At 39.2% G+C, this 121896-nt stretch overlaps 6 protein-coding genes across 15 annotated transcripts; 3 read left to right on the plus strand and 3 right to left on the minus strand.

The window, feature by feature from the left end:
- Positions 1 to 13300: 13300 nt before the first annotated feature.
- Positions 13301 to 22925, plus strand: LOC114465708 (uncharacterized). The gene is made up of 3 exons (XM_028450892.1): positions 13301 to 15320; positions 21043 to 21168; positions 22477 to 22925. Exons 1-3 carry the CDS (start codon positions 13301 to 13303, stop codon positions 22923 to 22925), a joined length of 2595 nt encoding a protein of 864 aa, XP_028306693.1.
- A 30741-nt stretch (positions 22926 to 53666) lies between these two features.
- On the minus strand, positions 53667 to 64756 carry bcat1 (branched chain amino-acid transaminase 1, cytosolic). The gene is given in 10 exon segments (XM_028450905.1): positions 53667 to 53780; positions 57777 to 57851; positions 59179 to 59319; positions 59548 to 59633; positions 59783 to 59925; positions 60049 to 60209; positions 60299 to 60418; positions 60518 to 60577; positions 60733 to 61002; positions 64751 to 64756. Coding segments are annotated over 10 exon segments (1101 nt in total). The 3' UTR covers positions 53667 to 53741.
- Positions 64757 to 65217: 461 nt separating this feature from the next.
- Positions 65218 to 101729, plus strand: lrmp (lymphoid-restricted membrane protein). 10 transcript variants are annotated; one of them, XM_028448923.1, is made up of 41 exons: positions 65218 to 65351; positions 67894 to 68477; positions 68553 to 68624; positions 72401 to 72511; positions 73067 to 73247; positions 74546 to 74598; positions 74700 to 74775; positions 74972 to 75130; positions 75207 to 75324; positions 76326 to 76376; positions 76527 to 76616; positions 76786 to 76842; positions 76981 to 77040; positions 78078 to 78142; positions 78231 to 78324; positions 78634 to 78780; positions 80454 to 80549; positions 81075 to 81226; positions 82770 to 82875; positions 83327 to 83603; positions 84867 to 84919; positions 85967 to 86063; positions 87605 to 87779; positions 89102 to 89180; positions 91316 to 91350; positions 91435 to 91520; positions 91669 to 91787; positions 92392 to 92473; positions 92634 to 92676; positions 92774 to 92801; positions 93085 to 93225; positions 93536 to 93670; positions 93805 to 93952; positions 94086 to 94129; positions 94211 to 94291; positions 95391 to 95446; positions 95608 to 95706; positions 96586 to 96714; positions 97388 to 97414; positions 99447 to 99598; positions 101037 to 101729. In XM_028448923.1, the coding sequence occupies exons 2-41, from the start codon at positions 67949 to 67951 to the stop codon at positions 101177 to 101179; spliced, it is 4446 nt and encodes a 1481-aa protein (XP_028304724.1). In that variant the 5' UTR covers positions 65218 to 65351; positions 67894 to 67948; the 3' UTR covers positions 101180 to 101729. The 10 variants fall into 10 exon arrangements, with proteins under 10 accessions (XP_028304724.1, XP_028304720.1, XP_028304721.1 ...); XM_028448919.1 differs by having other exon boundaries at positions 67894 to 68624; XM_028448920.1 differs by having other exon boundaries at positions 67894 to 68624; positions 94223 to 94291.
- A 237-nt stretch (positions 101730 to 101966) lies between these two features.
- dnai7 (dynein axonemal intermediate chain 7) lies at positions 101967 to 111029 on the minus strand. The gene is made up of 16 exons (XM_028448930.1): positions 110944 to 111029; positions 110032 to 110049; positions 109677 to 109761; positions 109496 to 109584; positions 108455 to 108559; positions 108223 to 108360; positions 107145 to 107279; positions 106949 to 107052; positions 106701 to 106859; positions 106355 to 106596; positions 104921 to 105084; positions 104681 to 104837; positions 103765 to 103979; positions 103529 to 103690; positions 102507 to 102620; positions 101967 to 102242 (listed from the first exon to the last, which is right to left on the minus strand). The coding sequence occupies exons 1-16, from the start codon at positions 110944 to 110946 to the stop codon at positions 101967 to 101969; spliced, it is 2166 nt and encodes a 721-aa protein (XP_028304731.1). The 5' UTR covers positions 110947 to 111029.
- On the plus strand, positions 111026 to 112248 carry lyrm5a (LYR motif containing 5a). The gene is made up of 3 exons (XM_028448931.1): positions 111026 to 111115; positions 111358 to 111428; positions 111513 to 112248. The coding sequence occupies exons 2-3, from the start codon at positions 111384 to 111386 to the stop codon at positions 111723 to 111725; spliced, it is 258 nt and encodes an 85-aa protein (XP_028304732.1). The 5' UTR covers positions 111026 to 111115; positions 111358 to 111383; the 3' UTR covers positions 111726 to 112248.
- Positions 112249 to 113162: 914 nt separating this feature from the next.
- On the minus strand, positions 113163 to 120738 carry LOC114466035 (sodium-coupled monocarboxylate transporter 1-like). Its single transcript, XM_028451469.1, has 17 exons — positions 120334 to 120738; positions 119880 to 119999; positions 118931 to 118996; positions 118797 to 118848; positions 118605 to 118672; positions 118328 to 118366; positions 117862 to 117977; positions 117643 to 117783; positions 117185 to 117314; positions 117009 to 117097; positions 116809 to 116918; positions 115293 to 115363; positions 115084 to 115170; positions 113909 to 114120; positions 113626 to 113729; positions 113453 to 113541; positions 113163 to 113400 (listed from the first exon to the last, which is right to left on the minus strand). Exons 1-17 carry the CDS (start codon positions 120565 to 120567, stop codon positions 113317 to 113319), a joined length of 1812 nt encoding a protein of 603 aa, XP_028307270.1. The 5' UTR covers positions 120568 to 120738; the 3' UTR covers positions 113163 to 113316.
- Positions 120739 to 121896: the final 1158 nt, after the last annotated feature.

The following is a 121896-nucleotide window of genomic DNA, read 5'->3' on the forward strand; positions in this document are numbered from 1 at the left end:
GTCAATTTGTGAAAAATTTTGTGTTGCTAAAGTGAATGTTTATTAATAAAACAAGTGAATCTAGCACCATGGAATTTAATTTTTTTTAAATCTATATTTATATAGATTTATGGCTTGCAAAAACTGCAGGATATTTTGCAGAGAACTTTTAACCCAAAGTCTATTGTATTAGGGTATAGTCTAAACAAAAATGCATTTAACAAGTAGTGCCCAGACATGGGAACAAAAATCATTTTCTAGCCACTTTTTCATGGTTCACCTTATGGCCTATAGGGAAATAATTGAGTATGTGTGAGGCTTCCACTTTCTATGATCACGGAAAACAAACAGGATTCATTTCTGAAATACCAATCTGACCTGACTTTTTTCTCTCTCTTTATTCAATATTTAGCCACAGCATGACACAGAAATGCCTGACATGAACGTTGTGGAACAATATCATGCATTCACACACTTTTTTCATCAGGAAAAAAGATATTTAAAGCCTAGAAAGTGCGAGTGTCAGACTATTATGACTGCATTCAAATCTAAAAAGGTACTGGTACAAAGACAGGTTTAACTGATGGTGTATTAGCTGATGAGTTGCCTCCAATCACACAGCTCCGAGGGATTTTGTGCAAAATGTGAGGGTGATTTGCCAGTTGGCAGTAATCAAAGGTGTAAAAATTATTGTTTTGCATCATATTACACATTTCTATAGGGTTCTACCAGTTAAACGGGTGTCTGAGGGTCTAAGGTGCGTCACAATCTAATAATAATAATAATGAGTAAGAGGCAAGGCTTTTCTTGTTGGGTGGCGCGGTCTGATCTGCGTGGCAAGAGTGTTGGCCGCAGCATGCGCACTCCTGATTTTCTGTGACATTCGTCATTCGCCTGAGTTGAAAATATTGAACTCCAGCGAATGTTTCGTGTGACGCGCAGGCACAAAAGCCAATTAGTGTCCTTGTTGACAATGACGTCAGGCAGTCAACACAGACACTGGTCTTTTCACCCATTTCAGTATGGAAGAGAAAACAAACGTGGTGGTATGTGACCATCCGGAACTATACAACACAGACAGTTATTTTTACCGGGACCGGACCCGGAAGGATTTGGCACAGCTCCTGAAGAAAACAGTGAAACTCACCGAGTTGGACACATTGCTGGTTAACCTGGTGAATCCAGGAATGCCGTTTTGATGGCACTTCATCTTCCACAGAAGGCAAAGAGCAGCGATTTTACTGGGGGTCCTCCATAGTTGATGGTGAAAAGAAAGGGCGTCTGTTTGGAGGTGCTTTTATATTCACTGCAGACACACATATGAAGCGAATTTGAGGAAAACGTTTTTCGATCCTGCAGAAGAGTTTGTGCGGAGCATTAAAACAAATAAAGATGGGTGAAAAAAAAGCTTAATATTCGACCTTTAAAGTCTATCGTTTTAACCAATACTCCGGTTGGGAGGAAATGAACTATCAGGTGATGTGTTTCAATTAGCGCAACAAAGACGCACAATGGACAGGTGAGAGCAATTAACATAATTATATTAGCATTAACAGTCACGAGCAACTGGAGGCTTCTACACAGGAAATTTTGATGACGACCTCGTATTCATTTCGGATTTGGTGATGTAACAGCTAGCATATCTGACTCATAGCAGGAAGTCCTTCAATTAATCCTCAAGCAGATCACCCAGGATCTACCTATGTGAAGTTTGCATGTTCTCCATGTTCTTATGTGGGTTTTGGCTGAGTGCTCTGGCTTTTTCTCCCACTGTACAAAAACATGGATGTTGCTTTTGGGAATGACAAATCTGTCAATTTATGTCAGTCTCTATATTAGTCCTGCAACAAACTGGCATCCTGTCATTAAACTTACTTATACATGAATAATAACCATTGTTAGTATTTAGCCAGTGTAAACCTGTATGACATGTTGAATTAATAAATTCAACATTACTCAAATGCCTCCTTTATTCCTTGAGAAAAGCCAACGTGTAGCTATTTATTGCGTGTGTGTGTGTGTGTGTGTGTGTGTGTGTGTGTGTGTGTGTGTGTGTCAGAAGAAGTAAAAGAAATATATCTCGAGTCAACTAGCTGATATACAGACCTATATCTGCAAACACACACACACGTTAAAAGCGATGGTGGGCTGAGCAGTAGTGAGCTGATTGGGTCACATGTTTATTCCCTGCAGCCACTGTCAGATGTGGATCACTAACAAAGCAAACATCTCTTGACAACAAATAAAACAAACACAAAAATGACACCTATGGACCAAGTAGTTTGAGCAATAAGTACAAAAAAAAAAAATAGTACAACACATCTAGCCTTTTATAAAGCCAAGTATACTGTACACACAAAGATGATTGAGCTGTTTTTATCCTGATTTCCCCCCTTTTTGACCAAGGATGGCCAACACCAGATTATTTTATGTCAATATAAGATTATCCTGTGGTCTAAGATGTGCTAAGAGTGAATTTGTCTTGATAATCGGCTCTGAAACATATTGAGGGCTGACAATCGTAAATATTATACCTGTTCAGTAACTACAACCAAAACTCATCATGTGTGTTGGGAAAGCCAATGACTCCCGACCCATGACCCCCTGAATTGTGATGTGTGACGTAGTGTGTTAACAGATTTACCTTTAACACTGATAACATTGGTCCTTCACTGACGGCAACGTCCAAGTACAACATTTAGACTAATACTGTTTCTATTGTCATCATAATATGGTTGCAAAAAATAATTTGAAGCTGAATGGCTATTTTTAGATTAAATATGGCAAAAGAAGTATTATAAGCTCCTGTCCAGCAGAGTACCACCTCATTACAACATAGATCAGACAACAGGAGAGAAGAAAGGAGCTCACACAGGAAGAGAGGGGAGGAAGTGGGTAACACAAAGAAAGGGTTGAGACAACAAGACAACAAAAGACCAAAAAGACTTTAGGAGAGGACAAGCGTTAGATGGGCACAAAGTGATAAAGTGTTTTTGTGTGTATTCAATATAACACTGTTGCGATTGTCTTGGCGTTGTATCAGGTGGCATCAAACCCATGTGCGATCTGGCGGGGGAAACTACAAAGTGGATCCTGGGGCTTGCAGAAAGAAACCTTTTTGATCGTGTTAATTAAAAGCCATTTTGTTTTAAACAAACACACACAAGTCTAATTGGCTCTTTTCCATAAGAAAGGGAAGGATGTTGAAAGTGGAAGAACGCATGGAGGAAAGAGATTGGCAATGTTGGATCAGAGGAAAGCTCTGCTTAGCCTGCCCATACAATGGGAAGCACGGGTCAAAATTAGGGTTGGGTATAGTTGGGTGCTTACTTGGTATTTTTTAAACTGTTCCAGTGCTTAAACAGTGCTTAAACCAGTACTTAAAAAAAAAGAAAAGAAATGCATGCACTTTTTTCAGGGCCAAATTTAACACAATATTACCTTAAATAATATATATACAAGAAACATATGGAAATAATATAAACAAAAACATTTAAATAATATCAAATAAAACAATATTGTATTAAACTATAATACTGGAGATGCATATCGTTATGATTTTATTTGTCAATAATCATTAATAGCCTATGTAAAAAAAAATAACTTTCAATATTTTTTTAAAAGCTACAGAGAGCCATTGCAAAAGAGTCAAAGAGCCACATGTGGCTCCTGAGCTCGCCAATCTGTTGCATTCCTGTGTAAATGCAAAACTGTGCCCTCTAGAGTAAATCTGGTGTTAAAGCTTAAGTTCAACATTTTGTCTACAAACACGACTTGTTATGAGCTTAACATTAAACAGAAAGTCAATGGACACTGAGTTGAAGTATAAGACATAGCTCATATTTTGTTGTCACACGTTGAATGGCAACGGTGTTTGCTAGCTTGCCATTAGCTGGCATTAAATTATTTGACTGACCTAAAGAGGAAAGGCTGCTATCATCATCTGTGATGATGTTCGCCACACTGGCAGCGCTGGGAGCGGGACTCACTTCTATTTGTCTGGGGGGTCGACACTGGCCGCTGCTGTTGCTGACGTGCTTGGCTCCGGGTCACGTGGGTCATCAAACACGGTGCATTGTTGGCTTTTAAGTAAACTCCATGTGGTATTTTATCCTCTCACTATCAGTTATGAGCAACAGCTGTGCTGAATCTAATGAGTAGCGGCACTGACGTCACGATCAACAACCAGGGGGGTGGCAGGGCACCGGAATGTTTGTTTGTTCTGGTTACTACTGTTTACGTCGGAACCGGCGCCATATTGGTACTGCGTTTCAGTACCCAACCCAAGTCGAAATAGGAGGAAAAACAGGTCGAGAGGAGGACCAAAAAACAATATTTCAAAGAAAACTATCTGTACGTAACCTCTACCGTTTAGCAAACTTGGGTCAAGTGTACTGTACAAAAACATGTTAAAGAGTAACTAAACCCAAACACTGCTGAAAACAGATGTATTTGGGCATTGAGTAGTGTTAATTATTTCTATTCCAAATCTTGACATTTCAGTCAAAGCATTACATTGGGTTTATTTTGTTGTAAAAATGTAAGAGTGGCTGCCCTATCTGGGTTGAAACAATTAAATCTGCTATTGGCTGAGAATGGTGGTCTGTGATGTTTTCGTGGTTTCTTACATCATGAACCACCAATTTTGGCCCTGCCCCTTCTATAAAAACTAGCACCTGTGGACTCTGCAATCTGTGGTGACTAAGTCGGACTGAGAGAACTGTGAACAGGGAGGTATAGTGAGTAATGAGTAGGTACTTAGCATAGCATGAATTGTTCTTTGGAGATGCTCTAGTATAGATTATGCGTGTATTACCTGCTCCACAAGCCACACCCATAATCAAGATTTGTTTTTTTTAATTTCCAGCCGAGCCAAAACCTTAAGGTGAGTTCACACCGAACGCGACTACAATACCTTCAGTCGCCCATGATAAGTCACTTGAACATAGTGGCGCTTTTTGGCCGCTCCACCACTTCATCGCTCTAGTGACGTGATGACCCGGAAATGGTGTTTGTCTGCAGAGCCGGTGACGGGAGAGAAAGGGCTGCTGCATAGAATGGGCTGATCACTTTTTCTCCAGCCATACGAACATGGGTACATTTTTAGCTTGATTTGATATTTCACTGAATGTACAAACAAGGAAAAGCTCTTTTACAATATATCTAGGTCATCACAATACATCATGAAGCTCCTCTGATTAAACTTATCACCAGCTGGGTGAAATGAATAGCTCAAGTTGGACCAAGAAGTGGATATTTTATAATGGATTTGCAATGCAATTAATTGTGGCAGACAAACACACCAGACATACAAAAACATGCACCTTTTGTGTGCAAATACATACAAAATATATGACTTGTTACAAAACATGTTTTGTTTTGTTTTGTTGCTACAGAGCATAAAAAATGGTGGTGTTTACAACTCTACCTGAGAAGGTGCTTGAATAACAGAAGCAAGACAACAGGGGCCAATTTTAACAGCGCACACGATAAATCACATTAGAGCAGAGCTTCTTCTGCTTTCTTTTACACAAACATTCACTTATTTATATGATAATAGAAATCAGCAGATCTCAACATAAAGGAAATGTACAGTACTCTTAGATATACTGTAAATGTAAAAAATGCAACAAAATGCTGCTTTAAGTAAGAAAATTCTATATTGTCCCCACATGACCACTAAGCTGGACACCTGCAAGGGTTAATAGTTACTTGAAGGATAAGTGGTTAGACACATCTTACGGAAATTACATCATTGACACGCCACAGGGAGTGGGCTGGAGGCTGGACTTAGTCATGATGTGGGGGCAATAAATTACTTTTTTACATTAAACTATATTTGTGTTTTTTGATATGGTCTGGGGAGAAGAAGATTGAAAAAAAAAAGGGGAAACTTAGTGCTTGCTTTTATGTAAGATACAATTTGAAGTTCAATGGGTTGACAATAAAGCTGCACAAAACATCTTATTGTTAGGAATGGTGTCTTTGGAGACGATACACATGGTGAATAGGAGAAAAAATATGGAAAACAATGTAATACAGGAAATACTGACAGCTCTTACAAAAGAAGCTGATAAATATACATGGAGTTTGATTGCAGACTTGAGTCATTTGGGATGAATGACAATGTTTCTCTGATGTTCTTTGAGTGTTTGAAATGATGCTGCATTTACGTGAGGCAAAATAGGGAAAGTGGGTGGGTGCTATGAGAGTAATATTGAAGCTTCACAGTGTTTTCTTCAAAATAGTAAAGTGCCTGTCGGAAGCATGTATTCATATAGTGGGCGCTTAAATAGAGTTGTCAATTATGGGCATAATAATAACAACATACTCTGTAGCATTATAAAGGGATATATTTGCAGGTGCAAAGTAAAATAGCATGTGCAATTTCCCTGGTTTAATTCTATGGGACAAGCGCATGATAAATGTGTTGTTTTTTTCTCATTTTTATATTTTTTTTTATTTGGTGTATTTTTCTGTAATATGTTTTTTGGAGTCATTTAGTGTGTTTTTGGAGCCTTTTGTATATTTTTGTGCATTTTGGTTGTCGTTTTGTGTACTTCCTGTATAAATATTGTTTAATTTTTCATTTGTGCATTTTTTGTATAATTACTGTTTTTTGTTGCATTTGTAGTGTGATTCTGGAGTTATTTTGTATCTTTGTTTAGCATAGTTTTTTGCATTTCTGTTGTCTTTTGTGTCTTTTTGTATAAATGTTTAGTTTTGTGTACTTGAGTCATTTTTGTATTTTTGTTGTCGTTTGATGTGTGTGTTGGGGGGGGAATCGTTTCTAAATTTATGCGCACCAGTCTATCCACGTGTACCTGCCTAATCAGGTGACCTTCACTATGCAGCACCGTCTATGTAACATGTAAACACTTAGATCTGACTCAGAGGGTAACACTACAGTCACTACCACCCAATGGACAGGTGTCGTGACACAGACTGTAAATGGTGTTCCGTTATACACACACACACACACATACCTGCACGCATGTCACATAGATGGTGATCGATAGTAAAGCCCACCTGATCAAAGTGTGTGTGTGTGAGACTCTCTACCTGAGACTCTAATCTCCTCCGTTGGGTCTCTCACACACGCGCCGCAAATAAATGTGTAGCTTTCAACACAGCAGCCATTGCTCAATAACTTCCGGGTGAGGTCTGTCCGGTCTAAATAGCATACGGTCAAACTAACATGAAAATAAACGGCATCACCAAATAAGGAAAAGTAAAAAGAAAAAGTATGTTTCCTCACAAGAGAAGTCCACAGAAGCTCTGGCACACACCAGAAGTGAGCTGTGCAGTGAAATAGATATAGAGGGTGCGCTAGTGCCCCCTCACACTCTGAGGTCAAAAGCTGCCGTCAAGAAGAGAAATAAAATTAAAATAAACATTTTGAAATGACCAAATTACTCCAAAATAACAGATGCACAAACTCTGGGTATTTGGAAATTGTTGATAAAGTTTCAGGTCGAACATGCACCGCGTCCGGGAGATATTTGCCCCACACACAGACACAGACACACACACACCTTTCTGACATTATAGTAAGTATAGATAGATGTTAGAAATGTCAGCCTCTCATACTGAGAATTGTCTTGTTCTTTACTTCTATTAATAATTATAATGATGCATTGGATTTTTTTATATATACAGTATATAAATATATTTCATAGACACTCAAAGTGCTTTACATTGATGAGCATAATTCTTACACCACACACAGTGGTGGTAAGCTACAGCCACAGCTGCCCTGGGGCAGATTGACAGAGGCAAGGCTGCCATAGTGCACCATTTACCTCTCCGACCACCTCCAACACTCACACACCACATTCATACTAGGCGATGTGGGTAAGGACACGACAATGACAAATTCAAATCCTTAATCCTTTGGTTGTTGGACGATCCATTCTACCACTGAGCCATGGTCTATATTAAAATTTTATAAAATGGCTCTTTATCAAAACATAAACTGATCAGAGGTCTACATGCACAAAGCTCTCATTTGGTTGTTGTAGCAATCCCTCAATATTATACACTGTGCTGTTCGCCATTGACCCGATGATAAAACCATATTAAAACCACCTGAATGTCTAAAGACACACAGGAGGAACTCCAATATCTCAAAGAAAAGAGACAAGGAACCAGCTTCTTTATTTCACTATGTGACAGTTTCTAATTTCTAATCTAATTATCAATCACTCGTTTTATTTCCCCCTCACCTGAACAACTGAGACATAAAACTACTGTTAACTTGCTTTTGTTTCACAAAGAAAGCACATCACAATGGAAAACGAAATCCTTGGACACTGTTGCAGGAGCTTTTTTAACAATGCTGGCACCTCTTGTTTAGTTTACCAACGCAGGGATGTCCAGGATGAACCTGAATCTACTAATGTCATCATAGATGTATAAATATTGATTTGAATATACAGAAGAAAAAAATGTGTGAGAGATAAAGGAATTACACTTACTCTTTGTTCATGTGATCTATTATTAATTCAATTTTACATGGACCCTTAATTTTTGTGTGGAAGGGATCACATTGAGCAAATTAATGAGGTAAATGTAATGATCTGAGATGATCAAAGGATATCGGTGTTGGGCAAAGTATAGCCACCAATTAGTAAAACAAGTGCAGGAAAGGGACTAAAATATGCACCAAAGCGCCTGATGAAAAGACAGGGTCAGAGAAAATGGACTAATTTTACAAATGAAACAACGTGCACTGAGACAGAGCCGGGATGTGTGTGCAATTGTGTGGAAAAGTGTGCGCACGTCTGCTCCAGCAGGAGTGTGTATGCGGGTCATGTTTAGATTCCCCCTGGGTCTATGAGCATAGAGAGTAAAAGGGGTCCCATAAGAGCAGCAGGAGATGAGCTGGCTTTACTTTGATAAGAATAATAAGGTCTCTCTCTCTCTCTCTCTAGCACATACACATACACATGCACCCTGTCTCTTTTTTCTTTTTTGGCAGAGTGAGTACTGCTGCTATCGTTTGATCCATTAAAGTAGCTTATTATGTGTTGTTGAAGAGTTTGACGCACAAAGAAACAGGAGGGGTGAAAAGTTTGTTAACAGGCTGCATACGTCCGACTTAGACGTGGGTTCATTAGGAAGGCCTCAAGGGAAGACCGAGCTTTTTCAGTTGTTGTTTTGTTGGATTTTGATTTAGAAAGGTGTGGCATGACCCACTCAGTGATTACAGTAATTTCAAAGTGTATATGTGCATTGTTATATATTTTTTGTTGATTTTGAGAATTGTTCTTGATTATTATAGTTTAAAAGGGTAAAAGTTGACCACTATTGCTCCACCTCCATTTAAACAGACAATGTAGATCCTAAAATACTTGCTTAATCTAGGATCAGATTAAATTACAGGAAGGAGAAATACCACCCAATGTTTAGCTGCAGCATGAAAACATGTGCACCAAAAACAGTAAAACCGATTAAAAAAAAAAACAACTACAAAACATAACTTGAAATTATAGTTAAGTGTATTGTGATCTTAATATGAAGGATTGACTTCTTGTTCATGTGGCATTAAAAGACAATGCAGTTTGGGTTTCTGACATTAGAAAAATAATGTTCAGAAACAATTAGATTAATCAGATACACACACAAGTAAAAACCATCTCTGCTCCCCGGACCATCAGCACTGGATCTCCTCAGGACTGTGTTCTTTCTCCTCTGCTCTTCTCCCTGTACACCAACAGCTGCACCTCCTCTCACCAGTCGGTCAAACTCCTGAAGTTTGCAGACGACACGGCCATCATCGGTCTCATCTCTGATGGAGACGAGTCTGACTACAGGTGGGAGACAGACCGGCTGGTGTCCTGGTGCAGCCAGAACAACCTGGAGCTCAACGCTTTAAAGACTTTGGAGATGATAGCAGACTCCCCCCTCACCCCCCTCACCCTGGGAGACTCTACAGTGAGCTCTGTGGAGTACTTCTGCTTCCTGGGGACCATCATCACTCAGGACCTCAAGTGGGAGCTGAACATCAGCTCCCTTATCAAAAAAGCTCAGCAGAGGATGTACTTCCTGCGGCAGCTGAAGAAGTTCAGTCTGCCAACAAAGATGATGGTGAACTTCTACAGCTCCATCATCCAGTCCATCCTCTGCTCCTCCATCACCATCTGGTACGCTGCAGCTACGGCCAAGGACAAGGCCAGACTGCAGCGTATCATCCACTCTGCAGAGAAGGTCATCGGCTGCAATCTGCCCTCCCTTCAGGACCTGTACGCCTCCAGGATTTTGAGGCGTGCAGGAAAGATTGTGGCCGACCCCTCCCACCCCGGTCATAAACTGTTTCAATCTCTCCCTTCTGGAAGGAGGTTTCGGTCCATCAGGACCAGAACCTCCAGACACAAAAACAGCTTCTTTCCCTCTGCCACCATCCACATGAACACACCCCCAGTCACCCACTGACTCATCGCAGGAAACTAGACAGAAAAAACAGAAATCTCGTTCTTAAACAAAAAAGCCTCACATGCATGTTTTGGGAGAATATTATGCATTTTACACTGGAAAATGAGTGGTCAAGAAAAGAAGGTCTAGAAAGACAAAGACAAATATGTCCAATTCTGTCGATAATCCCATTCAAAATCTTTCATTATGCGTAACAGATTGAGAAGTGGTAATAATGTGATGTGTTTTTAGTGTCTTGTGATCAGTGTTGGAGAAATTGTTTGGATGGATGGATGGATGGATGGGTGGATGGATGGATGGATAGTTCTCTGTCCCTGTTTGCGGAGCAGTGAACTTTGTAACAACACTCACCTACCTTAAAGGTCCAGTATGATACTATTTTTCACCCATCTCCATTTGTTCTAAACCACAACAACAAAATATTTGAGGTTTATTTTCCCGAACTCTCCTGTTTTCTGGAGTTTTAGCCCTCTGAAAAACCACTTTCAGAGTATTTCTCAAAACGGGCTGAATCGCGGCCTACTTATGCATATTCATGCAATGGCTGATCACTAATGATTATCTTTTGCTATGCACACACTCATGTTCCTGTTTTCAGGATAACAACTGCACATTACAGTAAAACACATGGCTGTTTAAGTGGCTATTGTGATTTTGAGTTAGGCAAACACTGTTCCCTTTCAGTCGATTCACTCGGTACAACACATATAGTATGGGATATCACGCCCCCGCGTGGCCTACTGAAGAAAACCTCTAATCACGCCTTTAAGGCAGATGATCTGTGATGACGTAAATGAGGCTCCGCCTGCCTCATAAATACGCTGTCATCACAGTCATCCTTCAGTTCTTACGCTCTTCACCTCGCTAAGAACACCTCTACCGAGTGGAGCTAACAAGCTGCTGCTAGTTAGCTCTGTCTCTGCCTTGGCTACTGCCTACTTAGAATTAGTTTAACTGCTCCTGTTGGTGTTAGCAGCTGCTGCTGCTGCCCGCGGAGCGCTAGTTCTATTAACAAGCTTCGGTGTATCAAAATGAGCACGAAGGCTAACGCAAGGAAGAAGTCTTCTGTTCGCCCCTGTCCTCAGGGGTGCGGCTTCTCCTTACACGATAAGGACCAGCACGAAGCATGTCCCGTCTGCCTGGGAATAGTCCACGCCAGGAGAGCGTTGACACAGCCCAAGTCCTGTGCGTTTTGTCGCCAGCTTCGGCGTTCAACCTTGGAAAGGCGGGTCACTTTCGTGGAGAAGGTTCTGGGAAAAGCTGCGGTCGCACGGCATGACCCTCTCCTATCCGAGTCTAGGGACCCGGCTTCGTCCGAGTCTGGTGATGAGGAACCTGTGGTCGAAGTCCCCGCTACTAGCTGGGCTGACCACATGGAGTACGTGCACGGGTTGGCCGAGGTCGAGCCGGAGTTCTCCGAGGGCTCTAACCTGCCTCTGGTAGGACTAGAAGCCGACCGTGAGGACGATGACGTGCTGGACATCGGTCTGGACGTTCATGGTTTGTCGGAGGATGAGCTAGATGCGTTGTCGCCTGGAGAATGTGCCGCCGCTGCTGCGCCGGTTAACCAGGACGACACATCTTTCTACTCTCTGTGCCGCCGTGCAGCTGAGAGGCTGGAAGTGGAGTGGCCCTCTCCTCCCCCGGTTCAAAAACCGTCACGGTTTGCGGGATTTTTTCTCCCTCCCGAGCCTAGGGTGGTTAAGAATAGCCTGCCCATGTTCCCGGATTTTATCTCGGAGTTGACATCAACATGGAACAAACCACTGTCTACCCGCGTCACGGTGCCCGGCTATGGACAGTTTTTGGATTTGGATGGAGCGGAAAAGGCTGGCTTAGTCAACCCTCCACCTATGGAGCCTTCTCTGGCTGCGTATCTGGCGCCTTCTCACAACCATGGCGTGAGCGGCCCCACATCGCTTCCTTCCAAGCACTGTAGATTTTCCTCCTCGCAGCTGGATAAAATCTACAGAGCACAGGCAGGCACCGCTCGTGCACTGAGCTCTGTCACCATGCTGCAGACCTATCAGGCTATGCGGCTGGCTGAGCTCAGTTCGCTGCTTCCCCCCGACAGCTCTCTGGCTCCTCTTCTTAACGAGGTGAGGGTCGCCACGGATTATATCCTCCGGGTGTCCCGCTGTGCAGCGCTCTCCCTCGGCAGAGGAATGGCGTCTACCGTGGTGTCACAGAGACACCTGTGGCTGACTCTATCGGATGTTCCAGAGAGAGACCGGGCCGTTTATTTGGACGAGCCGGTATCTCCCATGGGTTTGTTCGGGCAATCTCTTGACGCCATTCAGGCACGTTTTGAGTTAGGGAAGAAACAAGCTGAAGCCCTGCGCAGCATCATACCCAGGCGTGACGCTAAGCCCAAACAAGCGGCAGGTGCACGCAGGCCTGCAGCGCCACCTCCGCCGCCCTACAAGAAGGCTACACCTCCGTCAGGTTTCGGACAACCGGGGAAGGTGCAGCCTCCTGCGCCGCAGGTTCCTCGTCATGCTCCACACCACTCGGCTTGGAGCAAAGGTCCGCCGCAGGGCTTCCAAAAGGGCCCAGCGCATAGGCGGAAGAAGCCACACACCTCCTAGCAGTGGGACTGAGTGGAGAGGGACTGAAGCAGCAGGGAGACGCTGCTGTCCCTATTTTGTTGCCGCCGAAATTGCGCCGGCCGAGTTCTGTTCAGGGGCCCAATCCCAAAAGGCATTGTTCTCTCCTAACACAGTCTCCCAAGCACAATCCCCCCATGCACACAAATGCACATCTGTTACCTCTGTTTATAAACCCCAGTTCGGGGGTGTTGAATGTTTCTCAGGTTACTGTAAAGTTTTGCAATGTTCGTCACTTTCTTGGTGCCCCTTTAAAGGTTCACTCTGTGCCTACTGCAAATATGCCCATGTGGCACTCAATAAAAAGTGCATTTTGTATAAAAAAACAAAGAAAAACAACACAAGCTCCAACTCATGTAAACCTGGTCGGTCATGTGAGGCTGCTACCCCCCAGCACGCTAGAGGGCAGCAGCACTCCCCCCACAGTGCTACAGGTCAGTCCGCTCGCTGCCCACCTTCCCAGGTGGCGCGCATGCGCACTCACCCCTTGGGTAGAGAGGACCGTTGCTATGGGTTACCGGTTACAGTTCCGGGTCAGACCTCCACGCTTCACTTCTGTAATAAACACAGTGGTAAAGAAGGAGGCTGCAGCTGTAATGAGGGAGGAAATACACACGCTTTTGAGCAAGAAAGCGGTGAGAGTGGTGCCCACTTCGGAGATGAAAAGAGGTTGGTACAGCCGTTATTTCATTATTCCGAAGAAAGGGGGGGGACTCCATCCTATATTAGACCTGCGAGTGTTGAACAGGTATCTGCGGACGTACAGGTTCAAGATGCTAACACTCAGACAGCTACTGAGCGCTATCAATCCGGGGGATTGGTTCACAACTATAGATCTCACGGACGCTTATTTTCATGTGGCAATACACCCGGACCACAGGCAGTTTCTAAGGTTTGCATTCGAAGGTGTAGCCTACGAATACCTTGTGCTTCCGTTCGCTTTGTCGCTCGCCCCTCGCACCTTTACCAAGTGTGTCGAGGCGGCGTTAGCTCCTCTGCGGGAGAAAGGCGTGCGTGTCTTAGCCTATCTGGACGACTGGGCTCTGTTAGCGAGTTCGAGAGAGCAGTCAGCAGCAGATCTGTCTCTTGTTCTGTCCCATATCCGAGCTCTGGGCTTTTCAGTGAACATGAAAAAGAGCTCGCTGACCCCGAGTCAGCAGTTTTCTTTCCTCGGTCTGGAGATATGCTCTTTAACCGGCCGAGCGCGTCTGTCGGAGGGCAGGGTGGCCGCGTTTCACCGCTGCCTCGCTCAGTTTCAACTGGGACGCAAACTACGTTTCCGATTGGTCCTGCAGCTTTTGGGCATGATGGCGTCTATGATTGCTGTAGTGCCGCTCGGACTGTTAAAGATGCGCGCTTTTCAGCGCTGGTCTCGCTCACACCGGCTGTGTCCACAGCGTCACCTCCAGCGGATGTTGATAATAACTCCGTCTTGTATGATGGCTCTCCACCCTTGGAGGGATCCCGGGTTACTAAGCCAGGGCTCCCCGGTAGGGAGGGTGTGCTTTCGCAAAGTGGTGACCACAGATGCCTCCCTGATGGGATGGGGGGCTCTGTGCAACGGAGCAGCAGTGAGAGGACTCTGGACCTCAGTACAGAGCAGGCTTCACATAAATTATCTGGAGATGCTGGCAGCTTTCTTGGCCCTGAAGTATTTTCGCTCTGTGCTATCAGACCAACATGTTCTGATCAGGACGGACAACACTACAGTGGTCTCGTACATAAACAGGCAAGGGGGTACACGATCACTTCCCCTGCTAAAACTGACTCACTCTCTGTTGATGTGGGGCAGTGTTCATTTTCTGTCTCTGAGAGCCACTCATGTTCCAGGACGCCTGAACCTGGGTGCAGACCTTCTCTCCAGAGGGGGTCCCCTTGTGAGAGAGTGGAGATTACACCCTTTGGTAGTGGCTCAGATATGGGTTCGATTTGGCAGGGCGGAGGTGGACCTCTTTGCTTCCAGGGCAAACGCCCACTGCCCCCTGTTCTTTTCCATAACAGACCACAATGCACCTCTGGGTATGGATGCACTAGCGCACCCATGGCCCAACATGCTCCTGTATGCGTTTCCCCCAGTAGAAATGATACTGCCTGTGTTGGAGAGAGTGCGTCGTCAGGGTCTGTCCCTGATTCTGGTGGCCCCTCGGTGGCCTGCGAAATCATGGTATGCCGAGATAATCAATCTACTGGCAGCGGAGCCGTGGCAGCTTCCTCTACGCAGGGACCTCCTTTCGCAGGCAGGTGGAGAAGTGGTTCATCCACGTCCGGAATTGTGGCAGCTACGTGCCTACCTGTTGAACGGTCAAATTTAATGGCTCAGGGTCTGCCCCCAAGTGTGGTGGCAACGATCCAGAGTGCTAGGGCATCATCCACTCGTGGCTTATATGCTTATAAATGGCGAGCATTCGAGCAATGGTGTCGGGACCGAGATGTACTCCCATTTCAGTGTTCGATTGTGGAGATTTTGACTTTTCTTCAGGAATTGTTGGATAAAGGTCTGTCCTTTTCCACTATTAAGGTTTATTTGGCGGCTATATCTGCCTGCCATGTTGGTTTCAATGGAGTGACGCCAGGTGCGCATCCGCTGGCCATGCGTTTTTTAAAGGGAATTCGCCGGCTGAGGCCTGTGGTGAAATCCATCATCCCCTCATGGGATTTAACTGTAGTGCTGGATGCTCTCTGTGGCCCCCCTTTTGAGCCTATGGAGTTATGGAGATATGAAATTTCTGTCATATAAGACTGCACTACTTCTCGCTTTGACCTCCGCTAAGCGAGTGGGCGATCTTCATGCTTTATCAGTGCATCCTTCTTGTACCCAGTTCACTTCAGATGGTTCTAAGGTCACATTACGCCCAAACATGGCATATGTGCCTAAGATCATCCCTTCAGCTCATAGCTCCATGATTTTTGAGCTAATTAGTTTTTGCCCTCCTCCTTTTGCATCTGAGGAGCAAAGGAGGTTACATTCCTTGTGTCCTGTACGTGCTCTACGTGAATACATAGACCGCACTAGGAGTGTGCGTTTATGTGACCAGCTGTTTGTGTGTTTTGCTAATCCAGCTAAGGGTAAAGCCCTGTCTAAACAGCGGCTTTCTCACTGGATTGTGGAGGCTATCTCCCTGGCCTACAACAGCAGGGGTCTTCAGTTACCTCAGGGTGTAAGAGCACATTCGACCAGGGGCGTATGTACATCGTGGGCTTTGTTTAGGGGGGTATCTTTGAGTGACATCTGTCGTGCTGCCAGTTGGTCATCACCACACACTTTTGTTCGGTTTTACCGTCTGGATGTAACGGCCCCTTCGGTGGCCCATTCGGTTCTTTCCACTGGGTCTAGCATGCACTAGAGGTGCTGGAGGTTGGCTTCCGGTTCATAGCTGCTCTGCGGGGCGTGTATACATGTCCCATACTATATGTGTTGTACCGAGTGAATCGACTGAAAGGGAACGAAATGTTATGTCTATAACTTCTGTTCCCTGAAGGAGAGGAACGAGGTACAACACTTCTTTGCCCCGCTACACAGATGGGCTCGGTGAAGAGCGGCTACTGAACTGAAGGATGACTGTGATGACAGCGTATTTATGAGGCAGGCGGAGCCTCATTTACGTCATCACAGATCATCTGCCTTAAAGGCGTGATTAGAGGTTTTCTTCAGTAGGCCACGCGGGGGCGTGATATCCCATACTATATGTGTTGTACCTCGTTCCTCTCCTTCAGGGAACAGAAGTTATAGACATAACATTTCGTTTTATGATGTGAAAGTGGACCTTCATCCTCTCAGCGGCTGAACATCCTCTTCCTCTTCAGGGACACGCACATCAATATCCTTACTACGAAACTGCACCTTGATAGTGATGTGCCCTGGATTACACTATCTATCAGTGACAAACACAACCAGACCCCCTCCTTTCCGCTTACCGCTCTCCGTCGTCCTGTAAAAGTTGGAAGCCGTCCAATTCCAAAACCGAGTCCGGTGTTAGCGCTGTGAGCCACAAATCCGTCAACATCCCCGTGTAACATCCTTTTCATTTACTCCTCAGTTCACGAGGGATATGGGGTCACGCTGCATAGGCTGGTGTAGCATTAGCACAGAGTGCTAATAGCTGATGGGTGTAAACAATGGAGCCGTGGCTCTGAGCAGTGACTCCCGACACGATCGCAAAGATTGCAGACACAAGCAGCAGAAAAAGTAGTGCAATTTGGGTATAATATAATAATAATGTATATATATATTCTATACTAAACTGCAGTGTTTGTTTTAGCTGTAAGATAGTTTGAGAGGGAGGAGCTCACATTCTAGGAGGTGTGTATTACTGTATGTCCATGGTAGGAGGAAAGAGGATTGTCAGGAGGAGGAGTTTGCTGTAGGTGACATCACACACCGGGTAAAATCTAACTCGCCCATTTGGAGCTGACTTTTTTACAAAATGTGGAATAACAAGGGAGGGAGGAAACAAAACTTTTTCAACTTTGGCCCTCTGAATGAGACTCAATGGATGTATATCACTGTAGCAAAACCATTAGAAAGTGATTTTTTCATCATACCTCCCCTTTAACTCTGGCCCTGATTGGCTTACCAATGTTACGTAATTCATTTTTAGCCAATCATCATTACTTATGTGTCTGTCATCTCTCCTCCCCACAAAAAAAGGACCATCACAAAACAGAAAACATCAGTGAATAATAAGGGGCCACATTTTACTGCCGATAACAGCCTTGTAACATTTGAAATAGTAATTAATTAATTCAACTGTTACTGAAAAACAATGACACGTTGGTAACGTTTTTTTCAGCACCCTTTTACCCAAGACTGCTTGTGATGAACAAGCGGTTCAGATTATTATGACTGCATTCATATATGAAAAGGCACTGGAACAAAAACATGTTTAGCCGACGGTGTATTAGCTGAACTGGTGGTCATTTTACCTGGTGACAAGTCACGGTAAAAGCATCCACAATCATATGGCTGCGCAGGATTTTGTACAAACTGTGAGGGTGACAATCAAATGTTTCACAAATAATGTTTTGGGACCATGTCACGCACATCTATGGTATTTTTCCCATTAAACCGGTGGCTGAGGGGCTGGGTTTCAGTCAAAACCAATAGATTTGTCATTTGACTCATTCACAGCAATGTCATTAAACCCTCCAACATAACATGCATTATAAGTAATGACCTAAAACAGATAGTGAAAATATACACTTCATCAATCCTATTGTAAAATTTCTGTTCAGAGGCCGACAAATGTATTTTTCCCTATGGCTCGTACCAGCATCAAACAATGCATCTCGCTCTAAAAGCTCTAGGATTTGTGCGTATTCATTAGGACACACACTTATCAACCAAACAAACAATGCCTGTGTATGATAAGCAATATGGGCTTGTACTTTCATCACTGTCTAAAAACAGAGTTGATCTCTGATGCTAAGGACTAATAAAAACAGCTGATACTTGATGGCCTCCTAAATAACAAGCACACATTAACCACAATTATTTATTTATTTATTTTAAACAAGATAGGGATGACTAAGTAGAAAAAAGCAAATAGAAGCACATAGGGATGTAACGATCAATTGTAAGGCAGTTAAAAATCAATTCATAGGTATCACGGTTGACATTGATACTTTGAAAATTGAATCACAGTACTTTTTTTAAACAGCAGAGGGCGCTATATATATATATATATATATTTATCCCGTCTCTTGTCCAGCAGTGTACGCGGCGGGCAGAATCTGCTACGACTTTCTTTTTGGCCGCCTTCTACTTTTAAACATGTTCATAAATGATTCCTTACCCCTTTAGCACCAAAAGAATATCTGTAAAAGTCACATTTTTCTATTAGCTCTGTCTGCTAGCATAGCATCTCTTCTTCACTGCAAGAATCTGCATGCCAACCGACCACTGGGTTACCAGCGCTCTCTGCTGGTCCAAACAAATATCTGATGTAAATCAGTTCAATTACTGTTTTTTTTTTTTTTTTTTGTAAGTCCAATTGTTAAGGCACAAAATACATTTTCAGTTGCACTTTTAAAAATAAAAATAACTACTATGCAGTTTTGCATTGTTTACTATAAAACCATAATTTAAATTAATAGACTTCTTCATTTGTATTATTCCTTTATTTCATTCAAGATTTATTTTTAGTTAAATTGCATTGTTTCGAATAGTTTATAAAGGGATTCTTTTGATAATGAAAAATAAAAGGAAAATAGTACAGTATTTTCTAGTTTTTTTCCCCCCAAAAAATAAAGGAATATTTTTCAGTCATTTGTGTACAGTCCCATTTTGTAAAATAAATTGTGAGAGACTCATATCGTGAACCCAGTATTGTGAATCGAATCGTATCGGGAGTTGAGTGAATTGTTACATCCCGAGAAGCACATCATTATAAACATAATTCCTATAAGAGCAATATGGCAAAAATAATAAAAACTTTTCTTCTCTTTTCTATATGTCCTCAATGAATAACTTTTTAAGATGGATGATAAGGATTCTAGCTCAATAAACTAAGCCTTTGCTAATGACCTAAGTCAATACTACTCAATAACAAACTGTACGACAGCAGTGTGTTTTATCACCTAATACAGATCACAGATAAAAAGTACAAAAGCTTAAAGGCAGAGTCTCCTCAGACTTAAACAGCTTTAACTTGTAGCACAGGATTTTAAATTTCTCAAACTATCAATAAAGAGAGGTGTCCAGTGTTCAGTGGCTGTTACAGTTCATTCATTCTGCTGTAGGGGTGACTGTCAGTAATATTCTCCCTCCCGACAACCGCTTTCAATGGACATGTGTGTGCAACTGACTGAAAAATTCACGCATAAAGCGTACCACTGCGTTGCCCGCACCCTCAACTTTAAATGAAAAAATAAGCATCCTATACGCCGGAAAATACAGTAATTATTCCTACACTCTTTGAAATTTTTGAACGAAAACATCTTATTTATGGTTTCCAGCAAATTTTCAACCAAAATACCCAAAAACTGGGTTTCATAAACCATAATTCAATAATTACCTGATTGATTGTTAGCTCCATCTTCCCAACAATATATACTTACATTCAGCGATAATTTAAACCTCAGTGAGCATTGATTGACAGCTCTAAGTGGAAATGTGCATCGCTGTGGGGGCGGGGCTATGACTGGACCTGTCTTAACTCTAGAAGCAACGGCCATAATCAAATAATTTTTTGAATTTCCCCCTGGTGGCAGGTCAGCAAAAACCTGGGGGTGTACTTACACTTTAGGGTTTTCATGATGAAGAAATATGTGAAACAAATGTTTAGGGATGTCGCGATACAACTTTCTCACTTCCGATATGATACCGATATTGCAGCCTTGCGTATCGGCCGATACCGATATTGAGCCGATACGATATCAGCACAAATCATACATACTTTCATTACTTATTTTGTAGTGTGGAATGTTAGAAAAGGCTTAATCAAATGATGTTACTGAAAAAGAGAACAATAGTTAGCAACAGTATGTTACTTTGTTGGAGTGTGAACCACAGTCACCTATGGATAGAAGTGCTGGAGTGGAAAATGTTATCGGAGAGCTTATATTAGTGATTTTAGATGCAGTCCGATAAAATTTGATGTTGATGATGGCTGATATTGGACCGATATCCATATCGGATAGGGACACCTCTACAAATGTTGCTACAATACAAACAGTTGGATGTTGGTTTGATATATTGGTTGTTGTTGTTATTATTATTATTATTATTATGAGAAATAAATTTGGCAAATTAGAACATTTTGAGATTTTGTTATTTACCATTTATTACTATACAAAAGTACAAAAAATTGGCACCCGATACCGATTCACAGGTACTTAGTATTGGTTCAAATGTGAGAGGTACCCATCCCTAAGTCCTTAAATTCTTAATGAATAAAATGGACATGCAAAGGTTTCTGCACACTGACTGATTATTGTAACACCAGCCTCACCTCCATTCTTAACTCTCTTGCTCCATTGAAAACCCGGACTGTCACATTTACCCGCTCTGCCCCCTGGTTTACAGACGAGCTGAGAAGGATGAAGAGGTCTGGCCGTGTCCTGGAGCGTGCCTGCAAAACATCTGGCCTGACGGTGCATAAGTTGGCCTACCGAGAACATCGTAGGGCCTATGCCAAAGCACTCTCCAGGGGTCAGAACACTACTCAACACTCATAAACAACAGCTCAGGCAATTCCAAAAAACTGTTTTCCACAATTAATCACATTCTCAAACCACAGATCTCCTCATTCTACACCCACACAGACACAAATTGCAGCCGGTTTCTTGATTACTTCACATCAAAAATTGATAATATCCGTTCCTCATTCCCATGTCTCAATAGCACATCACATGACCTGCCCACAACACCCATCGCACAAAACTTACCACAATTCTCCCTCACAACGCAGCAGGAGGTCGAGAACATCATCCGTAAATCTAACCCATCCACTTGCTGCCTCGATCCACTCCCATCTCCTCTGCTTAAAACTCACAACAAATCCATCAGTCCCCTCATAACCAAAATAATAAACCTGTCCTTAGAAACTGGCCATGTTCCAACCTCCCTCAAAACCACTCTCATTAAACCCCTCCTCAAGAAACCCACCTTGGACACTAAACCACTGTCAAATTACAGACCAATCTCAAATCTCCCATTCATTTCCAAAGTTCTCGAAAAAGTTGTTTCCACCCAGCTCCATAATCATCTAAAATCTAACAGACTCTATGAAAAATTCCAATCTGGTTATCGTCCTTCCCACAGCACAGAAACAGCTTTCATCAGAGTCACCAGCGACCTGCTGATGGCTTCTGATTCCAGTTCCACATCCCTCCTCATTCTTCTCGACCTCTCTGCTGCGTTTGACACTGTAGACCACCATATCCTCCTGCATCGACTCCAGCACTACACAGGTCTCTCTGGCACCGCCCTTCAATGGTTTCACTGACAGAGCCGAGTGCGTAGCAATGGGGGATGCAAAATCTAGACACCACACTGTCACCTGTGGCTCCGTACTCGGTCCAACCCTCTTCACCATCTACATGCTCCCCTTGGGTCGTGTCGTCAGCTGGCATGGAATTAATTTCCATTGCAATGCTGACGACATACAACTATATCTTAAAGTCACTCCCCCCTGCTCCCCCTCTGCCACGGCTGCCCGCCTCAGCTCCTGCCTGGAGGAGATAGGGGCGTGGATGAGTCAAAACTCCCTGCAGCTAAATGGCTCAAAAACAGAAGCCATTCAAACTGGAACCCCTCATCAACTCTGCTCCTCCCCAATCACCTCTGTTTTATTTTCTGGACACACCATTCCCCTCTCTCCCTCTGTCACAAACCTGGGGGTTAAATTTGACCCCCACCTTACCTTTGACAATCATGTCACCTCCATTTGCAAAACTTCATTTTTTCACCTCCGTAATATTTCCAAACTGCGCCCCTCCCTCTCCCTTCCTGCTGCAGAGAAGCTCGTCCATGCCTTTGTCTCCTCCAGGCTGGACTACTGTAACGCACTCATCATCGGGATCCCTGGCAGGAGCCTCCAAAAGCTCCAGTATGTGCAGAACAGTGCTGCCAGGGTCCTGATGAGGGTGCGGAAACACGAGCACATCACCCCCATCCTCCGGACACTGCACTGGCTCCCCATTCAGTCCCGCATAGAATATAAGATCCTCCTCCACACCCATCACTGTCTGCACGGTGCAGCCCCCACTTACCTCACAGAACTGCTCACACCACACACGTCAACCAGGACCCGGTCAGGCCAACAGCACCGTCTGGTCATGCCCAGGACACAGCTCAAAACAATGGGCGACAGGGCCTTTGAAGCTGCTGCCCCCCGCCTGTGGAACGCCCTCCCAGACCACCTCAGGGCCCCACAAACGACGGACATTTTTAAGAAAAAAACTTAAATATCACCTTTTTACAGAAACTTATTTTAACAGTTAATGCCTCTTTTAGTCCTGTCTTTTAATATATGTTGTGTTCTATTTATTTATTATAATTTTTTTAATCCTGTAGCACTTTGCGATTTGGAATCAAATGTAAAGTGCATTACAAATAAAATGTATTATTATTAATATTATTTATTACTGTGGTGCATCAAGTAATTGTTAGTTAATACAATGATCAGATGTTAGCAAAGTCTAAGAACCAATACCAATATCCATCAATGCGCCCATTGATATCCATCAATGTGTCCATCTCCAACACACTACTTAGCTCCCAGATACAGTTTGATTGATATTACATTGAGAAAACTGAGAAATAAAGGCTCAGGTGTGATTTTTAAGCATGGTTTTATGTTCTTTAGTGAATAATGAAGTCTTAAAACAACACAGCCCTGGCCCTCAGACAACAGAAATAACAATAATGTGCTTCTTTATGATTACAATAGAAAACTATCTGATGCCAAAAGACACTAATGAGTTGAAAAACAACGTTTCCTGTAAATGCCACTAACAAGTATCTGTTTTACGACTACCGTACTCCCTCTTCTACTCATTCACACCCTTTCCTGATTTTGGTAATGCAGTGTAGCGATTGGTGGAAAATTGCCTCCCTCGATCCAGTCCCTAATCCTTAACAGACTGTAAAACATATGAATGAAGGACGACTAGCAGTGTCCTTCTTACTCCATGCAACAGCAGAATCAAATAGCAAGTATATATCACTAAGCCAAAATGAGGACACCATGTCATACACTGCCTAATGTGATCAATGTCTTTAAACTTGCTTGCAGGAGTTGAGTGTGGCAGAAGCATTTCTGTCTCTTTAATCACTTACCAGATGCTGCTTTTGCTGTAAAGTCTGTCTTTCTTGCCTCTGTGTCTGTTCTGCTGGTTTCTCTCCTTCTCTCTTACAGGGGAAAGGCAGGGAGGTGATGGAGGTCAGGGACACGGCTGCAGCAGGTTTGGGGATGGTGGTTCGGGTGCTCACATGGATTTGTGTCACTTTGCTGTCCCACTCTTCTGCATTGCTACTCCCTCTCTTCACTTCATATTGCACACGCATGCATGGACGCTGACACACACAAAAATCAGAGATTACGGGTAAATTACTCAAAGTTGAGACACAAAGTGTATGAAGCATCGATACATTTCCTGTTAAATCATGCACTGCAACTTGTTTCCATGTCTATGAACTTCTACTGGATATTTTAACATCACCATTCAATTCAACACCAATAATATTGGAACTGAGAATATGGAATTTGCCAGAAATATCTGACTTTGCATCCAAATTACAAACTTTATCTGTATACTAGGGCTGTTCAAATAATCGATTTAATTGATTTATCGAATTTGTAGATAAAAACAATTTTTATTTTGCAAATTTGAGTTTTAAAAAAAAAAAAATATATATATATATTTATTTCTTTTTATTCATATAATCTTTTGTTTTTTTCACCACAGTTTTTCAGACTTTTTCGCGTTCCGTCGTTGTGGGCTACCATAGCGCGATGTGAGCCAGCCCCCTCTTTGTTTATATTTGTTTACCATTTGAGTAGGCTATATGTGTGCCACAGGCATGTTTATTTTTCTATTTACACTATGCTGAGATGCTAAGGAAAGAGTATTTTTTTTTTAATTCTAATGTTATATGTTATAAAATTCTAGTTATCTGATTTATTAATCAGAACAGTTAAGCTACTGTGCAGTTCCTGTTACACTTTTGCTTAAACCTGGGTTAAAGCTTGAAATAATTGAATGACAGAGCCTCATTTACTGTTTATTTTGGGATTTTTCTATGTATTTTACCTCTTGAGGACAATCACAGCAATAAAGTTGCACTTTTGACAATATATCAGATGTCTGCAGTCATTCTTAAGAGCAATGAAAAAAAAAAAAATTGAAACTCAAATCAAAACTCAAATTTCAGAAATTTTTATTTAGGCAAAAATTGCCCAGCCCTACTGTATACTTGATTTAATTTATTTGCACCAGGAATGCATATTATTATTATTATTATTATTATTATTATTATTATTATTATTATTATTAATAATAAATTAATTTAAAATTCACATTTCATTAGTTTCGTATTCCAGTTATAAAATAAAAATAATTAAAAATGAATGGGACATGTTACCAGTTGAAAGTAAGATTAATTATCTGCTTTACAAAGCTGCTACAACAAACCATGTTTCTGACTCTGACAGTAGTTTAGCTGTAGTGTAACATATTAGTTAGTTAATGTTCATTAACAATATAATTGTTTGTTTCATTACTTTTGTGGCACATTCCCGACTTTTAACTTGTTTATTTTCTTAATGAAATACAGCTGTCCACCACGTGCATCCCAGGAGAGGACAGTTAATTAGTGTCTTGTAAAGCTAAGTGGTTCATTTGTTAAAAAATTAATTTGCTCTCGACATTGAATACAGGCCTACAACAACACGTCTTTTCAACTTATAGTTCACCTCCAGCAAAAACAAGACACCATGATATGAGTTCAAATATGTAAGTGACAAAATGTCTAAAGTTTATGTCAATAATTAAACACTTACCTGCCGAAAACCGTTACAACCATTTAATGCTCACTTTCTTCCTTCGCTAAATGCCAATTAGTTTTGAGCTAGCAGCTGCTGACGTACGTCGGGGCTAAAGCCCGCCCCCTTTAGATAGCATCACCTTATCCTCGCTACCTGATTGGCTGATATGGCATGGACCTTCAGGAAATACGGAAACATTTTACATCAAGAAAAAGTAGGTAAAACAATCTAGTCTCACCTGTTAAAAACGTATTTTTGTTGTTCATTGTTAAGAATTAAGAGATTAGTTCACTTTAAATTAGTGTAAAATAGTTTTTTAATTCATATTTATTTTTAAAAACTTTAAGACCAATTAATACAGTGGAGCAAACACTATAAAAGTATATAATAATAATAATAATAATAATAATAATAATAATAATTATTATTATTATTATTATTATTATTATTATTATTATTATTATTATTATTATTATTATGCATAAGCAAGTAAAGCAGAAAATAACTTTTAATAATTGGCTTAAACATGACCTGTTGTCGAGTAAACTGTGTTCAATAGATATGTATGTGAGACATTTATTTTTCTTTATTTATCATGTCTTTGGCATTGTTTTTATTTATTTGTGCGTTTGTTGTGTAACTTTTGCAACTTAGGAAAATGTCTTTGATTAATGCTGAATCTCTCTGGTTTGATGATCATAAAAAACTTGAGTTCTATTTTAGAAAAGGAACGTTGATGTTATAGCAAACTTTACCTGCAAAGTTTGGGGGGGAAAGCAGGGTGCACTGTTTACTATTGAGCTGTGAATAGATCATAGATCAATTTTTTTCTGTTATACTTTTGCTTTGTCTTTTATTTGGGGAACTCTGCAATAAGCCTTTTCACACTCTCATAAATATTGCACTCATTCAGTTCTTGCGCGTGAGTTCAATGGTCAAGAGGAATAAACACGCCTTGGCTGACAACGAGTCTGATCGAGATTTAGATTATTTTTACAGTGAGAGAATTGATTCCTTGAAATATTTTTTGAGGAAACCTCAGGCAGAAATGGCGAGTTAGCTGCTAAAGCTAATGCTGCACACAAGGTTTTTGCTGGCTTTTTAAACAGTGACCAATCAGCTGATCAGTGTGGTTTAGTGTCTGTCCTGTGCGCTTCCTTCAAATTTGTAAATTGAATTAAAATAATAGTTTAATAAAAATAATCACGGGCCTGGTTAGCGAATGGTGTACCTCGTAAATTTACCTTTTCAAAGTGAGAACTCATGCTGTCTTTTTCACACTTGGAAATCTCATTAATACATTTTATTTACAAGCGCTTTTCAAAAACTCAAAGACACTTTACAGTTGTCAAAACAATTAGACAAAAAAAAAAAAAAAAACGAACAATAATAAAGGTAAATGCAGAAAAAAAAAATGCACAACAATCACAAGTTAAAAGCTTTTCGGTTTTACAAAAGTGCTCAGATATGTTCCTGGGTAGAGTCCGAATTCCCCAGGTCGTCAGTGTTTTTGTGCACCGGGTGCAGTGTCGGCGTCATGGGGGGGTAATTGTGGGCAGTGCCCCCCAGCTGACCTACTGTGCCCCCCCCCACACACACACACTCTTCCCACTACAGGGAGAGCTTTTTATTAATCAAAGATATCTGATTGGATATCGCAACTGACTGTGTCCATTCACTGACAGAGTACAGGAACCTGCTCCATAGATATAATATACCGTGGTGTAATTGTCTTACATTTGTGCTGTTGAACGTACCCTAGAGCTGTTGTTAGGATCGGCCAATAGAATAGGTATATGTCTATGGCCTGTTCTGTTGATTCACGTGACGTCACTCACATTGCTGTATCGCAACAAAGCGAGAGCGAAAAATTCAGATGGAGGGCAGTAAGTGAAGTTTGAGAATCTGCCATGTGAAATAATCAAAAGGGGTTTTTGTGCCCCATGCAGTTTTCCCCCCATTTAATACCGCCGGGCACCAACTCTGACCAGGTGTAACCTCTGTGGAAGCGAGGGCACTGCCCTTGCTTTGATACTACTGCTGCTGCTCCCATTGGTTTTCAAAAGTGCTCGGATCGGCCGAAAGTGGCTTCAGCAGAAGTCCCTGGTCCTCCCTTGAGTTCGAGTATGTGTAATATTAATAATATAAACACTATTAAAACACTAAAATTACAGACGCTGTTAGGTTGGAAATAGCAACAGAACTGGCTTGTTTATATTTATATCCCTCTCGACCTATGACCCCGCCCCAAGTCGCGCATGCGCAGTTCCAGGATGTGAAAAGGCTTATTGTATATCTGGTGTTTTATAAACTCATGAGGGTTGGGCACTAAATGTATGTATGTATCTATCTATCTAACTATCTATCTATCTATCTATCTATCTATCTATCTATTAGTCTCTTGGGAGTTGAAAGTGTCCAATGTTGATCTGCTGACAGTTGTTGACATAGTTAGTACAGATTATTTGACCAGGTATAAATAATTATTTACTAAGCAATACACTACTCTATATCCCTGTATCCATTTGTCACCCAAACCAACTAAATTATTTCCATGATGCCTTTCTCCTTGGTATTTCCCTCTCTGGTTGTTTCCCCTGCTGTCCATGTATGCCTACTTAATAGTAATGTTCATTTTTCTGCCCATCGTACCTTGTAAATGCCAATTTATCCCTGCGTAGAGGAGAAAAAGAGCTCAGGGGCAATCAGCAAAAGCGCGGGGGCAGAGCGATGCGCTTCAAAGGCTGTCAAAACTATATTATATGCTTGATCCCTGTCCAACTCGCTTTCACAGTTCAATAGTTGCTGTATGTTAAAGCTGGAAAAACAAAGGCATTCACTGACATCCCCTTAGTCTAAAGTTAGCTCACACAAGAGGCTTTGTGTGTGTGTGTGTGTGTGTGTGTGTGTGTGTGCGTGTGTGCGTGTGTGTGTGTGTGTGTGTGTGTGTGTGTGTGTGTGTGTGTGTGTGTGTGTGTGTGCGTGTGTGTGTGTGTGTGTGTGTGTGTGTGTGTGTGTGTGATGGAGAGGAGGCAGGGGCAGCAGTCAAACAAGGGAAAGTCTAAATAGAGTGACCGCATAGGTCAGCTTTGACACACTTTATTATTCATTCAGAGTCTGTCCTCAGCTGTGCTTAGCTCATCCTACACACACACACACACACACACACGCACGCACGCACGCACACACACACACACACACACACACGCACGCACACACACACACACACACACACACACACACACACACACACACACACACACACACAAAACCTCCCCTAGGTGCGGCTTTTATTGCACATATGCGCCTGGACGACGCACAAATGTCAAGAGCAATAACTGAGATGTCAGTCCAAGCGCACTCTCCACTTTTCAGTCTTTAGCAGCTGAGTAGTACAAGGAATAGTCTCTTTTCTACTCTCTTTTATTTCTCTAGCACATTAGACAAAAAAAATGAAAAAGATCAACCTAAACACAAAGGAGTGTACCTGTATAGCTACTAATAGATTGTATAACATTTCCTGTGATTATAAATTATTTTGTGAGCTGTTTAAATCCAGGAAGTAAACCTGCTTATGTGACATTAGCATGTGTCCAATACATTTACAATTATATACAATATATTCACTTGTATAGTCATTATAGAGTAAGGTTGTATGTGTCTGTTTTTGTTGCCATTTTATGTTTTATGAACCATTTTGTGTATTTTCAGAATTGTCTGTATGTTTTTCTGTACTTCATGTATTATGTTGGGCTTCATATTCCTTCCAACTTCTTGAATAACAATTTTTGAGGATTTTCTTTGAGGGCCCAAAAAATTAGACTGAGGGCCACATGTGGCCGCCAGTTGCCCATGTGTGTTATACAGGCTCTGCCAAGTCAGTCTGTCTAATCAGATAGTCCAAAAGGGATTTCAAGTTGTTATCCGTTGTAGATTTTTGGCTCAAAATTCTGTCTTTATCCCCACCGTAAACACTCAAGCTGTGGACGTTTTCCCACATTGCATTGTGGGATGTGGAATTGCGGAGACGGTTGCATACAAGTGTTTTTCCTTCAATCACGGGGATTATCGGGAACAAACTAGAACAAAAATGGTGTCAAACAAATCACTGTTTTCATCTTGTCTGGTAAAAAACACAAGAAAGCACCGTAAGAAAAAGGTAAAAACAATTGGCAGTGCCAGTGCAACAAAGAAAATCAGGAAGTTTTACCTCTCACCTTTTTAGGGTAAATGATACACTGTCTTGCTTCCTAATTAAACTGAGCTCAAATGCACACAACCCTGAACATACGGGAAAAATAAATCTACCCTGGTTTGAAGAGTCTATCCAAACCTATAATCCATAACTTAACCATATTCCTATGAGAGAAAAATCATCATTGCATTGTATTGACAGTATGATTTATATTAACAAAGCAAAAAAACACTGTCATATTTCAGTGTTTTTGGTGGATTGATGATTTTCTCTGGCAAACATTTTCTCTGAAATTCCTCTCTGTTGTAGGTCTTTGATAATATTAGTCAGAACAAAAGGCCCATACGCACACACTGAGCCTGTATTTGCCTGGAGCTTGTGTAGCTGCTCCCTTCTCAGTTTTTGGCAGCTTTTAGTCGACCCATGGGAGACCCAGAGCTTAAGAGTCTGGCCAAATGACACCCCGCTGAGGCAACAAGGATGGGTCCTCACCTTACACTCCAACACCACAGGGTCCTTCCAAACCAGCTTTTTTAAAGAGCCAACTCAAATGTTTTTAGGTGGCATTTTAAAGCTATACTAAAGAAACACATTTAAATCTAATTTGCAATCTCTTTTAAATCAATTCTTATTTTCTTCACAATATATTGTTTCATATTGTTATTTTGGATATTTTACTCAACTTTCCCTCTTTTGATCGTAGAGATTGTAACATGAAGTCCTCTTGTTAACTTTGCCTAAAGTTTGCTGCAGAAAAGACAATGTGAAAAGGCACATTGCTTTATCAGTTGTATAGACCAGTGGTATTCAAACTGTTCAGTCCTCGACCCCCAAAATAAAGGTGCCAGAGACCGAGGACCCCCACTGTGGTTGAATACAGACATGAATATTGAAGAACAGTCATGTGAGGCAAGGCCATCTATAAATGGGGGAGCTTTTTGTGGCCCATTCATAAAGTCAGCAAAATGATGGTCAATTGTTCTATGAATCTATGATAACCACATTTATTTATTTATCTGAATAATATCTACTGTTATCCAGGAAGTTTATAATTATTTGCGCCATAGCATATATTCATCTTAAAAATGTAAATCCTTGTTTTAATCAGAAATAAAATGTGTTAAAAGTGACAAAAAATAGTGGAAAAGGTGGTGAAATTAGATTTTAAAAACCGCTGAAATGGGTTAAAAGTTGCAAATTAGAGCGGCCAAAAACGGACAGAAAAGGTGGTGAAAATGGTTCAAAGTGTCAATATTGGAACAATTAGTTTAAATCATAAAATAAATTGTAAATAATGGAAATGACAAATTTCGAATGTGGTTAATTTGGCAAAAATAAGCATGAAATGCATTAAACAGAGCAAAAATATGGCAAGAAAAAGTTATGAAAATAGGTGAAAATATGGCAAGTTTGATGCACTTGCAGAAAAAGGGTAAAAATTGGCTCAAATTATTCAAAGGATATTCTTAGTTTCTTGAAGGCATCTAGTGACCCCCCTCCCAGTGTCTCGCGACTCCAAATAGGGTCCCGACCCCAAGGTTGGGAACCACTGGCATAGACTAATGTTGAATTTTTTTTTAAATAAAAGGAGTTGTAATGATTTATTGTAGAAAATAGAAAGATGCAAATTGTAGTCAAAGGTCTTTACATGGTATGATTTCAATTTCACATGTGTTCCTTCTGGTGTATACTCATGCAAATTCAGTTTCTGCTCTGCACAAGAAGCTTTTTTCCCCTCCCAGAAAGGGAGATTTATTAAAACAAGTCAATCTTACCTTCCGTCATGTGAAGTATTCTATCTGCAGTTGATTCATGGTCACAAACTCAGGCTCATCCACCCTCTAGTGACTGGAAAACTAAATTACACCTCCCTTCAGAGAAGAGCCTTCCTTCAGTCAGGAAGTTGCTCTCTCTTTCAACTAAAGTTTTGTTTTGTCCAACAGACAAACAATGTCATGGTATATCCATCTGGCGACCACGGCTTTTCCAAGCCCTGAGAAAAGACAGAGAAATGCAGGAAGTCGTTGAAACATAAACAAGGCGCAATGGAGGAAGCAAGGGTCAAGGCGGTGCTTCCTGTTCCTAAACCAACTCAGAGTGGCTGCAAGCAGACACCAAGCAGCTGTGACACAGTGAAAGTACCTTACACCTGACTATAAAGTGCTGTCAAAAATACATATACTGCATATTTGCATAAATAAGGACCAGAGCATAAGTGTCGTTTTTTTAAAAAACATTTTAAACAAAACTTTTTAATCATAAATACAAAAATTGTATCTTTAATGTCCATCTAATAACTACATTTGCATCACTTACTAAAGCACAATGATTTGTTTTTAAGGCAGATGTGTCTAACTGAAGGCTAGCAGGCCAAATCGAACCTCCAGTAAAATGGTCCACGAGATGATTTTGCACAAAGTAAAACAAAGAACAACAAATAAAACACAGATCATAAAGTAAAACACCATATAAGTCAATTGTAGATATCTGTAACTGAATGCATTTCTTCCTGATAGGGTATGAGTGATTTTTAAACAGCACGTCATAAACCTATTATTAGTTCTTTGTTTTTTTTTCCTTCTTTTTTTTGGGAGGAACAAAACATGCATAGTTGTTGCAAAAAAAATTCTTATAGTGTTGACTTTTGATGACATACAGTATGTTGACATGGGAAAATGTAATGAAATAGATAAATAAACAACACTTCACATGTGAATTTCCTGAACTGGTAAAAGTGCAGTTACTTACAGAGATATGTTCAGGGTGTAGTTTTTTTTTTAATTTATTATTATTGGTTAGGGTTTTTCTGGTGCAGTTTACTCTAAATCAAACTTGGTCATCAAATAAACTGAAATAACTGTTGCTAAACATTTTCTAACCTTAACTGTGGGCCGACATGATTATGCTTGTTTTTCGAAGTAAAACTAAAAACAGATGTCTCATTCATTTCCAAAGTAAAACAATTGTTTAAATTATTTCTTTTTCACTGAATTGAGTATTAGCGCGATAGAAGAAATGTGCATTTCTTTCAGCAGGCAGCAAGCACGTTATGTGCTTATTTAATGAGGAAGGACCATTTGTGAGAAAAAACACTCCAAAACCTCCTGAAAGTCATTCGAGGGTTATGAAAACCTCCATTGTCAGATGTTCGCTTTGGATTAGATTCATCTGCCAACCCAAACAAAATGGCAGCATCTGGCCATCATTATTATAGCACATCATAATGAATTCATAATCTGGTATTATTGAAGCATTTGGTATTATTCTCCAACTCAATTACAGTAATAGAGCTATAATGACTTCAAAGGCTTTACATTTTGGGTGGCAGACAGGAGACAGGATGTGCTTGTTCATGTTCTCATTTCCACACAATGGCAGATTACCTCCAAAGTCAGAGAAATCCCTTGCCTTGCTTCCATCGGATGGGAACGCTCTACTCTGAATAACCTATTTGAATAAATGCTCAGTCATTTTCTCAGCTTCCTCCTGCCTACTGTCTGCTGTGTTCCAGCACTGCAGCCCACACCACGCTTTGGATCATAATGCTCACTGTGTTCCACTCTTAACGTCTTATCAAGACTTCAGAGACTCGGCGGTGCATCAGGCGTATGGTATACATGGGAAAGATCTCTATAGACTTAGCGCAGTGTATGCACAGTGGCATCTGTATCCTAATAGTCCATCAGCTGTAGTGAAGTGGGATGGTAAAACCTCTGAGGGATTTGGAAGAAAGGATATGAGTGCATTTATGTCCCGTCAAGCAGCTCGCTCCATCCAGGGGAATGGGTAATGTGTGTGTGTGTGTGTGTGGTTGGTCTCCAGCTTACATCTGTCTGCTTATGGATTTACGACTTCCAAACTATTTGGTGAAAAAAGGCGCCTCTCGACAGAGCCAGTGACTAATAACTAAAGCCGACAGGGATGGCAGGAAAACACACAACCACACACACACACACACACACACACACACACACAGATAGACGTAACGACAAGGCCTCAGCGACAAGGAACAAAGGAGTCCAAATCTGACACATTCTCTCTGACAGTAGGATAAAACTCACTCACCCCTCCAGCCATGCTCTCTTTCTCTCACACACACACACACACACACTGCACGCACACACGCACACACATACCCAACTTGACAGCTTTTTTGGTCACACAGTTTTTGTCACAAACATGCACATATTTTTACACATGAAACAGCTTCCTCTTCCTATGCTAAACCTTTGTAACGTGCACAGTGAGTGAGTTTTCTCATATTTAATCCCATCTGTGTCTAAAAACAGAGGTTTACAAAACTTTTTTTTCCTGCATCAATGTTATTAAAACCAAAGACTTTATGGAGATTTGGATTGTATTATCGTGAAAACCAAATTACCCCCAGAGTCAATGATGTAACGCTCAAAGTGTTTCAGTCATACATTTGGAATGGTTTCAGTTTGTTCATGTGTCATCAGAGTAAAGGAAGGATTCTTGTTAACATCAGATTGAGGGGTGAAATGCACCCACAGAAAGGGCGTCTTCTTACCCATTCCGTGAAATAGATTACTCTCATACCTTTGTATTTTACATATCTTGATAATACCACATTGAACTGATGCACCTTCTAAATAGCAGTTGGTAGATTATGTTTGAATAGTCAAAAGTGTGGGGATAAAGTTTGCAGTAAATTCTTTGAAACTAATTTTACTTGAGGGGAAAACTAAATAAATATATCAAAAAAATACATACCAAAAATCGGCAGAACAATGTAGATCTATAGATATCAACCCCCCACACATTAGCTGCTTACTGTCACTCTAACAGTCTTTAGGCCTCTACTCTACAGTGTATCCAGCAGGAATAAAAGATAAAAGGGGGAAAACAGGGTGAGAAATGAAGGAAAGTGAAAATGTAAAAAAAAAAAAAAAAAGAAGTGAATGAATGAATGGGTGTGTAGGTGGAGTGTATTAAAGAGAAACGTTTAATCCCCAGAAGCATCCTGATGGCAGCTGCTCTGTACAGATGGGGACCAAGGGATGCTGAGGCGCACACACACACACACACACACACACACACACACACACACACACACACACACACACACACACACACACACACGTTGGTTGAATGCTGAAACCCTTTTCCAAAACCCTCGAGGATCATGAGAAACATAAGGTAAGGGAGTTGGCTTGGATTCCATTATGTCGTTGTCTGTAAAGGCTGTTCTATCTGTGTCTTTCACTTTTTAATGAATACTTTGTTGTTCCCCCTTTCCATCTTTTCATCTATCTTTATACACACTTGTCCTAATCAGGGGCCCTAGGCACTGACGTCTAATCCAGCCGACTCAAGATACAAGGCAGGGCACACCCTGGACCGATCCATCAGCAGAGACACACATAAAGGATGTCACATACATTAACTCCTATGGCCAGTGTAGATTCCTATGTTTAAGACGTGGGTTACAGATGAATTGAACCCAAAAGGTGAGATGCAGCACTGCTATCTATCTGGAGGCCCCAAAAGCTGCTTATGTAGCATGTACTATAATTTCTAAACAAGATCTAAATAATTCCTCATAGTGATCTTTGCATATTCTGATTATGAGTATTGTTTCATGCTCCAGTGGTGCTGAATTGGTAGATGTTTCCTGTTATAACAAATATGGACATATTTTCTTTGTGTTGAGATGTCAGATAACAAGTGAAAACATTACTTGAACGTAAGAATCCCCTAATGCAAGTGTTTCTGAAACCTTGAGTTGTACTCAGGAAGTTGATTGTAAAAATACAACCAAGCCAACCATCAGAGGTGCAAAGACACACACTATTAGAAATAGAAAGCAGCTGACCTTTATTTGGCCTCGGTTTGACATATTTCACATTTTATCCCGGATGCCTTTTTTTTTCATGTGTCTTTTGCAACCTTACCTTGTAAATCCATCATCGCCTGCTCCATTAAAAGGTGGTAGATTGATTGTCCCGTTCAGACATAGGGAATGAGCTCATGCCATATCAGAGTGGCACGACAATAGCTATTGTTCCTGGGACTAACAGCATCTGTGTTTGACTTCCTGCTGCAGATAGTGCACCTTTGCAGGGCATAGATGTTTGTGTGTGTTAGTTTGCGTGTGTACCACTGATAACTCAGTCGTTGCTTATGGAGTTGATGTCATCGATTTTTTTTTTTTCTTCTATTGTTTGTCATTGAGGTACTTTTTCCCTCCTTGTTATAAGAGAGTAATGTATTTTAGTTTGTGAAATCAGATATTAGATTTATTAAATGCCTTATATTTCATAAATTATTAAATCCAAAGTATCTAACATGTACTCCCATCCATCCTTATACCGAGAGGTGAAACTTCTTCAAATCAACAGCAACCATGCTTGGTTGTCTTAACCCTGATGAGTATGACCTCTATTAGAACCTTTCCTTTCCCCTCAGCTGCCTGGTGTAGTCCCTTCAATGATGCAGCTGAACAGTCTGCTTGCAATTTCTAAGCTCTCTTTCAGGCTTATGGCCTTGTTGTGGTGGAAGAACTTGTGCAGTTTAGAAATGCTCAGAGCTTTGCAGTGTGGCGCAGAGCAGGGAAACAAGGTCAAAACACCCCCAAACTTCCTTTGTAAATCTGTTCAAGTGTATGCGGTTAAAAGGACAGGAGTCAACTGACATTTTTTCTTTTGACTAAAGTCACCCAAAATAACCACTTAAAAAGCAACTAAACACAAACATTACTTTTTTTTCTGCTGAAAACAAATGCCTTGTGGATTCTACTCAGCATCCAATGTGAACATTTTTAAATAAAAGTCAAAGGCTCTCTTTTTCTCTACTGTGTGTGATTGAGAGAGAGATTTTTGATGTAATGTGTTTGTTGCTGATTTTAAATGTTTTTACAGATGGTTTTAAATGTTTTTGCTGATGATTTTAAGGCTATTATTTGATTTTTAAGCTGTTGAATGTTTTCTGTTGCACTTTTTGATCAAGTAAAGCACATTAAGTTGCCTTGTGTATGAAATTGCGCTCTACAAATACATTTGTGTTGCCTTGCCTTGCCTAGTCCAACTCTTGACATTTTTGTAAAAGTATTCCAATTTGGTATATTTTGTTGTGAAAATGTAAGAGTGACTGCCCTCTATGGGTTGAAACCTGACGATTACAAAAGAATTTTGCTATAGGCTTAGATGGTGGCTGATGACCTTTTGGTAGCTTCTTACGTCACAAACCACCACTGTTGGCCCCACCCCTCCTATACAACCTAGGACCTTCACTGATGGGGGCTGTTGTTAGAGAGTGACTGGGCGTGTCTTAACTGGTCAGAGAGCCCAGACCAAATTGAAGGAGTTTGTTTTAACTTTCAGCCTAAAAGCATGTCAGCCAAAACCTCAGAGTTTAATTACTCTTTAACTGCTACAATATCCGTGTTTGAAATTTGCTCCCTCAATGTGTCACAGGGATGGAGCACTACTATGTATGAATGTAACACAGTTAAGGCTCAAACATAATCGGGCAGCGGACTCTCCATACGGACTCTGGGGCACCTCCGCATAGAAGTTCCCAGTAAAATCCTACATTTCCCACAATCCTTAGCGCTTCCCACTAGTCCTTGTACTCCTGGGACGTGTTTTAAAGGTGTTGGTACTTTTGTAGCTTGTCTGCCAGTCTCTCCTCTAAGATCGTGTTCATCTCTCCTGTTCTGTTCCACCAGGAGGGTGAAATGCAGGTCGGTGTTAGATTTAATACTTGTCAATACAATACCGAGCAGTGTTTTGTGTGACACCAGGTACGCGGACAACTTTGTGCGGTCGTAAAATCTGAGCTTTGCACTTGATTGGCCTGGCGGGCTCTGCTCCGCGGATGTATGCCCGAGTGTGTTTGAGTCTTTACTCCAAAACAGTCTTTGATGTCTGTACATGAAGGACGAAGCAGGAATAATGAAAGGTGGCTAAAATAGTATCAATGATCACAGTGCAGGATTTGAACCCTATTCTGCTTCATGCCAGGCAGGAGAACTTCCAGCATGAACAAGCAGACCTGGCCAGAGTCGGAATGCAATTCAGTTTCCAGGGCCGGGACGAGGACACGTGGCCAGTAAATGGTAAATGGACTTGATTTTATATAGCGCTTTATCACCACACTGAAGCAGTCTCAAAGCGCTTTACATAACAGCTCATTCACCCAATCACTCTCACATTCACACACCAGTGGGACAGGACTGCCATGCAAGGCGCGAGTCGACCACTGGGAGCAACTTAGGGTTCAGTGTCTTGCCCAAGGACACTTCGACACATAGTCAGGTACTGGGATCGAACCCCCAACCTCTCGATCAGAAGACGACCCACTACCACCTGAGCCACGGTCGCCCCAAGTGCAAGAAGTTGTAACATCAACCTGAGCACAAGTACTGGAGAGTCAGAGTCAGGCAAGATGCAAAGACAATCTGACAAGAGATAAATTATCTGTAATGGCGTTTGTACTGGATTTATTACTATCGAGGACTAGGTGTGGTTCAGGTGAGTGTAGTGTGCTACTTGTGAAGAGAGTACGAAAGTACTGTACTGGTAGCAGAGGATTCTTTGAGCAGGAATCCAGCACTGTGACACAATGAGGCTTTCCTTACCTCTGTTCCTTTCATGGTGTCTACATCTGTAGAAATATAAGCACTATCAATTATGATAATGCACGGGGTCGGCAGTCTGATGAAAAGACCTGTCCTGATTATTTCTTCTCATAGCGAATTTGTTTTCTCCCCACTGTGTGTTTTCTTTACCTTTTCAAGATAATGGTAACAATTTTCTCTTTTCAGGCTCACTCTGGGCCACTTTCTCTTACTCAATGGAGAAATGTAGAACTACCTCTTTTTTTTTTTTTTTTTTTTACCATGAAGCTGAAAGCCTTTTGACCTACAAAGTAGGGTTTTGTTGACAGATTGATGCTTTCACACAGTGACATTAGCTGAATTGCCGGTGCTCAGAAGCCCATGGTGCCACTCTGGAACAAATGCCCCGGAATTTTCCCAAATAATCCCCCTGTGTGTCTGTCTGTGTGTGGTACAGCTCTGTTCTCTGGGGGAAATGGAAAATGTCTATCCATAAAACTGTCTGCTTGTCAATCAGTGTGGGTACCTTTTACTAATAGTTGTCTTTTTCATTAGAGGTAAAGGGTAAGATGAGCACCAATCTTTGATGGGTGGAGGAGGATAAGGATACAGGAAACCTTGCTATTTTGTTGACAGTGGAGGTATCAAAATTTGGTGAGACTAGTGCAACATATAATCTAATTCTAAGGAGTCTTTGGGGAGGATGTGGATATTTCTTTCAGCATTAGAAATTAGAGGGCACAGACTTTGTAAACATGCATTTACATGGGCAGCAAATGTTTAATGAGCTCTTCTGTGCAATTGAAAGCAAGACAAATGGATTCACATTAAAAACACACATACTGTATATCCATTCCCCACGACAGAGCACATAGAGATTATTAGGAATGAAATAAAACAGATAAATAAGCTAAATATGGCTTTTAAACAAAACAACTACTAGAAATTAAAAAAAAAAAAGGATGAGAAAACTATAAATTACAATGTAGAAGAAAACTGAATCTAGGTGGTAAACTAAGTTGCAATTGTGGGCTTATTCTAAGTGAAAGAAACGTTTAATGCTTTAGTGAAGCAAGACAGTTTTTTTTACACTTTCATGCTGTAAACTTTATAAGAACAATTTGAGGATAGCGCACAGTGCTCGGAGCAAGGTTGATAGAGACATTGATCAGCCAGTTTGGTGTGGAAAAACTAAACCGGTTAGCAGAAAGTCTTGACCTCAATATATACCGGTATAACACCCTGGGGATGAATTAGATAGAGACAGAAAGTCAGACCAACTCGTCAGACGTGTGACTTCATTGATTAGAAGAATGGCCCAAAATTCCCTTAAACAAACTCCTAAACTTCCCCGCGACCCTGAGAAAAGGTGCAAGTGGGTCTGAAAATGGATGGATGGAAACTCTTAGACTTTGGAGAAAAACTTCTCACAAGAGTTGAAGCTGTTGTAACTACTAAGAATGGGTCAATATCATATTAAACTGTATGAAAAATTTCACCAAAATTTAAAGGCAGATATGTAAATATACATTCAATAACAAATGCTTACTCCCCTTAGCTCCAAATCATACAATTCATCTAATGATGTGTTTTACAACAACAATGAAATGTACCTCTAATCTTAGCTCTTTTTTTTTTTTTCAACTTGCAATGGAAATACAATTCAGAAATGAAACAGATGTGCCCAAGTCTAAGCTTTGATGGCTAAAAGAGGTCTTTGTGTGTGGTTGTTATGACAATAGTCACAACAATACAGTCATTCTGAAATGAATGAAATGATGTTATGCCAGTGGTTCTCAACTTGTTGGTTGCAACCCAAAAGTTGCTGATAGATTTATTCTAAATGGGTTGAACTGGTTAGGTTGGCAGAGCTCAAACTATTAAAATCATGGTCATTATTTTAATGGTATGCGTGTTCTCTCACCTTTGTATCCGGTAAGTTGGTTACTTTTCTTCTGGATAAAGTGTTTTCAGTAAGGTAATTAGAAGAAGGAGATTTTACAAACATTGTTCTTTCTTAAATCGTTCTTAAATCCACTTCAGTTTGTGAACAGATGCTCAAAACACTCAGTAGTTTCCATAGGACAGTGTTATTTATTAAACTTGGTCACTTCATTGCTTCATACATCATTTCATATCTTTGCATAAAGGCATTTTTAAGTCTAGATTTTATTTTAAAAATCTGTCTACGGAAATAATTTGCAACCTATTGTTCTTCGATGCAGGTATTTTCTATTTGTTTTTAAATATACATATGAAAAATAATTCAGCATAAAGGGAAGCATTTCCCTCTGTATTCCTAATTTTCAAGTTAGGAAAATGTACTATTTTCTTTATTTTAAGTCATGGCCTGTTGTCAGGGACTAATGTTTTTTTTTTTTTTTTACAGGCTTTTGTTTTCCAACCCTCACCTATGGTCATGAGCTATGGGTCATGACCGAAAGAACAAGATCGCGGGTACAAGCGGCCGAAATGAGTTTCCTCCGTAGGGTGGCTGGGCTCGCCCTTGGAGATAGGGTGAGAAGCTCAGTCATTCGGGAGGGGCTCAAAGTAGAGTCGCTGCTCCTCCACATCGAGAAGAGCCAGATGAGGTGGCTCGGGCACCTAATTAGGATGCCCCCTGGACGCCTCCCTAGTGAGGCGTTCAGGGCACGTCCCTCCGGAAGGAGGCCCCGGGGAAGACCTAGGACACGCTGGAGAAACTATGTCTCTCAGCTGGCCTGGGAACGTCTCGGGGTCCCCCCGGAAGAGCTGGAGGAAGTGGCCGGGGAGAGGGAAGTCTGGGCCTCCCTACTGAGGATGCTGCCCCCACGACCCGGAAACGGCTAAGCGGAAGAAGATGGATGGATGAATGGATGTTTTTCAAATGGAAATTCTAGTTAGCGCTTAAGACTACAGCAACACCAAAACCTATAGAAGTGTGCTATGAAGGATGTTTGCTGGATGTCCATTGTAAGGTGACTACATATGAAATGCAAAGACTTTGCAAAACCAAAATTAAGCAGAAGAACTTAACTGTGTTACGATAAAAGAATCCTAGAAAGTGTGCTGTGTGGGAATCTGTGCATGTGTCCATTTTTCACATTGAGTACCGGCGTTCTCTCTCCTGGGAATAGTTGCGCAGCTGAGAGTAAATGGCAATTACCATCTTTAAATGTTTTATTCGTGCTCAGGGGCAAACATACATTGTGAATTCCAAAGAACATCACTGTAGCACACTTAAAAGTGAAGTGCACACACACACACACACACACACACAGACACACACACACACACACACACACACACACACACACACACACACACGCGTGCTGTCACGGCAGCCTCTTTGAGAGTCATTTAGTCATTGATGATGGAGTGATAAAAATGCTGGTCGACATATTTCAATATTCTGCTGGAGTAAATTATGATATCTGATTAGCAAATGGGAGAGAAGGGCATTACACGCAGACACATAGGCACACACGGCAGCGCTCTTTATAAATCCATGACTTCTGGCTGATTGATGGAGCCATTAGTTAAGTGCTGTGATGTAGTCTTGCTATGCTGATTTGTAATGTCTGTGCAGTCATCATATGCGAGACAGCTGTATTTATCCGTGGTAAGCTCTCTTAAATATGGGTCACAACCAACATTTCCTAGTCATGTCAAATATGTAAGTTAATTATGTTTACTTCGGGATATCTTCAGTATTCCTGGTGCTGCTACTTCATGATTATCGGTGCAACTTCCTGTGTGATAAATACATAAAGTGCAGATAATTAAATATGCTTTATCAGGTTAATCAGACAGCTCTCTTTACTGGCCTATATACAGTCAAACATGACAAAGCAGAAAAGTACCTTCTGCTTCAAGCCTTTAATACCAAGAGCCTGGGATATTGTTGGATATAGGCTACAGACATGTAATCAATAGATAGCTCTATAAAGTTTGTCTTAAACAGCAAGCATTATTACTGACTTACTATAACTAACATATAGGTAACTAACATACCTAGAGGAGCACCTCTGGGAATTTTATGGATAGTTTTGTAATACTTTTGTTAAATGAAACTACCAAAGCTATTATAGCACAAAAAAATATACAAATTTTAAACTTACATTTAGTTAATTTGCTGATTTGATAAAGGGGAAAATTGGAAGAGGCAAGGAACAAAATTTGAAAATACAATTAAACAAATCAATTAACAAAAAAAAAGAGGTTTTACATAATTAATAAACTCGACCTCAAATGAGCACATGTGTGTCAAACTCAAGGCCCAGGGGCCTAATCCGAGCATCCAATTTGGCCCGCAGGAGAAAATAAAAATCACAGAGAAAACATGAATTATTGTTAAAATTGTTTACCAAATAATCCAGTTGTAGCTTTCCTAAATTCACAAATGTAATGAAACTCTACAATATTTTACGAGCTTTGATTTTTCCTTTGTTTATATCACATGAATGCAGTCACGTCTAATTGCAAATTGCGGAAAGAACTCAACTTTTCCACAAGTTTTTTTTTTACAAAATTCCTCAAAATTATACAAAAATAGGTAAAATCAAGAATTTTCTGAAGTGAATTGAACTGATATTGAAAACTAGGGCACAATGATGTTACATTTTTTCTTTTTTTCCCGCCTAAAATCTGTGGCCCGCTACAGTGGGCCACAATGAGTTTGACACCCGTGAACTAGAGCCTTTAGATTTCTTTGTCCAAAAAAATTTTCTCACAGTTTTTGAAGACAACATTTTTTCAAGTGACATGAACGAGACAATGGGTGAATTAAAAAAAAAAAAATGCATGTGAACAACAACTGTATCAAAATGTATTGATACAGTTGTTTACAATTAATGAAACGACATTGTTCACACTGCTCCTTTCCTATCATGAAAATTTGTCATTTGGACTGTGATATTATTTGATGTAATAATCTATGTCGGTTTGCATTTTCATGAAAGGAACAATTGAATAAATAAATGAATAAAAATCCAATCAGTATCAAGAGCATTCAAAGAGCACTCTCTGCCAAGCACCAAACATCCCTTTTGTCAGATTTTGGCAGTTATCTGGATCAGTGATCCTGATCATGGTAACATGATCATTCACACTGTAAAGGCTTGGAAGACATTTATACAGTAGGTTGAAATGTACGGGCACCCCTGTTTTTTGAAAAATCACAATAAAATGCCCAATCTGGATCCGATCAGGATGAAACTATGTGGAGTAAACAAACTTTTGACATAATCCTGCTAAGTGACAAATAAACAAATAAATAAATGCCGGTGAATAGCAAGTAAGATAAAGGTGTAATGAGGATATATAATATATAAACATATATTGTTTGATTCCGTCAGGTTATAACTCTGAACCGTAGTTTGGAGGCTTGGTTTGATACTGTCTTACTCACTCAGCCGTGGCTCATGTCTGCTTATAACAACCTGTCAGTTTGTTATAAACAACCTAATTCCTCCGTGTGGTGTCGGATTGAGTGACTAATTTCCTCCTGGGATAAATAAAACATTTTTGATTCTGATTCTCATTCTGGCAGGAAAGATGCTGGAAAAAAGTCAGTTTATTCCTATTTTATGGCCTTTATTGGATGCTGTATCCATCAGTGCACGTACACACACCTGTTGCATCACACCCAGAGAGATCAGGGTTCAAAAATACACTTCTCAATGGAAAACATCATGAACTATTATTTAATGTGACAAGGCCAAGTCTGCAACAATATAACTGTGCATCAAAAATGTCAAACGCTGGATGGAAAAGAAGAAGATATGTTTCTTTTGATATAAATGAAGGGAAGACAATATGTAAATTGTGCAGCACCACATCACTGGCAAAAATACGACTAACATGAAGCAGCAGCATCTCAGGTGAATGTAATTATTGCTTGGCTGCAAAGGTTGTTGGGCTGGCACATGGTGGTGGTCAGTCGGGGTGGCACTGTATATACGGTATGTGTGTGCCCGTGTGTGTGTGTGTGTGTGTGTGTGTGTGTGTGTGTGTGTGTGTGTGTGTGTGTGTGTGCTCGTGTGTGTGTGTGACTCACTCTCACCTGCAGGGAGACCAAACAGTGCCAGCCGCCAGGCTAGGAGAAGATTACTCACCATGAGGACCAACGACCAGCACACACACACACACACACACATACATAATAAATAGATGTTCTTCATTCCAAGACAGTGTGTGTTCACCTGTGAATAAAGTATAAAGTCCACCTTCAGCGACTTGGCAACACATTGAAAAAGAAAATAAAGACTGTGTGGTGATAAACACTATACTGTGTAATGGAAAACAGCATGTTAAAAAAACAATTTGGAAATTTGCTCCATAGCAAAGTAAATAGAATATCGTAAACCATTTCTTCTTGCTCTCAACGAAGGTGGACGCTTTTTCTCTGGCTCCTTCCCTCTCTTATCTGGCCCTGCTTGCTGCTTTGTCTTGTACTGTCTTTTTTCCAGAATCGAATAGGAACCTCTCTCGACATCTCTATCCAAAATTAATTGTTATGGAATTGATCAGCTGGTCTCTTAATGCAATCGCCCAAATGTTTTCAAGAGAAAGAATGGGCAGAGGTGAGCCCGTCTGTCCTGACGGAACATTTGCAACTGGATACACGATGAACTCCTGGGACAAGTAGAGGATTGTGTGTCTGTCTATCCTTGAGGACGTTGAAGACTTCTACCTAATTGGAATTATGCTAGCAGGTATGCTGCTGATTGGAGCTGGCAGTTTTCTGATCTATCGCAAAGTCCGGATTACGTTGGCAGCTGTTTTGGGACAGCTGCCTGTCATATCTGATGGATTGTGCAGGGTTCTTAACACTCTCATAAACAAACTGAAAAGTAAGCAGGATGCTACTTTGGAACGTCTACGCGAGATGGAATCTGACTTGGAGAAGTTAACATTTCAGCTTTCGAGATTAGGGCCACCATATTGAATATACTGTTTAAGGCTGACAAAAATTGTACTTAACCTGGCCAAAAACAAATCATTTATCTACATTGACTGCCCTACAACCCAGCCGTTCTATTCTCCAGGATGTTTGTGTCCACTGACGCTCCGTCCCGCCTCCTCCTTCTCTTCTGAATCTGAATCTGAGCTCTTTCGGAAATAGTAAGCTGTCAGATTTTAGAATTAGGATGGTAGTCTACTTACACACAAATTGATACAAAACAAATAAAAACAGGACCCACAAAGCATTGCAGAAAAAAGCTTTCTGTCTAGTAAAAAGTAAATGAAACCTTAAAGCTCAGATTCCACATACTGCAGAGCAGATATGCACCTATTCTAGTCAATTGTTCAAATCCCACCTCATGCACCGCACAGCATCTCAGGTCAGGCCCTGGTTCTTCATGTCAGACTGCTCCATCAGAAATAAGCAGGAGTACTATTTTCTCCGACTGCTTTTAAAGGCCCTTAAATTAGCATGGATTTAGATTGCACCATTCATAGTAGTAAATATAAAACCAATGTAGCGAATCAAGATTGTTCGCATTTCAATTAGGGTTAGGGTCTGACCACAAATGATTTTATCATTTTGATGTTGCTCATGCTTTATCAACAGTTTTGTTATCACTTGATCCAGTGTGAACTTGTAGTTCTTCTGTGATCTTGCTGCACTAGTTGTTGGGGTGCGCTGCTCAGCATGTTCGAACCACAAATGCAACAAGTGGTTGCTGGTATCCGCCATCGGTCGGGATAGAACCATAGTGATGGTTAGCAGTGCAGAAACGAAGAATGTGGACGTAAAGCTTTAAAGTTGCATCCATTCTGCAAACTTTAGTTTGCTAGCATATGTTTAGTGATGTGGGACCAAACCTAATGCACCACTAAATAGGTACAGTCTAGTGTCAGAGTACAACCAGTGCCATAATTCCACAGTGACATCTTTGAAAAACAAGATTATTTTGTTAACCAGATACAACCTTTAGTTTTAACAAATCTATTCAAACAAACAACTTGAGCTGGCTTCACATTTTTCAAAGCCATTAAGCCAATTAACAAACATCTGCAAATGTATCTGATGAAATACTCACAATACATTTATTTAAGTGCAATTAGAAACGACCCATGATTGAAAAAGCTTTTATATTGTAGAGAAGCACCTGTAGACCTTTTTACTAAGAGAACATTTTGTTTATAATGTATCTCGAAACACATTGAAATAACAATGTATATTAAAAAATGTAGAGAGAAAATAGTAATTTCCACACTTAGATGCAAAATCATGTCTGCACAGATTAGCAGCATGTTGTGTTTCATGTTTGTCTTCCTTTTCTTTATTCTGGCAAGATTCCTGAACTGCCATTAAAGTTGTTTTACTTCAATTTGTAAGGTTTTACTCCACCTTGTTTCCGGATCTTTTAAATGAACAGTCATGGACAGATGACAAGAGTAATATCATTTCCAAAGAGGTTTTATTCACAAGCAAAGTTTAGGAGACTAAGTCACACATGCAGGTATAGCCAGAAGACGACAACTATGTTTCTCAGTGTCTGTGTATCTTCATTCTGCACCCAGGCCCTCCTTCCTGCACCGCACTCATGAGAGGCTGGTACAAATATGTCTTAGCCATATATCACAAGGCGGTCTGTGCTTAGCTCCTCCGTGACCTTATGGTCATGAAAACAGTTCACAGTTGTGTGTTCAAACCAAAGCAACGGAGTGTCAGGGCCTACCAGACAGACATTAAGAAATATCAGAAATAAAACTTTAAGTTGTGTAAGTGTCCCGCGGGGCCGCCAGTTGAATGACCCAACCTTAATGGAAACGGTGTATGTACCCAAAAGAGATTAAAAAAAACTCTTGTTGTGTTGTGCTATGTGTAATGGAAATAAAGAGGTCTGATTTGTCCTGTGATACAGTCAAACGTACTTAAAGGAAAAAAGGACCCTGCACTGTAAAAAGGTTGATACTCTTCCTCTCTTGTTCACTTCAAAAATGCAATTTGAATTTGTCGCATGACAGTTGGAGCATCTCCATTACAACAGTGGTGAGAAATAAAACACATTTTACCACAAAGCAAATCAGGCTTTGATGCTGAAGCTGTTTGAGTGACACTGATCTCAGTGCGTGTGTTACTGTGTCTGTACGTGAGTGTGTGTGTGTGTGTGTGTGACTGATATTCATCCATCCATCTACCCGTCCATCCATTTACTCTAAGCTCTTAAGCAGTGCTGCTGTTAAAAAGTCCCCTAAAACTCTAAGCCATGAGCGATAACACAAGCGGCAGGAGGATCACGCTGATGTAATGTCAGCTGTGCACAACTGACATCCAGTGTTACTTCCATGTTAACAAAACCCATCAGGGCCTGTCTGTCTGTCCGTTTGAAGGCGCACTAATCTGCTTTTAATCACAACCTCTTATTTACCAGAAAAAAAAAGGCCCATTTTTATTAATGTAGGGGGAGGGGAGCGAGGAAGAGGAGGAGGTGGTGGTTTGTGCTGGTGGTGATGGCGGTGATGATTTTGTGATTAAATGATGCCATCGTTGTGTTCATGGATTAAGATGGGCATGGAAATAGATTAGTTCTGCACTGGTTTTTCATCATGATTGGCAGGCCTCCAAAAACTCACTCCCTCTGCTTTTTTCTTCTGCTCTTTTTCTCCCCGTGAGAGGCCGAGCTGTGGAGCAGTGGTGTGGTTTGTGGGCAGAGAGCACCATCAGCTGGTGAGGAAACACTCCTATCTGATATCTGCCTCACACACCTTCATGTAGAGAGCAAAAAATAACTATAACCAATGGTAGAATCTTAATCAACTGGATTAATTCTAGTATTATCTCCGATATTGTAAATATGAGCAAAAGAAGATTACTATTGATTTTGTTGTTTCAAATAATTGATTTATATATATATATATATATATATATATATATATATATATATATATATGCTTTGTGCAGTGTTGGACAGTAACGTGTTAGGGCTATGTTACTAGTCCTGCATTATGTAGCAATAGCTGTGTTTCCATTACAGATTAATGCGCAGTTTAATTGCACTTTGAACGTTTTTCCATTAAAGGCTGTTTTGAGCTGAAATTTTGTAACTCCCGTTAAATCTCATCCCGTGAGACTTCGCTGCAGGAAGATGGAAGCTCCAAACCTCCTTAAGTCACTCTGTATTCCTTTGTTGTTTCACGTCTAATGTGGCAGTAATCATTAGTATAATGCTAAGAAAGGTCCCGGTCTCCTCTTCTGTTTACACCTACCATGTCATGTGACCATGTACATCACGTTCTGTGACATGTATTTGCGGATAAAGTGTTTCCATGGCTCTTTTGTGACACGTCTAAAATCCCTCCTCATGAAAGCGTAAAATCTTTTTAGCGATATTTGAATGTTTTTTCAATATTCAGGTGTTGTCATTACCAGTTTTTATTGCGCTATTGAGATTTTGACAATTTCCAAGGTTAATGGAAACTCGCGAGTGTTCCTTTTTGTGATAACTTATACTCTAAAGCACTGCTTCTTAAAGGTACACTGCATAGCACCAGAGCAGCTCTGGATCAGTAATGCTGCGTTCCAGCCAATTCAGAACTCTGGATTTTCTGCCCACCGACTTGAAAAAGTGGAACTTCCAGGGATGCGCATTCGAGACGCTGCTGTGGCCCCGCACATTCCCTGACATGCCCTGGTGATTAATTACACTATTCACCATGAGCACTCACTTATCTCTAGTTGTGTTTCCATTTACCCTTGGAAATGCACAAAATCTAAATAGTGCAATAAAAACTGGTAATGGAAACACATTAATTAAAATATTAAAAAAACACTCAAATATCAGAAAAAGGTTTTTACGTTTCATAAGGAGGCATTTTTATGTGTTTCAATATTGGAATGTGTCGCAAAAACGCCGCGTGAACACTTTTTTCTTGCAATTTCAAGGCACAGGGCGAGACGTACCTGGTCACATGACCCCTTCTCTCCAAGAAAACATGAGGAGAGTAAAGTCTTGCGGGATGAGATTTCACGAGAGTTTCAAGGATCCAAAACAATACAACCTTCAATGGAAACACGTTCAATTAAGTTTGTCGACATTTAAAAAATATTACTTTTATTTAGCAAAAAACTGTAATGGAAACACATCTCAATCTGGACATTCCAACTGAGTGACTAGCTTTTTTATTGTCATCAAGTCCATCAAATTCTTACAGAGCTTTAGTGACCATTCAACTGTAAATACATGAAGCTTCAGAATAGAAAAATGACTCTATGACTCTCGCTTACTTCATGGTTCTCTTTCCTCTTCTGTTCTTAGGACTATGATGCAGGCATATATTTACCCCGTACACACACTCACAGTTTGAGTCTAATTGGATGACCCAGAGCCACTGATATAATCTGCTTTGGTGTGAGGCCACAATCTCACCCAAAGCGAGTGGCGGGGCAGCCGTACAGCTCAGTCGGAGGAAGACGAGAGAAGAGAGGGAAGAAAGAAGGTTAAAGAAAAGACAAATAGAAGGCAAACTGGCCTGAGAGGAGGAAGACGAAGGAGAGCTGCAACACAACAACAACGACAAAAACACAAAGTGGCGCCACATTCATTAATTAGAATTTCAAATTGGACAAACTCAAGATGACAGCATTGCGCTTGTCAAATCAGATCATGGCCTGAGAGGGTGGGAGAGAGGGAAGGAGGCATGGAGGCACACAGCTCAGAGCCAAACAGCACTCCACCGCTGAATGGGTGCCAGCTCTCTCTCTCTCTCTCTCTCTCTCTCTCTCTCTCTCTCTCTCTCTCTCTCTCTCTCTCTTCTCCATTTCCTCTGATTGTGCCGGCCGCTTCCCCTCTGTCCCCATGAGAATGTCACAGCTGCCTTAACAAGAAGTGACAATTAAAACATCATCACAGTCTCCAGGCTGAATGGGAGTGGCCTTCAGGGGTCCCTGATCTGTGTGAGGAACAGAGAGAAGGAAGGAGAGTGGAAGATATAGAGAGGAAGTCAGGAATGATGAAAGAAATAGAGGTGCTGGAGGGGGGTATTTATGAGCTGAGATTATTGGAGACACAGAAACACTTTGGCATCACTGCTCTCCTCAAACCAGTAAAGATGAATGAATTAGTCTAGAAGGATTACTGTGATTTCAGGATGTTTTAATTATACTTTTACCATTATGTGCCATCCATCCATCAATCCATCCATCCCTACTAGTATGGACCAAGTCTTTCAATATTCACTCAAAACCATTTTCTCAAGGCCTTGAATTTTCACATAATCTACGATAAAAGTCTAAAAATGTGGTCAAGTAATGTGAATATTATTTATATTGTTACATAAACCATATTTTAATTACTTTCAAAATATTGTTGTTAACTTGTTGTTTGTTATAATATTTTGTTTTACCTCTGAAAGTCATTTGACAGCCATTGTTAAGAGTTAATAGACTGACAGTGCAGCGATTAGCCTCTAGGGTTCATTGTCAATGTTTTAGTGCTTTGTGAGCTTGTTTTGCTTTCTATTAAGTTACAGCAATATTTTGTTCAATTTGGCAAAAAAGGAAACGTGAAAGATGACGAAGATGACTCTTGATTCAGGCTGATTTTTTTAGTAAGGTAGTTACTCTCAAAAGCCAAGTTTCCAATGATACAAACACTTAAAGGAGCATAGGGCAGGATTTGTAAAAAAAATAAACATAAATGTCAAACGATGCTAGTGCGCGTTCTCGACGGCATGGAAATAAACTGGAAATAAAAAAGAATGAGAAGAAGATGGTTTGGAGACTGAAAGCACAGTGAACAAAACTACTGTTCAGTTCCACAGATGTACGCAGAGGCATGTGCACAGGTCTTGCAGTGAACAGTCACATGAATGGCGAGTAAATACCGTAAATAATACTGTAAATATCCAGTCACAGTTGGAGTGCAGATCGGGCACTACACTACATTAAAGTGTTTTACATAGATCAGAAAATACAAATATAAAAAACATTCTCCCTTTCACAAATATATAAAAACTGATTGACAAACTCCTTTATTGTATATATAATATCAACTAAGATTCCTTATTGGTGTAGCTGAGATACATTTAATTTAAAGCCAACACCAGTATCTATCAATCCCCTCAGCTTTAATACCTTTCTTATATTTAGTAAGATTAGATCTCCGTGAGCAGAAGACAGTGTGCACACCTTTGATAGTCTAATCTTCTGTCTGATGATCAGTGAAGAAATACTTCACAGTGAGTAATTGCTCGGGAAACATCAGAGTGGAAGAAAAATGTGACTCTGCAGTGCAACCTGCCGTGAAACATGTCTCGGCGACTCCACCAGTGGCCTACATTAAGAAAGCTTGATGGTGTTTTGGAGTCTTTTTGTGCGATCATGCGTGCGATCTTCCGTGCGTTGGTGTGAACATGTATGCATATTCTGCAAGCCTCCACACCAGCTGTGCCACTGCACTGAAGAAATGAGCTGCCACCAAAATGATCTGTCTTCTAAGAGAGCCAAAATTCATCCAGCACGCCGCTGGGCCATCATCTTATGAACACACACACACACACACACAGAGCTAATGAGGCGTAAATTGAGTGGTGGTCATCGCTGCTGACCTTCTAATTTGGAGCTAGCATTGTGTATGCGGAGCGATGTGTGACTGGATTTGTGCACAAACGGCCAAGTGCTCTCCAGTTTGATGGCTTTCTGTTATGACTGCATTGTGCTGATGGCTTTGGTCGTATTCCAGGTGGTCTGAGTGTGTGTGTCGGTTTTCTTTGTGTGTACTGGAAGACAAAGTGCTTGCACTCCATTGGATTGTCAGGATCATCTTGTGAGATTGTGAACTTCTTGTTGAGATACACTCTTTGGCTATCTTTACCTCTATCATCAATGGTAGATAATGTTTTCCTTAAAAATCATATAATGTAAAATATATTTTGTATAGAACATATTTTGAAAACAAGAATAAGAACGTTTGGTTTAAGCCTTATTTTCAGGACAGAAGACGTCAAACCACAAGGATATTACTTTCAGTTATCCAAGGAAGGCTACAGTAAAGTTTAAAACTTTTGTGTGCAATTTAAAGATGGATAAAGATGACATTATATATGACATATATTTAGGTAAAACTAATTTGTGAGCAGTTTTCACGCTCACAAATTAGTCTAACCACATTTTAACAGCATTTAAAACACTTTCACTCGTGACATAGTTCAGTAAGTGCTGGCTCTAAAGGTGTGGGTGGGGCCTCACGAGTTGAGGGCACTAGAATGGGCATGGGTTCCTTGGGCATTTAAATATTTTCTAAATATTTAGCTTTCCACACATTCAGCATTTAGATTTAAATCCAGCAATTTGATTTCAATTTGCCATTTAGATTTAAATTAAACATTTATAATTATATTTAAATGTAATTTACATTTACCATTTAGATATAAATAAAGCATTTAGATTGATATTTACATTTACATTTAAACTAAGCATTTATAATTTTATTTAACATTTAATTTAAATTCACCATTTAGATATAAATTAAGCATTTAGATTCATATTAACATTTACATTTAAATATAGCATTAAGATGTAAATTTAATATTTAGATTTGATCTTACCATTTTAAATTCAAACTATACATTTAGATTTAAATTTAAAAAGAATTTTTTTTTTAACTTATTATCATATTGTTGATATGTTTTACTTGAATTTATGTCTTAGATGAGAGGAAAAAGAGCTAAATGTGTAAAAGTGAGGTAAATATTGAAAACATATCTGTGACCAAATTCTTACTTTCAGCACCCCATAGAAACATAATAAATCTTTAAAAGAGGCTTTTGTGTAAAATAATCAATAGAACATTTTAATCTAAGCACTGAATTTGGTGGGTATGCGAGACTGGTGGTTTGCCAAGAAAAGGTGATACAGGTAAAAAAAATAATATTGCGGCAGAAGAAATAAGTGATTTTACCAGTCATGAAATCTCAGAAGACCAAAATATTGGCTTTTATTATGTGTGAAATGGCTAATTTCCTATTCTATATATGTCAGGTTACACTTGATGTACTGGCTTTATCACAGGAGACTAACAGCTTACATAGATAAACAAATAGATAAATAAAGTGTATCAATAAACAACATAATGTTAATTTCTGAACTAGAGTCAAATTTTCAATCAAGGCATTAAAGTTTTAGTCTTCTTTTAATACTGAATTCATTAATACACTTTAATATCAGCTCTTAAAACAGAAGAAGCATGAAGCCTGGTATATTGTAAGTAATTTCTGTATTATTGCATGAGACATGTTATTAATTATGTTGGACAGTTGTGTATTTGTTATGAAGGAAGCTTTAAAGGAAGTAAAGTTGGCTGACATCGCCTCAGTTGTTTTGCCTGCAACTTGCTCTTTCCTGCATATTGCAGTAAAAGTTAAGACGATTGCACAATCTTTTCACGTTACAGCCTGCGTACAGTTTGTCTTGCATCGACGCACTCTGATTAATCTTGTCCGTGGATTGTCCGTCCTCCACATCACCGTTACACCAGGTATGTCCAGTTGCTGGTTGTACGTCCACGCTGGAACACAAATAAACACATGACAGTCAAGCCAGTTCATACATCATCTAGTTTTAATTAGTTAAAAAAACAACTTTCACCATGAAAACTTTTCTGATTGCAAGCAAAAACACAAATGAAAAGGGCCAAGATCAAATACCCTTGAGAAAATCTCCAAACTCAGACATGAAGAGAGAGCAACACAACTAAACACAGCAAATAGAAGCATAATAAAAAATCACAACAAAATGTTCCCCAATCCATGACAGCTGTGAAGACAAATCCAATTATTTACATCTTGTGTTGCAAATTTCCTTTAATGGTCGAAGTGAGAAAGTAAATAAACGTCAGAGGGGAAACAAAAGAACACGATTTCTAATTAACTAGAAGAAGGAACAGCACAGAACAGTTTCTAGCGTTTTGTCAATTTTATTGTTCATTAAGCTTTTCCTCCTCCACAAGCCTCCAAATGTTCTTCCTCCTCCTCCTCCTCCTCCTCCTCTTCCTCCTCCTCCTCGCCTCCCACTTGTTCAAGGCTTCTTTTGCTGGCATCTTGGCTTTGAAGATCATAAATGGCTGAGGCAATAACTGGGTTCGTGAAATTACAACAAGCTTAATGAAAGAACTCAGGGGTTTGTTTTGCCACTATCTCCCACTTTCCATGCTCCCCGATTAGACCAGGGATCATCTTTCACTCATTACTTTCTCTTTCTAGCAGCGTCCAGAAGGATGTACACAGTACATACCAGTAGGGATGTCAATCTTTGGGTTCTTAGGATCACGATTCGATTCCGATTCATAGTAAGTAAGTTATTTATTTATAAAGTGCTTTTTGCGGATAAAATCACAAAGTGCTGTACAGAGCTGTGGTGAAAATACAAGTGCAACATCATAATAGAATAATGAAACATGGGTGCATAAACATCTTAAAAGCAGCAATGTTAAAGGATAATAAAAATGTAAAATCCAGTTAACTAAAAGCTTTTCTGAAAAGTGAAGTCTTCAACAGTTTTTTTTAAAAGTGTCCACACATTTAAGCTCCCTGAGAGGCTGGTGCAGGTTATTCCAGAGTCTGGGGGCCACAGCCTGAAACGCCAGGTCTCCTCGGGTTTTAAATTTAGTTTTTGGGATCTTTAGGAGACCCTGGCCTGAAGACAGAAGGCTTCGCCCTGAAGTGTAGGGGCACAACAAGTCCGAGATATATTGAGGGGACTGACCATGTAACGCTCGGAAAGTAAGAACTAAGATTTTGTACTCTATTCGAAACTTAAATGGAAGCCAGTGCAGAGAAGAAAAAATGGGAGTAATGTGGGATGTTCTGGGAGCATCAGTTAAACGTCTGGCAGCAGCGTTCTGTACGATCTGGAGTCTGTTTAAGGTCGACTTATTAAAGCAAGTGAAAAAAAAGCATTACAATAGTCAATGCGAGATGATAAACGCGTATATGACCAGTTCGAGATCTGATTTTGATAACTCTTAGAGTCACGATTTGATTCACAATCGATTCTTGTTTTAACCGATTCTCGATTAAAAAATGTATGCAATGCTTAGTGTGTTAAGGCAAATTATGGCATCATAACAATACAGTTTGCATAAGATCATTTTAAATAAACTGATTCCAATGATGTAATCACACAAAGGCAAACTTACGACAAAATGTAACATTTATTCATGATAAAAAAAATAAAAACTTACGTACTGTAGAAGAAATAACTTGCATAAATTAAATAGCTTACAGTAAATAAAAGCTTAGGCCAGCTGCCCCTTTCTTTCAGAAGTAAGTCTCAACTCTCAGTGACTACAAGAATTGTACAACTGCTTTCATCCTGTACTTTGTCTGTTTTTTTGTTGTTGTTGTGGTTTCGTGTTTCTATTTTCATTGATTGACTTGTAATTCAAAAAATTACATATATATATTAAAAAAAAAAATAATAATAGATTTTTGAAGTTTATTAATCGATTCAGAATTGTGGATGATTAGTATCGCTATCAATTTATTCCCCCACCGCTACATACCAGTTTATTTCTGCCACAAAACATGCGGTAACAGTGCTGTAACACACAACTCAGAGACATGCTCTCTACATACTGTATGTGACAGCACACAGCTCCAGAACGAGTCACCTGTGTGTGTGTTTTTTTTTTTTATCATAATGTATTAATGTGACAGAGGCCAGCCTTCCACTCACCTCCTCAGCCTCCATATGTGCGTCTTTCTCGCACTAATCGAGACGCATCACCTGGCACTTCATTAACGCGCAGGGCCCAAGTCCAACGTGTTAAAATCATAGACTGAACCAATCTGGGTCGGGTTCGGGCAAAGATTTAAAGCTCTAAGTGACACTAAATGTTGTGTTGTAATGTAGTCTTTTCTTGACAAACATCAATGTATTGTTGTTGTGTGTTTTTACGGAAGAGCATGAAAAACTATTTTGAGAAAATACTTAAAAATAGAAGGCAGTTTTTTTTTTTGTTTTTTTTTTACCCCCAATGATATTGAAAATCCAATATGTGCTGCTGTTTTTGGGACATGTTAAAAATAAAACGGCAGTTTTTACGTAGCTAAAGTTGAATTATTTTTTTCATTTTGCACAGATGATTTTTATTTGTGCAATAAATCCAGTGGAGCGTCACATTAAAAGGAGAATTAACGTGTTACTTCCATGGAGATCATGTATAATTGAACCTGAAATTAGGTTGAAGGCGGGGCATCGATATACATAACGTTATCTGTTAATAACGGAAATCAGAAGTTAAGTGGTAACAATATCGAATATTGGCAAAAACTAATATCAAACATCTCTAATTCACAGATGCGGAAGACAAAGACAGAATTTGCATTAAATATCCTGCATTCCAAACATTTAAAGTGTCATCATCAAGTCTTTGTCCAGGCCTGCAATCAAGGACATTTTGAAGCTTTGCACACAGCTAGCATTGTGTGCACACAGCTAGCATTGTGTGTTAGCACAGTTAGCACTGCCCTTTGTGGACATATGCTCTAGTAAACAGAATCAATGTGGCACAACATTACATCGCTACCAAATATGGTTTAAATGGATTTGCTTGATGGAATGTAAAGGTTTTAAAAAGCTGTAGTAATATCACGAGAGAACCTAGAAACATCTGTCTGCAAACATTAGACACACCTCCCACTGAGCTCTGTGTGGAGCACCTGTGTGGGCACAGCCTTTAGGAATAGCTGGCAACAAGGAGCCAAACTCCACACAAACATACTTCTTTGGGTAAAACTTTTCCAACCACAAACTTTGTTGAATTACGTTGCTATTTTTTGTGGTTCATTAATTCTATCTACTTTCATACCCAAGACACAAGGTTGTTGAAGATGGTTAACACACCGTTGGAAGCGTAGGACATAATACTACAACTAAATAGCTACAAGGTGCGTGTTCAAACCACGTTACGACTTTAAGAATCTTAGCCAGAAAACCTGGATAATGTACGAGAACTATAATGATTTAAAAAGTAATAAAACTTTACTAAGTAATAAAATAAGAGTTATGAACAAGCTAAAGGACTGAATGGACAGTTCATTTATTAACACAAAGCAAGCCTTCAGCAGAAGTCATTAGTGTATTTACACCTGTGGCGTTGTGAAGACTGTAAACTGTATTAACAGGGCTTTACTCATTACCTACAGATATGTGACCCACACAATAAACATAACTAATGAGGCTTGCTCTAGTCGCAGTGTAACAAAATTACCAGTAGTGTTATAGTGCATGATGTATTTTGAAGATCAAAGATAATGACATAATTAAATTTTTTCTTATAGTCTTTATTTTGAAAGATGCTTTTCACCCAAATGTATCTCTTCATTTCAAGCCTATTTTATGCCAATCCATAAGAATGAGAACACAGAATCCTGATGGTAACAAATAGAAAGAGTATACAGTATACACAGGAGCTCAATAGATCTCAGGAAACAATGGTTTACAGTATTGAACCAACGTTGTGGTGTCACTTCATAATTGTAAGTGTTTGTGATGAACATACCTGAATATCTGTGAGCTCTTTTGTAATCCTGGAAGTCAACTGCAGGTGTTGATTGTGACTTGGAATTTGCAAATCCTGCAGCACAAAATGTCAACGTCATTCTTGTCATTGCAATGCAAGTAAATGCAGTATATGGACACAAAAACGCTAGTTGGCCAAATGTGTTTTTCAGAGTGAGGGCCCCGGTCTTGTCACAAGTAAAGCCAATATACACTTTTGTATTGATACAACATGAAAAACAGTTGAAAAAATAAACAAAAAAATCACACCTGAGGGCCATTGAACACCAGTTCGAGAACCAGCAGTAGATGCAAGAAAAACACAATAGAAATGCATGATGTGGTTCCAAAATATGTAAGCGGAGGATTTAGTCCATGTCAAATACTGTAGTTATTTCCATTAAATTTTCAGTGAAAAACTAGCAACTGGCAAATTAACCTCAATTTTAAATGATCATTGACACATTTTTCAATTTTTCTACACTTGCTAGACCTCCGCTCACCTGTTTTCTAGGGATAAATAATGTGCAAATGTGTAATACTGTCCAAAAACATACATATGTGGTAATTTAATGTCATATTGGGCCTTGATTTTAAATTGAAAAACATGCTAAAAATAAATAAACACAATGGTTCATATTCCCAACTGCTTTTTGATTGTACTTTTGTAGATTTACGAGTTTATACTGAATACTTGTATTTTTATGGATATGTATACATATTTAATTTCTTATGTTTATATAATTCTTATTAGGTCTTCATGTCTACATTTTGATCATTGTATGTATCGTGTCTTGTGTTTCTTATTTCACCCTGCTTTAAATTCTTCACTAGGGAGCTACTGTAACGGAAGTGATTTATCCACGGAAATATCCAAATATTTCTGATGCTGATTTTGCTTTTTCTTTTCAGAATGTGTATTCTGAGGGCTACAGGGAGTGTGTACCCCATGGTGAGACATCTCACTCATATTACTCATAGAACCGGGGTTATATACATAACCTAAAGGTTTTTTTTGTCCATATTAAGATGGAAAATTGGAGGCCCAAGAGGAGTGGAAAGGTTGGCTGTTGGTGAAACTGTGATCTGTCTGAATACTTTCATTAAATATATACTGTATGTTTAAGAAATGTCATTGTTTTTATTTTACATGCTTTATGTTGGTGGAAAAAAAACATTTTTTTTTTGGTTAGATCAAAAAATAATGAACACAGAGCGATGCATTAATACTATGAAACAACAACAGATCAAGGTTTTTGAACATTCAGTAACTGAAATAAGTAAAGAGGGATAGTCCCACAACTTCTATAATTTACTATTAGTGGAACCAAACATATCTTAAATTAGATCATACATTTACATAATTAAATTATATATTATGTTACAATGTCCCAGATACTTACTTCCCCCATGTAGACAATGCGTCCTATAGGACACACTGTGACAGCAGTGCCAGAGCCAAACATCTCTTTAACCCTTTGCTGTTCCAGGGCTGAGCAAAGTTGACTCATTGTGAGATAACGCTCAGTCACTTTGAACTCGCCCTGCAAAAAAGATGGCATTCATTTCACTTGATTTTGTAACTTTGCATGTTGGGTCATTTTTACAGGTTGCTGCTTGACTGCTATGAAAAAATCAAGAATTCTAAGTATGTTCTATATTCATTATCTTTGGTTATATTATATACAGTTTCAAACATGATCTATTAATTGAAATATTAGAATATAATATCCTTTTTTGTATGTTCTTGGATTTGAATGAGTCTGATTTACCCATCCTGTGGTCAGTTCTAGGATGCTCTGTCGAGTAACACCAGGAAGAATGAGACCATCTAGAGGCGGAGTTGCAAGTTCTTCGTCTGAACAAAATAGATGTTTAAATAATTGTATTAATCATGGAGAAGTAGTTTTCAGTATATTTAAACTGTAATGAAGCTGTTCTGCCAGAAGAGGTCAGGCTTGTCAAAGAATTAACTAAATTACCAATTGATAATTATAACAGACAAACCTCCATCTTCATTGATCCAATGTAAGAAGATGTTCATAGTTCCACCTTCAGTAATCTGATTATCATCTCCATACAGCCAAAGAACCTGCTGACACCCATAATTCATTGCTTCATACAGGGCAAACAGAGAACATCCGTAGTTTCTGTAAAATTCAAACACAAAAATGACTTTAGTTTGTATTCTTATGAGCTGTATATAATACTGCTGAGTGCACTAGATTGATAAAGACATAAAAAATAAAAAAATAACTCCTAATTCTTCCTACCCTCCTATCTTACAGTCTCCTGTGCCTCCTCTCCAGGCTCGGATGTTCTTTGGATCAGCCCACAGAGAGAGTGTCTCAGTGTTGGTGTTGAAGTAGGAGCCAGCTTGGCACAAAAGGACATACAGCAATGCTTGGGATGGCTTCTTCACACCCAGAGAGGGCTTGTAAAGACACACAAGATAAGACATTATTTATGCTGAAAATGATTAAACCTGCAACAGCAGCTGTTAAACACTTTACACTCCTTCACCTCAGTGCTTATAAATGTTGGTCTGACATATAGACTGGCTGAGTCTGAGTGTGGAACCCAGTCCTGGTCCAGCTCGATCAGCCTCCTGATACACTCTAGGAGCTCTGACTTATCAAAGGCCTACAGGATTGAGACGGACAAACAAAGCCAGATAAGAGGAGTTTAATAAAAACAGCCTTTTATTAAATTATTGTTTTCATTCATTCGTTAACCACTCACAGGGAGACAAGCTCTCTTTGCAGAAAGACAAAATAACATGAAAGAGGAACTTTTTATAATCTTGTTAAAAACAAAAAAAACAATGTCTTATAGATTGAAATAATCCACACTGCTTTTATTCTTTGATGTCTATATTAAAATGTGAGTATTAGGTTTGATTAATTTACAAAAAGTCGTAAAAAAGTGTAAAAGAAGATTAAAGAAAATATTAAAACTATTATCTGAGGCTATTGAATTTTTTTTTTTTTTTTTTTTTTTTTTTAAATCTGACGATGGTGTGTTTCATGTACCTGTATGCCATAGTGCAGTGATGAGCAAGCAGGGTGGAGGGACAGGTCCCCAAAGGGCTTGATGAGTGGAGCCTTCCAGCCCTCGTTCAGACTCCACTCTATGACCAGCATGTGGTCAGTGAACACGGTCCCAAACTCAGCCACATCCGGTTTTATGCTTAGGCAAGAGGACAGCTGGACAAGCAGATCAGCTGCCTGCCCAAATACACAAATGAATAAATTAAAAAATAAATAAAGGAGAGAAAATACTTGTTTGTGATCACACCTCCTTTCTGGTACTGAGAGCTCTGTATCACTTCTGTGAAGTGAACCTCTTAAAACAATCTGTAAATATACTGTATATACCAACAAATCAACAGGCCAACCAACAAATCAACAGGCCAACCAACCAATCAACCAAACAACCAACATACTGATCAGCAGGCCAGCCAGTCAACCAACCAACCAACCAACCAACCAAACAAACAAACAAGCAAACTGATCAGCAGGCCAGCTAGTCAACCAACCAACCAACCAACCAACCAACCAACCAACCAACAAACAAACAAACAAACAAACAAACAAACAAACTGATCAGCAGGCCAGCCAGCCAACTACCCAAACAACAGAACAACCAACCATCCAACAGATCAACAAGCCAACCAACCAATCAACCAAACAACCAACATACTGATCAGCAGGCCAGCCAGTCAACCAACCAACCAACCAACCAACAAACAAACAAACAAACAAACAAACAAACTGATCAGCTGGCCAGCCAGTCAACCACCCAAACAAAAGACCAACCAACCAACCAAACAAACAAACAAACTGATCAGCAGGCCAGCTAGTCAACCAACCAACCAACCAACCAACCAACCAACCAACCAACAAACAAACAAACAAACAAACAAACAAACAAACTGATCAGCAGGCCAGCCAGCCAACTACCCAAACAACAGAACAACCAACCATCCAACAGATCAACAAGCCAACCAACCAATGAACAAACTGATCAGGAGACCATCCAGTCAACCAACCAAACAACCAACCAAACAGCAGACAACAGACCAACCAACCATCCAACAGATCAACAGGCAAACCAACCAACCAACCAACCCAGGTTCCTGGTCAACCCCGGCAAATTGTCCAAATAAATAAACAAATAAAGCTGTGGTGTCACAGTATCAGTTTATCGAAACACTTTTGCTAAATTAATGACAAATTTGGGAAATTATTTTGAAAAAGAAATGTATTTTATCAACAGCTATAATGGAAATTTCATCCTAAATGGACACCTCTCGTTGACCAACAACTGCGAAGTGACTGGGATTATACAGGACTAGGATTAGACAGTGAGTTCATCTCTTCCCTTCCTTTGTAGTGAAGTTTGCTTGCACTATAATCCCAGATTACAATCTTGGGAAAGTGGTGAGTTTCCAAAAGACATGGGCTGTATGGATCCAAGTATTGAAGTTATTACACAGATATTATAACACAGTATGTGTTTTTATACTTTTGATGCATTTAAGATTTCCTTTTTAAGTGCATTGTTTCTTAATAATTACTCTTGTCTAAATGAAGTTTAAATACATATCAAAGTCATATTTTTTTATACTTGCAATTGTTTTTTTTATTTTCTGTGATGCCACATTATTAAATATGAAGTAATGTCAGCACTCTGATAATTTTCACACATTTTTCATATTTTTCACATATATCATGGTTTTTTTCAGAGGTATACAATTTGGACATTTACAGTACAGGGCCGTAGATTTTAGTCCACTGAAATCTTATTCACTCCCACCTGCTTCTCTTAGTTCACACACTGTTCACGTGGTATTTGCCTGAGATTAGGAGGCTATAAATATAAACAGGCCTTCTTGTGAATATGTGATTAGTTATAGGCAAGAAAACAGTTGTGATAGGGCTCTAAATCAAAGCATTTCCATTTCCAAACTAAATCAGTCCTGTTACATATAATCTGTGTTGCCTCTCTCCTTTATAAATATAGGGCTTTCCAAATGTTGTGGCTCACTCTTTTAATCCTTAAAGCATGCTACCTGCTGTTCAAGTGTTCAACGTCAGAAAACAAGCAAAGCTGCAGGAGCTTGGCATGAGCATTCTGACCTCCACCTCTCACAGGGATGACACCATTGTTTTCAAGATAACGTTCAACTGAAGCAAAACTTTTCCATTCAAGTATAGACTTTGTTCTTCAGGTTCAGGTATTACTGGGATTAGTAATTCAACGCCTCTTAAAGTCACAGTAGGAAAGCTGAAAGGAAGGCCAGCCACTGTTTCTCTTGGGAACATGAAGACAAGGAGTGTTGGAATACTTTCTACGTCGAGCAACGAGAAGCATTTTTAGGTGTGGGGAAGCGAGGGAGTCACCAAGATGCTACAGTTGGAGCAACTACTGAGGGTATGTTGCTGATGGAACAGACCACAGGGACACATACACACTTATTTCATCACCTTGAAGCTTGGGCTGGTTTCACTCATTGGGAAAGTTGACATCGAGCTGCTTTCTTAGACACATTTGGATAAATTGAAAGCATAGGATGATGGAGAACAGTTTATTAAGCACCCTTTTACAATAGTTTTCCAAAATGATTTGAACCACTTGTATTAAAGGGTGACACTTTACAGAAGGCTGACATTACGCTGTCATTATTATGACTTGACACATAAATAAGGTGTCATGAAGACTGTCATTAGGTGTTGTTCGTTAACCTAACCTTAAAACTTAGTTACCCTAACCCTTCCTAACCTCACTAGATCCCTGTACCTTACCCAAAAAATGCCAACATAGCTCCAAAGGTGCCAAAATTTACTGAACAACACTTAATGACAGCCTTCATGACACCTTATTCTAGCTAATGACAGCGTAATGTCAGCCTTTTGTATAAAACTTCAAGTAAAGTGTTACCCATTAAAGTTAGCCTAAGGAAGTACCTTTGCATTCAATAAATCTATGATATTGTACATGTTATTATTTGTCTATAAATACATATTTTGTCTAAAAAATTGTCTTGCAAATAACGTAATACAATATAAAAGTATTCCACAGGAGTAACAACAGCACATGCCCAGACCTTAGCGTTGACTTAGAACTGAAAAGGACAATCCAATGTAATCCATGTGCATCACTAATCCATATGCTTTTATGTAGACCACATTGTCTATTGTGTGTACTTAGTGGCAGATTAAAAACACATTGTGTTTTATCATTGAGGTGTAAATTACCTTCAGAGCAGGAGAGACGTCTGAGCCTGGATGGCAGGGATGCGAGTGACAGGTGCAGCTTCACACATGGCTCAATAAACTGCTTATGGGCTGCTCAGGGTGAGGCCTGCTGTCTCACCACTCACCACACCAACAAGCAGAGGTTATAAACCAAGCTTCTAAATGGGGCAGTCATGGGGACATGGCAGTAAAGAATAAGGTTTGAGAACAAAAGCATGACGTGTGTACAGCTAGTGCAATCCTACAAGCCTCAAAACCATGTAAAAAAGTTGCGAGGTTACAAATGGCTCCATGGCTGTTCTTTTTTTTTTTTTTTTTTTTTTTGCTGTTTAGAAATAAAAGGTAAGCACACAATGTATTATCATTTTCTGCTGTGCTGCTGATTCATTAGATGAGTTATGGCCTTATGGGTGCACCTACCTTTGTGATGAGTGGCTAAATTGGCGCTGGTTTTGCGCTGTCCTTGGTGCTGAAACATGGCAGATTTTGACAGCTGTCACTCTCACTGAGTGAGAGTTGGATGTGCTCCCTGACGGGCGATTGTCTGCGCTTCCTTAATGCTGAGTCATCGTTCTTTTATTAAACATTCAGGGTGATTGGTTGTTTGTGTTCATGTGATATTTTTGGCCCATTTAGTGAGCAAAAGCGCTTTAAAAAAAATTATTCCCGTGACATTTTTCCCGAAACAACACCCGGTGTCACATACTGAGTTTACCTCCATACTGAGATTATAACCCTAACCCTAACCTAATCCAATAAACAAATAAAACATGTGCCCGTTCACTTTGAAAATAAAAATAAATTAAAAAAAAAAAAAATTAAGCACTGACCATTTAAATTTTAGGCGACCCAACATGGGGTCATAATCCCAAGGTTGAAAAACACTGTTCTAAGGTGAGAAAGCTGGAAGGACAACAAGGACGGAGCCGAAAGTCATTATTTATCTAACAATAAACATTTGTGTTAAAGTTTAAACTTTAGGTACAAGTTCAGAAAAAAAAAAAAAACGAATCTATTACACGAATGTAAAATATTAACTAAAACTGTATTTCAACTATCAATGTTTTTCTTGTGAAATATATTATGTATGTATGAATGTAATTTTATTTCCATTTTTGTTCACGTCATCATGAAAAACTGCAGCAGACTTTAATATTATTCTCTGTGCAGTGTGGCGTTCCGGCCGCTAGGAGGAGCCGCTGCGTCACTTTGGACGTGAACTTCTCACGGATTTAAAACACGTTGTCCCTCGTGCACTCATTTTAACATACCGTGTCCGGTACTTTCAACAAACGTCAGCTCGGTGGACAAATAAGGTAATAAAAACACCTAAACTGTATGTGAATTGTAGATTATGGCCAAATTTGTACACTAGAGTGTGTGTGTTAAATGAGTGGACTTGGCTTCAACGTTTGTTTGCAATTTTATGGTTAATATTCCTTTTAAAGCAATAATGAATTAACACAAAGGTATTCCCGTAGAAGCCTTGACAAAAACAATATATAGAATTGGTCAAAATACAAAACTGTTTTTAAATTTAGGATTTATAAATTTTGGACAAAGTTTATCCTCACTTCTCAATATAATAAAACTGAAAATTTTGGCTTTTTTGTTGTTTTTTTTATTTTTTATTGCTGAATGATTTCAAGCATGCAACTTGGTAAGTTGTTGATTACCACTAATTAGAGTCAGGTGTGTGTTGAGCAGGCAGACGATTGACAAAACATTGACAATACTTGGGACTTTGAGTTTTATTTATTTTTTTATTTTTAATCTGACATTTTTCTTTTAATTTCTCAAAGAACTTTACATTGTTTTCCAGGTTATTGCATGCATACTTTAAATAAGTAGTCTTGACAGGGGAGGAAAAAAAAGGGGGAAAATGCTGAAAAACCATGTTTATAATATTAAACTTTTTGTAACCTGTAATCACAGCAGGAGAAAACAAAGGGGGAACCCTGACAAGGTCACTAATCTGTCACAAAATAACTATTCCCCCATTTCAAATTTTAATATGTAATTTTAACAGTACACATTTTGTTTTTAGACTGTGAGATGAATCATGAACGTTATCTATACTAGTGATGGACCAATACATCGGCCCAATTTTGAGTTTTTTACGTGTGTTGGCAAGTTCTCCGATCCACATTATTTACAGAAAGCAGAAACATTTTTTACTTGTTCTACATCATCTGTTTTTATTATTTGTTAAATGTTTTTTACTTGTTGTCATGCTACCTCACCTTTGTTCATTTCAATAAATGTTCCTCATTGTGTAATTTTTGTGATGTAAATCGAGGGAGCAAAAGTAGCATCGGCTCCAAATATCGGCTCAAGAAAAGCGGCAGTACGTATCGGTCATCGGCTAAGGCTGATGGGAAAAAATCGGTATCGGCATCGGCCCTAAAAAACCCATATTGGTCAATCCCTAATCAATACCAGTGGTTCTCAAACTTATTTGGCACAAGTAACTCTTTCTCTTATTTTTGAATCCAAGTACCACTTTGTCTGACTTCAACATTTTGCTCAGAATTCTATTAAAAAAAGAACTGTATACCATAATGATGGAATGAATTAGGGACAAAACACATTTGAAAGAATCCTATTGTAAAAAAGTGGAATAAAACCGCATTACTATTTGTCTCCTGAATGAATATATTACTATAGTTTTTTATCGTTTCTGGTTGTCTTCCACCTGGTGAGGGACAAAGACTCAGCGTTGTATTTCCAGTTCATGTTTTAATCAAGATAATTTCTCTTATCATTGTTAGGATAATAATTTTCAACTAAAAATAAACATTATAGAACCCCATATTTTTAACATTTTTGTTTGTTAATTTTCCACTTTCTTTCTCTCAAGTACTCCCTGTATTTCTGATTCAACTGACTTGGTGACAGTCCAATACGTAATTGATGTCAACATTCAACATCTGATGAGTTTAACTATCTTTTACAACCACTATGCATGCTTTAGTTCTTGCATGCTTTGGCTGACCTTGGCCTTCGGCAGAGCTTAAAGAATTTTTTTAATCATTTAATGTTTTAGTGGTGGTGTCTTATTGTTGCTAAATGTCTTTATGCTTTATGGTGTTATTTGCTCTCTTCACTGTCAAGCACTTTGGTGTGCCACTGGCTGTTTTAATGTTTGATGTGTTAGATAAATAAAGGCTGTGGCTATTCATACAGAAACGTATCAATAGACTTCTAGTCTATTCATACGGAACGCCCCTCATTGGCCAGTTTAGGTGACGTGATAGGTGCACCGCGTGACCTAAAGTTTTGTCAGTTTTATTTTTGCTCATATTTATTTTAAGCTACCAAGCTAACCCTTTTATTTTAGCCCTAATCCTATCCCTAACCCAGGAAATCCCCTAAAATGTTTTTTTTTTTGTTTATTTATTTTTAAAGGTGGAATTTGCCATGTTAAATATGTTAAAATGAAAAAATATATATGACAACAGTGGGATTCGTACCCACGTTAGCGGATGGATTGGCCTAGACTACTCGGAAAATGTACCGATTGTCCTATAGGCTATTGATACGTTTCTGTATCAATAGACACTTAAAAAAATAAAACTGACATTGACAACAAATAAAAAAAACATTGTATTCATTATATTGCTTTTTAACTAAAACAAACCCCATATTTTTAACGTTTTTGTTTGTTAATTTTCCACTTTATCTCCTGTAGTGCCATTGCGTACCCCCAAAAGAGAAACACTGATCTCTAAATTTAAATGTCTATTTTCACTCAATTGAGAAATAAGTCCATGTGTTTCCATTTTAAAATGTTTCTGTTGTCTGTATTTGAGTGAACTCCACTCATCATTAATCAATTTCTGCTTATTTTCGCCATAGACTTCAGCCTTCCCTCTCACCACAAGGCCAGCACTGCTACAGCGTCATCAGCAGCATGGACTATTGTACGCCTCAGCCTTCCCGACGTCACAACCCTGTAGACAGCATCTGCCGAAAACTACAGACTATCCAGTGGCAGGGTGACCGAGAACCCAACTCACCTTTCCGGATCCCCAAACTCTGTACCAACAGCTACGACAGCCCTCAGAGCGGAATCAGGCGCAACCTGGAGGCCATTCTGAAGAAAGGGGCTTTGTACAGAGAGGAGGGGGAGCAAAGGAAGGAGAAGGGAATGGAAATGCCAGCGTCTGCCACTTCCCATAAGAGCAGCTTGTGTCCCTCAACTCCTCCGTCCATTGTGTCCACTCCCGTGTGCAACTCTACCACATCAGCGAATGTCACATACACTGTCACTAGCACTCTAGGAGAGAGGAGAGGTGCAGATGGGAGAAGTGATTTAAGCCAAACAAAAACATGGCAGAGGTATTGCTCGACACCCACATGTCAGCCAAAGGACTCTCCATATTTCACGTTCACAAAAGGACTACAGTCAATGGAGCCGAAGAGCGAGAAGATGCCAAGTGGCAAGTCACGTCTGTCTCGTACTTTCACTCCAAGTCGCAGTACGTTGTCATACAACCTGAATTTCTGCTCTGCAGACGGATTAATCTCAGAGTGGGACCTGCCCTACCCAGCTCTGGTTGTTAAAAGCCTGTCGTTGGAAGATGGAGGTAGGATCCAAACATCTTTCACTAATTCTTGAAGCTGAAGAGAGAACACTAAGATTTATTGAAAAAAACATCAGGGTTACCATAATTATCTTTGCTTTAATGTTACAGTTACTATCACAAAACAAGCATTAACATTCTATGAGTTTTGAAAAATGGATTAAATGGAATTAAATTAAAATAAGATCAAAATAAATCTGCATTTTGGGAACGACTGCTCTAAACCATACAACATGGCTCCTCTGACTACCATCTACACCTTTCCTTTCATTCGTGCTGATACTCTTTAATCACACGTCACACCAACACTTTTCTCCCCCGTTCCTTCATCTCTTTTCCACACTCTTCATTGTTTTGAACTGTTGACCCCAAGTACTTAAAATCCTCCACCGTCTTTATCTCTACTCCAGTCCCTGTAACATCACCGCTCCACTTGGGTTCCTCCACCTGCTCCCTGCGCTAACTACAGATCACAATGTCATCTGCAAACATCATAGTCCATGGAGCGTCCTGTCTAACCTCATCTGTCAGTCTGTCCATCATCATCGCAACAAGAAGGGGCCCAAAGCTGATCCTTGATGCAGTCCCTCCTCCACCTTGAACTCCTGTCACACCTACAGCACATCTCACCACTATATAGCGCTCATCCATGCCCTGCTCCACTCTAACATACTTCTCTGTTACTACAGAGTTCCTCTCTCTGGGCACTCTGTCATAAGCTTTCTCTAGATCTACAAAGACACAATGTAGCTCCCTCTGACCTTATCTGTACTTCTCTGTCAATATCCTCAAAGCAAACACTGCATCTGTTGTACTCTTTCTGGGCATAAAACCATACTGCTGCTCACTAATGCTCACTGCTACCCTAACTGGGGGTTTCCACTGGATACGTCTCCACTGCGCCACGGCACAGATCTGGTTTTTCCCCCGCTGTCAGCCGTAATCCCCACCGGTTGCGTTTTCAGTGCGCCACGGTGCACTCCAGTTGGACGACTGTGACGTCACGAGACAGAGCAGTTCTCACGATATTTATATAATTATGCGAGAACGCAGTTAAAGGTATGTGTTATGAACGCAACAATATACAGATAAACAGTGTTCCTAACGAAGGAGTACAAGAAGGTTGGACTCTGGATTTGTCATAGCCACATTTTTTAGCAACAGCCAACAGAGAAAAGGTAAAACTGCACCATTAAAACATGAACTAAATCAAAGTTTCTGCAGTTTACAGTGCAGTTACAGTATGAGAAGAAATAATATAGTGAATGTGATTTTGTTTTTACACATTTTGACGTTCTGAAGTGTTTTATTTTGAAAAGTAATCTGATATTTCATTGCGGAATACGAGCTTAATTTCCTGTTTAGCTTCCTTTGCTCTGTACTGATTTATGTGTCGTGCTCCGGTGTCCGCAAGAAATAGAAGCGCTGCGTATATCGGGCGGAAGGCACTGGACTAACGCAGCTGGGAAGGAGCAGACACACACTGCAGCGGACCCGGTGGAAATTAACAGATTAAAGTGGAAACCTATCAGCTCCGGTGACGCGGCAGTGACGTAACGCAGCGGAGCTGCATCCAGTGGGAATTGGGGGTTCGTCGAGCTTCAACTTCTTTCCCATAACATAATTGAATGACTCCTCAACTTTATTTCTCTGTAGTTGCCACAACTCTGCACGTCTCTTTTGTTCTAAAAAATGAGCATCAGCCCTCTTTTCCTCCATTCCCCAGACATCTTCTGTCTAAGACCTTGTTGGACAACATTGTAAAACTCTACTGCCACCTCTCCTAAAACTTCCATACCTCCACAGGTATTTTACCAGGATCAACTGCCTTTCCACTCTTCATCCTCTTTAATGCCTGCCTCACTTCAGCTTTACTAATCTGTGTTACTTATCCTTCAGCACAACAATCCCCTCACATACTCTTCATTTTCCTCATTCATCAGCTCTCCAAAATACTTTATCACACGTCTGGCCTCTCCTTCTCTTCTAGCTCACAGACATGTGGGGCATAACCATCAACAACATTTGGCATCAAACTTTCAATTTCTAGGTTCAAACATCACACATTCCTAACAAACTGCTCCTTCAAGATAAGGACCGAGATGAGGCTCCTAGCCTTGCTACCTTTCCACCTGGTCTCCTTGACACAGAATGTCCACCTTCCTCCTCTGTAACATCAACCCACTCTCTTAGGTTTCCCTGTCATCATCCCTACTCTCAGTCCCAGACTCTTGCTTTTCCTCTTCTCTTTGCCGAATGCGCCTTTCTCTTCTACTTTTTGGCCAACAGTAGTCCGATTTCCACTGGTACCCTCTTAGTCAGGGGTGGCCAATCCTTGTCCTCAAGAGCCACTATCTAGCGTGTTTTAGATGTTTCCTTCTTCCAACACACCTGATTCAAATTATTAACTCATCATCAAGCTCTGCAGAAGCCTGATAACGATCCTTGTCATTTCAATCAGGTGTGTTGAAAGAGGGAAACGACTAAAACATGCTGGACAGTGGCTCTTGAGGACCAGGATTGGCCACCCCTGCTGTAGGTCAACAGTGCCGATGTTGGGTGTGAAGAACCCAGGCCTCAAACAATCCAGTATGGAAGTCATTTGATTTGCATGTTCAATTTGGCATAGGTTTTACATTTGATTCCCGACACAACCCTTTGCATTTATCTGGGCTTGGGATCGGCACAAGGCAAACACAGGCTTGTGCCTCCTTAAGGCTGCAAAAACAATATTGTAGTTTAGGACTAAAAGCAAGCATTTAATTTCAAACAATTGCCATTAAAAAAAAATAATACAGATTGAACTCAGTTCCTCTTTTTTGCTAAATCCATTGCAAGAAATACAGAATTGGATAAAAGACAAAGTATTTTGGAACATAAAATTACTATCTATTTATTATATTTTGTCAAATTTGACTAAATATCACTACCCTGATGTTTGAGGCTCAACTGTGACTTGCTTCTAAACCAGGGGTCTCCAACTTTCCTGTTTCTGTTTTTTTTTTTTTTTTTTTTTTTTGGAGCTGCTGCAATCCAAATTTCCCCCATTGCCGTTGCAATCCCACTTTCTGCTCTCTCACCTTAGCTGACCGCTGGCGGCTGCCAGAAGGATAATCCCGGTCAAACTTCTTATGAAGTGTATTGAGGTGCTGCTCCACATTGCCTTTTTTCCCGACTCGTCCCGCAAATCAAGCGCACACACCTGTCTTTTACACTTGTGAAGAAATACTCAGTCTCCCACTCTTGATGGAAATGGTACGCCTTCTGTTTTTTCTCGATGGTCCTGCCTCACTCATTGTGTAGTTGTTTGCTAGCTTCAGTCCCGTTAAAATACAATCCATGTTTGTTCTTTAATTGCGTTCACGTTCGGCTCAGGAATATTAGCATTAACCCCCGTCTTGCCTTATTGTTACTCAAACATGATTGGTCGATATTCATTTTGGGGTGGGTGATAGGGTACTGATGGTGGTTAGATAGATCGAAAGTTGTAGATAGTTTGCTATGAGTGAGGTTTTGTTTATGCATAGGGTAGATTCTTTTCATTTTTTATCTTTTATTTATTTATATTTTGGATTTGCTTGGCGAGCTACTTAGAGCCCCCTGTTATAGAGCACTGTTCTAAAACATACACTCAAAATGTTTTAGGTCACATGTATGGAAGAGCCTATCCGGTCAACTGACTGTGGTTATGAGTTTTCAACTGTGCCTGAAGAAAATATTATCATGTGCCTGGTTTTTATACATCAATGCACCATGTGTTTGGTTCATCTGTCTTTTAGGATCTTCACTTGCTTCAGACAACAGAAAGGAGAACATGGCAGAGATCAGTCTCATTTGTGAGGAGAACCTACTGGACACTATTTTTCACGCTTGTGACACCCAGCGTAGAGGTATGCTAGAAGTCACACATCATTCATTTGCCTTCCAGCAAGATTAAAATGGAGATTTATCAAATTGTTTTCTGCTGGAAAAATAGCATGTGAACCTACAAACATACATGTAAGGCATTTCTGTGTTATACTGGGGACGGCCCAATTTTGAAACAAAGAAAATGAAGTTTTTTTTTTTTTTTCTGTCCATTTTCATGGAAATTTGGAGGGACTACTAGTATCAATGATGTTTTTAGTGAAATCCATGAGCTAGCACTGTCATGAGAAAGAGCCAACCATTTACCATTTTAGTAACCGTGTGAAGAATAAGTCATCACAAAAAAGTGTGAAAAATGGCTATTTGAAAAGTTCACTTTGACTTTGTTACTATGGTTACTGCTTTTGCTGCCTACACCTATAACCATGGTGTGCAACAAGATATCTGTGGGTGTTGAGAAGAAGAAAATATTTCATTGGGAAAGGATAGGCTGCACAGCAGCAGTGTTTACAGTATGAAAGTTCGTAAGCAGAGAAAGAAAGCTCATACTTGAAAACCGAGATGCTCTCCTCTTTCAGGTAAAGTGTATGTCTCTCACATTGTGGACTATTTGCGGCATACCACCAGCCGCAGCTCAGGAGACAGTGGATTAGAGGACCTTTGCAACATGCTGGACCCAGAACAAAAAGATGTCTCCATTGATTTGGACACCTATCATGCTGTCATGCGGGAGTGGATTGATGATTGCCGTAATAATGGGTACTGAAAGATGAATTTGTGTGGTTTTATGACAATAACTAGCTTTTTGTTCAATGGTAAACTAAATCTCTGTGGGCTTCACTGTGCTGTGAAGCTATTGTTATATTTTATTGTTATTGCCTCACAGTGATCAAGAGAAAACCAGCCACTTATCCCAGCTCTCCTTGTGTGGGTTGCATGTTTCCATAACCCCCAAAGTAGAGGATGATAAAAATAAATCTTTTTGCATGATTGTCAATGCTGTTGGCAGAGTTTTCAAAATGCCATTTTAAGGAATTTACAATGAAATATGTGAAACGTGAAGTTTGTTACACCCACATAAAAATATATTAAAGCTGCTGGGGTGATATTTTTTGATCTGATAAAGACACTGTGAGTTCTATAGATCAATAAATCAAAGATCTTTTGCTCAAAAGATGTAAAAAGCTGAAATTGTCACTCAAAAGTTTGTTTTGATCTACACTGTAAACTGTCTCTTATTGACATTATTAAGAAAGTTTCACACTTTGCATTGTAGGATGGAGAGTCCTGTAGATGGATGCATGGAAGTGTTTTTCTTTCATTCTTACTGTGATTTCCTGTTTCTTCCCTTGACTTTTTTTTGTTCTATGTTCCTGATATTCCCTGTGATATCACCTCACTCCTGGAAACATTCCATTTTGGCCTGATTTGGATCTTTCTGTGTAAACCTCAAAAAAAACATCTGCCATTGTTTTTTGTTTTTTTTTCTCGCAACTTTCAGTCCATAAAAAAAGAAAAATGTTGGAAAGCCTCTTTGGCAGAGTTTTTAGGGGCAAACTCAAGAAATCAATGTGAGAGTGGAGTAAAATACACTTCTATGCATCCATCTACAGGAATCTGCATCTCACAATGCAATGTGCGAGACTTTTCCAACAATGTTGATAAATGGAGTTTTTACATTGGGGATCAAAACAAACTTTCAAGCTTCAATTGATGCCTTACATGTTTTTTATTTTTTTTACCAAATTATCTTCAATTTATTGATCTTTGAGGACTGATAAGAAAAAAATGTCTCCAGCAGCTTTAAGCAAGTTAATGTTTGCAAATTAGTTGACTGTTATTAGTCCTTCTATTTGCCCTGCATTACATTGTCACTCTCACAACTGTCACGATGAATAATTAACTGGACTAGAACGTCCATCAGAAGCTGGTTAGTTTACCAAGCAGCATTCAGTATGTAGCTTTCTACAGTCACTGCAAGTATATCAGATTGCTTTCTACTTCTGAGCATAGGATCTGTAGCTTTTTGAAGTTTAACCAACTTGCTTTGATCCTAGTGAGGGGCCAACTGATGATGTCACTCAAGACCCGGTAAAAGATGGCTTGGCAGGTAAAAGTTTTTTATATTAATAAAGATGCAAAAGTTTTTGGTATAGTGATGTAATTGGGTAGTTTTCAAAAATATTTATTGGTTGTCCTTATTTGTTTCAGCTAAAAGGTCTAAGCTGCTTAATATGACTTCAGGGAGCTTGGAGGCCTTTGGGGGAGAGGCGTCCAGGGCAGAGTTGTAAGACACGTGGATGTAGTGTGTTTAGAAAGCAAAACATTTTCCTATCATTGTCTCTAGAATAGGCCTGCTGTTATAGAAAATGCATGGGGTTATGATGAATCATAAAATTGCACCCTTTAACATGTTATCACTTTGATTGAATAGACTGAAGTGCTTTTCTTGTGACTGTGCTTTTGTGTTTTCTCCCCCTCAGTGAAACATCAGAGCTGGTATACTGCGTGGCCGATCTGCAGATGAGCAACCACAAGCTCCAAGACGAGGTGAAGAAGCTGAAGCAGGTCGTGGAGAATATGGAGGAGAGCAACCAGAAGCTGGCAGAGGAGAACGAGGCACTGCGCAGTCAGGCCAAAGCGTAAGACTGGTTGTGTGGACACACTGCGCTGCTACAGGCACTTTGATGATACCTCTTTCGATGTCCTTACACACAGTAACCAACTGCTCACACAAAAGGAGAAAATGCTGAAGGAGGAAGTGGAGGAGATGAAGGCCTCGCTGACCTGTACAGAGGAAGGTCGAGCTCTTGCCTCGGCGCACAGTAAAAATATGGTCAGTTACACTTTTATCATGAGCTCTGAATTTACATTGTTCTTATATAAGTCTTAGTGCTGTCCTATTTATATTTTTCACATTTTCTTTTCAAAGTGCAAATACTTAAAGTTCTACTGCCAAACTGACAGTTAATGCCAGTCTGAAACTAGAACCATACAGCAAATATATGCTCATCATCATCATGGCATCCTGTAAAAGAAAGAAAGAGGGTAATATCTCAATTAAAAAGTAGGTAATAATTTCACTGGCGTTTATTAGTTTGTTTGCCTGTGAGCAGGATTGCACTAAAAGTACTTAAAGGATTTTAACCAAAGATAAACCTTATGCCATGGAACATTCCATAACAATTTTGGAGGGGATCAGGACCAATATACTGATTCTAGATTAGTTTAAAAAATCTCCAAATCCCTATTTCTAATCATTGCTGAAATAAAAATAATACCATCTCGTTTTGTAATTGACTGATCTGTATGAAATTGTGTTGTTAGGTTGGTCCCTCAGTTAACCCAACGGGTTTCATCTGGCTCAAATTTAGATTTCACATTTTATTGCATTTTCTTGAAGGGTACCCACACATTTAGTCTCACTGTATTAAGGGGATATAAAAGTCTTCCAAGCCTTTAAAGTGTGAATGATCCAGATAACTGAATATCTGGCTTATTGGGTAGAGTTTTCTCCTTGGGTATTAATGGGTTTCCTTACTCGTTTAATCTCACACAATTGTGTCCCTGTGCATGTGGCTTCTTGTCATATCCTGGACTAGCCAACTGTAGAAATAAATAGATAAATAAAAATAATCGAGTGTTTGAACTGCCTTATTGTATCCAGTTTATTAAATCACCTGCAAATATCACTGCACTAATTGTGTTGTACATTAGCAACATTAATGCTGTTAAGCTCACTGTCTCTCTGCACAGTCCAAATAACTTTTAACTTATAATAATGACACACACTCCATTAAAAGCAGCATCCTTAATATTTTTTGTAACTCTTTTCAGGAGAGAGAAAATCAAAGTCTAATAGCCAAGATTGCTTCTCTACAGGAGGAGGTATCCCACTCAATTTAGTATTTTTATTTTAAATAAAATCAGCTACCGCTATTAATCTTTTCCAGTTTTATAGATTCCTTGGAAATCACTTTGTCACAAGTTTGTTTGAGTGTTTAATAGGATGACCTACTCCCCTCTGATGGTCCTCAGAATTTCAAGGTCACATTGGAGACGGAAGAGCTTCAGAGGAAATTAGCAGAGCTGTGTGACATTAATGCTGACCTCCAGGTCCGTCCAAAAGTGTATTTATTATCTATGAAGTATTTCATTTAGATGTATTTTTCTTCTTTTATTTTAGACATCTCATTATTATTGTTTCATGTGTCATTTTCATTAATTTGTTCACTTTTCATTTAAACCCTTTTAAACTGGGCTTTCTTCATAATATGACACCTTTCTCTGACCACAGTTGCAGATTCACTCTTTTGATGCAGTCATTAGTGAAAAAGAAGCTGTGATTTTGGAGGTCAGTGCTACGTCTTCTGATAATTTTAGCAAATAAATTAAAATGTGTTCATAATAAAACAGTTGGTCCCATGAATTAAGATGCCTGTGTGTTCAAACTCTCCTCAGTTATATTTGTTCTGCCTTCTTGTCTTTGTAGAAGAGCAGACATATTGATGAGCTGAAGGCAGCAGTGGAGGAATACTCCTCCATCACAGAGGTTGGTGTGTTCAACCTCAGCTTGTGTTTTTTCAGCTTCTGCATGTGTGCATTAATAGCACTCACTATTTTCCTTTTTTATAAATCAATTTCTGCCACAGATTAGGAGCATGATTAGTCTAGACTAGGGGTCTGTAACCTGCGGCTCTGGAGCCTCATGTGGCTCTTTGACTCTTTTGCAATGGCTCCCTATAGCTTGAAAAAAAAATAAATTAAGAAATAAACTATTTCTTACAGAGGATATTGACGATTAATGACTAAAAATAAAACACATTGTGCAACAACTCTGCCACCTTCCTATTTCACATCCAGAAACATCTACAGACCATCAACTCTCCTTGCACTTCTGGCTAACATTAAGTTTTAAATCCCTGGTAAGATAACTAAACCAACAAAAAGACTATTCTGGAAGATTTTATTTGTGTGGGGATAAAGATATGCCGGTGTCATGTACTGAGTTCACATCGTACTGAGATTGTATATGCACGTTATCAAAAAATGAATTTTTACTAAAAAAATATTAATTCATTTTTGTTTTCAAAGTGAACGGACACATTTTTTATTTGTTTATTGGATTATGTTAGGGTTAGGGTTATCATCTCAGCACGGAGGCAAACTCAGACCGTGACACTTGCTTAATATGCATGATGTTGACCGACCTGATCATGTGTTGTCAAATTTAAGTTATATTTTGTTGCCTTTCAAATCCATTGACTAATAAAATGAATCGATATTATATCTGCTCTGGAAGGACTTAAACCCAGGTGAGATTAGGCAAATTTTTTCCTTTGAGAGTAAAGGTCACCGACCCCTGGTCTAGACAGTTCAGAGAAATCTCAAATGTTGGGTTCAGAAGAGATATTTTTGTCACTATAGTTAAACATAGTGGTTTGCTTTCTTTTTCATTTCTTTCTTCTTTTTTTTTTTTTTTAGACCTCACTCATTCAGTTTAATAGTGGGAGAGAAATGACCTCATAGCTGATTTGTATCTTGTATGATAAAATAAGTCTTTCTTGGCTCATCTATTATTTACTCCAGCTGTTGAGATTGCACAAGACTAAGTTGGAGAACCAGTTGCAGATGATCCTACCAGACCTTGCTGGGTATGTGGATTAAAAACACCATGTTTTAAACTTTAAGTTTATACTTCTGAAAAAGTTGATTGGTTTGGATGTGATCTTTCTCTAACAGGGCCAGTCTGCCTCTGTCGCTGGCCTACAAGTTGAACCAAAGCAGTTTAGGATCGCTTCAAGCAGAACTGGCTCAGGCTCAGTCACCACTGGAGGTCAGCACTCCTCCAGTCTGTCTCACTTTCTGCTTGTCTTTGATTTTGCAGCAGTCTTTGACACAACTAATTCAAACTTTTTCCTTTTTAGTAAGTGTATGTACTTATATCAGGTGGTAAAATCTTCTTATATTAATTTCCTAAAGATTACAGTCCTCTCACATTACAGCTTTGGTTAAGCATTTCATTTACATACATGATGTATATAGTATGTGATTATGCACCGAGATAGACAGACGTATTGAGCATACTCAGTGTTTCCCTCCCATTCTCACAGTTTAATCTAATATGTTCTGGCCATGCTTATAGGTTCCTAATGGAATAGACCATTTTCCTTCCACAATGGGTTTTGTGTCCCCATTGGATGAAACATTGGACAAGGAGGTGTTGCTGATGCTGCAGGGACCCACGCCTGAGCAGATGTCTCTGGATTTTAAGAGTCTTCTAAACAAAATGGTAATCAGACTGAATGACTTTACGTGAAGCTGACTTTTAATTGGTTAGAGGTAAACTATTTCACTAGTATTTTGCAAACGTTTGCATGAAAGAACATATTTTTTAGGGCTTAGAGCATTTTCACTGGTCTCACCATTCAATCACAATGGTCACGTCAACAATTCGATTCAATTCCACAATCCCACTTCATCCTTGAAATATACATCACTGCCCAGGGCCCAAGTTTTATTTTTCATCAGTGAATACAAGCGGTTGGATAAGTATGAACTCCATTGTTGTTGTGCACATATTTGTGTGAAAATGTCTCACAAATATACATCTTTCATCAAAGTAGTGTATTAGAGCAGTGCACCCCCTGGGGCGGTGCGCGAGATGTCAAGATGGATGATTGCACATTTTGTTATTTTGATGTGCCTTGAAGAAAAACAATCAAAATACAATAAATTCAATTCAATAAAAAATAAAAATGAATCCATTTTTAAAAATGATAGTCATGGGGGCTGAAAATCAATCTTTCTTCAAAGAAAAACTTGCATATTAAAGTTTTAGCACAGTAGTTATTTACCTGGATTCAAGCAAACCCCAGGGGTTCAGTGAATCAGTCTCAGGGGTTCGGCAAGGTTCAAGACAGTGTGTTTCACAAAATACAATTAAATGATACAATAGTTTGTTAAAAGAGAAATCACAATAACAATTATATTTTATTTTTAATTATTAATCTTTTAGCATTGAAATTAAAAATCAGCCCAGGCTCACATTTGTATCCAAATTAAATATAAACCTACCCACGTTTTGAAGAAATTATATTTTATTTTTCCAATTATCGATGCACTGATAAAGCTTCCAGGGTTCAGTACCTCCAATAAGGTTAAGAACCAATGTTTTAGGATCATCTACATCCTCTGCTTCTTCATTAGATTAACGCCCTAACCTGGAATTACATTACATGCAGCTACGTGATGAAGGCTCCTACCGTGGCCCCAGCATCTTCCACAGGAAGTGAAACCCGGAATTCTTCTGTTCCATTCATAAAATCCAAAATGTGTTTTTAAAATACTAGGTACATTTAGAATAACTGAAAGTAATTTTGAACTTTACAACTTCATTGTCCTGTTGCGAGCAGAAAATGAAGCAGTATTACAATGCTATAATCTGTGATGTCATGTCCCTGCATAGATGCAGTTGTCCACCTTCTGCGTCGTGATGCATCTATTTTCAACACCCCCAAGTACAGATGTTGTTTGAATGGTTGTGAAATCAAGGTTTCTATGTAAATTACATTTTTTACATCTTAAACTAGAAACATTAGTTGTTGGGAAAAATTCATACTTGAGTGTTTTTTAAATTTTCACTCACTGTTTGAATTAATCCATCTCACAATACTATCATCTGACACAGCCATAAAGATTATCAATTCGAATTTGATGGTCATTATTCTATTCAATTCAACTTTATTTGTATAGCACAATTTACAACAGTCATCTCAGTGCGCTTATCAAAAGATAATATTCATAATAAGAAGGAAAAAACCCAACGAGATCCACACGAACAAGCATTTAGCAACAGTAGGAAGAAACGACTCCCTTTTAACAGGAAGAAATAGTTATTGAAACATTTTAATCTGAACATTTTTTTCTGTTTTGAATTATCTGAATATTCTTTCCATTCCACAGCAGAAGGACTTCAATGAAGAAACCAGCTCGGTCTTGTTGACAATTCAAAGCTTGTTGGAGGACCACACGCAGCTTGAGGCTATCCCAAATATTCAGGTCAGGCATGCTTTGAAAATGTAGTGTATTTGCACACTGTAATTGGTAGAGTATGCAGAGCATTATCTAACTGTAAAACATGAACTCTTCCTTCCTCTGCCTCCACGAGATGCCATAGCTCTCCTTTCCACCCACTATCCCACCTCTTTGAAGATCTCTCACTTGCATAACTCTCCAACAGGCCGAGCGTTTTCGATGTGTTGTTCCATGAGGACAACACACTCCCCTCCTCCCTCACTCTCTGCATCTCTCTGTCCTGCTCACTGTTTCTTTCTCCTTCCCCCTCCTCCTACATTGTTACCATTCTGCATTCATTAGCCACGTATTGCTGTACAGCAGTAAACACATGAGACAGAAATAATCAGTGCACTCATGCTCCACCATTACACATCTATTTGTTTCTTTCTCTAACATGGATTTTGGTGTCAAAACTTTTTGATGGTGTTGACACTACCTTGGGTGTGGAGGAATAAACGACCTCTCTCTTAACGAGGCGCTAACCTTTTTGGCCTTGTTTTGCCACAGACGGTACAGGCAGAGCTGGACACGAAGAGGGCAGACTGGGTCCTCAGCCTGGACCAGCTGGCCCAGTACACAGATTCATTGGAGAAAGAACTGGTCAAGATGGCCAGTAACATGAGACGGTCCCGCACTGAGATCCTCCACCTTTCCATCAGGTGAGTAGGTTTTAATGTCCACCCTTGTTTGTGTACAAAAGAACCCCCAGTGGCTCATTTCTAACATATCATTTTTTTAAGGACAAGAAATTTTAATGTTTTGTAAATGCGTTGATTGTTAACTTATTTAACAGATGTCGAGGGGGGGAAGCTAGAAAAATTTAATTTTTTCAGTAAAGTTGCACCACTTAAGATTGAAACAAAATGCTGATGAACACTAGGAGTATCTTTTAAATGTTAAATACATTTTGCTGTGTTTTACTTACCGTATACTACCTACTACAAACATTGGCGTCGTGTGGACATTATGATTTTTTTTATTTTTTTCTTGTTCGTTTTTTTGTTCCTTTTGCAAGCAGAGATTAAGTCAGCAACCAATGTTAACATTTTTTATTAAAGACACTCCTTTTCTTTTCCGCCAATGACTGACGTGGAGATTTTTTAATAATAATGTTATTGCTGATTTAATGTTTTTACTGTTGGTTTTAAACCTTATTAAATGTTTTAATGTTCTTATTAATTTTTAAACTTTGACTTTTTAGTCATGCAAATGACATTGCATTTCCTTGTGTATGAAATCTGCTATACCAACACTTTTGTCTTTAATGTGAAAGACTGTGTTTTATAACCTGCATTAGAAGTGCTATACAAATGAGTTTTGATTCATTGATTGATAAAAATGCAAACTATAGGCTTATGTACCTGGCTTGACTATAAAGATGAAACAATTTGTCACTTGGAGCACATTACCTCTGACTCTAATATTTCAGCACAGTTTCAGTGTTAGCAGGTGTCAGTGAGTTGGGCTCTTTTTGCCAGCACTTTGTCTCAGTTGACCGGTCAGTTGTACAGAATGTGGGAGGGATTTGCTAATCACCCTGACCTCGATCACCTCTCATGGGCTGCTTCAGTAAGTTTGGAACTGGGATATTCCTGGATTTTAGTGCATGGCAGGATTTGCCCTGTGCTTCTCGTGTCTGTTTGGATGTGTGCTCATGGAGACAGCCACCCCCCCTTTAGATATATATAAAAGGAACGTTGCCGTATCCGACCAAAGACGGAGAACCGGTCAAAACGGTCCCGCTGGGTTTTACTGTTGCTTTGTTGCCAGGGTGATCCTTTAGAGCTGTTAAAGGAGAAGAGAAAGCTGAACTAGTCTTACTGTAGGTAGGGTCTTACTGTAGGTAGGGTCCTGCCTCCTCTGGAGATGCTATTGAACATTCACAGAGATTAAGACATAGTGTGATCAACATTTCATTGTAGGCCAGATTTGGGGTCTGTGTAGAGTTGAGGGCTGGATTTACAAGCTGAAGTTAAGGAATCTTTACTTGGCCAGTCAGAGAACTGGCGGTGGTCACCCTGGGCAACAGAATGGGACACTGCATGGGCCTGCGGATGGGGTACAGTATGTTCACTGTTGCTGTTTTTGGGGATTTTTGTGCATGTGATATGCTTTGAAATGCGTTTATTTTCATGATTTTAATGATTCAAATCCAACCATCCTCAATGTGACATGAACATTTTGCATGCATGTTATGTGCAGGGTGCAGGAGCATGAAAACCAGAAGCGGCAACTGTGTGAGGAAATCGAGCAGCTAAAAACCCCTCAAGACAGCAGAGAAGCCTTCTCACAGACACCTGAACCAGGGGTATTGACTTCTCATCTCATCCTTTCTGTTCAGTTGGCCTGGTATATTACACAAAACACTCAAAATAAATATGTCACAACAGCAGTAAAACAAAATAAATCACAAAGCAGTGACAAACCTCATACTGTTTTCAGTTTGTGCTTTGACAGTGCTGAGTGTGAGTTGGCGGTATAGTGGACATGCACACCTACACTTGTGTTGCTCAAATGCAAATAAACATTGACACACTGCTCTATGAAAAAAATACATGAGTACATGCTTGAATCTTTCCATCACATTGACTTTTACTGCAAATAGAGCAAGGTTAGAACTGAATTTTAGTCGTGCAACCTTTTTTACAGTCGAATTTCAAAATCTATGCATAAACAGTGCTTGGAATATGTTTTTGTTTTTATATCTTATTAAAATAAATTGCCAACATTTGGTGTTTTTTTGTATTTTTTAACTTCAGCCTGGAGAAGACCTGGACTGGGATGAGGAGTTTGCCCTCCAAGACTTCCTGAAGAATGAGCAAGCACAAAGGAACTGCCACGTGCAGGACGTTCTCAGGGACGGTGCCACCCTACGAACGACTGACAAAGTAACTGACAGAGGTGAAGAAGATGATGGGGACGAGAGATGGATGGTGGTTGATACAACAGGGGAGGAAGAACTGAGGGACGCATCAACCCCTCTGTCTCCTGTCTCTGTGGAATCCCTGCTGCTGCAAGACGTAGCAGAGAGGAAATGTGAGTTGGGACATGATTTTAAGAGACAAATGACTAATGCATATTTTTATTTGGCTGTATTTTAAGGAAGATTTCAAGAGCCTTTAACTAATGTGCTCACCCTGGTCATAGCTCTGCATTAAACAATCCAGCTAATGATCTTTTTTACTGGTATCAAGTACAGCGTTCTAGGGTTTATCTGTAGTCTAGATTCAAAAAATGAAAGATAGATTGAATTATTACCACTAAAACACATCTTGAAACTGGCCTTGAGAATCAAAGCATGAACTAATTGATCATCCAATATGTTTGCTGGAGAGTAATAATACAACGCAAATATTAGATAAAAAAAACAAAAAAACCTTTATGCAGTGTTAAAATATTTTTGTCCGAACAAATTTTAGTTACATGTACTGTACATGTGTGCTGTAGACCAAGTGTTTAATATCGGGCTGGAATTAGTTTTATTATTATTAATATACTGTACATCAATTTTGTATAGTGCTTTTCTGGGTACTCAAAGTCACTTTACAATGAAGAGAGCAGTGTTGGGGTTTGGTGCCTTGCTCAAGGGCACCTCGGCAGTCCTTGAGAAGTGCCATGGCACCTCTCCAGCTACCAGAACAACTTCCAATTTTTTTGGTCCGCACCGGGACTTGAACCCTCTGTTTCCCAACCCATGTGCCGACGAACTGCCGCCACCTTCGAAGCTTTAATAAACCAAAACGTTTCGCAATTTTCTCTTCTTTTTGAAGCGGAGACTTAAAACATTTGGTGTCATGAGACAAGAATTTACTGAAGTGAACCCCTTCCTTCTATGGCCGTTGTTGTCCTGGGCTTCTGAAGGTTGCGTGAGGGAGCATGTGTGTGTGTGTCGGCACAATACAAGGAGTCTCTTTCCCCGAGGTCCTTCTATGGCCAGGTGGAAGTCTGCTGTGAGTCCACGATGTGAGCTCAGTAATCCCCGTTCGTCTGCCTGCATGAGTGGTTGGCAGGCAGAGAAACTGAAAACATGAGTGCAAATGTGGTCATTAATGCCACTTTAGCCATGCATGGTATTTTAACCCTTCTCCACTTCCCTCAGCTCACTTCCTTGCATAATGGACAGTCGGACCTTGTAAGGTGAAGGTGCGGTTACTTTTTTGATGGCCATTAGCCCCAATGCATTTATTATGGCTCAGTGCTATGATTGGCTGCTGTATGTTTTTTTTCTTTCTATTCTTTTTTTAACCATGTAACAAAGCTATTTTTTCCTTACAGTTTGTCTTCTCTGTTGTATGACAGATTCTGAATCCCGCACTGTGGCAGAGCACAAGAGGAATTCCTCATCTTTAAAGGTATATTAAACTGTCAATCTAAACACAAAAATATGATTTAGAATTACAAGCATTCCAAGTTTATTATACAGGGAAGATTTTATCCTGACAGTAATAGATTTATGGTAAGTACCTGTAGTGCCAATGATTTTCTTTGCTTCAAAAAATGTTAGAACCACTGATGGTGGTTTGTTCTGATTAACACATTTGTCTTGGTGATTTTCAAAGGCTGCTGGACTAGTATTCAAAGTATTTAATGTTCAAAGCCATTTTACAAAACCTCTTTAAACAAAACGAAAAATGAAATGTAAACAGTACCAAATTTGCAAGTTTAAATTGTAAAAATAAGACATTTTACTACTGTTTAACCAATTGTAGCTGTTCAATATTTCAATTCTTTCTATTACTGCCTTGTATAAAATTAGAAAAAATAGACTATTACATTCACTTTTACATTTTACATCCTTATGCTACATGTGTTGCATAAAGTAAACAATGAGCATCAAACCTGTTCTTTCTTAGTGCTGTTGGCTGGTCATAGGGCATGCAGCTTTTGTCACTATTTCTGGGAAGATCATCATAAATGTTGATATAACTTAGTATAATTCAAACACATGATGAATGTTCCACCTTTTTCCTTTCGATCTTGTTTGCGTCAGTTCTCTCTCCTTACTCCTAGTTTGCCTGTCAAATATCTCTTTACATGTCATCATTCTCAGCCTCTTTTCACAGATGGCAATCTGCTTGCTTTCACTGAAGCTGTCCATTTCCTATTATAGCATGACAATGATGAAACATTAGAATCGCACTGTGGTAACTGACATAAGATATGGCTTTTTACACTCTAGTCCTACTTTCTTTTGCTCTGTTTCATTATTCCATGCTTGTAAGGTGGTTTAAACACCGCTGACATTCAACTGTATTTTCAACAGCATTACAACTGGTGATGTTTTATTTGATTTCTCAAAGTTAAAATGTCACCACATTAATATATGGTAAATGGGGTGTTTTATTTTTCAGATCTCTTCACCTTTTTTGTTTTTACATTTTTTTAATTTGTGTCTTCAGGAGACAGCCGTGCCATCAAACACCCACGCGCAAGCTGCTGGCATTAGACAACAAGAAGCGGATGCTCTGCCTGATAAGTCCCACACAGAGAACAACAGTAAGACCTCTTCTTACTTCACTGCCAGCTAGTCTTTTAAGCTCACCTGATGACTCACAATGTGACTCAGGATTGTGTACGTTTGTAGAGGATAAGACAAAGACTCGTCAGATCAACATTTCATACATTAACATTTCTAAATGTCCCTCTAACATCATAGGAGGATTACTTAAATGACAGGGTTGCATAGAGGTGCCCTGTCTCACTAGTGCTAGGCTTACACCTACGATCGTCACAGTCTTGGACATCAAAGATTCCACTAGGACTCCATCCTTTCTCTGACTTAAGATGAAGCATGCACCCGTCCGATTAAGACATTTTGGATCAGTCTTCTTGCTCTCTTTAATCTGCACTGTTTCGAAACCTATCATCCCTTGCCAATATCCTTGTGATCTTTCACAACTGCGGAGCTCTTAGTGACTTTTTTCTAAATAGAGACTAGTGACGAATATTGGGTCTTATTGGAGAGTTTTCTGATATTTTATAGACGTGAAAGCACGTATCACTCGCTGCTGTGAGGACAGTAAGAAGCTCACAGCTGCTCCTCTGCCTCCTGATCCCAGCTGCAGACAGACACTCTACGTCCAGACTGGAAATGACGTGCATCTGTTCTCTCCACCTTGGATATGTGTCTTAGTTTCACATTTATCCCGTCTGTTATCATTCTCCCTCTGATTCGGTGTGTAATTCCTGAATATAAAGATAAGAGAAGGAGAAGAGATTCACTGTCCACTCAGATTGCAATATGCTCAAATATGATTATGGATTTTTGATCAAATTATGCCAAAAAAACATACATATTGCAGCTTGAAGTCAATATTAAGTGTTTGGTATTATCTCAAGTCTTTGCTTGACATAATACAATCGACAACCAATAGAGGAACACTAACAAAACCAGACACAGGAAACTTGGCAGTTAAACGGTAACAAGAGCAGCATGAACGAAGTCGAAGGTCCCGTGCATTATTTTTGTTTTTCATTTATAATTGCATGATGGGTAACATTTGCAAAATAAATCTTGTCCAAGTCTTGTGAATAGTGACCCTGCCAGACTTTGTAAAATCTTTATAGTCTGTGGCTAGGCGGTAACTAAAAACTCGAAAAGTTGTATGACGATGTCAGCAGGTGAGACGAATGTTTATCAAGAGTCTCCTCCAAATCTTTTCAAAGTTTTTTGAAGAATGCATGCAATAAAATGGTAAATGGACTTGATTTATAGCGCTTTATGTCCACCGAGATAGTCACAAAGCACAATATTGGCTCATTTATCCATTCACACACCAATGGGGCAGAGCTGCAATGCAAGGATCTAGTCAACAATTGGGAGCTACTTAAGGTTCAGTGTATTGCCCAAGGACACTTAAACACATAGATAAAAATGTATATTTTAGTTTTTGCAATTGATTTGAATGCCAAAGTACTTAACAGTATATACAGTGCATATCTCCATGTGTTACCTTGGGGGGTTGAGGAGAGATGACCTTTAATTCTAAACTTTAGTGTGAGAATTATAGCGTATGTTGTGGTTCGTTATCTCCCAGCAGCTACAGAGGTTTGTGAGGGTCTAGAGTCGGCTCCCTGTGACACGTCTCCAAGCAAGTCTACTAAACGGGACCAAACCATCACACCTACAAACACTGTTCCAGCAGCAGTCAGCATGGTTTGTCCTAACGGAACAGCAGATGGCCCAGATGACACCAATACGCAGAGTGAGAGGTGGGAAGACAAATTAAATTGTTCTAGTCAAACACAAACTTGTCACATAATTTTGGTGCTAGTCCTCATGAACAACAGAGTTTCTACAACAGCTTTAATAATATAAAGTTTCCAAGTGCTAAGTAGACAAAATGCAAATAATCAATCCGTTATAATTTTAGCATATGGCTACACAGTCGCTTGCACATTTTGACAGTGTTCAGGTTTTTGGTTCATTTTCCTCCCATGATATGTTACACTTGAGAAAAATAAATGTATGAATATTCTTTGTTGTAAATTGACCATATTGCAAAATGAATATTAATACAATGATTCTCAAAGCTGATATCCAGAGCTTCTGAGAAATCTATGCTTATGTATGATTCTTTTAAAATGCGAAGAAATACCTAACTAGTCTTTTACTATGGTTTATTGCCGGTGGTCATTCATATACATTAATGTATATAAGTCCCTCCTTCGTCCTATAGACCCCTATACAAATGGAAACGATCACCGAGTGCGCCCAGCCAATAGGCTTCAACTTCCTGATTTTGAGACTGTCAATCAAAGTGAATGCGGAACTGTGCACGGAAATATGTTATTGACTCTGACTTGACCCATAAACTTATATCAAGGCGACCTTGTTATGTTCCGCGATGCACGTGCCGAAAAGTAGAGGCCTCTGCAATCTGGTAGATTGCAGAGGCAGGGGGAGGAACTGGAGCTGTTGACGGTGGGACATCGAGACGTCCTCTCAGAAACTCCGGATATCAGCTTTAAAATTACAGGTTTATTTAGTTCTGGTAGTGTCTGTGTAACTAAATCCCAAATGATTCGAAAGCTAATGTTTGTCATTTTTTTAAACAGCTTTCCCCTGGGACTGACAAACAGCAAACGGGCTAAACCTGTTCGCTTAGAATTATTAAACATCTTCGGGGGTCCACGAAAAAACCACCACTGCAGTGAGCAAGAGACCATTATAACACAGCTTTACCCAACATCCTGGCTGATTTTCACAGCAGCACAGGCTACTTCTGCTAAATAATCTTTTTAGAGGTTTTAGAGATGGCCACAGGCTCAGCTGCAGTCGTCCTAGTATTTGGACTGGAGTCACATTTGACTGTCAAATATGTGATTCTTCAGTGTAGGAGTGGCTCATAGGCTAATTGTTGTTTGTATGACTGTGCAATGCAGAGGCACATTGCACAGTTTTCTCATTTTGCTCTCCTTCATAAGCAGTGATAGTGTCAGCAAAATTGTTAAACTATCAGATGAAAGAATAGAATAATACAAAGGTAAAAGTGCTCAACTCTTGATATTTTTTATCTTTTATTTGTGGTCAGCAACCAGAGGACCGGGGACGACCGCGAGGAACGAGAAGGAAAAGACAACCTGACTGCAGGAGACATGATTCAAATCAAGGTTGATTCATTCATTTCATTTTTTTAATTTATTTGACGAGGACATTTCTGTAAATGTCAGTATTTGCAACAGAGCTAAGTTTAAACTGTTGTCCCTGTGCAAGCAATGGAAGCAATGAGGAAGTGTTTTAATGCTGAGGGTTCAATTTCCGCTGTGCTCTTTAGCAGGTTCTCACCTTTATTTCCTCATTCAGACTCTTATCTTTCTCTGCTCAACACTTCATGGGAGTTTTAGTTTTGATAAAGTAAGTAGGTTTTGCAGATGGTTATGCATTTAATTTGTTTAGGGTTTTTTTGGCAAGGGAGTAAATAAAGGGAACGTTTGTTTTCTGAACTGTCCTCACTGTTTACTCAGTAACCAGATAGTTACTGCATTGACTACTACTAGTTTGCCTGTTTTCATGTGATTCTGTATGGTTTGCTTAATCATGTTTCAGATTGTTTAGATTTTGCCCTGCTCTTGCGCATCTGACTGAAGAGACTGGCTAATTATTGGATACGTTTTCAGAGCTGCAGAACTGTAACCACTTACCCATATATTAACCACCAAGCATCTCCAGTAACAGTTTTTTTTTTTTTTTTCAAAATAGAAAAATAGTTTGTCCATTAAATTGTATTGACTGGGTATTCTTTATTTAATTGGTCAATACAGTCATTGTAGTGTACTTTTTTTTTAAAGTGATTTATTTTCATGTATTTTGAATGTCTATCCAAGTGGGTGTATGTGGTGCTATAAAATCACGGCCAGATGCCAGTTGATGCTAGGCTATTCCCTGAGCCACTCTATCATTTGATGTGAAGGTGAATTTAAAGGGTTATTGTAATGCCTCAGTAGCCTACCATATTTTACACTTATGAAAGCTTTGGCCCCAAAAAAAGAGAAAAAAAAAAAAAGGAAGCATTGGCCCAAGAATAGCTTCAGTTTGGTTTGCCCATCAGTCAACATGTCAACACAGTTTTTGGGAAATTGGCATCAGTTTAAAATACCATTGAAATTCTTTATTTAACATTTAGTGTGTATGTAAGTAAAGTGTAACTCAACGCGAGAGACTTTGCAGTTATGTTGCTTTTTTTAAACTTGCTCACAGAACTGGTAAAATGTTTGTGTAGGTGGATGCGTCACAGTTCTTCTTGGTTATCCAAACTGAAAAATATAGCTTCAGCTGCCACTCTAGCTTAAAAAAGAGGGGGAAAAGTAGCTGAATTATAACAGATTAGTTAGTTTTAGTTTTTAGTAGTTGCATTACAAAACATAAAAGGGCGTTAAATCCTGCCATTATTCGTCAGTCTTTACTTCATTAAGTGAACCAATCAGTGAGCACATTTTTATTATGAATATTTCGAAAAATAGATCATTTTAAAATATTAGACTACTTGTAACGGAAACTATTGTCCAGAATCTTGAACAATCATTTATTCCACAGAAATTAAAGCCACATTGCCCAGCAGTTAAGGTAATTAAATTATCCAAAAACAAATTTGACGTATGCGACTTTTGCTGGCATCAGATGACTCTCATTGAACGTTTATTAATAATTTGTCTGCCGGACTTAAAAGAAGCCTTTATTTATTGTTTAGTCATTTGAATATTAAAACTACCTCTTTGATTTTACTAAAAAAAAAAAAAGTTAGGATATGATCCAGACTTGTAAATGATTAGTAAGCATAAATAGAATTGTTGCATTACACAATTTTTATCTCTATTCACTTAGAAATCTCCAAGAGGGAACTTAAATGTGTCAAAGTGGGTCTGCCTTTTTTTCTTTGATGAAATGAGGTTTATAGCTTCCTATTTCCAAACATCCCATTACACTGAGTGAACACATACCTTATTCCTCTGTATGTGTGATATCAGTCAATGCTGTGCTCACTGTCCGCCTCCACCACTTAGCACTGTGCCAGTGTTAACTGAGCTCCCACCTCAGCAAAAACATGCTCTCAAAGCTGCAGTGCTTCTCGTGTAGTTCTACTTAATGGCAGGAATTTACTCCTATCCTTCTCTTTTAGCTCTGTCAATAGCGCTGTACATCTATGCAAACCTGTGTCAATTTTGTCACTGCTACTGAAAACCTAAAAGGGCTACACCCATTTCCACTTGTCTCATTCTCTTCTACTTCATCCTTGTTTCTAACACAGGACCAATCGGCACACAGCTCAGCAGCTGAGGAGGGGTGAGTGCCTCACTTATAACTGAAACGAAAGAATTATTCATTGCAATAGTACAACAATTTTTGTGCTTTGTATGACTTCATCAGTCTGAGGCTTCTACCTGTTGTGGTTGAGGAAGAGGAGTGTGTGCAGGAGAGTGCTGCTGAGACTTCCACTGCTGTGGTAAGCAAAGGTAAGCAGAGAAGCTCCTCAGTGTGTGTGTGTGTGTCGCAGAATATGAAACAACCCTAAAATATCAAAGCTGGTGGTTGGTTGTGTAATCATTCATCTGTGTGTTTTTCTTCCAAACACTGCCCTTACACAACGATTTTGCTTTGCAGGAACTGAGCAGCTCACCTGCAGCATGGCGACTAATGGCAGCTCTGCTCAGTCGGACCCATCCGTCACACAGAGTAGTCAGCCTGAGAGCGGCATGACCTCCAACCCCAGCCATATCGACGTAAGTAACAATAAGCAGGGCTTAAACCTTCATGGTAAATAAAAAAGAACACCTGCTTTATTCCAGTTTGCACTTGTTTGATCAGTAATTCTGTTTGCTTAAGCAAATTATCTTAGTTCATCCTACTAATGTCTGGTGGGCGGGTCATTGTGGAAGATCTTGATTTATTTATTTTTTGTTTAAATGATTGGCAGAATGTCTTGTTTTTTTTTTTTTTCAACCCTCATCTATTCGTTTTAATTTAATACAGAACATAACTCTGGATAAAAACCATTTTTTCTCAAATTATGCTATTTTATGGCGTTCCTGTGACTTGCAACCTAAGCAAACCTAAGTTGCAGCCTTTGGAGAAATGTCGTCTTTCCAGCTATGTGATTGTGTGCCTCCCAATGGCCGAGAGGATGACCAAGTTCATGGTTTCATTGTTTGCTCTGCTCAGGATCAGGTTGTTCAAATTTAGAAGACAGTTTTACTTCTTTAAAACCGAAATAAAGCAGGATGGATGTTGAAGACAAAGTGAGAATTGATAGATTATACTAGAAAGTTATGAAGCCTATAATAAAAGGATGATGAATAGTAAATATTGTTTGTGTGAACTCTGCAGGTGCTGGCACGGAGCATTGAAGCAACTGAGGTGCACAAGGATCAGGATGACAAAAATGAGACTAACACTCCTGGGAAGATTGGTATGTGTTATTTATTCATTGGAAAGTAGCACGCTTATTACCTTGGCTTTATACCTATTTTTTTCCTTCTTTATTTAATGTGTGTTTAAGGAAAATTACACTTCTGGGCCTTTGGCTCATTTAAAGATTTGTTGATTTTATTTTTTTTGTCTCACTGCAGCTGAGACTTTGCTCACCTTTGACAGCAAAGAGGACAAAAACAGGTGAGATTACAACTGATCTTTCTAACACCTCTGAAAAAATCTCTTCAATTGCACAAATATATCAATTCAAGAATCCACATTCTTGTCTTATCTCCAGCCTGTCAGCCACGGATAAGGAGATCGAGGTATGTCCTACCATCATATCCTGTACTTTTGTCATGTAAACAACTATTTGGTGTACTCTTGAACCTAGTGAACTGTTTCTGAGGTTTTTTGGGATTTTTCCTTTTTCAAAGTGATCCTAATTCAAATATGCAGACAAGTTTAAGTTGTTTTTATTCTGTTAAGAGTAATAATGTTACTGATAATGGTATTTCTGTCTTTGAAAAGAAAAAAATACTTAGATACCAGCACCTATTCCAGGAAACTGGTCACAGAGGCGATAACAATACATTCTTATTGTTTCAGGCAGAGTTCCAGCGTCTGGCTCTAGGCTTCAAGTGTGACATGTTCACTCTAGAGAAGAGGGTCCGGCTGGAGGAGAGATCACGTGACCTTGCTGAGGAGAACGTCCGCAGGGAAGTCTCCAGCTGCCAAGGCTTGCTGCAGGTCTATATGTAAAACTTAGCAGTGCTCTGCCATTTCCTTTAGTCATTTACCATTAGACCGTGGAGAGAGGTTTTCCGGTTAAATTGACAAGTTGTCATAATACTTGATGTTTTTGAATATGTTTACAAATGAAATTAGACATTTTTAGTTACCTTCAATGCTGCTTGTTTTAAACAGAATGCAGGTTGAGAAAATAGTAGTATTTAAATGAGGGGGCAATTGAGATGCCATCTTGTTTTTTCTTTTGTTTTTTAAGTATTTACTTTCCGATGTTGAACCCAGTTTTCCACCCCGTCACTTGTCTTCTCAGGCTCTGACTCCTCTGTGTGAGGATGACAACCAGTCCATGGAGATCATACAGAGGCTACAGAAAAATTTAGATATCCTAATTCAGTCAATGACAAGGGTGTCCAGTCGCTCTGAGATGTTAGGAGCTATTCACCAGGTCAGCTGACAACTACCAACCCCCCTTTATGGGTTGACGTCTCATTGGTTGTTGTTTATTTCCTCATATGACAATAAGTCCCTTTCATGGGGCTGAGTCTAATTTTGCGGCATCTCGTGTTTTGGGAATAAAAGGAGAGTCGCATTGGCCGAGCTGTGGAGGTGATGATCCAGCATGTGGAGAACTTGAGGAGGTTGTACACAACGGAGCACGCTGAGCTGCTGGAGCTGAGAGAGACATTGATGCAAAACGAGAGGTCCTTTGGATCCCACTCTGACAGTAGTATGTATAACTCACACTTCTATTTAGTAATGTCCAAATGAAAGTGATGTTATGCACACACCAAAACCTAATTTAAAACGTGCCTTACTGGAATACTAATGCACTCAGAAAACTGATTTGTTTCTTTTCACAGATGAGTTCCGTGGCAAGAAGCAATCTGCATCACAGTACTACAAAGTGGGTTATATGTGACTTCATCATGCACTAAAATAGAATCATTGTGTATTACTGAACTTTTTTCTCTCCATTTCCCCATGGGTGCCCTCAAAGTCTTCTGTTCGTCGGGTCAGCATTGCATCAATACCACGAGGTGCTGGAGGCAACATGCACCTTGATTTGGTGAGACGTGACAGTCCAATTGTCTGGATGTAATGTATTCTTCATTCCACCACTAAAATATCATCACACAATTGCATTAATCAACAATTATTATTGAGTTGTTTGCTGTTTTGCTTGAAACATGTTTACATCAATAGATAGGTAGTTTGTGGTTTAATCACAAATCCTACTAAAAATAAAATGCGTTGTGCAGCGAGTGTTTTAATAAACAAAACCAGCAGGCTGATAGTCAAAGTACACCATGAGAACTGTCTAAAGCAAGTTTTTAGTAGCTCTCAGGGATATGAAAAAAATCCTACACCAACTTGTAATTTCGTAATAGTTTAACAATGGCGCATTTCCATTGGCGGTACCGGCTCTACACGGCTCCGCACTCCTCACTTTAGGGACCTGATACATGCGAAACTGCCAGACTCCATGGATTGCACTTCTTTGCTGCCATCCTCACAAGATCAACAACAAAAATCAATGGTGGCCAAATGTTTCCTTTGTGCGTGAGTTGATGACTCAACTCTGTTATGATTCTCAGACCCAGTAAGTGTCTGCTTGGTGCCTACATCACATTTCAAACCAGGGCTACTTTTCTTGGAACCTCAACAAAGGAGGTACTAAAAAAAAGCAGCACCAGGTACCACGGAGGAGGTATTTAAAGAGTGAAACCAAGCTGAGTAGATCCGATAGCGCCAGTGGAAACGCGCCATAAGTAACGAGTCCTCAAGAAGACCCTGTTGGTGCCATTGTACCTCCTTCACCAACTGATAGTTGCATTGGTTCTGCCATCATACAATTTCCTCCTTTGAATCACTAGAATATAGTTTGGTTTATTGCAAATGCATAAAACATGTGATGTAAACATGACTAGTATAGGTACCCCTGAGTGAACTCCCAAACTACAGTGTAAAGTTATCTTCATATAAGCTATAGGGCATGAAGTTTGTTTGCTTCAATCAAAACAATGATTTATAATGGAAATTACATTTATTACATATTCAGTTTTATTCTATCATTGTAATTCATTTTAAAAAATAACGATTTTAGTCAGCATTCAGGAAAGAGTTAGTTATGTAACTAAAAAGTGGCTTTTTTTTCCCCTCACAAGTCCAAGACCGAAGGCGCGGAGTCTGAAGTGGAAAGGTTAACAAGGCGATCTCCATGGTATGTACCGTAAAACTACATGTGTTGAATTTTGAGCTTTTGTATCATCGGTTTCTCCATGTTCAGCTGAATTTGACCTGTAGAAACCACCAGGGTTTGCTCTCTAACGAAGCAAGGCACTTGTTGTTGTTGTTCCCTCATGTGATAACAATGGTTTCCAGGAATATGGCAGAGAAGGGCTCAGCACGTCCCCCACTCAAACGCTTTGTTAGCTCTGCTGCCTGTGTTGAAACTGAAGAGCCTTCAGTCACGATGAAGGGGTAAGACAAGGCGGGGGACTCATGCTGCCTGTGTCACACATGTTTGTTTGCTGCAGACCCCAGATGCATTAAACCGGCTAGTTATCTTTGGGACATCAGCATTATTAGCTCTGTACTTTACATTTTCGCTAAAGATCATGAAGAAATAATGAAGATGGATGATTTTTATTCCTGTCACATTGTTTAAATGTGTGACTTTCTGTTGGTGACAAAAAACAAACCCACACACTTGAGTGCTGTTTTTGAGCAAAGAAAACTGCAGCTATTTACATAAACCAAACTTACAGTAAAGAAACCAATTCATCCATAGGACATAATGCCATCTTCAATGCATCTGGTCTGCCCAGCTTTGCATGAGGAAGTGTTTTTGGGAATGTTGGTAAGGGCAATTGGATGACCTCCCAGTCAAGCTTAAGGATGTTTTACCAGATTTCCAGGAGTCTTTGAGTTGTTTTTTTTTTAAGTTTGCCAGATGTACCATGACCTGGAAGACTGAGAACCTTCAGACATGTGGGAAAGAAGGACATCTTCATGCACGCTGTAGTATTGTGTGTTGACATTTTTATGTGAACCTTTTTTGTTCGGAAGAAAACTAAGAATTAGGTACTTGTGACCATCTCCAAATATCTGAAAGGTTGTGTGGAACTACTCGGTTGCCTCGTGCTGATACAGCTTGTTTCCTAAGGTTTTATCTGGAAAGTGCACAATATTCCATCTTAACTTTGTTTTTGTTTTTCTGATTGAACAGAAAGTCTGAAGTTGTGCATGCAAAACAGATTTCTGCACGGAATCACTGTGGTCTTTTATTTACCGATGCTCGTCTGTAACTGTGCAACTTAACAGTGTGTCTGTGAATGCCTGACCCGTGCATGCCCACAGGACGGCCTCCAACAGCATAGACAGCCAAGCGGAGGATGAGCAGAAGGAGTCACCAGTGGTTGAGAGGAGGAGGTCCAGTCTCAGTGAGCTAGGCAGCAAACTCACCTCCCTCCTTCTGCCCCCTAAGACGTTAGTCCCACCAGATGCTGCCCAAGCAACAGTCTGCCAGCAACGCTGAGAGGCAGGCTTCATAGTGAAAGAGTTCATCATGTAGATACATCCAGGTTCCAGAAGCAGTAGGCTATATTTTCATGTACATCTATCATTTCAGGGAGTTTGACTACATTGTTTAATGATCAGTTTTAGTTTATGATAAGTGATCAGTGCCATTATTGTATTGAAACAAAAATCACTTAAATGAAAGAAACGCTTCGCTGAACTGCAAATTTGACAGTCTCGCTTTTGTATTTAATGAGAGCATCACTTTTTAACATGTTCTCTCAAAGTTGGGTGAAGCTTTGGAACCTCAAAGTGATGAAACTCTTTCATTATTGGCTCTCATTCCAAATCATCAGCTTTCAATCATGTGGTTTTCATTGTAAGGGTCCATAAGGTGCCTGTTTACTGGCTTGAGTTAAATCTGTGTCAATGTTACAAATTATTTGTTTTTTTTTTTAACATCTTGTGCATGAATCTCAAGCTTAGATTTGCTTGTGCATAATTAACCATTTCGTCTTCACTCGCATTGACTTTTCTGTCTTTTACTAACATGGTAATTTACTGTATCATTGCTAATGTGTGAGGTGCTTCCTCTATTGTAATCTGAACTATCTTCTCCTTTTCCTCCCTCCACACGGCTCAGGAGCCGGGATGAGCTCTTAGTAATGCTGTAAGTGTGTTGTTGAGGAGAACATAAAGTAGCAATAAGGGTCTCCCAGTCACGTGACCCCGAGCCGCGTGTCAGCCATTTTGACAGAATACATTTGTCAGCGTCACGTCATGTCATTGCACTTATTAGCATCAGAAAAAGAGATCTACAAGTGGAAGATAAAAGAATTAGGAATCATAGATCACCGCACTGCTTATTGTGGCAGATTTTGCTTCCATTTGTTGCGCCTTTGGCCAGTAGAACATGTCCGTCTCTCCCGGCCGTCACCGCACCGCAGTAGCGAGGCGTGGATGGCCCTCGGGTGCACGCATGAAAGCAGAATTTCCGAGAAAGACGGGTGGGGGGCCTCGTCATCCTTTTTAACCTTACATCATTGCTGCATGTAGGCCAGCACAGAGCAAATTATTTTCTCCGGGACTATGGGTATGTCTAGGATGTGACTTCTTTCACCGTCAAAGATTTGCGAGATCGAGCCACTGCTCCCGTTCCTGGAGCACAGGCATGATGGGAATATCCTGCAACGAGCTGTGGTATCACAGGTGGTTTAGCATTTTCTATTTCGTCAAGATGGCTGCTCCAGATGGCTGGACGTTCCTATAGATGGGTTTCCACTCCTACGAATTACCCATGATCCACTGCATCTTGTGTCACTGTAACCTTTACTGGTAACCCAAGTGACCGATTTTAGCCATGTGTCATGCCGCATACATGCGTTGTGTGGGGTTGCTCAAACAGAGCGAAGCCAAGGGAAAATACAAGACAGTTTTATTGCATTCCTAAAATAACTAGTCAAGGAGAACAAACAGAACGTCTGTCCACGGAACAGAGAAACAAATGGCTCGCCATCATCAACAGGAAAGGTTTCCAACCTGACCCAGAAAAGCGGCACTATAAAGTTTGTCGCGTTTATTTCATCACAAGCATGTGTATAAATTATAGATGCTGATCTGTTGTCGCCCCCCGGCAGAGATGTTATGTTTTCATATGAATACACAATTCGTATGTTTAAGTTGTCATTCAGGCTGCACGTCATTGGAAAGCTATGTTTCTTGCGATTGTAGCCATATAAACCATTTAACAATTCAACAACCACAGCCAAAGTTATCAATGCTTCTGTTGAATCAATCAAGAAGTACAGTAATACGTCGTCTTACCTTTGAAGCCTGATATTGACCAGGTAAAAAAACAATATTCCAGCAAAAATGATCCTGTTAGCTTGTCAAAGGGCCACACACTCCCGTCGCTATATGCTTCCAAAGACTTGTATGCTGCCTTCATTTCATCCAATGTGTAGGCACTTACACTGTTCACCAGATAGTTTACAATGGCTGGGAATGCCTCTACGTCGGACACCCATTGTCCTTTCCCGATCTCGTACAGATCTCTGTAGATTGTTCCCTTTGACTGTTTTTATCTGGTTTTGTCATCATTTTGAAAGCTTCAGGGGACAAATATGTATCGTGTCAGGATGTAAACAATGAAAAGGTGACATGCAAGGTGTCAGGACTATGAAATTGTGGGTGGTTCGTGACAACATTGAAAACCCGTCTATAGCGTGTCGATTGTATCTTTGTCAGATATGCATGCAAAGAGCCTGTATTTATTAAATAGGAGGGCACTTGCAGCTGCTTACAGTCATCAAATGATGATTGTAAGCAGCATTCCTTCTGTCAAAAAACAAAAACTAAAATTGTCAGCTGCCCCTTTAAAAGGTTGGTGCTAAAAGCCACCTCCATGCTTTCTGTTAACTGATAGATCTTTTTTGTCATACTCATGAAGAAATTGTTTCTGCTACTGCTATGGTGGATGAATACTTGCATCAATCTAATTAACTCTTTCTTTACCTAAGTTACCACAAATGACTGAAAACCTTTCTCATTTGCCTTTACTACAGATGATTGCCTGTTCAACATTTTTGGTAGCTTATACCAGCTCCTCTGCTTTGTCTGAAAATAATCAATTCAATTACCTCCACATCTGGCATTAGCTCAGTCATTCCCTGTTTGGTAACACTTTGTTCCACTTTCTGCAGTCCTAGCTCTTCCTCCAGCCCCACGTCGACGGAGCCTGGAATCATCCGCTCCCTGTCCCAGTCCTTGCTCACGTCCCGGGTGGTAGAAGCAGTTGTAGCCAGAGGAAGCAGAGGGCCTTGGCTCTGGGTAGCCATCTTAGTGGTACTTGCAGGTACACGTTTTTTTATATTTTTGGGGGTGATGTATAATCAAAAACAATTTTTGAACCTTCCAATTTTATCCAATGTTGTTTAATTGTAGAGTGTAGATTGTGGGTTCACTTTCATGTTGTCGTCTTTATTATTTTTGCTGTGTAGTAAGTAACCATATAAATTAGAATAATGTGGGCTGTGGAAAATATTTTAAAAGTAAACCAATGTTGCCATCTAGAGGCCAAGCTGAGAATTAAGATATTTTTAAAAACCAAAAGTACAGAAAAGCTTTTTTCTGATGGTATTAATATACATTTCTCATTGAAAGTTTGCAATGTGTGGCTTTTACGATCACTTTTTATGCGCATTTGTCATTTTACTTGACATTTTTTATTTTTTTTATTTTGTGCATGCAAGTGCTGCCCACTAACAACCTCATTACCAGTATGTGTCTGATCCATGACTCAAGCACCACGTGGCTTTAAATATTAATTACATACAGGCGTTTTCATTATGCTCTTACGCTTTTGATATGTTATATTCATGGTCCTGATGGAAAGAAATTCAGGCACATCATAGCAGTGGTGACTTGATATAAAAGTAGATCAACAAATAGATTTTAGGCAACATGACTTGTAGCAAGCTCCACCATGAAAGCTCAAATGTCATCAAATGTTTGCTGTAGGATGAAGGCTGAGGTAGGAGATGATCATACTTTTTGTAGCCTTCATGTGTTCTTCTCTGTGAGTTTTAAGTCTTTCTGCAAAGCATTTCATGAACAGTTGGTCTCACTGGGAGAATTTAGGGCCCTTTAACAGCACCTGTAACAAAAACCTCACCATGTTCTTATTGTAGCTAATTTATTTTTAACTATTTGGTGGCTTTTATAGTTTTACCTTTTTAATGAGCTCTTACTCTGTGACTGCACTTTTTATTGTTTTTCATGTACTTGTGTTATTTATTTGTTTTAGGAACATTTTTGTGTTGTTTTGAAACTTGTTTTATGTACTGCTGCCAGGACACACTTGTAAAATAGTTTATTAATCTTTATGTGGTTCTCCTGACAAAATAAAGGCTAGTGAGTGTGTAGAAAAAGCAGGTGTGGAAAAACAGTTTTAAGATCTAAGTCAATGCCTTGCCTTATGGTCTTTGTATATTACCACTGCGTTGCTATGAAAACTTTTGTTTTTAAAGACTTGAATGCCACTGTTATAGTGTCTAAAAAAACTGAGCTAATCTACTATTTACATTATCATTTAGCCTTTAAATTGCAAACAAAGGTTACTATGTTGATGGTACTGTAGTCATAATTCCTGGGCAGCACAAGCCTTATCAGGAATGTTCTTTTCAAGGATTGTCTTCTGATCAGCACTAAGTTTAAAATCTATAATTTGGTCGAGTTTTCTTGTGCAGACAATTGTAGGATTATCGAGTGGATAAAGGTATTGTTCTGTGCAGGTCTTCTGGCTCTGTTGGCTAGCTTGGTGATGCAGCCAGCGGTGGATGCAGCTCCTGTTGGGACTGGAGACTCCTGGATGACCATCCAGCAGCTTCTCTGGCCCTACACGGGGCTCAGGCACACTGGACAGCCCCCTGTCTAACAGAAGACCTGCAGTCGATGGTGCTTCCGCCCGTGGGCGCTCTGTAGACATGTTCTGTGCACTAGTTCTGTGGTGAAGGGAATTTAATGTAGAACTAGTCCTGAGCAGAGGTTGGTGGTAGTTTTTAAACAGTGCCTGTGAATACGTGAAGAATGACGTGCATCGACAGCACAGACCAGGCCTCAAGAATCAACCTTGAAGATTGCACATGTCACATTTACTTCATTAGTCTGTTTGTAACCTTGTGTGTGTTCACAGAAAGAAACGGTTACATAAGAGGGTGACGATGTCCAACATGTTTGACCTGTAGAGGTTTCAGAAACTTTAAAGTCCAGTAGCCTTCAAGGCTCCCATTAAGCTGACCAGTTTTCTCTCTGCAGACACAGCTGGTTAATTTTTTGAACAGTTGCCTCTATCGTGCCACACAAGTTTTAACTACATTATTCGTATTGACAGAAACATGCTAACTGTTGGCCTTTTTAAATAGTTTTGCAAAACGTTTTTTAACATGTTAAGTGCACAAATTCTGGTAATAAAGCATAATTCTGAATAGTTTTTGAAAAATATGTATTTATTAATTTGTTTGGAGTGAGGAAATGTGAATAGCTTATTAATTTATGCTGAATTGTTACGTACTTTACACCATGTTTTAATATTCTCTTTATTTTCCAGCGCTTGCTGTGGTTGTCACCATTTTCAACTTGCACCTTTTTTATGTTCCAAAGATATGTGGATCTTTGCACAAATAAACTAGTGAATTCTACACATTTGACTTCCTGTTTTGGAGTTATGAATACATCAAAGGTCTGGTGGCACACAGCAGGCTCTGGATCGTGTCTACAAACAGATAGTGAGACTGTCTTGTCCTGGCGATGCCATCAGGGCTCATGTTGTCCTGGAGCATGTGGATGAAGGTGGAGTGAAACTCACTGCCATGAAGATGGTCTGCAGAGAAAGCTTCACTGTTCTCCAGGTTCTGCAGCATCTGACTCCTCTGTGCTCCCAGCAGGTACAGACTCCATGAGTGCTTTGGAACAGGGGTGGAGTCACTGTGCTCACACGCCTGGCAGAGAGAAGAAATGAGGGCAAAAGATACATTTCCATTTTGTTTAATGTCTGTTATCAATAGTCAAAACACTGGTGACGAGTTCATTAAATGAGGCTCCAATTTGCTGATTGAGCAGAACAGAAAAGTATGTAAACCTCTAAATATCCGTCACTGCTTAGTAATTATCTGAAGCACATACTACTACTCACCAGCATGATAAAGGGTTGAAATGAATTAATCACTGTATACTCATTACATTCTGTACTTCTGTGTAAATACCTTCAAGACCAGATGTTCCGCACCACATCTGGCGTTCCACTCACTCCATGAAAAGGCACAGGCTGAAGCAAAGAGGGCCATCTGTTCATAAACTGCATGTTCCGTTAGTGCGTCCTGAAAAACAGAAATCACAACCAAGTTGTAGAACTCAAGTTCCCAGTTCTCTCTCCTATAATGTTTTTAATATACTTACAGTTTTATACATAAAGGCTGACATGACGCTGTCATTATGACATGACACCTGTCATTAGCATGAAGGTGTCATGAGGGCTGTCATTAAGTGTTTGTTACCCTAACTCCTCGAGATCCCTCCACCTAAGCCAAAAAATGCCAGCATAGCTCCAAAGGTGCCATCATTTAGCGAACGACACTTAATGACAGCCTTCATTCATAACACCTTGTTCATACTAATGTCAGCCTTATGTATAAAACTTCAAATAAAGTGCTACCAATGTTTTTAATGCATCGATAGTTGTGACAATCCCTGATGTCGGTATTTAGACTTTCTAAAAAATCTTAGAAAATAATGAACATTTTTTTTTAGGCATGAGAACATGGGTTTTCCACTTGAGGGTGACCTATTCCATAATTCCAACCCAAACTTCAACAGTAAAGACTGTTATTACCAATGTAAAGATTCAATGCATTTACAGGTAACAGTGAAGCCCAGGCAAAAAGTACACAATGAGCAATTACAAAGAAATTAAGAACAGCATTCTTGCTTAAACTTGCTGTATCAAAAATGCCCAAATGAATGTTTTTAGCTATTTTGTTGAATTAACTTGTTTGCTGCACCATCTTTATACAGTAAATGTTACCAGATGAAGTGACGTTATGTATTGCAGGTTCCAGGGTATCTATTTTACTTTTGGACATTCCTACCTATACTGAAGTGTTGAGCTAAGAATGTAAATAAATCTATGATAATTTGGGCTTTTAAATAATACCATCACATCTCTTTTTATACACAAGATCAGCACAACACAGGCATCTCTCATCTGATATTTAAAGTGACTGCAGACCTTTCCACAGGTGCTGACGAATGTGTCTGTGTGTTGGTTAACAAACACGTTGATCCCAGTGTTAATCATGGCCCTCTGCAGGGCTGAGAAGCTCATCCACTGTCCAACAATGTGAGAGAGGTTTTCCTCTGGTTCTGCCTGCAGCAACATGCACTGACTGCCCTGACAGTGACACACACACAGAACACCAGTCAATCCTTCTGTCACAGTGTGCCTCAGTGACCATGTGCTCTTACTTTAATAGTGATACTGAGGTCTTTAAGAGCCCCATTGATGGTGAAGTTTGCACAGTCCTGTCCCAGAGGGCGGAGCTCCCAACTCTTGAATGGAAAGTTAATGTAAGTTTCCTGCATCAATGTAAAGGCTTGGAAAGAGTCCATCTTGAAGGATATCTTGGCTTCATTCTCTTTATAAGAGACGTCCATGATGCCATCAAACATCCACTGCTTAACTGGAGAAGTTAAAACAATTCTTTTTTAAGGATTAAAGTTAAATTCAGCTTTTATGAAAACTGAGGGGTGAATAACTTGTGTTTTAAGTAACTTTTGTGACCTGTAATAGTGGAATCATTCAAGGGATTGAAACATTGTAAATAAGTATTTTTGGTTTATCACCCCATATTTACTTTATTATTTGGAGGCAGACTGGTCTCACCCTGGGACCCACATTTTGCAACGGGCATTAAATCGTGACCCACTTTTTCGTTTCAGAATTAAACTAACCAAATTTAGTTTTTCAAAAATATCTGTTGAAAACATGAATATATTTTCCTGTGCAACATGCATTTCACTGCATGTTTGTCAAAAAAAGTTACTTTCAAAATGAAAGGCCTAGAGAGACATTAAGAATTTATTTATTTTTGACCAGCTGTACGCAACCCACCCAGTACAGGTCCGCAACCCATTTTTGGGTCCCGACCCACCAGTTGAGAATCACTGGTATATTATATATTGTATATACTATTTTACTTAGTGTTTTTCCTGGTATGGAGATATTGCTGTATTTCTCTTATCTCAACATGACAAAAAGCATATATATATATATATGCATGCATGTTAAAGGGGATATTTCAAAATGATTTAAATGTTTTGTCCTTTAATTTGAACATACTTTAGTAGTAACTTGTTTTCACATTTACTGTTTGTTCTATACCTGCAGCATCCCAGCAAGCCACTTGTGGGGTCTCCAAGAAGACGACAGAGTCGGGACGAGTCACAGACACTTCAACAGGTTGAAACATGACATCATCACCTTCTAAGCTGGGCTTCTCTGCCAGGTAGGGGAACACCTGCAGCCCAGTGTCCATCAGCTGCAGAAACACTCAAAGAAGTTCAAAATGTATGACTCTGACATTTGGATGAACTTCCAAGCTCTACTCTTTTCTATCTTCACCTGTCTGATCTCCCATCCATTCACCTGGTGGGCTTGAGGCGGCAGGTGAAACACATCATAGTAGAAAACCCCCCCGAGAGGCGTGTACTGCCTCAGATCTACAACCTGCAGATCATTCTTTTTTACAGTGAGCCGTGCCGGTGGGGAAATCAAGCCTCCCTCTGCTGAGAAGAGATGGAAAAAAGACAAGGGCTAAAAACTTGAATTGCAAAGTCTAATGCAAGTTATTTGGCTCAAGTTCCCCCTTTCTCTTATTTCTAAAACCCTTTGTCCAACTTCAACATTTTGTTCAGAATTCTATAGAAAAAAGAAACTATAGAGCATAATGATGGAATGAACGAGTGATAACACACATTTAAAAGAATCCCATTGTAAATAAGTGAAATCAAACAGTATTTAGTGCCTCCTGATGAGGGAGCAAGATTGACCCTTGTATTTTCAGTTCATGTTCTAAACAAGATCATTTTCATCATCATTATGATTAGGGGTGTGTATTGCCTGGCATCTGGCGATATGATTCGTATCCCGATACATACTGTAGGTCACGAAACGATACCATATATCCCGATGTTAAAGAATAAGGCAATTATTGCAACAACAAAAAATACTAATATATGATTTAATGTGTACACCTTCATGAGAACATTATGTATGAAATGTATTTTATTGGCATATTTTACACTCAAAACATTGGCTTTAATGCCATGTGCCAACAACTTAAAATAAAATTAAAAAAAAAAAACATACAATCTGCCTGTAGCTTTTAAACCAACTTTGAATTTAGTGCAACTTAAGTGAGGTGCTAACATGCTAGCAACAATTAAATGCAGAAAGTTAGTACTTTCTTTTAGATTTTATTGAAAAAACACAAGCTGGGCAACATGCCCAGGTTTCAGTGCACTTCTTTGTGCAGTTAGTTTCTCCTGCAGTGGAAAATACTTTTCTGGTTAAATAAAGGTTAAAAAGAAAAAGAAATCGATATGGATGCATTTGGAATCGATCCGGCAACGCACAACGTAATGTTGCGATATATCGCCAAATCGATTTTTTTCAACACCCCTAACTATGAATATTATATTTAACTAAAAATAAACATTACAAAACCTCATATTTTTTATTTTTTGATTGTTAAATTATTCTTGTTATCTGATGTAAGCGTTTGTGAAGATGTTGAGTAGTTATTTATTAATAATTTATTTACTGTCATTCAAAGCAGCACATTCACAAATACTGTACACTTACAATTTATGCAAAAATTGTGTGTGTACACAATAAACATTTGCTAATGGCCAGCTGCATTTGTGGAAGTTTGTTCTGTGGATACAAAGCTTGAATTTTACTGATTTTAATTCTATATATAGGCCACGGGCGGTTATTCTTTGGGTTTTTGTGTACTTCATGTTGTGTTATTGGATGTGTTTTGGCCTGGCTTACCTGCAAGGTGCTCCATCTGTGTCTCTATCTGACTGCTTTGACCCTCTGCAGGCTTTGGACTGCTTTTCTCTGCCTGTCCAATGGCTGCACTCTGCAACACACTAAGGTCTGATCCCATTCTGTGCTGCTCTGCATTGTTGCATTGCTTCACCTCCTCCTCATCATCATTTGTCTTATCCTTGTCAGATATTTCAATCTCTTCTTGAACTTCTTCATTCCCTGAAAAAGACCTGAACCCAGACCTGAACCAAGAAGCACATCATTCAGGAAATGAGACATATATATATGTATATATACATATGTCTCTGCTATATATATATATAGCAGTTCCGTGAATGGTTGATACCTGTGGCTGGGTGTGTGTGTTGTCAGATGGGTCATCCTGGCTAGCAGAGACAGGTGGTCGTAACGTGTGTGCAGGATCCATACAGCGATGTCACTCACTACCAGCTGCTTTGGGATCTCTAAACCAAGCCCCACCTCCTCAAAGTTCAGGCTTTGAAACCTGGAAACAACCTTTAAATGTGTAGTAAAACACAACACAAGAAACTGACCTCTACTGTATCAAAGTGGACCAATTTTATAACTACTCGCCTTGGGTTCTTCTTCAGGTTAGCCCAGAGACATAGAGTGAGCTTGTCATGTCTGATCACAGTCTGCATGTTTCCTGTTTCAGTGTCGATGTTCATACTGGCTCTCTATGACCCCAGTCCCAAATATACAAGTTTTAGTTTCAAATGGGTTTACCACCAAAAAAAAAACCAACAAAAAACATTCAGATTTCTGTTACCTTCAGGATGTCTTCAGTGATGAGGAGGTGTTTCGTGTGGATGAGTTCTTGCAAGTTCAAGATTGTCTCCTGTTGGTTGTGGTTCACTTGTTGATCTGCAGCTTCACTAAGATGATCTTCCAGCTCCTCCATCAGCTGAAGGAAACAGCAGCTTATGCATCACAAGGCACCTGCAATCACTGTTTTTCCCCTACTGCTTTTCAGCTAACAGCTCATGTGCTGCTTTCAGTTAGAAGTTTGCATCTTCTACTCAGGAAGAGGTGGTTGTCTTCAAGTGTTCCACTTGTAAAACATGTGAGCAGATGTGTGTGAATATCAGAGGCGAAAGTAACTGATTACAAGTACATACATTACTGTAAATGAGCAGCTTTTATGGGTACTTGTACTTTTTTGGAGTATATTTCTAAATTAGTAATTTTACTTGTGCTCCAGTAAGTTTTAAAAGAAGTAAAGTAATTTGGTACATTTCTACACCCAACTGTTACTGAGTAAATTATTTATTTTTTTTTGTTTTAAAATGATCAATAGACATTGTGAAACTACAAAAAATTCAATGACCAGAGAACAATCAAATAATCCATATATTCTTAGTCATACCATTTCTGATCAAAGCCTAGCCACTTTCTATGGTTCAGCTTGTGGTTTCGACCTATTATGTTGTTACCCACATGGCACTTTTTTAAAGTTAATATATTTGACTATACTTAGAGCCTGATAATTTGTTTTTATTTTGAATTGAATTCATTGGTGTTATTTTAATTAAAAAAATAATTGTACATTTTGACAAACCTTTTATTTCATACCGATGCCTTTGTGGAAAATAAATGAAGTTCCAATTGTGCAAGATTTGGCCTCTTCCTTTTTTAGTTAATATATGAGATGTATACTGTGGGGGGTGAAAGTAACTAGTAACTTTTACTTTGAGTACGATTTAATTGAGCTACTTTTTACTTGTACTTGAGTATTTAACAAGTAACAGTACTTCTACTTGAGAAGGATATATCAGTACTCTTTACACCTGTGGTGAATATGTATGCCAGTGAAAATATCTGATCTTGATCTGTACAGATCTACAGACCTGCAGTGAGAGCTTCAACTGGTCCAGCACAGATGTGAGGTTGACCTCATGGTCGTCTCTCCATAAGCTGATGTATGTGTTGATGTCCTTCTGTACTGCTGGGTCTGGGCAACCATCACAACGCAGGTATCTTTCCCACTTTACACGAAGAGGTCACCAAATGACACCATTATTCCATGGTGTAAGCATGTATTACATATTACAATCATAATGAATATGAACTAACACACACCTTGGCTTTCTCTACAGCCTCACTTTTCCATCTGGTCACTGCAGCATGGTTTTCTTCCAGCAGATAGTGCAGCTCATTGAGCTCAGCCTCTCTGCGTTCTTGGTCCTGTGAGCAGAAGACAAACACGTCAATACTGAAAGTAACGCCTTCTCGTATGTCAGGGATTATTCTACCTGATTATTTAGAGCAAGGGATCTCAACCTTAAAGTCAGGACCCCATTTGGGGTCATGAGACACTGGGAGGGGGTCATCAGATGCCTTTAAGAAACTAAGATCATTTTTTTAACATGAGCCCATTTTTGCTTATTTTTACCCTTTTTCTGCCACTCCACCAAACTTCCCATATTTTAACCTATTTTCATCACTTTTTCTTGCCATATTTTTGCTCTTTTCAATGCATTTTTGCTACATTACTCCCATTTTTGCAACTCCAATACCTTTTCTGCACATTTTTTCCACTTTCAAGAAATTTTCAGCACTTACTGTATAAACCTTTTTCACCACTTTTCCCACCAGTCTCATACAATATGTTGACCCATTATTGTCACTTTTAACCTCTTTTCACCTTAGTTTTTGTCAATTTAATCCCATTCAAGATGCTCATTATTTGCATGTTAAAACGAATTGTTTTCTAATTGTTTTTGGCTACTCAAATTTGCAACATTACATCACCTCTTTCACCATTTTTGGTCACTTTTAACGCATTCCATTTCTGATTAAAACAAGGATTAAACGCCATTAAGATGATTATACATGGCACAAATAATAATAAATTTCCTGGACAGTGGATATTATTCAGATAAATAAATGTGGTTATCACAGATTCATAGAACAATGAACCATCATTTTACTGACTTTATGGATGGGCCCCAAAAAGCTCTCCCCTTTATTTCCCCTCATAGATGGCCCTGTCTCCACATGACTGTTCTTCAATGTTCATGTCTGTGTTCAATCACCTTCAGGTACAGTGGGGGTCTCTAGAACCTTCATTTTGGGGGTTGCGGGCTGAAACCACTAATTTAGAGAATGTCTTTCTCTTACCTTCAGCTCAAGTCGTTCTATCTCTTTCTCCTTTCTCTCTCTTTCCAGTCTTTGTTGTTGTTCTCTCTCATCTTGCAGCCTGGCTTCTTCTGTCACACATAGGAAAACTCAATTTAGAAATCTTCAAATCTTTGACTTTCAATATCACTTTAGTATAAATGAGGGAGATCATCATGGTCACCTTCCTCCCGCAGCCTCTGCTCCTCGTCCTCCTGTTGCTGCTTGATCTTCTGAGCTTTGGTCGTCTTACTTCCTTTTTTAAGAGACTTTAAGCCATCAACATGTAATAAATTAGTATTTACTACTCACATTTTTTTTCCCTGTTTAACACTTACGTAAATATCTGAGAAAAGGGAATTTAAATGCTTGGTGATAACTTTAAAATGTGTAAATCAAAATCGAAAATCTTACTTGAACTAATTAAGAAACTGTTCTTTTAACAAAGGGAAGAGATGTTGACTAGGATCATTGAAAAAAAAAAAAAAAAATAAATTTAAATATATGTAATCAAAGTGTTGACTGCATCTGGATCATACCTTCTTGTTCTTTGGTTCCTGTTACTCACAGGAGAAAGATAGAAAGAGAAAGTTCAGACATGCTTTTAAAATCAAATATGGTACAGAAATAGAATGAGTTAGTAAAGTCATAATTATGAGAAAGAAAGGCCTAATTATGAGATACAAACTGAGCATTTGCTGCAGTCTGATACCATCCTTAAATACACTTTGAATAGTAATTCATTTAAAACATATTTTGGCTGTTTATTGAGTTCTTAGAATTCAACACATGCAAATTGATTCTGTCGCATTTGTTGTATGTTTCACATTGAAAATAATTTTCTCATAATTATGACTTTCTTCCTCATAATTATGACTTTCTTTGTCATAATTATGACTATTTTTCAGAATTATGACTGACTTTCTTAAATATAAATTGACATTAATTGTCAGAAAATCTGATTGCAAGTTTAAATAGATTAAACGGTTTTATTATAAATGCATGGACACATTTTTAAAGTACCTTGGCTTGTCCTGTAATTGTAAAGGATTATTATGATAGCTGGAGTACATGTAAATATAAAGCATCTTATATTTTGAAAGAGAATCAAGGATTTCTACTACTTTTCAAAAAAAAAAAAAGTATGATTGTATTATCAGGGCTGATTATCAGATCAAGAGTTTGGGATTAAATGTAATCAAATTTCCCATTAAACAAATGTGTATTTTTAACTATGAAAATGTATTTAAATGACTCCTTGCAGTGCCATGGTGGGGCAGACTGAAACTTACTCTTCATCAGAAAGAAGTCGCTACAATGAAACTAATATAATACGTAAACAAAGGCTTTCAAAGCTGTTGTTTATCATTGTCAGTGACACTTTCTAACATCACGTGCTACGACACAGTACAAGTAACAACATTTATAAAGATGTTATTGAGATATCTCACCATGTTGGAAATATAGCTTGCCCAGCGCCCTGGTAACCATAGAAACTCAAACGCATGCGCATCTCTCTGTTTGTCTTTGCGACACACAAAACCGACTTACGACACCACAACCAGATTTACGGCAGTGTGTAAACAACCGTCTCCTCGACTTTAAAGGAAGGACGAAGTAAATGTGAGAAAACTTTAATCGTTGGTTTGGCAGGTTGGCTTTTTCCTGCGACAAATCATTCCTAAATACTGTTTTATGTGCAATAGAAACATTTAATATATGAATATGTATCACTAGCAGTAAGCTAGTAGCAACCCAAGCATGATTAACGACGTAATGCAAAGCTTTAGCAACTTTTTAGCCATAACCTAGCAACCCAAAAGTAATATTGTTTTGTTAATGTCCTTTCTTTCTATGTTTTAAAGGATTTTATGCCATTTTCGTCTCGGGCATGGCTAACCCAATAAGGGGTGAGGTAATCAAGCTGTATAAAAATGTAAGTAAGTCCTCTGTGAAGGCTAAACTTTATCTTTAGGCTCTGTATTGATTTATTCCCCCCTCTATTGTGTTGTCTATCCAGCTGCTGTATATTGGCCGTGAGTATCCTCAGGGTTCTTCATATTTCAGGGATCGTCTGAAGTCAGCCTTCATGAAGAACAAAGATGTGACAGACCCAGAGCAGATCAGAAAGCTGGTGGCTCGGGGAGAGTTTGTGATCAAGGAGCTGGAGGCTCTCTACTTCCTCAGAAAGTACAGGACCATGAAGAAGAGATACTATGAACCTGACGACTAACTAACTGTCACACCAACACTGCAGAACTATCAATGTTTGATAATGCAGCTAAAGGAAGGGATCAATATAATCAGACCAGTTGAACTCACTTGTGGACATATAATCTCACTTATTAATTATCATGCATCAGATTTATATTTTCTTCTTAATTTAAGACAGTGATGATGTGTGTCTGACCTAAACCCAGTGTTTTGAAACCATAATCTGTTGATGTGTGTACAGCGTCCACCTTCAGAAATAGTCAGCGAAACAAAAACATGAAGACCTTGAGTGTTATTGTAGGATGAAATTCTTGGTCTTTTACAAACTGGCAATGTTTGTTCATAACCCTGATCTTTGAGTTTTTGTTTAAACCCCATGAGCCATAAAGGTTTCAGGTAGAGACTATTTGAATAATAACACAAAGCATTCAAGTTTACATTTGCTAGTAAACTGGTTTGTATCGTTTCTTTTGTGTCACACTGACTGATGCACAAAAAATAAATAATTTGTGGATAAAAATAAACACCAATGTGAAAATGTACAAATACATTCAGTGTTAAGTGAATGTACGTTACTGCTGTAATGCGTTGCATTGGCAACTAGGTTGCTTCATTGTTCAGTAAAAGTATAATGTCATGTGCAAGAGTAAATAGTTTTCCAGAATTTGACTTACCTTCTGGGTTTATCATTGTTTTAATGCACTGATCATTTCATCTTGTTTATTTTGTGTTTGTTTGAATATTTGGCAGCTCCTACATTCTTGTCTTATAAAGATATGAAAAATGAACAAGGTTGCTGATTTGAGTGAGGCCCAAATTTTAACACTGAAGGTTTCGGATTTGCAGAAGTCTATTAAACATCCACAGAAGGTAAAAAGTAGTGGTGGTCGAGTTGGAATCCACTGTGAAACCTTGAGCAAGTCCCTTCAAGCTAATTGCTTCCAGGACTTTACTGGTTAAATAAAGGTAAATAAAAAAAAAAAAAAAAAAAAACGAAAAGGCTCGTTGATGTATAAAAAAAAAAGATGCTAGCAAAGAGAGTGTGATATGCTGGGAAATCTTGGACTTTGCCATCAGTGTGAAAGTAGTTTTTTTTTTTTTTTTACTTCCAGAACACTTATCATACGCTCATTCATTCTATTTTTCAAACGTCTGATAGCTTTTGGCTCGTGTGGCTAGTGTTCTATATAAAGTTTGAATTTATTTGATTTAAAACAGGAACAACGCATATTAATAAACATATACATGTTAATATGCAAGATTATATCCAATAGCTAACATCCATCTTTAGTCCCTTCAACATATGAGGAAAACCACCTCCTTAATATGTTTATTTGACCTCTACAGTCCAGTAACCAGCCTGTTTATAGAAGGATATGCTGGTAAATTATTGGTTCCAGTTACCCTAACACACCTTTTAAAGTCAGAACACTGGTCAGTGATTAAACACAAAAAAGCCATTCATTTAGGTTTTTATTTTGAAAGATAACAAGAAACTGACATTGTCAGCATGAAATACAAATACTCCACACTGATCAAAGGTGTGAATATGAAACAGTGTGTTGTCCCTATACAGCAATGGAGTGCAGAATGTGTTTGGGAGGAGAAAACTAAATCTTTGTAGCCTTGATGATTTCTGCTGTCAGTTCCAAGCTCTCCTTCTGTTTTGGTTTGACTTTGACCTTTGGAAGAAACTAGAAACAATCACAAATCAGCAGATGGTATGGATGCATGTACAACTCTCACCTTGTTTCTGGTGTACTTATAGAGATGAAACATAAGCGTGTCTTCTTTCATTAACATTAGATCAGCCTGAACCTTCTCATTTCTCCCACCTGAAATGTTCAGTGAAAAGCACACAAAACACTGTCATTACACAACATTGTTAAGTACTAATGTTCACCAATGAGAAACTTTACCAGTCAAGAGGCTGACGATCAGTCCCACGATCAATGATGTGATCATTCCAATTGTACAAGTGTAAAGGTAAGAGGGAGACTGCCAGTGTCCGGTTAGTGAATTTCTTAAAGCAAAAATGACGTCAGCAGCAGGAAAGTTTACACAAATTCTGGAGAGCGCAGTGTATAGCCGAGGTTAAATCATTTATCACAGTTAAACTTTCCTCAAATGTCTTTTTTTTTAAAAGCTCTAAATATTCGCTTTGTTGATGTAATCATTAAATGAAGTTTGTTAAACACTTACGTGCTATTGCTGCCGTGCAGAGGAGCTGGAGAGCTTATTAGTGTTGGCAGGTCAGAGGAGGTCAAGCTGAGATTGGCATTTGAGCTGAAGTTGCAGCCATCAGTGGTCAGAAGTAGAGGTCGGGTCATTTCAGGAGGCGAAGGAAATATTATCTCCCCAGCTGTGAGCCAAACGGTCAAAATCAAGCCCACCACCACACCAGACAAAACCCCCTGTAATGAAAAAAAAAAAAAATACAAAAAAAGAATGACATCTGTTCAACCCAGACATGACCTATAAGCATAATTTAATGGTAACCACAAACAAGCACAGGGAGAACATGATAACTGCGCTTGAATATTAAGCAAAAATATATATGTTTTTTTTTTTTTTTTTTTTTTTTGCTGTAATGTGCTGCAAAGACAAGAACAGATGTAGCAAGTAACAGAGGTGTAAAGAGTATTGTTGTATCATACTCAAGTAATTCATACATAAAATACTCAAATACAAGTAAAAAGTAGCTAAATTCAATAGTACTCAATGTAAAAGTTACAAGCTACCCCCCCCCCCCCCCCCAACTTTTATTTTTGGTAATAAATCTTGCCAAGTAAGAGACGAAATAACGTATAAAATTAGGTTTGTCAAAATGTATCATACTTTTTTAAACAACACCAATGAAGTCAATTTCAAAATAAAAACATTATCAGGCTCTAACTATAGCTACATTTGTGAACTCTAAAGCCATGAAACGCAATTAAAATTAATAATTTACTCAGTAACGGTTGGGTGTAGAAATGTAATCAATGAATGACTTTACTTTGTTTAAAACTTAAGTACAAGTCAAATTAGTGATTTACAAATCTATTCAGTACCAATAAAAGCAACTCAATTACAGTGATATAAGTACATAAAGGCTGACATTACAACACCTGTTATTCTCATGAATAAGGTGTTATAGAGGCTGTTATTAAGTGTCGTTCAATACCCTAACCCTAACCTTAAACCTATACCTAACCCCACTAGATCCCTTCACCTAATCCAAAAAATGCCAACATAGCTCCAAAGGTGTCATAATTTAGCAAACGACACTTAATGACATCCTTCATGACACCTTATTCATGCTAATGACAGATAATTTAGTATAATGTTTGCCTTATGTATAAAACTTTGAGGAAAGTATTAGCGGTTGGACTTACTTTGGCGTTGGCAAAGGGACAGAGAATTCCCAAACCAAACAGAGCAAGAAGAGGACCTCCAGTGATTGCACTAATAACGCTGGTTAGCTGTTGAACAGAAACCACAACAACAGCTTAGCATTAGCACCACTTTGTAAAAAAAATCACATTCAGCAGTAAATATTGAAAATATGTGGAAAATAATTGTATTACTCTTGTTTGTAAAATACCTGCGCCATATGACTGCCCATAACTGATGCCAGCCCAGCAATTGCAATGCATAAGATCCCAAAGAAAATGCCTGTATGAACATGATTATAGAAACATTGTGTTTTATAAGGTTGGTTACAGTATGCACATGTAAAGATTCTTACACCTTTTGCAAACAAATTTGAGAATCCCAGCTGCATCTGTGGATTCCCTTCCTGTGCCTATGAATCTGCAGGTATGGGTTAATTACTAAATTTAGCCAAACGGTGGTGTCTATCGGAAGCAGAAAATAATGGAATACACTTCCAGAAAACATTAGAAACTGTGGCAATTACCCAACCTTTAAAGCACTTCTCAAAAATTGGTTGAAAACAAAGCAGTCATGCACCCATAGATAATATTGTACTTTTTTCTTGGGCTCTTTTAACTCCTGACTGTTTTTTTATTTTTATTTTTTATTGTAAATAGTATATGTGGTATCATGTATTCTGTCAGTTTAATGTTTGTCTCATTGCGTGACGTTGCTAACCGTATGTTAAATGTTATTGTTCAACTGCATTACTGGATATGTTAGATCACATTTACCTGCCTTAGGGCAACAAATAAATTTAGCTGTTTAACTGTTGTGCATATTTACTGTTTGTTTCACCTTTCAACTTTCACCTTTCATATACAAGACAATTCCAAGTGCTTTACACAAAACAAACATCACCGTAGCGCGAGCATACCCTAAAATTACATTTGAAAAATAAGGAAGAATCAAAACATGTAGAACAATATCAATCAATGAAACAGGATAATATCACATTCAATATTGTGACTGCTTGAATTAAAGAAAGTGTTTATTCGTACAGTTGCCGTACGGACAACCCCCGGTGCTATTGGTACGGTTACCGAAGTACAAGTATGTAGTGTCTCAGGGTTAGGTTTAGGGTTAGGATTAGGATTAGGTTTAGGTTTAGGTTTAGGGTAAGGGTAAGGGTAAGGGTAAGGGTAAGGTTTAGTCTTAGTCACGTGACCTAAACTGGCCACAGAGGGGTGCTGCGTACGGATAGAATGTCGGTCAGCTGATACTGCAACTGTATGGATAGATACTGCCTTAATTAAAAGCAGTGTTGAATAAAAAAGTATTTAACCTTAATTTAAAAGAGTTGAGAGTTTGGGCGAACGTGTAGCTTTCTGGGAGTTTGTTCCACAGACGAGGAGCATAAAAACTAAACGCTACTTCTTTGTGTTTTGTTTTTGTTCTGGGAACATAAAGTAGGTTTGTCCCAGTAGACAGCCTGGGACCTCTGGGCGGTTGATATCGGAGCAGGAGGTCAGATATGTGTTGGTCTTATACCATTTAGCTGTAGTAGCAGTATTTTGTAGTCAATTCTGCGATTGATTGAATCACATAACCCCAGAGCTAACCCTGTGATTCATTTTCTTTCATTAGAACACACTTATGTGGACACACTGTGTGGGAATTTTTCAACCATGCAAAGAAACCGTTTGACAATGGCCTCACCCCCAATACAACACAGGGTCACTTACTTAAAGCTTTGGAAGTCATGGCCAAGCATCTTTCAGACATGCGGATGTAGGGTTTAATCAAGTCTTCTACGGTCACTGCAGCAAGTGCATTGATGCAAGAAGATACAGTGCTGTGTGGAGATGAGAAAAATAAACGTTAGCAACAATTTGTTTCCTCAGGCAGATTGTGTAAGAGTCTAATATAATAGGTGTGTGCGAACCTTAAAGAGCCGCTGTATACAGCTGCACAAAATAACCCCATTAGTCCAGGGTTGCTTCTTGTGATATTCATTACCAAGAATGGCATCAACTACAGGAAACAATGATAAGCAAAAACATGTAGGAGTTTGACACATTTATAGATAAAACTTTACTTTGGTCCTCGAGCTGTTCCCACCTGATCAGGGGCAGAAATCATTCCCACTGTCCTTGGGTCACATGACTTTAAAACTGAGTAGGCACACAATCCAGCCATCACAGAAGAGATCAGGATGGCAGAAACACCAAAAAAGTTGAGGTACAGAGCACTGGGAATAACAAAAATATGGTTAGTTTTAGATTATCCATATTTTCAATTGTCTAGATATATGACTCCCAAATAGAGGTATGTGTAAGAACTCCAAGACATGTGGGATATTTTGCAATTTCCTTTAAAAAAGTTAAATGAGTAACTATTTATTGTAGGCTCTTAAACTTTATTCGTACAGGAAAGACGAAAATAAAAAATGTTTGAGAACTTTACTAAAATGATTTTTTAAACATATATCTGCAGAAACCGTTGTGGAGATTCTGGAGTATTTGGCGATTAGATTGTATTCAAGAAAATTGTAAATTCTCTGTTGGTGTCAAACTCACATCCTGGCCTGAGTCATGCTCTTGCAGGCGTTGTATCTTTGAACCTGAGCCTGATTAATTCCATATACTGAGGTCCAGCCCACTGCCCCTCCAATGACCACAGTCCAAAACGTGTGTCTCCTCATAGGGTTTATATCAAAGCTGGTGAAAGCACAATAGCAAACATTGTCAAGGAATAAATGCGTTCCAAGGATGCTGTATTAACCATTGGAAACATACTCCCAGATGTTGAGACGACCTCCCTCCTGTGAGTCTGAAATGATGACTGAGATTCCTCCTTGAGTGATCGCAGACTTGATTATAACGGACAGGCTGCCGGCAAACATGATGATTATCTGGAAAATAGAATAGAATAAAATAGAATAGAACAGAAGGCTTTTATTGTCATCATTCACAATGTACAACGAAATTAAAGGACAACTCTGGTGGTGCAAGAGTATAAAGAAAAGGAAAAAAAGAGTATATAATGAAAAAAAACACAGTAAGCTAGTAAAAATATGAAATAAAATAAAATGTACAATATCATTATAGCAGCAATGGGAATAAATATATATTGCACATTGAAGAGTGACTGAAACAATGGAACAGGGTGTGATTACTGTGTAATATATAGATGGGACATAAACATGACATCAGTGCTGTGTCGTAATACAAAGTCAACTCAGAATCTGTTTAAAAAGCTGACCTGGAACACATCAGTCCACACAACCGCTTTCAATCCTCCCTGTAACACAACACATAAACACAAAACAGTCTTAATTCACTTTAACATAATCCGGATTATGTTCAAATCAACAACAATGATTGCAAATGTTTGCTTTCAGGATGTTTTACATTTGCTTCAATTCTTCACCCATTTTCTTTTAAATAAATCAATTAATATGTTGACGATGTCTAGTTTTAAATCCATGTTAGTTCAATACATACACTTGATTTATTTTCAATGACAGATTTTCACCAACCAGTGCGCAGTAAAAAGTGCAGACGAGGGCAGTTGAAGAGATTGCAGCCCACAGGTTCATATCAGCCACTGTAAGAAAACAATGGAGACAATGATTAGGTCCCTGTGTTGCCTGAATTCTGGTATCTTTCATCTAAGTGAGTACTGGGATGATTTATTTATTTATTTAATTTCAATCATCACCATCAAATACCTTGGCTCAAAGCAAGAGCAGGAGCATAAGTGACGACCCCAGTTAGGAGGACCTATAAACACAAAGAATGGCAGCAAATGGCAAATTAAAGGCAGTGACTATATTTAAATCACGTCAACAAACTTCATACTCACTGTCTGAAAAATAAAGAGCACTGTGCCCAGCAGACGGGTCGCTTTGTTGAAACGCAGCTCCAGATACTTTGTACAAAAAAAAAACACAAAACAGAAAAATGTTTTCATTTGTCTTTGTCATTCAACTCTCACCATTCCAACACTTAGCTCGATATACATCTCTCTGTCCCTGTGCTCACCTCAAAGCTGGTTTATATGAGCACTGTTGATTATTTCAAATCATTCGGGTTTTTATTATTTGCTTACATTTCAGTGGGACTGTAAGTTTCCTCAGCCAGCTAACACAGCGACCACAAGGACACGGACCCCCTTATCAAGCTGCTTCCTTAAAAATACATTGGAAGTGTTGCGGTATGTGGGCTAAAAGTCATTTGAACGTAGTCTTTGTCGCTCATTAGCCTCTAAGAGAATGGCTGTCAACCTAACAGTCAAGTTTATAGAGTTTGGAAAGAAGCCAGAGTACCTAGAGAAAACCGGTGAGGGAGAACATGCAAGCCCCGCAAAGAAGGGACCCAAGTGTACAACTCAGGACTTGAACCAACAACCTTCTTTCCTCTGGAGCAGATGATTCTAACCACAACACTACTGTACTGTGGTTTAAATATAATATTCACATATATTTCTTCTAACAATAGAGATAGGATTTACCCCAGCAGGCAGTATCTACTTCAAACGAAGCACCAAAGTTTGTTCTCCTTTTATTGATTTATCGTTATGTTTCACGAGTTTGTTTAAAAACTGATATGCACTTTTACTTTAGTTCACTTTTTTCCAATGTGTTGTTTTTTAAGCAGCTGGTTGAACTGGTTAAATTGAACTGACCATATAAGTTTGCATGCTTTTATTTGACTTTAACTCTGGACATAATGATATATTTACCATACTCTGGGTATAACCAAAACTCAATTTGAATATCGGATACTACTCGTGTCCTCATATCCACCCTTACCTCATAAGTGCTGGCAATGTCTAACCTGTAAAAGACTGGAAGGAAAAGTTCAGACGAGATCATAATGGCAAATAAATAAGAAAAGGAAATGAGTCCAAAGATGGCACCATAGTAGTAAACCTGCAGAGAAGAAGGGGTTGGTTTAGTGGGTAATTTGGAAGAACACTATGAAACAAAACAACAATTATAACACTTTCTTTCCTTTCAAGTAATAACAATTAGTAACATATTAATTGTGTGTTTTAACAAGCAATAGAAAAGGAGAAGAAAGAAATGACAAAATGGTTTTTAACATGATGGTTAATTCTGTGTATATGTTAGTCTGTGATGGAGCTTGTGTGAGATATGAACTAATGCATCGTGCTGAATTGTTTCATTCCTTTTCCTTAACATGCAGAAGAACAATCTTAAAACAAAGTGCTCCCGAGTTTACCTCAGACTGCTGACATCTTACCTCAACTGGGACGGACAACAGTGTGACTGAGGACATAAAGCTGGCAGACAGAGACATGGACACTGGCAGGGCATTCAGTTTGTGACTCCCAGTCAGAAACTCTCTGGCGTTTCCTTGACCTCTGTCCCTCCATCCGTAATAAATCCCAATGGCAGCAGAGAAGACCACCACAAAGGAAAAGATCACAATATCTGCTGCTGTAAAGCTTCCCACTTTCACATAGTGCTCAAGCATCTTTGCAGTTTCTCACAGCACCATAGAAGGTCTCGCTCCAAGCAAAGTGCAGTCACAATGTGGGAAACTCATGAATAAGAGGAATCACATGTGGATAAGCTAGGTTTCCACCCACTGTGTAGTTTGATTATTCATTTAGCAGCATTGTTGGGATCTTATCTTGCCAAAACAAACACTGTCCTTTGATGGCGGTGTTGTCTTCAGGGTTGAGGGTTATATCTCTTTTAATGTGAGGAATGTGACTATGAGCAGGAAAATAGGCCAGGGGTGTCAAACTTATTTCAGTTCAGGAATTATATCATATATCACACACTAGCTATTCAATCTCACATATAGGCAACAACAGAAATAATCTCAGGAAATGCTTTTTTTGTCAAACAATCATATGGGCCATTTAAATGATATTAATGTGTTTTCTCATTTCACCCAACACAAACTTAGTTAGGTTATTAAACAGCAGGTATAGGATTTGATTGAAAAAACACACACTCTTTATAGTAATTATTATATTGGATGGAGAACATTTACAAAATAAAAGATTATCACAGATTTTTTTTTTTACAATGAGGTTGAGATGAGGGTTTATCAATGTTTCAATTATAAGAACAGGCAGTTATGGTTAAGGACACAGGCTTTTAATTGAAAGGTTACTGGATCGAATCAAACCATGGTCCCTTAACGTCCCTTAACTCTAACTGTCCATGTTGTAATTGCTTTAGATAAAAGCATTTGCCAAATGTTAAATATATATATATATATATATATATATATATATATATATATATATATATATATATATATATATATATATATATATATATATATATATATTAGTCAGGATACTATCTTTGCTTCTTGTGTTGTCAAACCAATGACAGAAACTGGGGCATAATATTGGGAGATGCTGCTTAATATGGACTGCAGCACCTGTTCTTTAGCATGATGACTCTGCTTTTATTATGCCTCTATACATCTGATGCACTTTGATGTGCACAGGAATTATCCTGTTTGCAGACTGAACACCAATAAGAGGAGCTTATTGGTATCAATGGCCTTTTCAGTCCATTCACGTTTAAAAGTGCACCTATAGCTGGCCGTTCTACTAAAGACCTTTGGGTGTGACCGAATATAGTCCCTTCTATCTCCTTTCCTATCCACTTTTCCTTAACCCCCGCAAGTGTTTAAGTGGCAGCCATGATAAGGAGCGTTCCAATTCTCTGAAAGCTAAGGAAAAGAGGCTCAATTATTCCTTTATAACCTCCTTTAGTCTTGAAGAAGACCACACAATGCTGCCCCACAATTCCTTGCAGCGACAGCAATTAAAGGGAC

Source organism: Gouania willdenowi, chromosome 6 (genome assembly GCF_900634775.1).
Source record: "Gouania willdenowi chromosome 6, fGouWil2.1, whole genome shotgun sequence".
NCBI classification, from domain to species: Eukaryota; Metazoa; Chordata; class Actinopteri; order Blenniiformes; family Gobiesocidae; genus Gouania; species Gouania willdenowi.

Bases quoted from the DNA above. Each gene is read 5' to 3' on its own strand.
- LOC114465708 (XM_028450892.1), top strand. From the start codon at position 13,301: ATGCCCATGTGGCACTCAATAAAAAGTGCATTTTGTATAAAAAAACAA. The intron at 15,321-21,042 runs GTCAAATTTAAT...CCTGGTTTACAG, and splicing joins ACGTGCCTACCTGTTGAACG to ACGAGCTGAGAAGGATGAAG. The intron at 21,169-22,476 runs GTCAGAACACTA...TTCCTGCTGCAG, and splicing joins TGCCAAAGCACTCTCCAGGG to AGAAGCTCGTCCATGCCTTT.
- lrmp (XM_028448919.1), top strand. From the start codon at position 67,949: ATGGACTATTGTACGCCTCAGCCTTCCCGACGTCACAACCCTGTAGAC. The intron at 81,227-82,769 runs GTGAGTAGGTTT...TGTTATGTGCAG, and splicing joins ATCCTCCACCTTTCCATCAG to GGTGCAGGAGCATGAAAACC. The intron at 93,226-93,535 runs GTCTATATGTAA...TTGTCTTCTCAG, and splicing joins GCTGCCAAGGCTTGCTGCAG to GCTCTGACTCCTCTGTGTGA.
- dnai7 (XM_028448930.1), bottom strand. The intron at 108,560-109,495 runs GTAAGAGAAAGA...TTCTGCTCACAG, and splicing joins TAGAACGACTTGAGCTGAAG to GACCAAGAACGCAGAGAGGC. The intron at 102,621-103,528 runs GTCTGCAGTCAC...TCTGTTTTTCAG, and splicing joins TCGTCAGCACCTGTGGAAAG to GACGCACTAACGGAACATGC.
- lyrm5a (XM_028448931.1), top strand. From the start codon at position 111,384: ATGGCTAACCCAATAAGGGGTGAGGTAATCAAGCTGTATAAAAAT. The intron at 111,429-111,512 runs GTAAGTAAGTCC...TTGTCTATCCAG, and splicing joins TAATCAAGCTGTATAAAAAT to CTGCTGTATATTGGCCGTGA.
- LOC114466035 (XM_028451469.1), bottom strand. From the start codon at position 120,567: ATGCTTGAGCACTATGTGAAAGTGGGAAGCTTTACAGCAGCAGATATT. The intron at 115,364-116,808 runs GTAAGTGACCCT...ATGTTCATACAG, and splicing joins CATGACTTCCAAAGCTTTAA to GCATTTTCTTTGGGATCTTA. The intron at 113,730-113,908 runs GTAAGTGTTTAA...TTTTGCTTTAAG, and splicing joins CTGCACGGCAGCAATAGCAC to AAATTCACTAACCGGACACT.